The 135,054-nt window shown below is 42.5% G+C and overlaps 3 protein-coding genes and 1 pseudogene across 11 annotated transcripts in view; 2 read left to right on the top strand and 2 right to left on the bottom strand.

Moving 5' to 3' along the window:
- Positions 1–13,761: 13,761 nt before the first annotated feature.
- GTF2H5 (general transcription factor IIH subunit 5) lies at positions 13,762–26,674 on the bottom strand. The gene is made up of 3 exons (XM_059401350.1): positions 26,567–26,674; positions 25,749–25,821; positions 13,762–14,169 (listed from the first exon to the last, which is right to left on the bottom strand). The coding sequence occupies exons 2-3, from the start codon at positions 25,781–25,783 to the stop codon at positions 13,989–13,991; spliced, it is 216 nt and encodes a 71-aa protein (XP_059257333.1). The 5' UTR covers positions 25,784–25,821; positions 26,567–26,674; the 3' UTR covers positions 13,762–13,988.
- Positions 26,675–26,750: 76 nt separating this feature from the next.
- Positions 26,751–84,954, top strand: SERAC1 (serine active site containing 1). Of its 5 annotated transcripts, XM_059401347.1 has the most exons (19): positions 26,752–26,881; positions 33,132–33,259; positions 40,436–40,545; positions 41,350–41,441; positions 43,908–43,944; positions 46,901–47,037; positions 48,187–48,276; positions 49,586–49,717; positions 51,919–52,040; positions 53,082–53,210; positions 63,190–63,303; positions 65,965–66,127; positions 74,975–75,125; positions 76,740–76,881; positions 78,106–78,200; positions 79,435–79,532; positions 80,939–81,121; positions 82,186–82,329; positions 83,863–84,954. In XM_059401347.1, exons 4-19 carry the CDS (start codon positions 41,351–41,353, stop codon positions 83,997–83,999), a joined length of 1,965 nt encoding a protein of 654 aa, XP_059257330.1. In that variant the 5' UTR covers positions 26,752–26,881; positions 33,132–33,259; positions 40,436–40,545; position 41,350; the 3' UTR covers positions 84,000–84,954. The 5 variants fall into 5 exon arrangements, with proteins under 5 accessions (XP_059257332.1, XP_059257330.1, XP_059257329.1 ...); XM_059401349.1 differs by lacking the exon at positions 33,132–33,259 and having other exon boundaries at positions 26,751–26,881; positions 78,106–78,185; XM_059401346.1 differs by lacking the exon at positions 33,132–33,259 and having other exon boundaries at positions 40,439–40,545.
- Positions 84,955–91,743: 6,789 nt separating this feature from the next.
- On the top strand, positions 91,744–92,128 carry LOC132018734 (large ribosomal subunit protein eL36-like; annotated as a pseudogene).
- Positions 92,129–107,579: 15,451 nt separating this feature from the next.
- The window catches only part of SYNJ2 (synaptojanin 2), a 96,579-nt gene continuing 69,104 nt past the window's right edge, over positions 107,580–135,054 (bottom strand). For 3 of the 5 annotated variants that reach the window (XM_059401339.1, XM_059401343.1, XM_059401342.1), the window contains 16 exons: positions 135,017–135,054; positions 133,601–133,682; positions 132,704–132,844; positions 130,959–131,151; positions 128,639–128,797; positions 126,896–127,052; positions 125,787–125,904; positions 121,789–122,007; positions 121,595–121,673; positions 120,875–121,043; positions 120,261–120,434; positions 117,760–117,894; positions 115,871–115,983; positions 114,657–114,765; positions 112,669–112,820; positions 107,580–111,152 (listed from right to left, as the gene is read on the bottom strand). The exon at positions 135,017–135,054 is cut by the window's right edge and continues 154 nt beyond it. In XM_059401339.1, the coding sequence (XP_059257322.1) occupies positions 110,427–111,152; positions 112,669–112,820; positions 114,657–114,765; positions 115,871–115,983; positions 117,760–117,894; positions 120,261–120,434; positions 120,875–121,043; positions 121,595–121,673; positions 121,789–122,007; positions 125,787–125,904; positions 126,896–127,052; positions 128,639–128,797; positions 130,959–131,151; positions 132,704–132,844; positions 133,601–133,682; positions 135,017–135,054 (2,764 nt within the window). In that variant the 3' untranslated portion in view covers positions 107,580–110,426. Of the gene's footprint in view, positions 111,153–112,120; positions 112,272–112,668; positions 112,821–114,656; positions 114,766–115,870; positions 115,984–117,759; positions 117,895–120,260; positions 120,435–120,874; positions 121,044–121,594; positions 121,674–121,788; positions 122,008–125,786; positions 125,905–126,895; positions 127,053–128,638; positions 128,798–130,958; positions 131,152–132,703; positions 132,845–133,600; positions 133,683–135,016 lie in introns of all 5 variants that reach the window. The other 2 variants (XM_059401341.1, XM_059401340.1) reach the window with 2 other exon arrangements.

Below are 135,054 nucleotides of genomic sequence, written 5' to 3'. Positions count from 1 at the left end.
ACTTGATCTTTTACCACATTTATCACAGTATGTTTAAGTTCTGTACCTGCTAAGTCTAATAGTCTGGCATCTCTATGTCCATTTCTATTAATCATTTCTTTTTTTGACCATAAGTCACATTTTGCTTTTTTGCATTTTTTACTGTATGAATGACAGTATGAGCAAAAGAATAGTAGATATGGAAAAGTCATTTAATCTCAGAAAAGACCATGCTGCTTCTCCTGTCATGCCATTAATGAAGGAGGGGGAGACTGAAAATAATATATAGATAAGCTGGGTCTGGGCTTTGTGACAGCTTTAGATTTTCACCTATCCTAATGTATTGAGATTCAAATTCAGACTTTCCTTTTGATACGGGTTGGAATCTGAGCACCAGTGGGACTCTAGAGATCTCTTGATATTTTGCAACCCAATCACCAGCTCGGTGAACGATAGTTCTGTGTGATTTATGGTTAATTAATAGCCTGGCTGCCAGCTTTGGGGTGCTGCTACAAGGTTCTCTATTTTCTCCAGTCCTGTTCTGGTATGTCTGTGCTTGGGAGGTCTCTGTTCACCCTGCTGCCCTAGCCTCAATTTTCAGAAGGCTACTCTAGTGTGCTTGGTAAGGCCTGAAATCTACTAGAGGCATTGCTTCCTGCTCCCCTGCTCTGTCCCCAGCCTTTGGACAGGCACACCACTAGGTAAAGGCCCAGACAGCTCTAGTGGGATTTTTCTCAGGTCTCTGGCCCGTACTCCCCTTGTGCACATTGGCAAAAACCAGTGGAAGAGTTGCTAGGGGGTTGCAGACTGTCCACATGACTGGAGTTCAATCCATCATGCTGTCCCACATAAAGCCATTAAAATTTGTTGAAAGCTAGGCTCATTTTCCCATACTTCCATCTATGGCAGATTCCTCCTTGAGGAATCTTCTGTTTGGAAAGGTCTCATCACTTTCTGGAATTTAGTTCAGTCAGGTTTCTTTGTGGCCTCAGATTGCTGATGAGTTTATGAAACAAATGATTTGGTACTATACCTAGTTTATTTCTCATTATTAGGGCAAGAATGATGTTGTCTTGCAACTTTTACTAAATGGGACTAGAAGTTTACAATTATTATTATTTTTTAAAGATTTTATTTATTTATTTGATAGACAGAGATCACAAGTAGGCAGAGAGGCAGGTAGAGAGAAAGGAGGAAGCAGGCTCCTCGCTGAGCAGAGAGCCCAATGTGGAGCTTGATCCCAGGACCTGGGATCATGACCTGAGCTTAAGGCAGAGGCTTTAAACCAGTGATCCACCTAGGCACCCCATTTAAAAAAAAAAAAATTATTTATTTATTTGACAGACAGAGATCACAAGTAGGCAGAGAGACACTGGTTTCTAGAATGTGGTCCATCTTCCCCAAATGCATGGCCTGGGATGTTTTCCTGGGCCAGGGGATGTCCACAGAGCTGTAGAGCACACTGGAGAAGATTTGCAGGAAATACATTAAAGTGCTAGTTTTGGCTGGATTCAGGTGGTGAGGTTGTGGCAAATATTTTTTATTTTCATGTTATATGATATATTGTTATTTATTTATTTATTTATTTTTAAAGATTTTTATTTTTTCCCTATGACCCTGCCATTGCACTACTGGGTATTTACCCCAAAGATACAGATGTCGTGAAAAGAAGGGCCATCTGTACCCCAATGTTTATAGCAGCAATGGTCACGGTCGCCAAACTGTGGAAAGAACCAAGATGCCCTTCAATGGATGAATGGATAAGGAAGATGTGGTCCATATACTCTATGGAGTATGATGCCTCCATCAGAAAGGATGAATATCCAACTTTTGTAGCAACATGGACAGGACTGGAAGAGATGATGCTGAGTGAAATAAGTCAAGCAGAGAGAGTCAATTATCATATGGTTTCACTTATTTGTGGAGCTTAAAAAATAGCCTGGAGGACAAGGGGAGATGGAGAGGAGAAGGGAGTTGAGGGAAATTGGAAGGGGAGGTGAATCATGAGAGACTATGGACTCTGAAAAATAATCTGAGGGGTTTGAAGGGGCAGCGGGGGGTGGGAGGTTGGGGGAACCAGGTGGTGGGTATTATAGAGGGCACGGATTGCATGGAGCACTGGGTGTGGTGCAAAAACAATGAATACTGTTATGCTGACAAGAAATTAAAAAAAAAGAATTAAAAAATAGATTTTTATTCATTTATTTATTTGACAGAGAGATAGAGAGCACAAGTAAGCACAGCGGCAGGCAGAGGGAGAGAGAAGCAGACTCCCTGCTAAGCAGGGAGCCCGCATCAGGGGCTCAATCCCAGGACCCCGGAATCATGACCCAAGCCGAAGGCAGCTGCCCAACCAACTGAGCCACCCAGGCACCCCGATATATTATTTTTTAAAATAAATTTTTTAAAAAAGCTTTTATTTATCTGAGAGAGAGCAAGCGCGAGCAGAGGGAGTGGGAGTGGGACGGGCAGAGGGAGAGAGAAAGGGGCAAACAGATTCCCGGCTTAGCCTGGAGCCCAACCTGGGGCTCCATCCCAGAACCCTGAGGTCAGGACCTGAGCCAAGGTCAGATGCTCAACAGACTGAGCCACCTAGGCACCCCATGACATATTGCCTTTGAAAGTGGGAAATTAACGTCTAAAAATAAGAAGCAGACATCTAATGACTCTCGATGCAATAATGGCAAATTCTGTCATAGAATTTGTGTATGATTTGGCCAATGAAGCGGCTTACTTGTCAGCCATGGCTGGAGGGAACTTGAGTGAGCTGGTAGGCAAAGTCAGCCGCCTCGCTGTCCTGTCATATGTTGTCATTTCTCTTCTGCACTGAGGGTTTCCAGGTCCCTACTTAGAGTTGTGAAGACTCAGGGAAGAAAGGGTGCCCTTTCTCTTCATCCAAAGGCACTGACCGGTAGCAAAGCCAGGCACCGGCCACCTCTTGCCAACTCGCACAAAGCACCGGACAGGGCAGCTCTGTCCCTCCCATCTGTGAAGTGAGGCATCTCAGATTTCCATTTGTATTTCTTTTACTAACATAACTTTGGCTCTATTTCTTGTGATGTAATGAGCCTGGCTTTGTGCTGGTAAAAGTGTATTTGCTCCTCTGTGGACTGGGTGACATTATAAATCTTCCTCGCAAACACCACCCCCATATCGTGTGTCTTTAATCCCTACGTTTCTCCCCAGATTGGGAGGGTGGCAGGAGGTAGAGTTTCAGGTCACATGCATGAAAGGCCCAAGGTTGATCAACCGGCATAAGACGAGTGCTGGGAAGACCCTCGCTGACCCCCCGATCTGCTCTTCCTGTGGCTCCCCAAGTCAGTTTTCAAGTCCTCTCCCTGGACCCAGAGCGGATCCTTCCAGAGCAGGTTGGGGACTCGTCAGGGCATCCTAGAAGCTTAGCCGCTGCTGAAATTTGGCTTTCTGGGGAAGAAGAGGCCACTGATGTGGTTATTCTGAGGCTCCAGCCTCACAGGGAGAGAAGGAGCAGGGGGAGAGGGAGAGAGGGAATTCTGTTAATCAGCTTGAGCTTGTGTGGAGTCTGGAGGCTTTGGGAGTGCCCAGGGTTCTGATGGGTTTTGCTTGTCTGGCGTCTGTAAGAGGAAAAGACCAGGCACTTCCTTTCTCTGAGGTGTAACTATTTTAAAATGACCTCAACTGGCTCCTTGTGCATTTGGAATTTGGAAGCCCTATATGGTTCCAAATTTGGAATTTGGAACCGTATAGATACGGTTTTGCCACCTGGCCATATGTGGAGATATAGACATTAGAATGAATATTAACACACACACATTAATATTAATATTAAGATCTGACATTAGAATGAATATTAACACACACACACACACACACACACAGACCTTGAAGAGCTAATGTGTCAAATTGCTTTTTTTCTTCCCAAATATAAATGTCATGTGAGTAAAGAAGACGGTGGGTTAGAGTCACCAAACAGTATAAACTTCTATTTTTCTTATGAGCTTTGTTAAATACCTTATTGGCCCTCATCTGGGTTTTTAGAAAACAAAAATCAGGGCTGTGAGATGGAGCGCGCAGGGGACTCTGCTTGTCCCTCCTCCTCCTCCCACCAGCCCTCCCCCTGCGCTCGCTCTCAAATATAAAGTCCTTAAACAAGAACTTGAGGCTGTGCTATTTTCTCCAGAAATTTAGAAATTTATATATTTATTTACAGACAGAGACATCTTCAAACCTTAAGATTATGCTTCTCCCTTATGTACCTGCGATGATCAAGCAGGTCGTCTCTGGTTCTAGAATGAAGCTGAGCAAGAGGAGAACCGCTAACAACCACAACTGTATGCACGGACCACTGTCCCCTGGTGGCCAAACGTTAGGTCAGAGGGTTGCCCGCTCAGGATGGGATTAGAACAAAGCAGGGAATGTTCCCAAGAAACATCGCAGGGAGACTTGGCAATAAGATGGCCTTCATTTTATCTACAAAACCGGACTCGATGCCTCTGAAATTAGGGTATGTGCACTCCTGGGAAGCACACTGTAAGGTGTTAGAGAAGACACGGATGTCACAGGTGAACACAGCACCCCCACATCTGTCTCAGAACACCAATTTTTCTCAAGAGTTTTGAATGCTTGCACTTTTGTCTCAGGCACATACAAGTAAATCACTGAATTCTGCTCTCCATGTTGCTAAATGAGGAGTAAATCTGACTCAGTTAATATATCCTGAGCTGCTTTTTAAAAAAGACATTTATTTATTTGAGAGAAAGAGCAAGAGCAGGTGGAAGGGAAGTGGGAGAAAGAGGGTCCCCGCTGAGCAGAGAGCCCGATGCGGGGCTGGATCCCAGGACCCCGGGATCATGACCTGAGCCAAAGGCAGAAGCTTAACTGACTGAGCCATCCAGGAGCCCTTGTCCTGGGCTTGTTATGCAGTATCTGGCATTTAGCAGGTGTGCAATAAACATTTGTTGAATGAATGAAAAAAGCATGGGTATTAATTGGATTTTATTGTAGTCTAATGTTTCAACATAGAGAATTTGGTGAAGATATTGTACTTTGCAAAGCCCATGATTGTCAATTAGCTGGTTGTGGTGCACACCTCCTCTCTGGGCTGTCCATATCCATCCACGGGGTTATTTCTTATGAACCTGTACAATTCTGGCCACAGTTGGATGGGAGCAGTGAGTCCTTCCTAGGAAATTAGGCACTGGGAGCAAGGGAGCTTAGCATCGGTCTGGCAGGAATCTTGAATGGACAGATACGAACCTATCTGTGGGCCACCAGGGTTCCCTCTTGAATTTAAGCTTGAGAAGCAGAGAAAGTTAATCCTCACTGGAAGAAGGAAGGAATGCTTATAGAGGGGCCAGAAGATCTTTGGTTTTAGCTCATACATGAGGATCAGCTACATGCTATCCTTGTTTTGTTTTGTTTTGTTTTATATCAGACACACCTCATAGTAAATTCATTGTTCTTCTCCTCCTCCTTCTTCTTTTTGCTTAATCTAACTGAAATATATTTCAATTAATTAGAACTGAAGGAGGTAAGTTTATATGCTGGTGAGGAAACCTCCGAATTGTTCAGTGCTTGTCATAATATTACCTACATTTCCACATGAACCACGATTTAGAAAAGTTTAGGAATTTGCCCCAAGTCACCCACTATTATTTTTTTAAAAAAAGATTTTATTTATTTGAGAGAGACAGAGAGAGCACGAGACGGGGTAGGAGCAGACAGAGGGAATAGCAGACTCCGAGCTGAGCAGGGAGTCTGATGCGGGACTCCATCCCGGGACCCTGGATCGTGACCTGAAGGCAGTCGCTTAACCAACTGAGCCAACCAGGTCTCCCCCAAGTCACCAACTATTAAATGGCAAAACTGAGATTTAAATACAGAATTCTTGACCCGAATATCCATGCTGTTAACCATTCCCCTATACTTTATTATTTATTAGACAAATGTAGGCATATTACGCACTAGAAGAAAATATTCACATTTTAGAACTTTTAATGAAAATCTTCAAGGATAGATGAAAGCAGACAGAACAGCATGACGGCCCCAGTGACCTGTGACCCATTTTCGACATGCCGCCAATCCTGGTTCACTTAGCCCCATCCCCACCCCTACCATAGTTAATATCATACAATCTTACGTTAGTTATGGTCCATTTATCACAACGAAAAATCAACGTTGGTGACTTCCTAAACTGCACACTTTACACAGATTTTGTTTCCACCCCCAACACTCCTCTCCTATTCCAGATCCCATCTGCAATCTACTTCACATTGCAGAAGACGACTAAGCTTCCTAGTCATGACTTGTTTTTCATGATCTTGATGTGTTTGAGCCCCAGTCGGGTGTTGTGTAGAATTTCCTTCAGTCTGTCTGATGCTGTTCTCAAGGTTGAGACTGGGATCATGTTGTTTTTTGGAAGAAAACTATAGTGGTGAGATGCCCTTCTCATCACATCACTTTAGGGGTACATGCTCTCAACCTGACTTATGTCTGATGTTAATTCTGATTACTTGGCTAATGTATTTTCCATTAGTAATGTTACTTACTAAGCCTGTCCAAATCTATTCTTTGGAAACAAGTCACTAATAGAGCAGCCCACACTACTGGCAGGGGACTAAGCTCCACCTGGACTAGATGGAGTCTATAGAAATTATTGGGATTCTTCTGTAAGAAAGACATCAGGTAATTTTTAAAGTTAAGAATCATTGGTCTAAGCCAATTATGATTATTCCACGCATCTTCACCAGTGAGTGGTCTAGGGAAGGACATGTGGGGAGATTCTAGGAAAGATGTTTTTTTCTGATAAAAAGAAACAGTTATACCAGAAGGAAGTTCTTCCTTGTTTTGTCTGCAGGCAAGTGGAACCTTCCTTCTTTGGGCTCCTGCTGTGAACATGTAACCCTTGGAGCAGCAGCTACCATCTTGTGACCATGAGGCACTGAACCAGGAATGAAAAGCCAACATTATTAGGATAGCAGAGTAGAAGAGGGTTGAACTTACCATCTGGAACAATTAAACTTCTTTATTGCCCAAGTCACTCTTAGTTGGTGTTCTGGTACTTGAAGTCAGACACTTCTGATACACGGTGCCTTACCCATCTTTATTACAACTGTGTCTATCCTCCACATCTAGGACATGGTAGGCACTTATTTTTTGAATGAGTAAGTGAGGGACTGAATGAACTGCAAAAGCGATTATAATCAACACAGAGTATCAATGTAACTAATGCTAACATATTTAGCAGTTAAACTTTGTACTCCCATTTCTTCTCTCAAAGTTATATACATTCTTTTTTTTTTTTTTAAATATTTTATTTTTATTTATTTGACAGAGAGAGATCACAAGTAGGCAGAGAGGCAGGCAGAGAGAGGAAGGAAAGCAGGCTCCCTGCCGAGCAAAGAGCCCGATGCGGGGCTCGATCCCAGGACCCTGAGATCATGACCTGAGCTGAAGGCAGAGGCTTTAACCCACTGAGCCACTCAGGCGCCCCTCAAAGTTATATACATTCTGACATTGGCAGAGAAAAACCTGTTAGCATAACTACTTCACAGTGATGACATTTTTTGATGTTTGTCAAGTTCAAATTGAAGTTTAATACATGTATAATTATTAATTTTTGGGATAGATTAATCAAATCTACAGTGTCGTTGAGAAACAATGGAATACTTTTCATACAGCAATGAGAATGAGACAGTCTTACATGAGGCAGGAGCACAGAGGAATCTTACAAATATAATGCCGAGTGACAGATGCCAGCCACGGGAGGACATGCTGTGTGACCGCAATGATACAGAGTTAAAAAGGAGACAACTCTGCTATTCAAAGCAGGACAGCGTTTACCCTTGGGCAGGTTGTGACAGAAGGCGTTTGTGTGGAAGGGTTTCTGGGATGGTGGTTTAAGTTTCTTTTGCTTGACCTGGGTGCTGTTAGAGAGGCATGTTCAGTTTGTGAACATTCAGAGACCTGTACATTTCTGGTCTGCGCAGTTTTTGTTTGTGCTACACTTCAATTAAAAAGTTTGCCTGGAAAATTCAACCCTGAGCTGCTCTGCCTTCGGCTCAGGTCATGATCCTGGAGCCCCAGGATCGAGTCCCACATCGGGCTCCCTGCTCCACAGGGAGTCTGCTTCTCCCTCGTACTCTTCCCCCCTCTCATGCTCTTTCTCTTTCTCGAATAAATCAATCAAATCTTAAAAAATTAAAAAAAAATAAATTCAACCTGAAAACTTCTATCGCGTCTTACTGATCAACTGTGGCAGCTCCAGCTCCTAAGCTGTGTTTGTTCCGACGCCACATGTGGTTCGCTATCTGTGGCAAAACCTAGTGAAGAGGAAAACTAGCTTATCGCAGGAAGTCTCCAACTTATAACCGTGAACGGTCTTTGTAGAACAGCTCATTTACGATTCAGTTGTTACAAATGATATTTGCCCACTGGTTTAGTCCTAGAATAAAGGGTAGGGTAAAGGTCAACCTGTAAGAATAATAATGGAGATAATAATAAGAATAATAATGGAGCCAAAATACCATAAATTTTCCACTAAACACGAGGTGTGTTAATGACCCATGATGCATGCACAAGACTGAAAGAGCTTTCGAAAATAAATATAAAAAGATAAAAGCAGTTTTAAAATCTATCAGATTAGTAAAAGTGTTGGCAAGAATGTAGAGAAATAGAACTTTCACATATCACTGGTATAGTTTTAATTGATACAACTATTTTGGAGAATAATCTGGCAAGATTTCTTTTTTTTAATAACTTTATATTTTTTAAAATATTTTATTTATTTATTTGACAGAGAGAGAGAGGGAGAGATCACAAGTAGGCAGAGAGCCAGGTGGGCGGGTGGGAAGCGGGCTCCCTGCTGAGCAGAGAGCCCCATTGGGGGCTTGATCCCAGGACCCTGAGATCATGACTGAGCCGAAGGCAGAGGCTTAACCCACTGACCCACCCAGTCGCCCCTGGCAAGATTTCTTGAAGTTGAAAGCATGTCTAACCTTGACCTGGTAATTCCATTTCTGAGAAACAATGTAGAACACTTGCATAGGCCCAGGAAAAGATGCACATAGAAGTGTTCAATGTAGTAACATTTGGAGATCCCCTAACAGTTCAACAATAAAGAAGAGATGCGTAAATTGTATGTCTTCATATGACTGGACAGTAATAAGTTAGAATGAAGGAAGTGAAACCAAATGTTTAACAAAAGAGATCTCAAAACTAGTGTGAAAAGAATTACAGAATGATGGTTTACATGATTATACCTCTTATGTATCATTCATATTTAAAACACAAGAGTATGTATTTCTAATAGATACATAATAATACAGGTAGGGGTGCCTGGGTGGCTCAGTGGGTTAAGCCTCTGCTTTCGGCTCAGGTCATGATCCCAGAGACCTGGGATAGAGCCCCACATCGGGCTCTCTGCCCAGTGGGGAGCCTGCTTCCCTCCCTCTCTCTGCCTGCCTCTCTGCCTACTTGTGATCTCTGTCAAATACATAAAATAAAATCTTAAAAAAAAAAAAAATACGGTAAAAGCCATGGATGACGACCCATCAAGGTCACACTTATATTGGGAAAGTAAAAAAAGAAGATTGTGATTGAGGAAGAAAACAGACAGGACTTCAATCCTGTAATTGCTTTAGTTCTCTTAAATCAACAGAGTTAATACGAATGTTAACACTGAATGGTACAGATGTTATGTGATCCAATCTGTTTGTGTTGGTTTGGATGCCAGCAAGCCCCCACACGCCTGACTCCCAACAAAATGAGTGACCTGACCTGTACTGTCCCGCCTGCACAGACCCACCTACCTTTGTCCCACATTCTCCTTATATGAACCCAGAAGTATTGTCAGCACTTTAGAGACCCTCCTTGAAATGTTAGTCCGCTTTCTTCCCAGTGTTGGCCTCACTGAAATAAATTCCTTGCTTGTTTCACACTGTCTCTCTGCCTTCAGATTCTGTCAGCAGCCAGGAGGCGAATCTAGCTTGGGACCCCTGGGGCGGGGTGCTCTTTCTCCCTTGGGCCCTGGGGACAGTCTCGGAAAAATGAACTACTTGGGTATTTCCCAACAAGATTCAAGTTGCTGAAGAGCAGCTTCTAGGTCAGTGGAGGTAGTGGCCACCAGTATGCTAGGTACCCGACGCTCATTTTCTCAGAATCCCCCCTCCCCCATTGGCTCATTCTCCCTCCGCTGATTATGAAGAAATTTCTTAAACAAGTGTCCATGGACATGTGTGTGCCTGTGGGTATGTGCTGAAATCCGCCTCCACTGTGCTCTTCCAGATTCAAAGTAACTTTAGTTCAGAATCATGTGCTTGCCACGTTAACTTACAATCACTCAAACTGTTTTTGAGGACAGGTAATTCCTGTTTTCAGAGAGAAATTCAGTGACCTGCCCCAGATCTCGGAGCCAGCAAGCAGGGAGCAGACGTGCCCATGCAGGTTGCCTCTTAATCACCTTCTGATAGTGAGAATAAAGTATTTAAAACGCTTATTCAGGAACCTCACCAGCAGAACTTTCAGTGTCATCTTTGCTGCAAATGAGGTAGAGTTACACACACGTGAGAATGTTCAGAGTATATTTGTGAACTGCATAATTTCTTCACCTTTAAAATATATCCTCTTCCTATCTAGGAGAACCTTAAGAGAATGATCCCAACATTCTAGTTAAATCAAAAGGAATCACACCAGAGCTTTTATTTAGTTTCTTTGAGGTAAATGAGGTTTACTGAGCAACTACAAACTGGAGTAAGTACACACTATTTACCATCTTCTCAGAAAATAACACAGGTATGTCGAATCACCTGTTTCAGCTGATGTTAAGAGCAATACAATCAATAGTTTTGATTACCACCCATGGTGTCTATCAGCAATAAAGGGGAGTAGTCTTTGTTGCCCATTATTAGTAGCATTCCTACCGTTCACCAGAACTGATTCCCAATATACATTTTTACATTAACTGTGATGCATACTTAGGATGCCTGGAATTTTAAAGTAATCCCATGAAATTTCACAAGGAAATCAGGGTTCAAGGAATTAAGCATTTTTGACTTGATACATTATTTAAGGAGAAAAAAAAAAGCACTATCAAGAAGTTAGAAATTAGGGGCACCTGGGTGGCTTAGTGGGTTAAGCCTCTGCCTTCGGCTCACGTCATGATCTCAGGGTCCTAAGATCGAGCCCCGAATTGGGCTCTCTGCTCGGCAGGGAGCCTGTTCCACCCCACCCCCCCACGCCTGTTTCTCTGCCTACTTGTCAAATAAATAAATAAAAACTTAAAAAAAGAGAAAGAAGTTAGAAGTTAGTATAACTCTAAATATCACAATTTTAGCACACAGATATCTGTGACTGGTCACCTAACCTCTGTGAATTGAAGTGATTCTTTTTGCAGGTTAGACAATTTAGTCAATACTACCTTTTCATAATATTCAGGACTTCATCTTTTAAAAAGACAATAGTCAATTTCTCCATTACCAAGCAGCCTGTGTCTCTTGTTCTCAACATCTAAAATGCACCAAATCAATTAATGTTGGTCAGATTCCAAGAAAGGTCTGGGTAAAATGTCACTCAGTTATGTCCTATTCTCTCAAAGTTGAACAAGTCAACTAAACAGCTGATGGTGGGCTTCCTAGTGTCACAGTGTCCTGTCTTTCTTAATGCAGTGTCCGGAGATAAATATTTAACATTTGCTCCAATAGGATTCTTTAAAAAATGAGAGCTGGGGTGCCTGGCTGGCTAAGTTGGTTATATGTCTCTACCTTTGGCTCAGGTCATGATCCTGGGGTTCTGAGATCGAGTCCCGCATGCTCCATGCTCAACAGGCCAGTCTGCTTCTCCCTCTCCCTCTACCTCTCCCCGTGCTTCTGCTCCTCCTCCTTTCAAATAAATAAAATCAATCTTTGGAAAAAAAATTTAAAAATGAGAGCTGATGAAAGATTTTCCTTCACATAAGACTCTTTGCATTCACTGTTCAATATAGTTTTTTTCCATACCTTTTAAACTGGGATTCTAAGAAAATTTTTGTAAGGTTTCATGTTAATATAAAAGGTATTAGCTGACAAATATCTGAGTTTTATTTGAAATTGATTTAGATATGCCTGAAATACAAGATTCAGTACCATTTCAGTACAGCTGGAAATTTTAAAGAAATATATTTTCTACTCAACACATTTTAGTACCAATTGTACCAATAATGCCACAAAATTGTTTGCATTGTTATATGAGAATCAAACTTCTGTAGCTTGATTTATATTGATGGGAATCATGATAAATGGAGAACTGTATTACAAGCCCCCCGGAGGATGCCTTAAACCACAGGAAGTACTGAGCCCTGTGTAGACTAAGATGTATGTGCATCTTTATGACAAAGTTTAATTTATAAATGGCACACAGTAAGAGATGAAGAATAATTAATAATAAAATAGAATAACCTGTTATGAAGGTTATGTGCATATGGTCTAGCTATCTTACTGTGCTGTACTCACTGTCTTTCCTCTTGGGGCTCCTCATGTGAGATGACAAAACGCCCAAAGGATGAGAAGTGAGGTGAACATGTAGGCACCGTGGCAGCACTAGCTTACTACCCTCTGACAATAGTGCGAAGGACAATCATCTGCTTCTGGACCTTGGTTGCCAGTGGAAAGGGAAATCGTGGATAAGCAAGGACCTACTGTACCAAACGGTGGCAGTGTCCAGCTTGTGTGACTGAAAATGGTATACAGGTGCTTTGAATAAGCACACCACAGGAGGGAAGAAAACGGAGTTACAACATCACAAAAGTCCTCTTCTCTCTTGGAAAATTCTCATCAAATGAACCCATCCTGGTTAACACCTTCTTCAGGAAGGGCAGCAAAGCTCCTATCAGTGTTATTTCTGCCTCCAAACAATCATAAAACCATATGCAGTACATCTGAACCTCATCATCCCACTTCCCACAAGACTCACTTTGTTTCTATCTGCTCTTACTTGCCTTTCTTTAAAACTGTAGTTGATACACCATCTTCTGTTAGTTATAGGTGTATAACATAGTGAGTTGACATTATGTACATTATAAAATGCTCACCACGGTATGTCTAGTTAACTGTCATATATAACATTATTACGGTATGACTGACTACATGCCTTATGCTGTCCTCTTTCTACAGTCCTTATTTCTTTTTAAAAAGAGTTTAAATGGATTCTCATATGGAATAAGGCACAAATAAAGCAATTTTTTTTTTAAACAAAAGAACATTTTCCCTGATGGGAAAGGAAAATGTGACTGAAGAAGTTTAAACACAGAGAAGATAAAGCTTGTAATGCAACATTCCCCCTTCCCATTTGGTTATTTCTAATCTTCTACATGTGGGGTTTGAACTCATGACCCTGAGATCAACACCTGAGCTGAGATAAGAGTTGGACCCTTAACCAACTGAACCACTCAGGCGCCCCAAACTCTCTATACTTTAAAAAAACTGTATTTTTAGGGAAATGCAAACTGTAGCTTACGCCAATGTAACATAGTGCTCTTCCCCTTCTTCACCAGTACAGCTGGCCAGGATGCAGATACTAAATGCACAGACATAAATATTACCAAAGCCCTACCTTGGCATATTTATCTAGGTAATCAAGTTTCTAATTAGAATAGAACAAACCATACCCACACCACAAAATCCCACATTAACAGGAACAAGCAAAACCCCTAGGTTCAACTGGTAAGGCATATTCCATTATATTCTTACTGTAGTAAATTGGTATTAAAAGGGTAGGAAAACCACGTACATTTTAATGTAGGATAATAAAAGCCAAATTACAGACAACCAGTGAATTTTTCTTTCTTTCTTTTTTTTTTTTTTTTAAATTCTAGGGTACATGAAAAGGGGGGAAAAACAAACAAGAAAATCAGGGACTTTTTTCTGAACAAATGACATCACAGTTTTTCCCATGATATGCGCCCAAGCCAGGAAGTCTCATCTGTCCCACAGGACACTGAATGGTGACAGTCTCACATTTGTTACTTCTAATTCCTATGTGGTCAATATTGAGTATCTTCACTTCTGGGTAAGAGAAAAAGCATTTTGGTCCATTAATTCACCTACTCGCTCCTGGAGGACGTTAACCAACTCTGCGATAACAAAGACATGAGTGTCATCAATGTCTTGAATGATGAACTTCTTCCCTAAGGCATTTGATTCGTCCAAGTACAGCAGGAACTGCTTCATGGCAGGGTCACTGCAGAAAGAAACACATGATAACGACACACTGTGCTGTCAAATTACACCTGAGCAATTAGAATTGGGCATGCAGGATTTTTAGGGCAACTGTAAAAGTTCTAAATTGTTACTCAACTCCGTACTTCCTGTCTCAAGCATTAGACTTTTAGAGAAAGAGGCCAATGATGAGATTTTAAAAGATTAATTTGTCACTGACAAGTGAAAAAGTAATGTTCAGAGTTTTGCAGTTATTAGGGCCTAGAATCACAGCTCCCTTAACTGATACAAAAAATGAATTTCCTTACTTGCCTATGACCATTATATCTAAGAAGTCAACAGACTTTCACTATCTTGCCAGGGAATAATTAATTGACAAAACCAGTTAAACAGTCACTGTGATAAAGCAGGGTGATAGCAAAAGTCAATCTCAGCTTTATCACTTGTGACCTTAACATGTACTTAAACTCTAACGCCACAAAATAAGCCTACATAACAGACTGTTAGAGAAATTAAAGGAAAATAATGCCAGGGATAGTGTTTGGCTTGCAGCAGGTTCTCAAGTTCTTTTTCTTCATTAAAATTCTGAACTTTTTAAGTTTAAACTATCACTCAGAATCTTTAAAGGAAATTCTACCAAAATCTTCTTGAGAATACTGAGCTCAAAGAAGAGACATAATTTAATTATATTTATTTGTGATTTTTAGTTTGGAATGAGTAGAGAAAGTCCCATGGAAAAGAGGGATACAATTTCTAGGATTTACATGGGGTGTCTGGGTGAGTCAGTTGGTTAAGTGTCCAACACTTGATTTCAGCTCAGTTCATTAGCTCAGGGTCCTGGGATCAAGTCCCTTGTTGGGCTCTGTGCTCAGTGGGGAGTCTGCTTTCGGATCTCTCTCTCTCTCTGCCCCTCCCCTCACTCTCCCCTGCCTCTGTCTCAAATAAATAAATCTAAAAAGAAAAGAAAAGAAAACCCTATTTCTAGAATGTACCCAAACATATCTCTGTCAAAAAAAACCCGAATCACAACAAAGACAGTCTCTAGACCCAATATAATGTACAACGATGTAGTTAGCAACAGATGAAAACAAAAATGTCAAGTTGCATATAGTTTTTTTAAATCTTAGAGAACATGTAACTTTACAAAATCTTATTGTTTCTTAAGGAATGACATCAGTTACAAAGATGACAATTCAAAAGAGGTCATTGTAATTTCCTGAAAACATTAAAAACAAGTTTAACGTCTTTTAAGTACAAATTAGGCATAAGTGAAGCTAACAAAGGTAAAGGATTTCAAGCACTACATGAGTATGGTTTATGGTATATTAACTGTTAATAAAATCAAATCTTCCTGAAAAGATGATTTTTTAAATTATTTTCAGTAACTTAACCATTACAGTGATTTTATTAACTGACTACACCATAAAATGATGTGAATAAATAAGTCTGCACACATCAGAATTGACACAATTTTATTCTTTTTATTTTTTTTTTTTTTTTAAGATTTTATTTGTTTATTTGACAGACAGATCACAAGTAGACAGAGAGGCAGGCAGAGAGAGAGAGAGAGGGAAGCAGGCTCCCTGCCATGCAGAAAGCCCGATGTGGGACCCGACCCCAGGACCCTGAGATCATGACCTGAGTTGAAGGCAGCAGCTTAACCCACTGAGCCACCCAGGCACCCAGAATTGACACAATTTTAAATTTAGTTTCTAGTATGCCTGTCATAGATAGGTTCAGAACACCTAGGTTATGCTTGTCCACTTAGGTTTGGCAAAATCCAGTCATATTTTATTGTTGCAGAATTAGAATGACCACTCTAATGTGCAGAATTGATTGGTTCAGAAGTAAACTTGCTCCTTTAAGCTTTATTCGTGTATTCAATAAATATTTACTGAGCACCTGGATGTGCTAGGCAATATCCTGGTCCTGGGTATTCGGCAGTAAACAATACAATTCGCAATCCTCCCTGCTACGGAGCTTACATTTTACCGGGAGGACTATGATAAACACACACGCGTGCGTGCGAGCAGCAGGGAAGTCGGGCGAGAAATGGCAGTGATGAAAGTGAAAGGGTCCTGTAAGTTTAAACGGAGGAGGCAGGGAAGGCCTTTCCAAGCAGCGCTATCTGAACAAACAGGAGGAGGGAGGAAGCAAGGTGTGTGGTGGTGACTCAGGCGAGAACATCCTAGGCAGAGTGAACAATAAGGCTGTGGAGGCTGGAGAGGGGTGACCAAAGGGGACAGAAGTGGGAGGTGAGGCCAGAAAGTTAGCTGTAGCCGGGCCAGATCCCAAAGGGCCTTGGAGGTGATTTTATCAAGTGTGGCTTTTACTGAGTGACATGATTTAACTTACAGACTGACTTCAATTTTAGACGTAAGGATCATGCTGCCTGCGGGGATAAGAAAAGCCTGGAGGGTAGCGGAGGCAAGGGCGGAAACAGGGAGACTGATTAGAAAGTGACTGTAGTGGGGCGCCTGGGGGGCTCAGTGGGTTAAACCTCTGCCTTCGGCTCAGGTCGCGATCTCAGGGTCCTGGGACTGAGCCCCACATCGGGCTTCCTGCTCAGTGGGGAGCCTGCTTCCCCGCCCCTCTTCTCTGCCTGCCTCTCTGCCTGCTTGTGATCTCTGTCTTCAAATAAATAAATTAACCTTAAAAAAAAGAAAGAAAGAAAGAAAGAAAGAAAGTGCTTGTAGTGACCCAGGCAAGAGATGACCATGGTTTGGACCTACGTGGTAAAAGTGAGATGATGAGTAAGTACTTGGATTCTAGACATATGTTGAATGTAAAGGCAACATAATATGCTGAGACTAGACCCCAGCTTTGAAGGAGAGGAATTAGGAGACTCCCAACATTTTTGGTCAGAGCAAATGAAAAAGTGGAGTTGCCTTTTACGGAGACGAGGAGGAAGTAGGAGGAACAGGTTTGCTGGGAAGATCTGGGTTTTAGGCATGTTACATGCGAGATGCCTCCTGGCACCCAAGAGAAGAAACCGAGTAGGAAGGTGGATATACAATTCTGGATTTCGGCAGCCAAGTCCAGACTGAAGAGAAAAAGTCAGTCATCAAGCTCTGACGAGGGAGTGAACATAGCTACAGAGAAAAGACCAGGGACCAAGCCCCAGACTCCCTGATATAAAAGGTTAGGAAGAAATGGACAATCAGCAAAGTAGACTATAAAGCAGTGAGACTGAGTTAGGAAGGAAACCCTGAGTCCTGGAAGATAAGTGAACAAAGGACCTTCCGGAAGAGGAAGTGGTCCACTGGGTCAGGGGCTGGGAACAGGCACAGTAAGGTAAGGACTGAGACCTAAGTGCCAGGGGGACTCACATTCGCGCTTTGAATCAGCATGTTGGTGTTTTCAAAATTTTTGCCATTTGCATACTATCTTTGCTCATTTAGCACCCCTTGTAACACCTGAGTTATACATTACTTACTATTTTTCTTTAAATTGCCTTTAAATCAACTTTTAAACTTGACCTCGCCTGGCATGAATCACCAGTCATCCCAATGCGTTTTCATCCTCAAATAAATCAAACTGGTCATATAAAAACAATTTGTGTCCTCCCCCTTTCTCCCCCTTTTTAAGATTTTATTTATTTATTTGACAGAGAGATCACAAGTAGGCAGAGAGGCAGGCGGGGGGGTGGGGTGGTGAAGCAGGCTCCCCGCTGAGCAGAGAGCCCGATGTGGGGCTCGATCCCAGGACCCTGAGATCATGACCTGAGCTGAAGGCAGAGGCTTCACCCACTGAGCCACCCAAGCGCCCCTCTCCTCCTCCCTTCTGTGTTCTACTGCGAACCATCTTGAACCCCAGCGCCATTCCCCATACCTGGGGAAACCTGCTCACTGACAAAGGAGATACTGAGAAAGTGACTGGCTGGTGAGACACTGAAGTAGCTTCTTCCCTTCTTCATACCCTCAGTTCAACTTTTTTTTGTTGTTGTTGTTGTTGTTTATTTGACAGACAGAGATCACAAGTAGACAGAGAGGCAGGCAGAGAGAGAGAGAGAGAGAGGGAAGCAGGCTCCCCGCTGAGCAGAGAGCCCGATGCGGGACTCGATCCCAGGACTCTGGGATCATGACCTGAGCCGAAGGCAGCGGCTTAACCCACTGAGCCACCCAGGCGCCCTCAGTTCAACTTTTTGAAAGGAAACAGCAATTTGTGACTGAATTCTCAAGCATGTACCTGAAATATAATTTATAATGATTCAAAATGACAAAATTTAAGGGACTTTTATCATGAAACATTGAGGGAACTGGAGTATCTTGCCTGAATACAGGGCTATTTACTCTACTTCTTCATGAAGAGGCCACGGGAGAACCTGCTGGTAAGAAAGAAAAACAAAACCAAGTGCTCACAGACATACTTGGTTGAAGTCCTGGGTTCAGGGTTAGTGAGCAAGGGAAAAATGTCTTGGTTCTGGAGATGTGAAAGTAGGAATCAATCGACTCCTTCCTACATAACCTGAATAAAACTGCTATAATACAGGATTTGAAAAAGTATTACACCACAATGGCTCTACTAGGATGATGTAGTTTGCTGTCAAACAGATCACAGACTTCACCGGTCACCTGCACAAAATTGTCAGGATGGTCCGTCCCGTCAGAATGATGATCTCAGCTCAATCAACAGTAAACTATCCTTCCTGAAAACAATTAGCTAACAAGAATAGCTACTTAAAAATCTTAAAAGTATTTCTCCAAATTCTGTATGCCCTGAGAAAAGAATGTTTTAGAAAATTGTTATCAAACAATGAAATAAAATGGCTTTGTTTGCTTAAGTTTATTTCCTTCTTATGAGCATTTTCCAAAGTGTTTCTGGAATAAGCCTATTGTCCAGCTTGAGATATAGGTACCTTTACTAGGACCCAACATACTGTAGATGGCTCACAGGGGACATTGAGCTAACCAAAGTAATAGTCTCAAGTTCCCAATATGACATACACTAGGTTTACTGTCAGAAAGATAGGACACTAAAGACAGCACTGGACTCAGCCTAACTCCAAGCCCCAGCTCAGTCAACCAATATGCATGATATATAAAAATCACTAAACCTCTCCATGTCTTAGCGTCCTAGACAGTAAGATGGAGACAGTGCCACTTATACTGGAGGGTTGCTGGATTGGAGAATACATCTAAAAACACTTTGCTCATAGCAGATACTCAAATGAAGAGCAATTAAAATGCCTAGAGTTTTGGGGTGTGTGGGAGGATATAGGCAGAAAGGTTCAAATTACCTACTTCTATCCTTATTAAAGGATTTGCTGTTACAAAAAAATTTTTTTTACTAGTCTGTGTGTATGATATTCTAAGAAAATGCATGCACACTTTTTTTTTTTTTTTTGAAAATTTGCACAATAAAGGGGGCGCCTGGGTGGCTTAGTTAGTTAAGTGTCTGCCTTATTATGATCCCAGGCTCTTGGGATCAAGCCCTTAGTCAGGCTCCTTGCTCAGCGGGGAGCCTGCTTTTCCCTCTCCCTGCCGCTCCCCCTGCTTATGCTGTCAAATAACGAAATAGAAAATCTCAAAAAATAAAAGTAAGAACTTAACACAATATTATGCTTAAGTTTTGTGTTAGACAGTCTATGTCAGGCTTACTAGCTTGGGCTCTGAAGCAGAACACTGTGGTTTACAATCCCATCTTAGCAGCTGTATAAGCCTGAGCAATTAATTTCTCTGTGCCTCAATTTCTGCATCTGTAAAATGGGATACAAATACCTATATCTGGGCACCCAGGAGGCTCAGTCAGTTTGCTGAAAGTCTGCCTTTGGCTCAGGTCATGGTCTCTGGGTCTCAGATCAAGCCCAGTATCTGGTGCCCTGCTCAGCAGGGAGTCTGCTTCTCCCTCTGCCCACCCCTCCATCCATGTGCTTGCTTGCATGTGTGCTGTCTCTCAAATGAATAAAATCTTAAAAAAAAAAAAAAAATCTGCATCTCATAGGATTGTTGTGAGAACTAAATGAGTATTACCAAGGACTTAGGACAGTATCTGGTAAACACTCAGGGTCATCATCTTTATTTATCATTGTATTACACCATGTCATTATCCCTTATCCCTTAAAATGTTTTCAAATACTTTAATACCTACATTACTTAATTACAAAAAGTCACAATTCTTTTTTTTTTTTTTTTTTAAGATTTTATTTATTTGTCAGTGAGAGAGAGTGAGCACAGGCAGACAGAATGACAGGCAGAGGCAGAAGGAGAAGCAGGCTCCCTGCTGAGCAAGGAGCCTGATGTGGGACTCGATCCCAGGACGCTGGGATCATGACCTGAGCTGAAGGCAGCCGCCCAACCAACTGAGCCACCCAGGCGTCCCTACAGTTCTTAATTTAATAACTCAACATTTCAACACTTCCATTCAACACCTGGTGCTTGTCACTCCAAGTGGCACTCCCTACACCCCGTCATGTTTGATCTCTAGCATCAAGAGTCTATGTCTCGATTTGGCTCACACTTCCCCTTTGTTTTGTTTCTTATATTCCACATGAGTGAAATCACATGGTTTTTGTCTTTCTCCGACCAACCTATTTTGCTTAGCATTATATCCTCAACTTTATTAGCACACTCAATTACGTATATATTGTTAAAGATTTATTTGAGAAAGAGAGCATCATGTATACCAGTGCACTCAGAGACTCTCAAGCAGACTCCCAAATAAGCCGGGAACCCTGATGGAGCAGGGCTCGATCTCTCAACCCTGAAATCACAACCTGAGCTGAAACTAAGAGTCAGACCGGTAACCGACTGAGCCACCCCTCAATCTCCTACATTTTTTCCTGCAGTTCTGATCACTTCCTTAGGGTCACCTCTTTAGGATAAACTTCTAGAAATGGAATTATTGTGTTAAATCATATAAAAGCTCAAAATAACCTATTACAAATTGCTTTCTAGATCAGCCGTTTAAGACTACACCTCTGGGGCGCCTGGGTGGCTCAGCGGGTTAAGCCTCTGGCTGGATTGTGATCTCAGGGTCCTGGGATGGAGCCCCAAGTTGGGCTCCCTGCTCAGTGGGGAGCCTGTTTCCCATGTCTCTGCCTACCTGTGATCTATCAAATAAATAAAATCAATCTTAAAAAAAAAAAAAAAAAAAAAGACTGCACCTCCATCATCCATACTGGTAGCTTGGGCAGAGCCTGCTTTTTAAAAACTAAGACTGGAAGACAATAGTCACTTCATTTAAGAGCTATTTTGATGTAACTTGCCAAAAAGGGGGTCTGGCATACAAACCTTTTTGGTACTGAAACGTGAATCCAAGCTATCAGAACCTGTTCTTATCTCCACTATTATCATTGTGGTAACAGAGTTCTAATGGAACATTAGTAACCCGAATTTACGCTGAGATTACATTCCTTGACTTAATTCTGTTGACAAAATTCATTCAATACACAAAATATTTACTAAATACCTGCTCTTCATACTAGACACTGTTCTGGGTGGCCAGGGAACTTCCGTGGGTACAGCCCTTCTAAGCAGCAGAGGCTCACAAGAGAGAGGTAAACGACGTGAAAGAGCAGAACAAAATGGTAGATGCTTTTGCCTTATTCTTATTTGCTTCTCATACACAATACAGGATTACAAGCCAAAGCTATCAGGGTAAGACTGGACTAATAATATTTTTCTCCAAATCCTTTGCTCTCATGTTGTAAACCGGCTGGAATTTGCACCTCTGCAACAAATCCTCCCTGCTGGAGCACTTGCCACACCACGAGGGTAACTGTCACCCAGGAGGTCTGTCCAGCACCTGCAATCAGACAGACGCTGTCCGGCACCCGCTGCCGCGACACTGCCGTGCTCGGCTAGATTTGGGAAAATGCTTGGTGCGAGGCTGGCAGCTGACATCGTGGATCCCAACAAAGAGGAAGGTTTCACCAATCTCATTTTGATATAAAAACTCCAATTTATAAACAAAAGAGTTTCAATTTAGCCTTAGATTTGGGTTTTCGATAAGCCTTGTGAGGAAAGCGTCTTCTTGGAACCCAGCACCTTGACTTTTCCAGCTCACTGACAGTTAGGTCTTAATGGCCGCTATCATAATCTGATTTATCTGCTTCATTACTAGAGACTTCAAATCTGTTAAAAGGAACTGATATGGAATTTAAATATGGCAATAAGTTAAGCCATCCTAAGACAGGTGTCAAAGTCAGACTCCCTTCCTGAAGGAGGCCACACACGCCTGAAAAGAATCTTGCTGGCCGCTGGAACAGAATATGTGAACAGTACTATCTGTGCCGTGACAGATGACCTTGTACGGTGATGCGGCTAGAATCTGGAAGGAAAATAAGTGGAATGATAGAATAGTTTTAGGAGACTCGAGTAGTTTGCCTACGAACTTCAGACCTATCAAATTCTGTACTCCAGGGGCACCTGGGTGGCTCAGTGGGTTAAGCCGCTGCCTTCGGCTCAGGTCATGATCTCGGGGTCCTGGGATTGAGCCCCACGTTGGGCTCTCTGCTCGGCAGGGAGCCTGCTTCCTCCTCTCTCTCTGCCTGCCTCTATGCCTACTTGTGATCTCTCTCTGTCAAATAAATAAAATCTTAAAAAAAAAAAAAATTCTGTACTCCAGTACACCTAGAGGCTCCATATAATCTATGGGGATTATGAGGTAATAAACATAATGATACTATGTTATTAAGCATCTTCTCCGGGCTCCTGGGTGGCTCAGGGGGTTAAAAGTCTTCTCTTTGGCATCAAATACAGACATGAGGGGAACTGAAGGACTCTTCCAGTTACCATCCCAACATGTGCATCTGATTGTGGAGTACCCACCAGCCCTGACCATGCACTTTATGGATCTGTCATTTCTCAGGCCTGAAGTCTTTTTGGAAGATTTAACCTTTGGGAAGACAGTTACCTTTTCAAAAAATTGTGCAGGCTACACTTCAGAATTCACCTTGAAGGAAAAAATTAAAGTTCTGCCAAGGGCACTGACTATCTGCAAAATAAAATTTTAGTGACCCTGGTGCAAAACAGTTCTCCATAGGAAAACCTGTGCTCAACCTTAAGCCAAGTAAGTGCTTCCCAAACTTTTAATGCTTCTTAACAAGTTCTTTCGCATATACAATTTTGATTTAGGAGATTTAGGGTGAGGTCTCAGATTTTGCATTTCTAACAAGTTTCAGATGATGCTGTTGCGGCTAGCCTGGGGTTACACAGAACAGCAAAGTGACAGAGGGCCATTAGAGCCCAGGCAGAATTCAGAGGTTTGATTACATGACAGCAAACCAGGCAGACAGCTCAGCCCATCAGGAAAGAAAACTTAACACCTCAGCTCCTCTTACAAATCTGTACTCTGTCCTCAGGGCTACCCTGAAGGCCTACCACTGCGATTTTAATGAGTCTCCTAGAGTTCTGCTCTTTAAAATGCAGTCCAGTCATCGTAATTTTTCAAATTAAAATACAGATTTAACACAATCCCTATCATTATTCCCAAAAGTATTATTTTCGAAACGGACTAAATTATTCTAAGTTTACTCTTGAAGAGGCAATAATGACAAAAGAATGGATGTGGGCCAGGACTAAGGAGAGCAGCAAGGAGAATGAAACAATGTGATAAAAAAGAGATACCTATGATTAGAGAAAAGAATAAATGCAGTGAAATAATTGTTCAGCTAAAAAAAAAAAAGCGTGAATTCAGATCTTTACCTAATATGGCTGTCCTCCTAACAGAGTCTAGATAAATAAAACTTAACACATCAACAAAAACTAAAATACAAAAATCTTACAAGAGAGAAGATTTATTAAATCCAGAGGTGAAGCTCAAACTGTGATATGACAAAGTTTTAAGAAAAAGAAAATATGAAAATTAGCGTAAAAGTCTTTTCTAAAAGAAAATAGCACATTGTTTTTAGATCTTATGGGATCTAGAGCCCTTCCCCTTGCCTTCCCAAGTGAACACTTCTCTAAGTACTTTTTTTTTTTTTTTTAAGATTTTATTCATTCATTTGAGAGAGACAGCACAAGCAGGGGAGAGGTGCAGAGGGAGGGGGAGAAGCAGACTCCCCGCTGAGCAGGGAGCCCAATGTCGGGGTCTATACAAGGACCCTGAGATCATGACCTGAGCCAAAGGCAGCAGCTTAACCAACTGATCCACCCAGGCACCCCCTAAGCAGTTTATTCTTATCAACACGTGTTCTAGTCTCTCACATTAAAACCAAACCAGAGTCCCTTACCATATCCTTCTTCAGCCATCTACCCGCTTCTCCATTCCTTTGCTCATTACTACAACAAAACTTCTCCAAAGAGACTTCTCACTTTTCCACTTCCTCACCTTCCTTTCCCTTCCCAAAGTGCTCCAATCTGACATCTATCTCACCTCTCCATGAAAACTCTCATTAAGGGGAGGGGCGCCTGGGTGGCTCAGTGGGTTAAGCCTCTCCGTCTTCGGCTCAGGTCATGATCTCAGGGTCCTGGGATCGAGCCCTGCATCAGGCTTTCTGCTCAGCAGGGAGCCTGCTCTCTCTCTCTCTCTCTGCCTTCTTGTGATCTCTGTCAAATAGATAAATAAATCTTAAAAACATAAAAAGAAGAAGAAGAAAAAAGAAAGAAATAGCTGACTTCCAGTGTGTCATCTTAGTCCATCTCTCATCACCAGGGACTCACTTTTATAAAAGATTCCCTCTTAGCTTCCCTCCTACATCACTGGTTCTTTCCTTCTTATCTTTGTTGTGTCTATCCAAACACTAAATCTGCACGACTCAGTGCTGAGCACTTGAAATGTGGCCAGCCTGTGAGATGGGCTATGAAAGTAAACTCCACACTAGATTTTGAAGCCGTGGTATGGGGAAAGACAGCAAAATTTTGAAATCTTAGTATGAATTCTGAAGATTTAGAACATGTGGAAATATTCTGGACACAAGAGTAAATAAGACATATTGATTTCACCTGCTTCAATTTACTCTTAATGTGGCTAATAAAAAAGTTAAGACTACACATAAATATAATGTGATTCACATTTTATTTCTATAAGACAACGCTGTTATACAAGCCAGAAGTATCCTATGGTTTGGGTTTGCTCCTTCCCCAGCCCTGCTATCACGAACAAGTGAAGACTGAGCAAGAACTGGTCCAGTAGTTCAGGTTTTTCCGACTGCGTGGTAACAAAGTCCAATGTAGCTTGCTTTGAGAAATTCAATGCTGCCCATTAAGGTTTCTAGCTTCTCCTAGGAAATGTGCGCCTGGTTTAAGAAATCTTCAACTGGCTCTTGATTTTCTTACTCTTTTCAGGACTATAGCTTGTGATGGTGAAGACATAGGCAGACCTTAAAATTCTAGTCAATCTCCCTAATGGTTGGAGGACAATAACGAGCTCTGTTCCTCTAAAGAGCATTGACCTAAAAAATACACTGCCCTTGACCAAAACGGGTTGGAAATATGTCAACTACATCAACTGGACTAAGACACTGAAATCTGGCACCAGAAGAAAAGCTGCAACGAAATATGTCCCACTTGTTATGTAAGAAAAATGAAGTTGAGAATGCTGAAAGACTTGATTCATTTAGATCTTAAAACAAAACGAAAACATGGGTTTTAGAGGAGGTACAGTACATCAAGATTCAATATGGAGATTTAAATTTCATTAAGTATCAAAAGTACTAACCATTCTATTAGCACTCCTTTCAAGACGTTGACCATCTTTTCCCAGGCAGAAGGTGCAGATGACCTTTAAAATGCTAATAAGAAAGGTAAGGTGACAATAAATTTTTAAAAATCAACTTCAATATACTTCAGATATTTGCCTCTTGAAATGAGACAAAATATTAAATGTCACGTTAAATATTTAAGTATGAAAAACAGAGGGCTAACATTAAGAAAACAAAGACATTCTGATTTCTAAAATTTAAAATGAGTCTATTGGACTATTAATGCAGATATCTTACTTGCAAATGCTACACAAGGCAGTCCTAATGAAAGCAAGCAACCGAACTCTATGCCCGCGTACCCAATTCAACTTTAGAACATGAGTCACAAGATTTCTTTTCCCGCCCCTTATAACGATAAAAGATAATATTCTGGGAGGCAGAAATCACAGAATGGGAGCTGTGAAAGGGATGGTGAGGTCGACCCTCTCATTAGGGCGAAGAAACTGAGCTATAGCTCCGGGGGTGGGGGGTGGAGAGAGCGGAGCGGTCTCCCTATAACCACACTAGCTCAGGTTCCCCAATGATCTGCCCAAGCAGGAACATATCCCACGCAGCGGACGCCAGCCTAACGCTTAAACTCGTGCACCTGGGCGCGAGCCATTACCTCCCGTAACAAAATCCGCGGTTCATTACAGCGGGAGAGCCTCCAAGCCTCTTCAGGATGGGCCCCGAGAGGTGCGGGACACCGCCCCGTACCCCGCACCTGGAGGACAGGCTTTTAGGTCTTTTCTTCCCCCTCCCCTCTTTCCTCGGGAGCCCTCGGTTTGCCACGCACCTCACTTTCCCCTCTCGCTGGGCGAGCCGACACCAAGACCCTCCAACCGCAGAACCAGCAGCGCTTCGGCCCTCGCCAAGGGTGGCTGCGCCGGCTACGTCATCGGTCAGCGACGCTCTTGTGGGTGGGGCGCGCCGACGGGAGGCGGAGCGCGAACTGGGCCGAGGGGCGGGGCGGGGAGCGACGGGGGCGGTGTCACGTGCCGCCGGGAGCCGGCTGGAGGGCTCAGGCTGGGAACCGCGGAGGAAGGTGGGCTCCCTGCCGCCTGGGTGGGCGGCGATCGGCCGAGAGCTGGCCGAGTCCGCGTGCCGGCAGGTAGGAAGGGGAGCCCGGGCGCGTGGGGGCGGGCGAGGGCGTCGGCGAAGCCGGCGCGGCGGGGAGTGGGAGGACGGCGCGGGGGCACGGCCCCTGACACACCGGCTGACCCGCCGACCCGTCGCGGGGAGGGAGGGCCTCCCCCGAGCCGCTCCCGCCCGACTCTTCTTTCCCGGCCGCTGCCCAGCACTTGTTCCTCCCTGAGGCCCTCAAAGCAGCTGCCGGTACCATCAGCCTCCACTGGGTTGTCACGGAACGATGAGGAGGAGTAAGAAAGTGTCTCATTCAAATCGGAGCCTGCCAGCTCAGCTTCTACCTGGGACCCGAGAAGGTGGATAGATCGAATGCGGTTAGGTTTTTAAGCCCCGAACGGTCACTGTAAGACCCCAGAGGGCTCCAGAATTAATCCTTTCCCCAAATTTGGATGTGTAGTCTCATAGAGCTCTCTAATTCTTTTTACCGGTGGAGGTATGAGGCTCTTGCTTAGCGTCCTTAGGTTAAATTGTATTTCCCAGTTAAGCTAATGGGTTTATGTGATTAATAAACCCAGCTCTTATATCCATTTCCCTCTAATCAGCCCTCACATTTTTTCCTCCTTTTGGTTTCCGTATTGCTGGTTCTGCGATCGCCCTAGGTATGATTCTTACAAAGTGTCTTTTGATCATTAAAATATTTTTATGATTTTTTTTAATTTTTAAAATTCTTTATTCAAGTATAATTGACATGGAAGGTAATATTAATTTCAGGTGTGCAATATAAGGTGTGCATTACTCAGTGCTCATCACTGTACGTGTACTCTAATCCCCTTCACGTATTTCCCGCATCTGCCCATTCACTTTCTCCCTGACAACCACCAGTTCTCTATATTTAAGAGTCTGCTTTTCTTTGTTTTTTCCTTTGTTTCTTAAATTCCACATATGAGTGAAATCTTACCATATTTGTCTTTGATTTATTTCACTTGCCATTATAATTTCTAGATCCATCCATGTTGTTGCAAATGGCAAGATTCCATTCTTTTTTTTTTAATTTTTAAAAAGATTTTTATTTATTTATATTTATTTATTTGACAGAGATCACAAGTAGGCGGGGGTGGGGGGGGAGCAGGCTCCCTGCTGAGCAGAGAGCGGGATGGGGGCTGGATCCCAGGACCCTGAGATCATGACCTGAGCCAAAGGCAGAGGCTTAACCCACTGAGCCACCCAGGCACCCCTTGAGGAACTAATGTACTGTTTTCCACAGTGGCTGCACCAGCTTGCATTCCCACCAACAGGGCACAAGGGTTTTTTTTTTCCCCACATCTTCCTCAGCACTTGTTATTTCCAAGTATCTTTTCTTTCCTTTTTTTACCCCCTTGCAAGCATGCTCCTCCTGAACATTTCATTGACCCTCCACTCTTGCTCCCCAGGTGCTGGTGTCAGGCCTACACATGAATCAACTGTGATTAATCTAAGCCCCTCCTCTTAAACTGAGCGAGTTCTTATCTTTCACCATTACTTCAAAACCTGCTTTTCTAACTTACTGTGTTTCTCTGAATCAGGATTTAAAATCTCCATCCATTTATTCAAACATTTTTGTGCACCTGGTATGTGTCAAGACACTGTTGTAGACACTGGGAATACAGTGATTAACAAGCAACCAATTTCATTGGGGGTGGGGAGGAGAAAGATAGCAAAATCAGTTAAGGAGAAGGTAGATGGTGATGTAATAAAGAGTGACTGGAAAGGCTGCTTTGTTTAGAGAGTGTCAGAATGGCCTTCAGAGCCCCCAAATGATATAACTTAGGTAGGCTCTGGGGAGGAAGCTGCAAAATAATTGCAATATTTATCTAGAAAAGTAAACTAACATAAACAGCTAAGAAGAGCTTGAGACAGAAGAGTAATGCTATCAAAATACAAAAGTACAACACAAGACAGTGTGATAGTAGTACAAGACAGAACAATGGAACAGAATAAACATTCCAGAAACAAAACAACAGAGAAATGTGTGTGCCTATGTGTAGGCTTACATGTACATGCATTTATAAGGTAAGGGAAGGGAAGGGAAGAGATCACAAATTCGAGGGAAAGGGAAGTATTAGTAAATGGTGAAAAATGGCATTCAGAAGGATTTCTGAATTTAAAAAAACACTTCTATGTATCAGCAATAACTAACTGGGAATTTTAAATTTAAAAAACAGGTACTGTTTGTGCCAGTGTTCAAAACTAAAGGTATCTAGAAACAGATCACACTGAAGCTGTATAGTCCCCTAGGGAGGAAGTTGTAATGTTCTATTGAAACACAACAGAAGACCCAAGTAAATGAAGAGATACATCGTATGCATGGATGGGAATACTCAATATCATAAAGGTGTCAGTTTTCCCCAATTCTGCAAATTCAGTACAATTCCAGTTAAAATTTTTTTCATGGAACTTGACTAAGGACTAAGAACAGCCAAGTCAATTTTGAAAGAAAATCAAATGAAGTCCCTTATCAAAACTTAACTTGAAGAAGGTGAGGGAAACCAAGGATTCAGGCAACACTTAGGTGTTTTCCTTGAGCTACAAGATAGATCAGTTCTCATTTATAATCCAAAACCATTTGCCATTTGGTCGCAGTGGGGAGGATGAGTAGAGCAAGATTTTAGGGAGAAAAAAATTAAAGAACAGTGTTTTTGACAGTTAAATTTGAAAGATCTGTTGGATATCCAAGTGGAAATGTTCCAGTAGCTGCTGGACAGATGAGTCTGAAAAGAATCTGGCTGAAGGTACAACTCTGGGATCACTGGCATATAGATAGTTAAAACTGTGATGGGTTAGAGTTAGGTTTGGGTACATTACAAAGAAAACAGATGATGATAATGCCTTAACTCTTCATAAGATTCCATAGCTAGGCAGGCCATAGCTGGTGTGGCAACAGCTCCATGATCATCAGGGCCTTGGGCTCCTCTTCCTTGCTGTTCTGCCTTCTTTGGCATGCTACCTCGTGGCTGAGATGGCTGCTTTAAGGCCAGCTGTCACCTGCTCATAGCAAGACGGAAAAGGGAAAGGTGAAGAAAGGCACATACTCCTTTTTTTTTTTTTTAATTAATATATACTGTATTATTTGTTTCAGGGGTACAGGTCTGTGATTCATCAGTCTTACACAATTCACAGCACTCACCGTAGCACATACCCTCCCCAGTGTCCATCACCCTCCCACCCCATCTCTCCCCTCCCTCTCTACTCCATCAACCTGCAGTTTGTTTCCTGAGACCAAGAGTCTCTTAAGGTTTGTCCCCCTCTCTGGTTTTGTCTTGTTTCATTTTCCCCCTCCCTTTCCTTATGATCCTCTGTCTTGTTTTTCAAATTCCTCAAATCAGAGATCATATGATAATTGTCCCTCTCTGATTTATTTTGCTTAGCATCATACCCTCTAGTTTCATCCACGTTGTTACAAATGGCAAGATTTTGTGGTCTTTTTGATGGCTGCATAATATTCCATTGTATATGTATACCACATCTTTATCCATTCATCTGTTGTTGGATATCTAGGCTCTTTCCATAGTTTAGCTATTGTGGACATTGCTGCTATAAACATTTAGGTGCACGTGCCCCTTTGGATCACTACATTTGTATGTTTAGGGTAAATACCCAGTAGTCCAATTGCTCGGTCTTAGGGTAGCTCTATTTTCTACTTTTTGAGTAACCTCCTTACTGTTTTCCAGAGAGGCTGCACCAGCTTGCATTCCCACCAACAGTGTAGGAGGGTTCCCCTTTCTCCGCATCCTCGCCAGCACCTGTTGTTTCCTGACTTGTTAATTTTAGCCATTCTGACTGGTGTGAGGTGGCATCTCACTGTGGTTTTGATTTGTATTTCCCTGATGCTGAGCACTTTTTCAGGTGTCTGTTGGAAAGGAACATGGTCTTAAGGACACTTCTAAGAAGTTGCGTGTGACACATCCACTGAGAGCCCATTAGCTGGTTTCTAATCAGTGGTCACAAGTAGAGGAAAAGATAGATAATGTAGTCTTTATCCAGTTATCTGTGTGCCCAGCTACGATTCAGGGTTGTTGTTTTTTAAAATTTTTTTGAAATAAACATATAATATATTTTTATCCCCAGGGGTAAAGGTCTGTGAATCGCCAGGTTTACACACTTCACAGCACTCACCAAAGCACATACCCTCCCCAATGTGCATAACCCCACCCCCCTTCTCTCAACCCCCCTCCCCCCAGCAACCCTCAGTTTGTTTTGTGGGATTAAGAGTCACTTATGGTTTGTCTCCCTCCCAATCCCATCTTGTTTCATTGATTCTTCTCCTACCCCCTTAAGCCCCGATGTTGCATCTCCACTTCCTCATATCAGGGAGATCATATGATAGTTGTCTTTCTCTGATTGACTTATTTCGCTAAGCATGATACGCTCTAGTTCCACCCACATCGTCGCAAATGGCAAGAATTCAGGGGTTTTTTGTTGTTGTTTGGTTGGTTGGTTGGTTTTAGTAAGAATAAAGAGGGAATGGGATATTTAGTTTCAGTTTGGTTTCTTCTCCAACCAGGGCAATGAAGCTACTGTTGTAAAAGCTCTGGTGACTTCCTTGTTGTTAAATTTAATGGAATTTTTGAGCATTTGTTTCACTTGCTTTTAAACTCTCCATTTTTACTTTCTGTGTCCTCAGAATTTCTCCTCTGTTCTCTACTTAAAACTAGTGTTGCATATTTAATGCAGTCACAATAATAATCCCAAAGGTTTTTTTAAAAAATAGAAATTGACAAGCTGACTTTAAAATTATATGAATGTGCCAAAGATCTAGAATAGTCGATCTTGAAAAGGAAGAACAAAACCAGAGAACTTGTACTACCGAGCTTAAAGATTTATTATAGAACTCTAGTGATCAAGACGGTATGGTATTTATATAAGGATAAACAAATGGATCAATGAAATGGAATAGAGTTCAGAGATATGCCCATGCTTATATAGCCAACTGATTTTCAAACAAAGCACCAATCAGTTTAGTGAGGAAAGTAAAATGTTGTTTTGTTTTTTTTTTAAAGATTTTATTTATAAACAGACAGAGATCACAAGTAGGCAGAGAGGCAGGCAGGGGGGTGGGGAGCAGGCTCCCCACCAAGCAGAGAGCCTGATATGGGACTCGATCCCAGGACCCTGAGATCATGGCCTGAGCCGAAGGCAGAGGCTTTAACCCACTGAGCCACCCAGGTGCCCCAAAAGTAAAGTTTACGACAAATAATGCTGAATTATTGGATATCCATACGGGGGAAAAATGAACCCATTTCACCCAATATACAAAAATTAATTTGAGATGGATCAAAGACCTAAAAGTAAAAGATAAAACAAACTTATAGGAGAATTTCTGTGACTTTGAAGTAGGCAGCAATATCTGCGACGGGACACAGAATGCAATAACAGTGAAAGGAAAAATCTGATAAAAGAGACGTTATGAAAATAAAACTTGTGTTCGTCAACAGGTGCCTTTAAGAAAGTGAATGGACAAGTCACAGAAGAGGAGATGATATTTGCAGTATATATTGTACATATATCTGATAAAGAATTTGTTTCCAGAATGAATAAAGAGCCAGTAACTCATTCGAAGCACCAATAATCCAAGTTAAAAATCAGTAAAAGAACAGACACTTCACACACCAATAAATGTAAATGGCCAACACGAATCTGAAAAAGTGCTCAGCATCATTAGTTTTCAGGGACTCGCAAATTAAAAACACAAGGGGATACCCCACTAATATGGCTAAAACCAGAAAGGCTAATAGCTCCAATATCAGTGAGGATATGGAACAGCTGGAACTCTCCTACTCCTTCATTATTGGTTGCAGTGTGAAATGTACAATCATGTTGGAAAAATATCTGGCAGCATCTTATAAAGTTAAACATATACCTGCCTTATGACCCGGCAATTCCGCTCCTAGGTACTTACCCAAGATCAGTGAAAAATGAAAACATAGGTCTACAAGAAGTGTTATATCAGAATGCTTATAGTAGCTTATGGTAGGCAGAATACTGGCCCTTCATAGATATCCATGCCCAAATCCCTGGAACCTGTGAATATGTTACGTTGTATGGCAAGAAAAAAAAAAAAGACTTTGCAGATGGAAAGTTCTAGAACTTAAGCTAGGAAGATTATTTTAGGTTTTTTGACAGGGCCTAATACCACATGAGTTCTTAAAAGTGGAATAGGAGAGCAGAAATGTCAGAGATAAGGCAATGTGAAAAGGATACAGTATTGCCAGTTCTGAACTGTAGAATGCTACCTACAGAGATCCCAGGGTGGCACACGGACAACCCCTACCAAGGAAACAAGGACTTCAGTCTGACAGCTGCATGGAACTGAATCCTGCCAACAGCCTGAGTGAGTGTGCAAGTGCATTCTCCCCCAGAGCTTTCAGTAAGTAATACAGCACTGGAACACCTTGGTTTCAGCCTCCTGAGGGTGAAAACTGAAGTCCAATCTAAAGTAGTTCCTGAGAATCTGCATTTTAATAATCTGATAATCCTAAAATGACATTTGGATAAGCTCTTTTTAATATATTTACCATTCTTCAATAAATTAACCCCAACAAATTGTTTCAATTAATAGTATGTGCTAATGACTCATAAGTCTATCTAGCTTAGACCTGTCTACTGAACTGAGATAATTTAATGGACATCTTTACATGAATATTTTATAGGAACCTTAATCTCACCATGTTGAAATTGGGAATTCATCCTTCTTCTCAAATCAATTTCCATTCCTGTATTCCCTATTTTGGTAAATATTAACCTGTACATACCCCTGCATACCCCAGTATTCCAAATCAGAAACTGGGAACCATAACCATCTCCTCCCTGGTATTCATTATTCTCCACCTTTTTCAAGTGGTTATTAGATTCTGTTCTCTTAATCGTTCCTTAATCTGTTTTTTCATCATTCTCAGAGCCACTGCTTTAAGTCAAGTACATGTTTCTTTTTGATGATCATTAAATGCCTTCCCAGTAGTTTTCCCCACTGCTGCTTTGACTTTCCTCCAGCCTATTTTCAATCTTGTCAAGTTTGAAAAAAATTTTTTTTGAAAAATTTTTTTTTACCATGTTACTCCATTTCTTAAGGTGAATCTCCCAACAGCTTCCCGTAACTCAAGGTAAACTTCAGACAACTTAACTTAGCTGAAAGGACTTTGGTGATCTGATTAGCCCCTGCCTTCACTATTCCTGTTTTAGTAATCAACAAAATGAGCTGACATCAAATCAGTAAGGAGAAGATCTGAAAAACACTACCAACCAATTTGACCTAATAGACTTTTGTAGAGCCCTCTGCCCCCAAACAAACCAGGATATACATTCTTTTCAAGTGCATGTGGAACATTCACCAAGACAGACCATATTCTGTGCCATAAAGCAAATCAAGTTTTTCAAGAATTGAAAATATACAAAGCCTGTTCTCCAACCACAATGGAATTAAGCTAAAAATCAACAGACATATTTGGAAATTACCAAATTGGAAATTAACACACTTCTAAATATTCCATGGGTTGAAAAGGAAGTCACAATATAATTAGAAGATATATTTTTTGAATATTTTATTTATTTGATAGAGCATGAGTGGTGTGAGGGGCAGAGGAGGGGGGATAGGAAAAGGCAGACTCTTCTCTGAGCAGGTATTCCCAGCGTGGGGCTTGATTCCAGGACCCTGAGATTGTGACCTGAGCCACCCAGGCATCCCAGAAGATATTTTTAATTGAATGAAAGGAAAATAATAGTATATCCAAACTTGAGGGATTCAGCCAAGCAGCACTTGAGAAGTTTTTAGTGTTAAATAGTGACAGAAAAGAAAGAAACTTAAATCAGTGATTTAAGCTTCAGTTTTAAGATGCTTGGGGGGCGAGCCTGGGTGGCTCAGTCGTTAAGCGTCTGCCTTTGGCTCAGGTCATGATCCGAGAGGCCTGGGCTCCCTGCTCAGTGGACGCCTGCTTCTCCCTCTCTTACTCCCCCTGCTTGTGTTCCATCTCTCCATGTCAAATAAATAAATAAAATCTTAAAAAAAACAAAAGGTGCTTGAGAGGGAAGAGGTATTTGAAATCAAAACAAGCAGAGAACAGAGACTAATAAAAGGAAATAAAACAAATAAAGGTAAATAAAGCACAGAGCAATGAGATTGATAATAGAAAAACAACGTAATTCAATGAAACTAAAAGCTGCTTCCTTGAAAATATTGATAAAATTCATAAACCTCTAGCCATACAGGATAAGAAAAAAAGAGAAGACACAAATTGCCAAAATCAGGAATAAAAGAGAAGGCCTCATTTTAGATTCTAAGCCCTTAAAAAGATAATACAGGAATATTTATTAAAACCTTTTAGGGAACAAAGAATACCAGTTCTACATAAAATTTTCCAGAATATAGAAGAAGATGGACTACTTACTAGCTTATTTTATAAGATGAACATTATCTTCATGAGAAAATGAAAGATCTCACCAAAAAACAAAACAAAACAAGAGATTAATATCTGTTATAAACATAGACACAAAAATCCCTAACAAAATACTAGCAAATAAAACATATCTAATATATCATTATTTCAATTTATTCTTAAAATATTAGTCAGTGTAACATATTAACAGACTACAGAAAATCACATGTTCATCTTAATAGATGCACAAAATGCTTTTGTCAAAATTCAGCAATTTAGGAATAGAAGAGAATGTCCTCAAACAGGTAAAGGACATCTACAAAAAAGTCTACAGCTAACATCATCCTTAATGATGAAAGACTGGGAGATTTCCTCCCAAGATCAGGAACGATATAAGGATATCTGCTTTCACTACTCCTGTTTGGTATTGTACTGGAGGTCCTACCCCATCAAATAAAGCAAGATTAAAAATAGAAGGCATAAAGATTGAAGGCATAAAGAGGAAGAAATTGAACTGTTTCTATTCACAGGAAATATAATTGGGTATGTAGAAATCCTAAATAGTCACCTCCCTAAAAAATATAAAAGTCCCAGAATTAATGAGTTGGGTTACAAGGTCACAGGGTATAAGGAAATACACGGAATCAATCATTACACAGAATCAATAATTTTCATATATTAACAAAGAACAATTGGAAATTGAAATTAAAAAAGAAAAAATCCTGAAAGTATTATTTATAGTTGTACCAAAACCTGGGAAATACTTTGATATAAAAATTTTAAAATACCTGGCAGTGTTTGTATGTTGGAAGTGATCAAACAGGTGAAAAAAAAAATGACAGAACAAATGGAAAGGTAATCCATGTTCATGGATTGGAAGACTCAGTATTAATCACAAACTCAGGAGAATTATTTTTGTAGAAATAAGATGATTCTAAAATTTATATGGAGGGCGCCTGGGTGGCTCAGTGGTTAAGCCGTTGCCTTCGGCTCAGGTCATGATCTCAGGGTCCTGGGATCGAGGCCCGCATCGGGCTCTCTGCTCGGCAGGGAGCCTGCTTCTCTCTCTCTCTCTCTCTCTCTCTGCCTGCCTCTCCATCTACTTGTGATTTCTCTCTGTCAAATAAATAAATAAAATCTTAAAAAAAAAATTTATATGGAAAGACAAACTAGGATAGCAAAAACAATTTTCTAAAAGAACAACCAAGTTCAAGAAACATTATTTAATTTTAAGATTACTATAAATCTATAATAATCAGGAAAGTGTGGCATTGGAAAAGATTGGGTCAACATATAAATTAATGAAATAGTATGTAATGGTAGACACATATACACATGGTCAGTTTTTTGGGCAAAGATGCAAAGGGAATTTAATGAGGAAATGGTCATCTTTTCAACAAATAATTCTGAAACAATTGCATATTTGTGTGCAAAAAGAGAAAAAAAAAACCCAACCCCGATCAATACTCTTCACCCTATACAAAAATTCACTTAGAATAGATAATAAATCGAAATGTAAAAACCTAAAACTATTAATCTTATAGAGAAAGGTATAGGAAAATATCTTGGTGATCTTGCTATTTTTTTGCAATAGCAAAATCATGATCCATAAAGTAAAAATTAATTAATTTGACTTTATCCAAATTGTGAACTTTTGCTTTCTCTTTTTAATTTTTAATTTTTAAAGATTTTATTTATCCATTTGAAAGAGACAGAATACAAGCAGGGGGAGAGGTAGATGAAGAGAGAGAAGCAGACTCCCTGCGGATTTGGGAGCCCAGTTTGGGGCTCGATCCCAGGACCTGGAAATCATGACTAGAGCCAAAGACAGATGCTTAACCATCTGAGCCACTCAGGCACCCCAGAGAACTTTTGCTTTCTAAAAACACAGTTAAGACAATGAAAAGGCAAGCCATAGATTGGAAGAAAATATTTGTAAATTATAAATCTAACAAAGATTTTTTACCCAGACTATATAAAGTATTTCTAAAACTCAATAAGAAAACAAACAGCCTTATTAATAATGGACAAAAGATTTCAACAGACTCTTCACCAAAGAATAGAGATGGCAGATACAAAATATGGAAAGAGCCCAGATGTCCATTGACAAATGAACGGATAAAAAAGATGTGGTACATATATACAATGGAATATTACTCAACCATCAAAAAGAATGAAATCTTGCAATTTGCACTGTGGTGGATGGAGCTAGAGAGTATTATGCTAAGCGAAATAAGTCAGAGAAAGACAAATACTATCTGATTTCACTAATATGTAGAATTTAAGAAACAAAACAGATGGACATAGGGGAAGGGAAGGAAAAATAAAATGAGTTAAAAATGGAAAGGGAGTCAAACCATAAGAGTGCTCACTCTAGAAGCTGTCAAGATTTATTTTAAAGATACAGGAACTAAGAAAGATGTTACCTCTTTGATGTAACTTTAGACGAACAGATCAGTTGTGCAAAAATTGTCCAGAAATGAACCCTAGGTAGGTTCGACCTCGGTGTATGGAGGACTCTTCTAATCACTGAGGAAACTATGGTTTGGAAATAAATGGTCTTGGGATGTTTGATTTTACGAATTTGATTATTTGATTTTAGACATTCTGGGTTTTAGGTGTTTGTGGTCCTTCAAAGTGAAAGTGTTCATTAGGCGGTCAAATGTGTATGTACCTGCAGCTTAGCAGACAGACCTGGGTTAGTTATAGAAATCTGGGAATCACAAGCTTATGGTAGAGCTTTGTGAGGAAAACTTGAAATTACTCAGCCAGAGAGTATAGCCTGAGAGAAAAAGAGGAGAGTAGGTGGAAGCCTCTGGAACACTAATATTTAAGGACCCGGTGGAGACAGCAGAGCCACCTGCCAACCCAGTGAGGGCAGGGGCTCTGCGGTCTTATTCACATCTCAGGTTTACAACCCCGACAGATGATAGGTGCTCAGCAAGTGTTTGTTGAATGAGTATTAGCAGCCAGACCTGTGAGAGTAAAACTAGAAGACAAGGAGTCATAGTAGCGAGAGGAGGAGAGAGAAATGAAATGCTTCAGAAGAAGCAAAAGGATGACTGAAAAGTGGATTTCGGAACAAAGATGTCCCTGACTGGTGACCTTAAGGGGAGCTGTCAGTGCTAGAGGACACTGGAGAAAGCGTCTTAGGAAGGAAGGCGAGACAAGAGGCACTTGGCTCGAGGGAGGGTTTTCCCCCCAGTCATTTGTTTTTTGTTTTGTTTTTGTGTTTTGATGGGAGAGCATGGAAATCCAGTATTTAGGGAGGAGGAATAGAGCTGAAAGAAAGGGAGGGAGGATTAAGAAGAGAAAAGCAGCTCATTAATGAATTAGGGTCCCTGTGGAAGTGAGAGATGAGACCTAGAATACGGTTTCCCCTTGGAAAGGGAGTAAGATCTTTTCCTCAGAAACTGGGAGGAACAATGGAGGAGAAGAAAGATCATTTGTCATCTGGAAAAGGCAGTGTAGACGAATATAGATGAATACACATTTGCAGGCCAGGATGGATTTACCGAGGAGTTATGAACCTTATGCTCTGGGTGATGACTTACTTGCGTGGGCCCCTCTGAGTGCTGTGAGTTACTAGGAGTTTTAATGCCCTGGGGGAGAGGGAATGCCACATTGTAATCCAGAAACATTTCTATACAAGGATTTCTGACACATTGTCTAATGGAATCTCAGAAGAAAGGGATCAAAATTCCTAAGACTCCAGTCACTTATTATATCTTTTCTCATTCTAGATAGCTTTCATTTTAGCACCTAATTTGGTATTTGTGTGTGTGTGTGTGTGTGTGTGTGTGTTTTAAAGAGCCCCCTCACCCACCTTGAATAAATGTTAAGCCCCTTGATATCTGGATAGGTCTTTGCTTGTAGGTAAGGGGATAGAGGTTGAGGGGTTTCCTAGTTTTAACTTTCTCAGTCAAATAAAAGACAAGATCATTTGAGAGGATGGACTTAGGGAGAAGGCTTAGAAGGGTTTGTGGGTCATTTAGAGCAGTCTTTGTGGGGGTGGGGAGAGAGCTGATTGAGAACAGCAGAAATGAGTCTGAGAGCCCACTGCCAATTTGTCTTTTATTCTCCCTGAACCACTCCCTAACCCCTCTCCCCGCCTCCTCCACCCCTTCCCTGCACCCCATTTTGGCTGTCAGTGTAGGAACAAAGAAAGCACATATTTCAGGTTAGGGTTGCAGGCTACTAGAAAGAGGAAGGGTCTAGGGGTGCCTGGGTGATGTAGTCAGTTGAAGCATCCGACTCTTGGTTTCTGCTCAGGTCTGATCTCAGGGTCATGGCATCAGGCTCCGTGCTCAATGTGGAGTCTGCTTAAGTTTCTCTCTCTAAAATAAATAAATCTTAAAAAGGAAAAAAAAGGGGGGGGTGTGGTACTGTTGAGGAAGGATGCAGAGAGTGATGTGTAGGGAGGGAAGAACAGCCTTCCCTCCCTGGGATACTGGCTGCGCACTCCCAGACAAGTGAGGGAGGGAAGGTTTGTTGGAGCTGGAGAGCAGAGAAACCATCAACACTCTGAGGGGATGGAGGGAGAATCAGCGATGCAGCAGTTTATTCTGGAGAGAGTAGCAAGGGGCAGTGATGTCGTCTGAGGAAACCAAGAAGGAAATAGGATGAGGACATATTGCCAGTAGACCTAGCTTTATTCCGAGGATTTAGTAGGAAGGAAGCCTGCTGGGGTGGTGGTGGTGGTAGGGTAGTATGTAAGTTAACACTGAAGTTTTTTAGGCCAGAGAAGTAATAGCAAAGAGTATCTGTATAATGTTTTGTAGTTGATTGCTTTTGTAGTGTCAGGATTAAAAGAAGCAAAAGGTAGTTTTGCTTGGCATTTTTGTTTTCCTTAAATTGTCATGTAGTAATGAAATTGCAAATCTGTATACAAACTCAAAGTAGTTTATGTTGCATTCTTCCCTGGTTTCATGAGCATCTACTTCATTGCAGTCTTTACAACATTTTTACAATATCCTTATGTCTCATGGAGAAGTAGTAGCAACCCATTAAACAAGTGATAAAATAAGAAACAATGACCTTTAAAATAGTGACCTTTAAAGTTTACCCCTGCCAAAACGAGTTTGCTTAGTCATTAATTGATGTGCTGTAATTACAAGAAAAAATGTAAAAGCTTTTTATTTTGTGTTCTCTCTTTCTCTCTCTGTTTTTTTTAGTAGGCACCACGCCTAATGTGGAGCCTAACTCAGGGCTTGAACTCCCGACCCTGAGATCAAGACCTGAGCTGAGATCAAGAGCCGGATGCTTAACTGACTGAGCCACCCAGGTGCCCCTATTTTGTGCTGTCTCTAACAGATATTTCTTACATGTATATATGTATATATATATATATATATATTTCCCCCTTATCCGTATAAAGCTAGAACTTTTGTTGAACCAAAAGACCTTTTCTCACATGAATCCCTCAATGCGCTTTTCTTCTTTACCTTTATAGCAAAAACAAAAGAAAGAAGTCTTTTCCAAAGACAGTCTGATACAATTCTAGAATACTGAGTTGTTCTAGAAACCGTTGCATCATATTTCAATCATCATTACTCAGTCGATGAAGTTAGTTGAGTCACAGTTCTCCTCCTCTGATAGGATGCCAACAGTGAATAAAGATTTTAAACCGTGCTGGGTACCATCCTGAGGGAGCTGGAGGAGGGCTAAATACTTTCATGGGTTCTAAGTATGTCTTCCATTTTGAGCGCCTTTCATTTCAGTAGGGCCTTCAGTCATCCACGGTAAATATAAATATCTATTTTTGTATGCATATATATATTTTAAAAGATACTGAAAAAATTTAAAATTCTTTATTGACATTCTGATTAATAATTGGTGTTTTTCTGCTTCGTAACAATCATTGTTCACAGTTGGACTCAGTTTGAAGAATAATCAAAGTACTAACAAAACACTATTCTAGCATGTCTTTTTTAAGGATGGAATTTCTTTTTTAATGGAAAAGTTTTTTTCCTGGTCTTGAAAAATCTAACTCTGTGGGCAATCCACTGTGATTGTGACATGTTCTTATAGTTAAATGTTTTTAATTCACTCTCAAGTTAAATTTGTTTTAATTGTTCTAAATACACAGAATGTCCCTGGCTGCTTATTGTATCATCTGTTGCAGAAGAATAGGAACCTTAACTCCTCCGCCCAAAAGTACCACATACCGGAGAGATATCAGTGAGTACAGCTGAAACAGTATTTCTTAAAGAAACTTTGCTAGAATGGTGGCTGAGTTTTCCACGTGGCCCCCTCATAAATTTACTTAATCCATGATAAATCTCATATTTGTTTCGGTCTTTTCTATACCATCGGTGCACCCCAAATTTGTAGGACCAGCGCCACGAATACTCCTTTTTCTGGGGAATCTTTTTCCTCCCCTGTTTTTTGTCCAATTCAGGCTCATCCTTTCAAACTCAAGTATCACTACACTCTCATTATTAAGTTTCTGCAAAACAAGGAGGCAGGCACAGGTATTAGGTTCTGGGATTTCAGCAGTGAGCAGAAATGTTGTGCTTGTCCAGTGGGAGGTTGGGATCTAGAGCTGGTCTGCTATCTTTATTTGTAAATCTTCATTTACCTTATTTATTATTGATCTTTATTTATAAAAGAGAAGATAGGCCTAGATCACCTTTCATTCATTTGGCAAGTTAATTATTTACTATCTGCTGTGTGCCAGGTACCATTCTAGGCCCTGAGGATACAATATGGATTAAGACAAAGTCCCTGTTTTCATGGAGTTTCTGTTGTTCAAGATAAATCTTTTTTTTTTAGGATAGATCCTTTTCATGTAGAAAATTCTATGATTTTGTATTTTAAATATAAAAAGGGGTTGGGACATAGAAGGGAGCTTTTCTTCTCTCATCATTCTTAAAGAATGAAGAGCAGTGAACTTAGGATGAGAGAGTAGTGAATTTAGTTAGGAGAAAGGCTATGAGACTGTATTCTGTTCCCAGCACCCAGTGAAAAAGAAACATAGCAAGCAGTAGAGAGGGAAACAAGCTACTCCTGGGGCCCCACAGCGTTGGTGGGGTTTGGGGGTGGGAAGGACACCATCTTAGAATGAAAAATAAGCTAGAGAGTCCCACAGTCAGTAAGCTCTGGCACAACTTCTGATCTCATCCCTTCACACCTCCTCGAACTGTACCCTTCCCAATTCTGGAACCACTACTAAGGTCTCAGAGTTTGGGAGGAATGTCCATCTCCCTTGCCTGATGTCTAGAGAAGTTGATTGAGTTGAGTTTCTTATCCCTCTGTAGGGAGGATAAATGTGTTCTCAGTAGCCGTAAGTTGAAACTCTGATGATGGGCTACCTCTACACATCCAGTAAGTTAAAAGTCAAGTAGGTTTTGCAGGCAGGTAGCAGGACCTGATGCTTACGGGTAATGTATCTGTAAAGGTTGTGTTCAGGTCATGTAATAGAAACTTGCCTGCAGTGGCTTAAATTAGTAAAGTTCTCATTTTTTTTATTTAACAGGGAGTTAAGATAGAGACAATTTAGAGCAGGAACCACAGTTTAGCAATCCTCCTGTCTTCCTGCTCCATGATGTTTATTGTCCTCATGGTCCCAAGATGGTTGCTGAATCTCTAGACATCAAGAAGGCAGAAAGGCCAAAAGTCATCTTATGAAGCTTTGTCTTTTTATTTGGGGAGGGATCTCTACTTACAGACCTCTGTCTATATCTGATGGGCTACACCTGTGTTGCATGGCCCGCCATAGCTGCATAGTTGGGGATTCGAATATTTTTAGATAGTAATTAAGTTGTGTTAGTAAGGATTAAGGGGCTTATGTGTATTGAAAAAGCAGCTAGCTGTGTCTTCCACTAGGATGTATATATATTTTTAAAGATTTTACTTATTTAACAGAGACACAGTGAGAAGGGGAACACAAGCAGGGGGAGTGGGAGAGGAGAAGTAGGCTTCCCACTGAGCAGGGAGCCCAGTGTGGGGCTCAATCCCAGGACCCTGGGATTGTGACCTGAGTTGAAGACAGGTGCTTAATGACTGAGCCACCCGGGCGCCCCAGAATATATTTTTTTATATTAAAACTAAAGTTTTCCAAGTTCCAAACAAAAAGTTATTTTAAGTAAACTTATAGAATGTAACCATACATAAGGGGCTGTATACATAAGGCACTGAAACACCAACTGCAAAGTAGTTACTTTGGGAAAAGTCATTTTGTGTCCCTGCTTCGCAAACATGATCCCCCAGTATGATCCCAGTGGCGATAGAATTGTCCCCATTCCCTTATTTAATTGGTTGTGACATAGGAGCCAGAAGGCATATTAGCTTCATGGCAGTCACATTCAGTGGAAGCGCTGTAGGCCTGGTAACAGCCCGGGTGCGGTAGCACTGGAGTCTCCACTGGTTTGCTGGGGATGACAGAGTGAGACACTCAAGAGAAGGAGAACAGTAGGAAGTGAGAATGAGTATTAAATACAGAGTATATTTTTGTACCCAGTGCTTGTTGGTTCCTTTGTCTATCTGGGGACAGGAAGCCTTGTGTTGATAGTAATCATATTCCGGGAAAAATATCAGTAACTTCTTACCCAATTATATAATACAGGTGGAGGCACTGTTGCCTATTTCCTGTCACATTTTAAAAATGAAATCCATCACATTGACTTTTTTTCTTTCTTTTTGAAGGAAATGTAATAAAGTTTACTGGATCACTTATTTTAGGGTAAGTGTCAACTATGAAATGCTCATTGGCTTCTTTATGCTATTTGAAATACCAGTGGAAGTGATTTACAGTAGCATGGGGTGGCAAATAGGTATAGATTTTGGAATTAGGCGGATTAATCACTGGTTCTACCACTTCAGTGTCATCTCGATCCAGTTACTGAACTGGCTGAGAGGTGTCCTATCTTTGGTGCAAGGGTACAGTGAGGATTCGGCCCACCAGGCACTGTTGCTCTGAGAAGAGCACCGGACTCCATACGGGGCAGGGGCTCACTAATTCGCTTTCCCATATCTAAAATCACATCTTGTGGGACGCCTGGGTGGCTCAGTTGGTTAAGCAGCTGCCTTCAGCTCAGGTCATCATCCCAGCGTCATGGGATCAAGTCCCACATCGGGCTCCTTGCTCCGCAGGGAGCCTGCTTCTCCCTCTGACTCTGCCTGCCACTCTGTCTGCCTGTGCTCGCTCTCACTTGCTCTCTCTCTAACAAATAAATAAATAAAATCTTTAAAAAAAAAATAAATAAAATAAAATAAAATAAAATCACATCTTGTGTTAGGTTCTAATGTGGGTCAGAGAGGTGAAAATTGACTGTAGCAAAAATTATTTTGGAAAACCCCTTAAATCACCATAGAGCTCTCATGAAAGAAGATTGAGGCTGGCCGAGAAAACCAGCAGTTTGATACCTTTCATCTGATGCTCTTCAGAGGCGCACGCCTAATGAATGGAGTGACCTTCTTTCCCTTTTTTGGAAGGGGGTGTACATGTTAATGTATGTCTAATACGAGTCCACTGTATTTGTTAATACTCTTTTTCACTATTATACATATAACATCATATGTATATATACACATACATATACAACTTTGAGATGCTCAAATGTTATAGGAGATGCACTTTGCATTTTATTCAAATATATACATTTCTCCATGATACTAATACAAGACAAAACACAGTTAGATGACTTTTCCCCTTAAATCATTCTAGGCAAAAGATATAGTCATGTACTTTGTCTGTTTCACAATTATATTCAGGAATCTAATGAAAATTAATCACATAATTTCCAGTAAAGAATTTTGTCTTTCATGGAAAGCACAATAAAAATATTGAATGCATTTGCTCTTTTTAGGTGCTCTGATCTCTCAGAGATTTTTTTTTTTAAATTTATTTATTTTAGAGAGAGACAGAGACAGAGCACAAGCAGGGGGAGAGGCAGAGGGAGAGGGAAAAGCAGACTCCCCACTGATCTGGGAACCTGACATGGGACTCGATCCCAGGACCTGGAGAGTATGACCCATGCAAAGGCAGATGCTTAGCCGTCTGAGCCACGCCGGCAGCCTAAGGAGAGGATTCTTTAGAGCTTTCTGTTTTTGTGGTTCTGGCCAGTGTCTGTCCCTTCGGTCTCACCTGCTTTAACTTTGGGGTGTAAATCCAAGGTCAGGAGAATATATGGTATATTCTTAGTGTAACTGATGTTACACTAAGACACTGAATCCAGACAGTGCAGCCTTTGTGGATTTAGGGAGTGTGTATGTCAGTCTGATCAAGAAAAAAAAAAAAAACACCTTCATTTTGGGTACATAACAAAGAACATTGTATTTCACAACTAAAAATTGACTTTAGGCATAGCTCTTAGGAGAAATATGTTGGTGATGGGAGTACAGATTGGCTTTGAACTTTTTAGAGAAGGAGTTTGGCAGTACCTAATCAAGTTGAAGAGTATGTATACTGTCAGAAGGTCTGTGACTCTCCTTCTTAGATGAGTATCCCAGAGCAACATATACACATGTGTACAGTGTAGATGCGTAAGGTGTGTAACGGGATTATTTGTAACAGACTCAAACCAGAAAGTCCCCGAATGCCCTTCTGTGGTAGCATGGGTAAGCTGTGGTATAGCCATCCCATCACCGAGTCACATACCATATGAAAATATAAATGTATGAACTCCTGACACAGCAGCCCCATGAACGAATGTCACAGAGCAGAAGAATATGTAGTGTCCCTCCATCCCGATGAAGCCCACAGACAGACCAAATAAGCTCTGTTGTTTAAGGATGCATGTATAGATGGCAAAGTATAAAGTGAAACAAGGACATTATTGTAATAAAAGTCGAAGTAGTAACTAGCTATAGAGATGAGCAAGTGGGTCAGAATGAGGGACGGGCACACTGTGGGCTTCTGGGGTACTGTTTATACCTTTTGCCTGGATATTGTAATTATTATTATTTTTTATTTTAAAAGATTTTATCTGTCTATTTGATAGAGATCACAAGTAGGCAGAGAGGCAGGCAGAGAGAGAGGGGGAAGCAGGCTCCCCGCTGAGCAGAGAGCCTGATGCGGGGCTCGATCCCAGGACCCTGGGATCATGACCTGAGCCGAAGGCAGAGGCTTTAACCCACTGAGCCACCCAGACGCCCCTGTCATTATTATTATTAAGTGGACACATTTGTGCTTGCATTTATATGAATGTATATAGAATCTGTTATATGCATACATACTCTTATATTATGTATGTGTATATATTGTTTCCCAACAAAGAGAATGAAAAATTCCACAACAGAAAGCTTATTAAAAAAGACTGGCTCAATCAATAGGGTATATGTTGAGGAAATTTCTCTTCGTCATGGGATGCAAATCGCTAGTGTATATAAAACTTCTCGTTCCGAAAGCATGATTTCACTCAGTGTTTACTAAGCACTTATTTTTCCCATCCTTTTTTTGGGAAATTCTGCCCTTCAGCCTTTTTTCACCACTCGCAGGAAATACTATTCTCAACCCATAGGTTCAAGAGCTCGGCTGTTGTACAGGTCGAGCCATTCAGTTTCTGTGGTGCTCAGTAATCTGAGGAGCTCTGTAACCAATATCATGCTGTTACTCTGTCATGTAAAGAAAAAAAAAAGTGGCTCTTGTGTTACCTTTAGATCACATATTTATGATGAATTTTTTGTTCCTTTTATAGCGGTTCTTTATTTCTTACCTATGAAGTTTGGGCCCTGAAGAAATCTTTGACGTTAGATACTCAAGTAGTAGAAAGAGAAAAAATGAAGTCCTATATATATGTGGACTCCGTTTCTTTAGATGACAGAGAAAATTATGGTAAGTTTATGGTAAAGTAATCCCATTTCTGTGAAAAGCGGGAGCTACTTATTAACTTTTAAAATGACTATTAAAAACACAATATTAGCAAGGTAGGTTTAGCTCATTCTAGCAGTCAACAAATCTTATGAGAACCAAATTCCTAAAGAAGTAGTTGAAGACCAAATTTTGGACTTCCATATTTAACGCAGGTTTGCAACTCTCCCTCGCCGACTGTTTTGATCTAAACTTGGAATTCCATTCCTAGTGGAGGTCAGGTCAGAGGCTGGCCTTCAGTTCGCCAAGTAGAGAAACATGATTTTGTCACTTAGCTCTGTTATATTCTTGGCCTCAAGGGATTTATTCATGCCTACTAAAATCATGACATGGATTCATAAATCTGAATGTCATCTTATTAAAGAGAGAAAAAAGAGTTTGTCACGGAGGCTGGAAAACTTGTCTTTACTAGTCCGAACGTTCCTCTTCTCTGTATTTAGGTCACAGGGAAACCTAATTAGTAACCATACGGTTGCCTCTTGAACATGAACTTTTAGAGCAGAGGCCTATCTTTTCATCAAAGTATGTGTAGCTTGGTGAGTCACTACCCTTGACGTACAGCTGCCTGTTCCTATAGAGTTGACCAGATTAACCTTGCCTGTTACATTATATTCTCTGAGTGCGGCAGATTTCACTCTTTCCTTCCTACAGCTGTATAAATCACCATCTGTCCTATTAGTATTTATTGTCTCATCTAGTGTGTTACAATTTCAATTACACAGATAATTTTTACAGTTTACATTTTATTCATATAGCAAAGCTTCATCTCCATAGTAGGACATCTCCATAGTTAGGCATTTCCAAATTTCAGTTTGGGAAGGGCTGTTGTTCCTGAATATAGCTGATCTTATGTCGCATCTGAGAATTTGTTAGCTTTAGTTCGTGTTTTTGTTTTTGTTTAGTTTTTAACCTTTTTCCAGACTTGGAGAGCAGTCTTCTTTTGGGATCTAGAGCTCTGTGTTCACATAATGGTTTTTGTTGTTTTGATAGTGACCCTAAAAAAAATTTTATATTTTTTAAAAAAATTTAGAGCTTATACATTTTTCTTTAAAGTAGGGAAGTGTAGCATTAAGAGTATATACTTGGTTTTATCTTAATTTGTAATCGTCTTAGGAATCACCTACCAGGCAAGAAAAGAGCTTCACAAAGCAGTAAGAAAAGTATTGGCAACATCAGCCAAGATACTGCGCGGCCCATTTGCTGGTAAGTATCAAATATTTAACTTGCAGTGTTTATCAGTGATCTGAAAGTCATCTAATGATCAACTTGAGGTCTTTTTTTCTTATCCCGTTTCTTATACTGACATTTTTTATAGCTATGGAAAATTGAGTGACATTATTTTCTTGGGCTATATTTAATTTTAAGGGTGATTTTAATTTTGTTGCCTTGGACAGTCTTCTTCTTTCCACTTTGTGGATGTATTATTGTTAGATAATTGTAAATAAATATTGACACTAAATACAACTTTTTCTCTTAAGTGCTTTAAAATTTTAAATTTGTTAGAAAATCACTCCATACTTTCTCATAATGAGAATATTGCATCAATAATATAGATTTTACAAAAAATCTACAATTGGAGCTAGATATGGAAGAGCTTACTTGATCTCTTTAAAAAGTTGCCATCATGAAAAAGAAAGGTGAGAAATTTTTCAAGAATTAAAAGATACTAAAGAGACTTAATCAAATCCTGGTTTTAAAGAACAGCACTGAGGTATATTTTGAACACTTGGAGGAATTTGAATACGGAGTTAGACTGGATTTTAGATGGTTTTGGAAGGTTTTCATTAATGTATGTGGGTGTTGTCATGGCATCGTGAGTATATTGGAGAAGGCAGGCTTATTCTTAGGAGTGGCGGGTTGACTAAGAAAGGATCAAATGTTCCATCTGCAACTTCCTTTCACATGTTTTAGAGAAAAAATACACATCCATATAGATTAAGCAAATATGGAAACATGAAATTTATTAAATATTGTTGTAAACATATGGATGTTAATGTATTATTCTTTTAATTCTTCCATATGTTCAATATTTTTCACAGTGAAAAGTTTTTTTTTTTTTAAGATTATTTATTTATTTATTTGTCAGAGAGAGAGAGAGAGAGAGAGTACAGGCAGGCAGAGAGGCAGGCAGAGGCAGGGGGAGCCTGATGTGGAACTCGATCCCAGGACACTGGGATCATGACCTGGGCCGAAGGCAGCCACTTAACCAACTGAGCCACGCAGGCGTCCCACAGTGAAAAGTTTTTTAAGGAAAAAGAGCAGCAACAAAAAAGAGATGAGGTTGTGAAGGCAACGTAGTATATAAAACTAAAGCACATGATAATCTACAAAATAAATATTAACAAAATAATACGACAGAACTAGAACAAACCTATCACTATTAGTGCCTGGAAATGGAATTCAGTCTTATTGTAGATGTCAAGTGCTTACAGCTTATCATCCCAAGTAAGTGGGAGGACATGTTTTAACTGTTCACACTGTTTATGTTGTCTTCTTTTTTCTTTTCGCAAAGACCCCTTTAGTACAGTTGATGTCGAGGATCACGAGTGTGCAGTGTGGCTGCTCCTGAGGAAGAGCCAGTCGGGGGACAGAGCCGCGCGGCTGCAGGCCGTGCAGGAAATGTCGGAGACCCATCACTGGCACGGTAACACGGCCCTCCGAGCCCCTGCCGCGCCGCCTGCTTGCTTCTCTACGCTGATACCGGGGGATGGAAAGGAGATATCAGGGAAGGAAAATGATTCAGGAAATCTGAATATGAAAATTCTAAAGAAGAAACTCCATGGATAGAGAAAGTAGAAAACTGCTGGCCTGGTAGCCAGATGTGTTTGATAGGAACAGGCTCAAAATTGAGGAAGATGTATTTGTGTAACTTTCTACCAGAACGAAGTTTTATCTGATTAGAGAAACTCTTGGTGCTGATAGTGATAGCCTTATTCTATATTTGCATTTTCTTTTGGTTCAGGTTTAACAAAATCTATTTTAATTGCTTGCCACACCATAGAGTTATACTTGTTTTCACTTCAGCAAGTTACTTTGCTTTAAGACTGAGTCAAATGTACCTGATTCGTGTGTGTGTATTATTTTTAAAGGAAGATTTAAAATATTTAATTATATTTAAAAATTGCGAGTAAAAGTACATGAGCAAGAGTTCAGATCTGCTCTGATTATAGTACAGGGACTAAAGTATACTCTATCAATAGAGTCATCTTATAAAATGGGTCATATTTTATAAGAGTCATCTTATAAAATATTTTCAGAGTAAAGTATCAGCACAAGATCTTTGCCTCCATACAAGTTGAATTGATTGGTGGCTATAATTACAGTAACTTATATTTTTTAAATTTTTATTTTTTAAAGACATATTGTTTAAAAGTTTATTTTTTTGACACAGAGAGAGAGGACACAAGCAGTGGGATCAGCAGAGGGAGAGGGAGAAGCAGGCTCACCTTGAGCAGGGAAACCGATATGAGACTCTATCCCAGGACCCTGGGATCATAACCTGAGCCGAAGGCAGATGTCCAACCAACTGAGCCACCCAGGTGCCTCTAATTACAATAACTTATAATATATTATATATTTATATATATATATAATATTAAATAACTTATAAGCTTCTTCACTGTGAGTGAAGACTTAGAATAAAAATCTTTTTAAAAATGTAGGGGTGCTTGCGTGGCTCAGTCAGTTAAGCATCTGCCTTTAACTCAAGTCATGTTCTCAGGGTCCTAGAATCGAGCCCTGCATAGGGTTCCCTGCTCAGCGGGGAGTCTGCTTCTTTCTCTCCCTTTCCCCCTCTTCCCCCAGCCCCTGCTTGTGCACACACTGTCTCTCAAAATAAATAAATAAAATCTTTTAAAAAGTCTACCTTCCAGGACTCCATTTCAGACTTACTATATCAGAAGAATCAGAGTTGGAGCCCAGGCACATAGATTTTGGGGAAGTTCCCCACTTGATCTTAAAGAACTTACCCAGGTTATGAACTGGGTTCGTATTAAAATAATGTCTGCTTCAGTGGTTGTAATTTTGTTTTCAATCATAGCTTAGTCCATTTGGGCTGCTGTAACAATACTGTCGACTGGGTGGCTTATAAACAATAGAAATTTATTTATTACAGTTCTGTAGGCTGGTAAGTCCCAAGGTCATTGTGCCAGCAGACTTGAAATCTGGTGAAGACCTGCTTCCTCATTCACAGATGACCAGCTTTTCACTGTGTGTCCTCATGTGGCAGAGGGGACAAGGGATCTCTCTGGGTTTCTTTTATAAGGACAGTAATCCCAGTCATGGGGGCTTCCAAGGGTTCCCACCTCCAAATACCATGACATCGGGAAATTTCAACTTATGAATGGGGGTGGGGACACATTCAGAGCAATACATAAAGGCTGGACTGGTTAAATCATGAAGGTTCAAATGAAGCACGACCATCTAGAACCTCAGATTACTCATGGACATGATGGGATGCAAAGCACCACACCGTACCAGTGACCTAGATCTCAGTGCAACCTCAGGTTTCTTAAGTAGTGATCAAAACAGTTAAAACACTAGAATTACTACAAAGAAAAGGAGAAGCAGTTCAGCCGGTTCTGACCTATCAGTTTTCGCATTTGAAGTTCAGTTCTTCGAAAAGATTAGACCGCAATATCCCTATATATGTGTTGAGGAGAATTGTGACATCAGGCGTGGAAATGTTGGCTATCTGGGTTACCGGTGGGTGAATGCAGTTGTAATTATGGAAAGAGACTTGGGAAATTTTGAATCGCAAACTTGTAGTCTAAAAATTAAATGTGCATTTAATTCTTAAAACAATTATAAGCTAATTTGGGTGCTAACAACATACTTTTACAATAGATTACCAGTACAGGATAATTGCTCAAGCCTGTGATCTGAGAACTCTCATTGGTTTGGCCCGAAGCAAAGAGAGTGATCCTCGCTTTTTTCTCCCACCACCTCCCTTGCCATCTTTAAAAGAAGTAAGTAAATAAAATAGTCCAGTGAGTGAAAAATAGATTAATATGTCATCTTCACTTTGGGTGCAAAGTAACCAATCAAAAAGTAGTCTGTCGGCTACTTTTCACAAGCAGGTAAACTAGATGTTAACCGGAAATTGTAGTTCCTATACAAAGATTTCTTGATTTACCAGGAGATGTTGTTTCTCTTGTGTTATTTTCCCCATTTGGGCGTTGTGAGTCTCTGTACACCAGTGGGGAACTTCATAGCCAATCAGCATCAGTGAATTAGTTCTAATATTGAACTAAACAATGGACTAGTTCTAATATTGCTCTAGATCAGTTTTTCTCAACAGTACTGACATTTTGGGCCTAATAATTCTTTGTTGTGGAAGGTTGTTCTGTACATTGTAGGATGTCTAGCAGCATCCCTGGTCTACTCACTGGATGCCAGTAGCAATCCCCTCAGTTGTAACAACCTAAACTATCTCCAGACACTGCTGACTGTTTCCTGGGGGTGCAGAAAGCCTCCAGAGAACCACCACCTGTAGGTATTAATATATCACTCTGCATAGGTTTTTAACTAACCACCACATATAGATGTTAATGCGTTAGCCCACATACATACTAATTATTAACCGCTAATAGGTATTAGAGCATGCTTCTTCAGCACCTTTCTAAGGCTTTCCTAGAAAAGGAAATCTGAAAACTTGCAATCAGTTGTTGAAAAATAGAAAAATGGATATGCTAGATGTAAGTTATTAGAGAAAATCAGATAGTAATGAGTTCTGGATTTAAAGAAGCAAGATTTAGGTAGAAAGAGTGTAATAATCCATTTTGAGCCAAGAGCTAAACTTTGCCTTAGGGCTCTCAGACTGAGGCAGCAGACAGAAGTACAGAACTCAGAATTAAGAGATTCACTATGTGCTTAGGTGGGCCACAGTTTTCAAGACTAAAAGCTTTCCTTTATCCCTGCTCTTTTGTTTTGGCATTGATTCTTCGGTACTTTTGTTGTGACCAGTTGTGGAGCTTAATTATGAAGACTTTCTTTTCCTTTTATGACAGGATTCTTCCATTGAAGAAGAGCTCAGACAGTTGCTGGCTTCTCTACCTCAAACGGAGCTAGATGAGTGTATCCAGTATTTTACATCTTTGGCTCTGAGTGAAAGCAGTCAAAGTCTGGCAGCTCAGAAGGTTAGCTCATTTCTTCATTCAGTAAATATTTTGGTGTGCCTACTCACCCTTTCTAGGATACTGTGCCAGGGGCTAGCACGTAGAACGTTAAAATAGTCACCAACCAGGAACAGATTAAACGTGTTGGCTCCTGGTTGTGTGCCAGGCCCTGTCAGCGATGGTGGGGAGACAAGTAAATAAACAAAATCCCAGAAGGTGTGAGAGAGATTATAGGTCACTCTGAGAGCCCTTCACTCTGCTTAGGAAGTCAAGTCTGAAGTCACATCTGGAAGAATGAATAGATACTAATTTACAAGATTTTAATTATCATCTACATGCTACTCATGGGTATCTCTGATCCTACACTCTAACCCAAGCACTAGATTTGAATCTTCAACTTCCTGCTGGTTGTCTCTGCGCGGATGTCTAATCGATGTCCCAAACTCAACTTGTAGAGCCCACCCTTTTTCTGCTCAGCTTTCCTTCCTTTCACCTTTCCATCTGGGTAAATGGCATGGCATCCAGCAGTCCCCCAGTTGCTCGAGCTAACGGCTGGGAGCTCCTGTTCTTCCTTCCTTCCACATTCAGCCCGTTTGCAGTTCCTGTGAGCTGTCGCTTCAAGTACAGCCCAAGTCCGTCTGCCTCCTGGTCTGTGCTGTAACCACTCCCCCGGCTGCCATCACACCTTTCTCATGCTGTCCTGTTCATTCATCCCGGCTCTGTTCTTGCTGTCGCTTTTAAGATAATTTCAAAGTCTCTTTCAGAGTCTTTTATTTTAGTTTACTGAGGTGTTAATTACCATTTGGGGCAGCATTGGCCCTCTTGTATTAGATCGCGGGTTGACATGGGTTATGTATTTTTACTGTGAATTTGTCTTTCGCCGAACAGATTACTTTCTGTGGGAGTCCCGAGCATCCTGGATTGTAAATCTGCCCTCCCAGAGCAGCCGTTGTGTTTACTTCCATCGGATAGTAAACACTGAACTAGTTTGATATTCATTCCCTGGTTTGGGATTCCTGTGGCACATGGGGAGTGTAAATTCAGACACACCTGTGGATGGTATAGTCTTCAGGTTGATTTCTCATCCAGAGCCCCAAGCCGAAACAGACTCTTCTCACTGCTTTCATGAGCTGGTGGGCAGAGTTTTCTAGACTCTCTTAGAGAGAGGGCAAGCTTTCCAGGACTTTGCCTTTCTATAGGTATCTCAGGTTTAATTCCCATTGAATGTGAGACCCAAAATCACATCTCTTGCTCTGAACAACTGGTAAAGTCCCGTCCAAGGAGCCTGCCGGCATTTTACAGTAGCCGCCCTGTGCTCACCGCTTCTGTTGAAGATCCTGCTTTTAGTCTGTCCCCTGAGGACTTGCCTTTATTTCTTCTCTTGGCTGTGCCTTAAAATAGCTTGTATTATATTTCATTAGATATTTCTAGATGTTTGTAGTGGGAGGGATTCATTAGAAGCCACATTCAGCATCGTGCTGGATCCAGAAAGCTTTCTTATCACATCTCCATCACCTCAGACACCATAGCAAGCTCCTAACATGTCTCTCCAGTTGTACAACTTCCCAGCAGCCAGAGTGATTTAAAAAAAAAAAAAAAAAGGACATGAATTCAATCCACTCATGCTCCTGCATTAAGCCTTTCAAATGGCTTCCCATTACATGCTACATCTGAGTCCTTTACTTTTTGTGATCAAGGCATGGACTGGCCACTCTTTATCAGACTGGCTTCCCTTGGAATGGCGATGAAATTGATAGGCGCCAGTTACAGGATGGAGTTTGCATAGTGGCAGATGATGTGCGAACAAGGACACAGACACAGTCAGCAGGGCACAGGCCAGCATGCCCAGCTGTACGTGCCGTCTTGTCAGCGCTCTCCCAGTGCTCCAGAGGGTCCTTCACACCTTTGGAGGAAGACCGCCTTCGCTCGTGAAAGCCATTCTGATTGAGGGTTCACGTTCTTTCATGTCTTTCACCTCTTTGGTTAGGTTTATTTGGCAAGGAAGAAGGAAAACTTTCATTATTTGCAGATGACGTGATATTTTGTATAGATAACCCAAAAGACTCCACTAAAAAATTGCCAGAACTGATACACGAATTCAGTAAAGTTGCAGGATACAAGATCAACTTACAGAAATCTGTTACATTTTTATGTAACCAGTAATGAAGCAGCAGAAAGAGAAATCAGTCAGTCTCGTTTATAATTACACCAAAACAATAAGATACGTGGGAATAAACCTAAACAAAGAGGTGAACGCCTTTAAAAAAAGACAAAAGTAGCACATCTTTTTTTTTTTTTTTTAAGATTTTACTTATTTATTTGACAGACAGAGATTACAAGTAGGCAGAGAGGCAGGCAGAGAGAGAGAGATAGGGACGAAGCAGGCTTCTCGCCGAGCAGAGAGCCGGATGTGGGGCTCGATCCCAGGACCCTGGGATCATGACCTGAGCGGAAGGCAGAGGCTTTAACCCACTGAGCCACCCAGGCGTCCCAAGTAGCGCGTCTTTAATTAAACATTAAAAACACATTTAGCTTAGTTTCAGTTCTGAGGCCCCATCTCATGAGACCAATAAATAACTCTATTTTAGTTCTCATCTCCCCCCTCCCCGCCCCTGCCGATTTAGTCAGGCTTCTCAGATTTTTTTTACTTACCATGAAGTTGTGAGTGAAGAGAGAGATAGGAGGGTTGTCCATCTGGTTTTTAGAGATATGCCAAAGCTGCCTTGTAGTCTCCAGGCACCTTTCAAGGGGCGGGCGGTACGCTGCTTCTGTACAGAGCTACCTCCTCGGAAGGCTACTCGGCCTGGGCAGATAACCGACAGCTGTCTGGTTTTAGAGCCGGGCTTCCTCACCTTTGTATACCATGGACCCCCCTTCTGGTGATTTAGAGAAGTCATTTCTAGATGCGTAAAATGCAGTATGTAGGGTTACAAAGGAAACCGATAATATTAAAATACTCTTACCAAAAATAATACATGTAGTTCTTTTTGATGCATTAAATAACATTACATTTAAAACAAAGTTGAAGTTTACTTTTAAAATATTTTAACTTTTAATTTTGAAGTAATTTCAAACTTTAAGAATTGTAGCAATAATACATTTCACTAAGATATACCAATTGTTACTATTTTGCCCCATTTGTTTTCTGACCCCCCATTTACTCCCCATCTCTCTGTGGGTATATTTTATTTGTCTGTTCACACACATTTACTGTCTTCCTCCCTGAACCATTTGAGAGTTAGACATAGCAGTGATGTCCTTTTGCCTCTAAAGACTTAAGTATGTATTTCCTGACAACATGGACATTCTGAGATATGAGCACAGTACAGATATCAAACTCAGAAAATTAACATGGAGGGCGCCTGGGTGGCTCAGTGGGTTAAGCCCCTGCCTTCGGCTCTTGTCATAGCTTCAGGGTCTTGGGGTCAAGCCCACAGGGAGCCTGCTTCCCCCTCTCTCTCTGCCTGCCTCTCTGCCTACTTGTGATCTCTCTCTCTGTCAAATAAATAAAATCTTTGTAAAAAATCAACACTGAGAATACTGTGCTCTACTACAGACTCCATGGTTGAATTTTGCCGAGTATCCCAGTAATTCTTTCACAGCAGCTTGTTGTTTTTGTTTTCAGTCTGATCTGTGTCTAAGGATGAAACATCACACCTGATGGTCATGTCTCCTTTTATCTGGAAAAATGCTTCAGCCTTTCTTAGTCTTCATGTCATTGACATTTCTGAAGACTACAGAGTAGCAGTTTGCGGAGTGTCCTCAGTTCAATGTGTCGCACGTGTCCTCAGGATTAGAGTCCGCTTCTGCATTTATTGTGGGAACAGGGCAGAGGTGACCTGTGTCCTTCCCACTCTGCTGCCACATCCAGAAACACAGGAGACCAGCTGGTCCCCTTGTTGCTGATGTTAACTTGCCAGGTTTCTCTGCTTTGATGCTAATACATGTTTTGTTTATGATTATAGGATCTGAGGGGAGAGGGGACATTTGAGGCTATTAGTCTATCCCGTGCCTCTTCAGACTTTCAGACGATGGTTTCAGTATCCTTTGAATAAATTGTGCCTGATAATGGTTATTCTTGGATGGTTGCAAAATGGTGATCTCCCCCTGCCCAACTCAGACAATCCGCCTTTACTTCTGTCTACTGTAAGGAGAAGCTTTCCTTCCTCCATCCTTCCTGACACATGGATCCTGGGGCTCCCGGATTAGTATTTATTCACTAGATTATAACCCAGAACTACTTTGCATATTGATGCTCAGTGTCACAGGTTTGGTATGGGAACTCCTTCAGGTTGCCTCCCATGTGTTTTGAAATTGTCTCCATTATATTTTGAGTATCTCCTTATTGTCTGGCATTAGAAAACAGTCTAGGCTCCATCTTAAACTTTCTGTGCTCCAGCTCTGGAGTCAGCCGAATCTTCAGGAAGCCCTGGTTCCTTCCAGGCCAGTGGTTGTTGGAAACCAACTTTTGGGTGTAAGCTCGCTTGTTGCTGCAAGTGTTGCTTTTAGACTCTTTCAGGGACATTGGGAAAAATTGCGATTTCTCGTGGTTCAATTCAATATGTAAATTTTGATTTTTAAAGCCATCAGTGTATATGCTGTTGTTGTTTGGTTGAATAATAATGTTAAACTGAGGACTAGTCTGTCCATGTATGGGTCTCAGATAACTGCTGGTGGGTGGACACTATATGGCAGTGTCCTGTCTGGGCCACCAGTATGAGCGTGGGCAGTTGGCATCAAAGGAATGAAGATCGTGACGTTACTCTCGGAAAGCTACAGCCGATGAGATGGGACAGGAAAACGTCTGTGCTCTCGGTTGCTGGCAGAGCCACACAGATTGCTATTGTTGATATGGTTTACTGTCTGTGTTTTTAATTGAATGCCATGCAAAATTTCCGTGAGATGTCAGGAATAAAGACATAACATTTTCCCCTCCAAGCATATGCCCTCCCTACCTTGAATTCTGTCTACCCGAGGCTTAAGGAGGACCCTGGGTCAACAATTGCTGTTTTAGAATGATCACCATTTCTAAGCACAGTGGGTTTGCACACACTGCAGAGTTCTGAGGTTGTGAATTTTTATGCAGAAACACCAGAGATTAGCTTTTACACACATCAAAACAAAGGGACCCACAATTAGAAGCTGTATCAAGACTGTCTCTGCCCCCCCGCGCCCCACCCCTGGAAGTGATCTGCCATCCCCCCTTTTGTTCCTTCTGCTCATTAGGAGAGCTGGGTCACAGAGAGCAAAAGCACTTCCCAGCTTTGCTGTCCCCTCCTTATGGCTACACCCTTGGCAGCCTTCCGCTGTCCACCCAGGGAATTTGCTGACTACAGTTCTGCTGGGCATTTGGGGGACAGGGAGGGGCGGTCCTTGGCCTTCCACCACCCCAGATGTTGCCATCAAGAGCATTCCTTCTTTGGTGTCAGGATCCAGCTCTCAGTCTCGTTTTGTTTTTGTTACTGTCTAGATACTTCCAATCAGTCAGCTTGTCTGAAATTTCAACCTTTCTTAGAGGACCTCAGGTGTCTGTGGCTCAGAGCCTAAGGAAGCAACCAGAGATGCAGAAGTTTGAACATTTTATTCATTTTTTAAAAAGATTCTATTTATTTATTAGAGAGAGACCTCGAGCAGGGATGAGGAGGGAGGCTGAGGGAGAGGCTGACTCCCCACTGAGCAGGAAGCCCAGTGTGGGACTCGATCCACACTCCAGGATCATGACCTGAGCCAAAGGCAGACTCTTACCCGACTGAACACCCCCCCCAGGCACCCCAGTTTGAACATTTTAGATTGTGCTTGCTTTTTCATCTACTGTGACAAGCTGCCTAGAGTCAGGAGAACAGTGGATATGGTACCTTGAAATGATTTCCCATCACAAAGCTTTTGTGGTCTTGGCTTAAGGACAGCCCAGCTAAAATCCTGCAGTTTTAGTATTATCATTCGCCCCTGTAATTTCCTAGTCTGTCTGAAATCAGCTTAGGTATTAGGGTCTGAAGTCCTTGCATCAAGGCACTTCTGACATCTATCTGCATAACATAGCAACGTGTTAGGATTGAGAGAAAGACACCGACAGATTGGTTTAAGGATGGGAGATTGCTTTAACGACCGAGGATTTAGAAACCTACAGATGCTTACGCAAAAAAGGAAACTGTGAAGCTCGCTTTCCCAGAGCTGGACAGGCTTTGCCAGTCCTGCAGTTCCCCATGACGTACAGCTGTGCACGCTGAGGATTCTTTGTTGGAACGAACCCATCATTGTCATCGCAAACTCCCCCTCTCTCCTTCTCCCAGCTTTGGTTGTGAGTAAATCTCATCAGTTGTAAGTAACAGAGAAAGCAAACACAGCTTATTTCTAAGTGTTTCAAGAAAATGGGTAATCATTCTCAGATGTCACATCTCCTAGCAGCCCTCGGTGTCGGCTTACCTGAATCTGTTTCTTCACCGCCTTTCTAACCGTCCCCTCCCGCAGGCTCACTCTCCCTCATGCTCACGCCTGTGTTCCAGCCACACTGAACTTGAAGTTCCAGTCCTTGAACTTGCGAAATGTTTATCCGCTCGTGCTCCCTCTGCCTGGGATTCTCTGCCACCTGGCTTGTCACACGGCTGCCTCTTTGTCCTCCAGCTCTCAGCTTGTCAGCTCCACAGAGAGACCTTCCTCTTTATCTCAAATGTTTATTGCATTTATTGTCCTTCCTAGCGTTCATCCCATTGTGTAATTATACTCTGTATTTCTTTGCTTACGTCATCCTCTTGCTCCCTTCCAGTAGGCTTTAATAATCTCCCCGGTACCAGATACAGCCTCCCACCCAATGTCTTCTCGATAAATCTTTATGGAATAATGAATGAATCACGAGAGCCAGCTGTGCACAGACGTATACATACTTAAGTAACAACTGGCATATTTCTGTTATGAATCAAAGTATTTTTGTATGGCAGACAAAAGTGGAGATACTGTTTAATCGGAGTTGTAGGTTATGTGGTAAGAAAATTTCTATTGTGCATTAAGTCATTTGGCTGTTATAAACTCATTGAGATGCATTTGAAATATACTGTGTTATTCCACAGTTAGGTTGTGTCTCCCATTGAATATCATAATAAACAATTATACATAAAATGCTTTGTTACACATAATTAATATATGATATGGATATAAATTCTTTAGCAACTTGTTTTATTAGTTGACATTTCCTCTTACGCTTTATTGTTATGATTGCCTTCTAATTTTTATACCTTACCCTTGTTACTGTTTTTTTTTTTTTTAAAGATTTTATTTATTTATTTGACAGAGAGAGATCACAAGTAGATGGAGAGGCAGGCAGAGAGAGAGAGAGAGAGAGGGAAGCAGGCTCCCCGCTGAGCAGAAAGCCCGATGCGGGACTCCATCCCAGGACTCTGAGATCATGACCTGAGCCGAAGGCAGCAGCTTAACCCACTGAGCCACCCAGTCGCCCCCCCTTGTTACTGTTTTTAACAGTGTCACTCTTTCTTTCCTTTCCTCTTCATTTCTTTGATCCTTAAGAGATCATTTTTTAGTTTGCATTACGGAATTTGATGTATGGCATTTCTTAAATTTTTACAAATTTATGTAATCTTGCTCTATCTTAATCCAATGATAAAGCAGTAGTAACCTATATGTTTTATTTTTGTGTTAAGAATGAGAATATAGGGGGGCGCCTGGGTGGCTCAGTGGGTTAAGCCTCTGCCTTCGGCTCAGGTTATGATCTCAGGGTCCTGGGATCAAGCCCTACATCGGGCTCTCTGCTCAGCAGGGAGCCTGCTTCTCCCCCCCCCCCCCCCGCCTGCTGCTCTGCCTCTCTGTCAAATAAATAAAATTAAAAAAAAAAAAAGAAGAAGAATGAGAATATAGGAGGGTGCTTGGTTGGCTCTGTTGGTTAAGTGTCTCCCTTTGGCTCAGGTCGTGACCCCTGAGCCGTGGGATTCAGCCCCACATTGGGCTCCGTGCTCATCAGGGAGCCTGCTTCTCTCTCTCACTCTGCCTCTGCTCCCCCTGCTTGTGCTCACTCACTCTCTCTCTGAAATAAATAAAAGAAATCTTTAAAAAAAAAAAAAGAATTAGAATATAATCCATATGACCACACCACGAGTTTGCGCCTTTTATCCGTTCCTTTTGCTTGTGCTTCTTTTCTACCACACAATCTGCTGGTTCACAAATAACCAAAGCTTTGCCGATGAGGTCGGAATTGGAACCGTATTCTTATATCCCACTTAGAAAATGATCAAGAGAACGCAGAGTCCTAGGTAATTTTTTTTCCTTCTTCTCTTTCTTTCCTTGGAGCATTTGGCTTCGAGGTCAGGTGATTTGAGGGTGTGAGGTAGGGAGAGGGATTTGGGGGAGGCAGGTTTTGGTGGTGGATGTTTAAGAGAAGTCCCCCATTCCCCGGAGCCCATCACTTCACTATTTGCCCATATGTCTGCTGGAGGAGAGAGTGACTCTTCATCAGTTAGTCCGTTCCCAGCCCTCTGTTGAGAGATCCTGAATATTTGAGATTAAAGCATGTTTAAACTTGGAAAAGCAGAATGTTATATCAGAGAGGATGGCAGGAGTAAGAATTATAGAATGGTCAAACATTTTGTTTACTAGGTTTACCAAACCATGGGCCCTATACATTAGCTCAAAATGCAGAAATTTATGGTTTATATTTCCTGTAGGATAGGCTGGGCTTTCTGTACACATTTTTGAAAAACATTACCTTGTAGTTGCGCTCTTGTACCAGCAGGTGGCCTCTCTGCACAGTCAGGGCCCCTCGGTCAACTACGAAGCGCTTCAAAGGAGGTACAGTAATTAGTCTTCCTTCGCCCCCACACCGCCCCTCACACTCTCACATGGTTACACTTACTCTCTCACAGATTGTAGCATATGATACACTCTTCTGCCCCTTTTTCTCACTTGAGGGTTTATGTTGGAGATTGGTACATATCAATGTCTGAGGAGCCTCAGATTTTCACGTTCACCTCGCATTCCGTCGTGCGGGAGCCCCATCACGATTTACCCAGCCTCCTGTTGAGGCAGTTCGTCCCTTCAGGCTTTCATGCTTACAGACGTTGCTGCAGCGAACAAACCTGTACTTGCATCACTTTGCCTTTGTGTGTCTCGGGAGGGTGAACTGTTGAAGGGCCTGCAGTGTAGACAGCTGCCCTGAGTTGCCCTCCACGGAGGAAGCACGGTGGTAGGAGCGCGGCTTCCCCACGCCTCTGATAGACGGGGACCGTTTCTCTCCTAGAGGCACCTGCATGCCTCTCACCAGAGCGATGTTGGGCCTCGTGTCCTAGGTTTCCTTGCCTAGGAACTTTTGTTTCTGACCGTTGCTCATTTTTCTGTAGCATCACTGGTATTTTTGCCACTGATTTGTGGGAGATTATTGTGTACTAGTGACATTAGCATTCGATCTATAGTAAGAGTTGAAATTTCCTTTTCGCGCTTCATTCTTATATTATTATTATTATTATTATTATTATTATTATTATTATTATTATATTATTAGCTATTTTATAGGGCTAGTACACACCCCTGTTCTGTCTCATGGTTTTCCTAGCTCTTCTGTTTATTCTCCCATATGAACTTGAATTTCAGTTTAGGAAGAATTAAAAGCTCTCTGATCATTGTCATCAGTTATCTTCATTTTAAACTTTCCCAGTACTGCCTTTTCTCTTTATTATTATTTTGAGTAATAGATTTCAGGTAGACTCTGCCAGTGTCGTCTTACAGTAGAACATATGTTCAATCCTGGGCTTTTCTTACTTGATAAAGGATTGTGTGTTAGTGTTCTTACATTCAGAGAAGAGGACACAGAGGAAAGAAGAAAAACATGCAGATTGCCTCTTCTAGAAATGATTCCTTATGTTTTCTGTTCTAGGAAGCAGCAATTTGCATAACTAGTTCCCTTTCAGCTTCCAAAATATGTCGTGTATAGCTCAGGGATTTTTTTGTCGAACAAAAAATATGAGTCACTCTCTTCAGTAAACATTTAATTATCTTTCAGGGTGGCTTATGGTGTTTTGGAGGAAATGGACTTCCTTATGCTGAAAGTTTTGGAGAAGTTCCTTCAGCTACAGTGGAAATGTTCTGTTTAGAAGCTTTGGTAAAACATTCTGAGGTAACTTACATTTTCAAAATGTGATTTAGTTGTTATGATCACAATGGAAAAATTGTACATGTTGGCTCATTCAAGGGAAGTAATCCTCATTTTTTGTAGAAGAAAAAAAAAGCTTTTTACTTGTTTTAAAATTTCTGCTTCCCCCATTTAGTTATTAGAATTGATAATCATAATTTAGCACCAATACACATATTTCATTTTTGCCAAGCATTTCTAAAAATGTATTTAATCTTAATTGCGCATAAGAAAGCAATCCATTGTCTAAAACATAGCATTGACCTTTGAATTATGCTATCTTCTACTGCCTTTCTCAGATCATTTTTCCAAATAATATTAGTAGGTAGTTAATTTCCAGTAAAACATCTGCTAGAGATGTAGCATATGGAAAAAAGGTAAATATTTGGATGACCATACTCCATATATTAATGGTTTTTAAATTTTTTGGCATTTATGACAGCTTTTCTGTCATGATCACATTTTAATTTTATTTGTTTACTTTTATTTATTTTAAAGGTTTTGTTTATTTTTAGAGAGAGCGAGGGAAGGGAGAGGGGCAGACAGAGACGGGAGAGAGAATCTCAAGCAAGACTGCTTGGTGAGAGCAGAGCCCTACATGTGGTTTGATCTCAGGACCCTGAGATCATGACCTGAGCTGAAATCAAGAGTTGGATGCCCAACTGACTGAGCCAGGCGCCCCCTGGTGCCTTCTTGATTTTATTTTATTTTATTTTTTAAAGATTTTATTTATTTATTTGACAGACAGAGATCACAAGTAGGCAGAGAGGTAGGCAGAGAGAGAGGGGGAGGCAGGCTCCCTGCTGATCAGAGAGCCTGATTCAGGGCTCGATCCCAGGACCCTGAGATCATGACCTGGGCCGAAGGCAGAGGCTTTAACCCACTGAGCCACCCAGGTGCCCTGCCTTCTTGATTTAAAAAAAAAAAAAAGCAACAAATTTTGTGGTGCTCAAACATGAATGTCTAAAAATCACTTTTAAGCATGCTTAAAAGTTTCGTGGTCACCTTTAGATATGGGGTTGTGTCCAGAAATTTGCATTTTTAACAGGCATCCCTGGTTGAGGCTTCTGGAAGTGGTCCTTCTCACGTCATGAGAAACCCCGTTCTAGAGCTCTTATATTCTCCAGTTTAATTTTGGGAACCATTAGACATGGCTCAGAAGCATCTGGTCATCTCTAGATTCCATCAGTGGGGTTGGGAATTAAGTACAAAGTAGAGGTATTAGCATTGTAGTTCAAAAGGGCATGTAGGAAAATGAGCTGGAGTTTTTGCGGCTTAAGACTAGTTTCTAAGGCAATAGATGCATCTTCAGGAAAGTACAGTGCGTGGAATAGCTTTCCAGAAACCTCTCAAGTCATTACATAGCTCACTGATGTGTGTCTAAAAGACATACTCTTAAATGCACTTAAAATGTCATAAAATTCAATAAAAATTTGGAGAGTGGAAATTGTTAACATACATGTGACATATCAGTGAGTCCCAACCAGTGATGGGAGGAGGCCAAGGTCGTGCCAGTGACCTTGGCACATTGTGAGGACTTACAATAGTATTACATAGTTCCTTGGGCTTTTCTCTTGTTTCTCTATTAAAAATTCACATCCCTTTTTCTTTTCTTTTTTTCCCCCTTTTTCTTTTTTATATTTACCACTTGATCGTTCTCTTTAAAAAATGTGTTCTGGGGCGCCTGGGTGGCTCAGTGGGTTAAAGCCTCTGCCTTCGGCTCAGGTCATGATCCCAGGGTCCTGGGATCGAGCCCCGCATCAGGCTCTCTGCTCGGCAGGGAGCCTGCTTCCTCCTTCTCTCTCTCTGCCTGCCTCTCAGCCTACTTGTAATCTCTGCCTGTCAATTAAATAAATAAAATCTTTAAAAAAAAAATTAAAAAATAAAAAAATAAAAAATGTGTTCTGACTCCTGAGTTTTAAGAGAACCCCCACACTGTGGGCTTGTGTGGGGTGGGGTGCGAGGCCGCGGATGGAGCTTATCTCTGCGAGTTCTCGATGTAGAAGCAAACTTGGCAACTTTAAGTGTTTCTACTTGTTATCAGGTGGCAGCTTTCTCGAGCATAGAAAACCTTTTTAAGGTCAAGCCAGCCAGAGTATCACTGTTCATCAAAACAATTCTATAATAATGACATTGTCAGGTTACACATCCCATGAAGAGCTAAACAGTAAGAGAATTTTATCACTGAACCACCCATGTCTACACAATAAGAAGAAAAATTTCAGGGCGCCTGGGTGGCTCAGTCAGTTAAGCATCTGCCTTTGGCTCAGGTCATGATCCCGGGGTCCTGGGATCGAGCCCCACATTGGGCTCCGTGCTCGATGGGAAGCCTGCTTCTCCCTCCCCCTGCTTGTCGTTCCTCTCTCACTGTGTCTCTCTCTGTGGAATGAAGAAATAAAATCTTTAAAAAAAAAAGAATAAAAATTTCAGAAGTCCTGGTGAGATATGCCTTAATTTTTTCAGTGATTCTGAAGCCCCTCTCGCATAGATAAGGGTTTGCTTCTTTATTTCAGCCAGCCGAGATGAGAGTTTCAGGTAGGTCTCTGTCCTTGACCAGGACCTCCCTGGCTGTGCCTTCAGCATGCTGGGTCACCGGGTTAGTGACTGTGCAACATTAAGTGAGCTTTCATTAATTTATCCTGCTAGATATCTACACACTGTGATCAAATTGAAGCAAATGGAGGCTTGCAACTACTTCAGAGACTGTACCAACTTCACAAGGATTGTCCTAAAATACAGAGAAATATAATGCGTATCATCGGAAATATGGCTTTGAACGAACGTCTTCATTCTACTATAGTTCGCTCAGGTAATACGTCTCTCTTGGATTTGGTCCTTTGGTCTTCTCCCGCCTCTACCCCTCCTGATACATTAATTTTTTTTAATAGACTTAAGACTTTGCTTAGGTTTGCTTATGGGTCCTTAGAGCATGTCATTTTCGTAGGGGCACGGAATTGCTTGCGACATGTGGATGGCCCATATCTAAGATACTCGGTCCCCGCACCGTCACGGGGGAGCGGTTTTTGCCATCATGACCATCATGATGATGTTTACATCATCTTTGATATGATTTGGTTTGCTAAGAGATGTACTCGGGGTATAAATAGTGATGTCCCCGCCTTGCAACTAATAAACTGACGGTGGGGAGATACTTAAGACCATGCGGAAATTCCTGTTCCTCGTCTATGGAACATTCTCGCCTCCTCTTGCCTTTAGCGTGATGGTTGCAGAATGGTGGTTTCCTAACTGCAGCACGCCTTCCCCGTGTGCTTTTCAGCATTTGGCAACTTCTTACAACTTCTCTCCTTCCATCTGTCCCCTCCTTTCTTCCTTCTTGCCGCCCTCCCCCATCAGTAGGGCACACAGATTCCTATTTTTTAATGGTTTATATCTTATTACTGTACTTAACATTTGATGCCAGATTGTCTCAGTTTTGTTTAGTGGGAGCCCCACAAACTGGTTCCCTGTGTCCTTGCAATATGCCTACCTCATTTGGGGAGGCATTCGTTACTGTCTGGAATAACAACATGTTCTCTGGGGAGAAATGCAGATAGATTTTAGTGCAGATTCATTGGTACAGACCAGGATCTGGGTGCTTGGTGTGCTTGTTGGTCCTGGAGTGTCTTTGCTTCTTGGCTCTTTCAGTGCAAAAAGCAAAGTGATCTGTGCAAATACACACACACACACACACACACACAAATATGCATAGGTATGTGCTCATCAGATACATCCATATGTTCATATTTATTAGAAACTATGAATTTACATTTTTTCTTGTGTCTCTGCTTTGTTTTTTGGTTTACATTTAAGAGAGTTTTGATCACTAGAAGTTTTTAATTTAATGAAGTCTCATTCAGGGATCAGCCAACTTTTTCTATAAAGGACTACTTACTATGGGGGCGCCTGGGTGGCTCAGTGGGTTAAGGCCTCTGCCTTCGGCTCAGGTCACGATCCCAGGGTCCTGGGATCGAGCCCTGCATCGGGCTCTCTGCTCCTTGGGGAGCCTGCTTCCTCCTCTCTCTGCCTGCCTCTCTGCCTACTTGTGATCTTTGTCTATCAAATAAATAAATAAAATCTTTAAAAAAAAAATAAAAGGACTACTTACTATGGGTTTTATTTGTCCTGACTTTTTAGATTCTTAAAGTAGAAACTTAGATCATTGATTTTAACCTCTTTTCTTGTTTCAGTTACCTGTTGCTATGTATCAGACACAAAATTCATTGGTTAAAATAGTGATCCTCTGTTTTCCTCATGAATCTGAAACTTGGGCAAGATTTGGTAGTGAAGGCTTACATCACTCTAAGCACCGTCAGCTGGGCAGCTCAGCTGTGGGACGGAGGGTTCACTTACACGATTGCTCACTTACACGATTGCTCGCTTACCTGGCTTGCAAACTGGTGCTGGCTCTCAGCTGGGCCTGGGGACATTGGCTCCTTTTTCCCGGCGCCTCTGCACTCAGCTTGAGCTTCCTTTAAGCATGATGGCCAGGTGTAAAGGGCAAACGTCCCCAGAGAGGGCCAGGTATAAACTCTTTCCTTTTGTAATCAAGCATTAGGAACTCATTTCTGCCACGGCCTACTGATTAGGAGCTAGTCATTGAGGCTGGCTCACATTCAAGGGGAGGAGATTTGGAAGGGGTTTTGACTCATCACCTCTTCTTTTTTTTTTTTTTTTTAACATTTTCTTTATTTATTTGACAGATCACAAGTAGGCAGGGAGGTAGGCAGAAAGGGGGAACCAGGCTCCCTGCTGAGCAGAGACACCCACCCACCCACCCCCAACATGGGGCTGGATCCCAGGACTCTGAGATCATGACCTGAGCCGAAGGCAGAGGCTTAACCCACTGAGCACCTGGGCGCCCCAGACTCATCACCTCTTAATGGACAGTAGTGTCAAAGAATTTGAAGACATGTCTTCAGATCACTGCAATTTAGTACTTAAAGCAGTAAATTTTCTCTAGCCTGCTTTAGATGTGGCCCTCACATTTTGGGTATATTGTATTTTTGTCATTATTCAGTTTGACATATTTTCTAATTTTCTCATGAATTTTTTGTCTCACGGGTTACCTAAAAGTATGCTGTGTAGTTTATAAATGCTGTTTTCTAGATGCCCCATGTCTCATTTCTAATTTAATATTGCATGTGTTCAGAGAACATATCCTATAAGATTTTAGTCTTTGGAAATTTATTGAGACATAGTTCATGGCCCATTGTATGGTCTGTTGTGGTGAGTGTTCTGTGGGTGTTAGGTGAGGTGTTCAACATATAACAATTAAACCGCATTGGCTGACAGTGTTGCTCAGATCTTCTCTAGGTTTTCATTGTGTTCTGTCTAGTTCTGTGAATTACTGAGAGATGTGTGAAATCTTCAACTATGTGAATTTGTCTGTTTTTCTTTTTAGTTCTGCCAGGTTTTTCTTCCTGGTAAATTCTTCATTTTTTATTAATAAATGATGTCTCTCCCACTGGGGACACTCCTTTAAGTCTACTTGCTCTGCTATTAAAATAGCCACACTAGCTTTTTCTTTTTCTTTTTAAAACATTTTTATTATTGAAGTATAATTGACATTCAGTGTTATGTTAATTTCAGAAGTACAGCATAGTGATTTGACATTTCTATACATTATATAATGCTCACCATAAGGGTAGTTCTCATCTGTCACCACCACATATTATTGTAATATTATTGACTATATTTCCATTGCTGTACTTTTCACCCCTGCAACTTATTTATTTTGTACCTAGAAGTTCGTACCTCTTAATCCCCTTCACCTGTTTCACTTACCAACCCCATCCCCCTCCCATCGGCAACCACTAGTTTGTTCTCTGTATGACTCTGTTTCTATGGGAGTTTAAGATTTGTTTTTTAAATTCCATGTATAAGTGAAACATAGGTATTTGTGTTTTTCTTTCTGACTTAATTCACTTAACATAATACCCTCTAGGTCTGTCTATGTTATCGTAAATGGAAAGATCTCATTCCTTTTATGGCTGCATGATAGTCTGTCACACACACACACACGCACACACATCTTATTATCCATTTACCCACTGATGTACCCAGGTTGTTTCCATATCTTGGCTCTTACAGATAATGCTGCAATAAGCATGGGGTGCTTATTATCTTTTTGAAATAATTTTTTCATTTTCTTTGGATAAATACCTAGTAGTGGAAGTCCAGGATTGTATGGTATTTCTATTTTTAACTTTCTGAGGAACCTCCATACTGTTTTCAACAGTGGCTGTGCCAGTTTGCATTCCCGCCAGCAGTGTAAGAGGCTCCCTTTCGTCCACATCCTCACCAACACTTGTTGTTTCTGATCTTTTTGCTTCTAGCCATTCTGACTCGTGTAGGTGACAGCTCATGGTGGTTTTGATTTTCGTTTCCCTGGATGATCACACTGGCTTTTTCTTATGCTTGCTGTTTGCATTACCAATCTTTTATCTTTCCCCTTCTTTTGCTTTCATTTTTCTGTGACTTATTAAAAATTAGTACATCTTTTATGGACAGCATATCCATGCATCTTTTTTTAGTATCCGGTTTGACCCTTTTGATTGGAGTGTTTTGTCTCCTTACCACAGATGTGATATGAACATTGTTTTCTGTTTTCCTCCTTTACTGACTTTTTTGGGTTATTCTGTTCTTTCTCCTCTTTTGGCTTTTTGCATAGTATTATTTGTGTATTTTTTTTGTTGGTGGTATCCTTAACTTACCACAGTCTGTCTGGAGTTATTATTCCCTCACTGTATACATAGTGTGAGATTCTCCGAACAGTCTCCTTCACTTTCCGCCCCTCGCCATCCTTTGTGGTATTGGCATAATGTATTTGATTCCTGCACGTTACAGACTTTGTGATACACTGTTGTTTCACAGACTTTGTGATGCACTGTTGTTACTCGGTCACGTGCTATTGGAAGACTGCAAGAAGAAAAGCAAAGTCGTCTTATGTGCACACTGCTGATGTGCAGCGCTCTGCCCTCCGTTCTGCTTATCTACATTGACATCCCATGTCGTTTCCCCTCGGGCTAAAGACCTGGGTTTGCTGGACAAATTCTCTCACTTTTCATCTTCTGAAAGTGTTTACTTTGCCTTTGATTATCCCAGGAAAGAGATTTTCCATGGACAAAGGATTCTGTGATGACAGTGTGTTCTTTTTAATGTCAGCACTTTTTAATACTGCTGTTCCATTGTCTCGCCGCCACCGCCGCCTGATGGCAAGTGTCCAGTTCCTGCTTTCGTTCTCCGTATGTACCTTGTCATTGCCTTTCTGGCTTCTTTTAAGGTTTTTGTGTTTGGTTTTTAGCAGTTTGGCTATGAAGTGCTTGGTTCCTTTTTTATATTTATGCTGCTCAGGGTCTGCTGAGCTGACTAAATCAGTGGGCTGATGTTTTTTTTTTTTATCAGATTTGGAGAATTTCTGGCAAGTATATCTTTAAGACTTTTTCTTGTCTCCACTTGCTCTTTTCTCCCATTGGGACCTCAGTCATTGATATTAGATCTCTTGATTTTGTTCCACAAGTCATTGAGACTCTTTATTTCTCTTCAGATATTTTTCTCTCCCTCTGTGTTTTACTTTGGATAATTTTGGTTGACTTATCTTCAGTTTCTTTAATGGGATAGAGCCTTGATCAAATGAGTGTTTTATTTGAAAAACCCACAAAACACTCTTCCCCGAATCGAACCCTGGCTCTTACCCCAAGTCTTTCATCCTCTCGGTGATTTCACTGTCCACGGGACGGCCCACTGGACACCTTGGTCTCTCCGGCTCCTCGACCTTCTCGTCTCCATTGACTTCCTTCTGTGCCCCTGATTGTCTCGGGCGCCCGTCCCGTGCCACACCTGCATTTGGTCACAAAACCACCTCACCCACAGAATCGGTAATTCACCCCTCAGAGCACATCCTCCTCTCATTCAAGTTTGTCTTCGCATCTGCTCCCACGGTGACCAGTTTTATTCTCGCCAGGAGTTTGTCTGCGGACCCAGTTGTTTGCTCCCGTGCATTCGCCCTCTTCCGCACTCCCCTCCTGACGCAGTGTCTGTATATTCCATGGTTCCTCATTTCACTGATGTTCTCTTCAGTGTCCTGGGGCTCCCTTTCTCTTCCATTCTCTGAGCACACCCTTGGTCAAGACGCCTACGCTAGAGAAAACCTACTCTCTCTTGCTTCTGTGGCTGAGCGTAGAATCCTTGCAGGTTGGTCCTCGGCTTCATATCGCTCGGCAGTCCTGTTTCTCCGGTTGGCGCACCTTACTGTTCCTACAGTGACGATCGAACCTCCTCCATGTTCTTCAAACCTTCCCCAGACTCCGTGCCTCTCAGCAGATGGCCTCGCCCATGGCAGTGAGACAGCCGAGACCCTAAAAGGGATTTCCCTCGTTTCCCACCACCAAAACCAAACCGGTCTTCTCCTTTTCTGCTCTTGGTGATAGGAAAAGGGACATCTCTCATGAGACCTCCGGCTACACCTGGCCCCTGGCTCCTTGCACGGTCTCGGGAATTGCCAGTCTTTTCTAATCTGTGTAGTCAGGGGCTCCTCCTCAGCAGGCTCCTTTGATCGACACAGATTAGGGGACAGTGTGAAAAACCACCTAAATTTATGACATCACAGCCCCCTGGTTTTTCACTTTCTCTTCTGCTTTTCCATTTTATGTCTAAACTTCTTTAAGTTATCTATGCTTCTTTTTGCTCATCTCCCATTATTTCTGAGCATTTCAGTTTGAATTCTGCTGTCTACCTTGTATTTTTTCTTTAGGTATCCTTTGTCTTTAGTATATATCTGTACACACATGTACACGTGCACACACACACACATATATATGTATGTATGTATGTATATATGTGTCTTAATAGTTTCAGATCTAACTTTTTGCCATTCAGATTTACAAAAGTTAAAAAGATAGTAATATCCACTGCTGGTGATGGTGCATGGAAACTGCTCCTTTCATACATTGTTGGTGAGGATGTAAATTGATTCAGTGTGTTGTTGTTGTTTTTTTTTATAGGCACTTAGTAGTATCTATTAAAAGAATGTATACACCAATTGACGTAGTAAGAATACTACTGGGACTCTCTCCTACCTAAATACTCATGTGTGTTCTTAAAGATTTATGTACAAAAATGTTTATTGGACTGGTGTTTGCAGTATGGAAAAAATAGAAACAGCCTAAATGTTGCCAGTAGGAATAATGGTAAATAAACAATGGTATACTCAAACTATGTCACATGCTGTAGTTAAAAAGAAAAGATCATTTATACAGAGAGCATCCCAAGGCACCAAACAGAAACCAGATCTGGTCACAGAACAGGAGGAATAGTATGATTCCATCTAGGCAGGAAAAAAAAAAAAGAAGCATATAGCACTTTAGTGTATAGTGTATATATAGAAGTTACAGGTATAGGACTGAATTTCTGAGGTTTGGAAGGGTCACCACCTAACTTTGAACTCTAGTTACTTCTGAGGCTATAGACGGAGCTGGGAAATGATGGGAGTGCTGAAGCTGAAGTGGGACTTTGATTATAAAAAGCTATTTTTTAAAATTTGTTTTTATAATTATCATGTATTCAGATGTTACGTAATTTAAAAACACTGAATCTGAAAGACACGTTTCCAAGGGGCATTTGGTGTTTTGTAAAAGGCATTGTGAGAATACTTTGTCAACTAAAAAAAGCCATAAAAGTGGCTTGTGCCATGATTACTCTTGTGTTTCCTTTCTTGGGACTCCATTAAAAATAAGGCCATGTTTTTGTATGTATACTAGTAATATACCCGTTTATCTCCATAGGTAGAATTTTAAAACATTATTATATTATTATCATAAAGCTTTCTTTACACATTTGAAAGGGATATTTTTTGATGTAACAAATTTGAATATATTTTTTAAAGATTTTATTTATTTATTTGACATACAGAGAAAGATCACAAGTAGGCAGAGAGGCAGGCAGAGAGAGAAGAAGAAGCAGGCTCCCCGCCAAGCAGAGAGCCCAACGTGGGACTTAATCCCATGAACCTGGGATCAGGACCCGAGCTGAAGGCAGAGGCTTTAACCCACTGAGCCAGCCAGGTGCCCCCGAATTTGAATATTGTTAAAGAAGTATTGGGCCTGAGACTTCTTTTGGATTATCATCACACTGATGTTCAACACTTTGGCCACAGAGCAAGGGAGGAAGACATGGGACTAGCTGCTTTGTCCTGAGTGCCTACTGGGCTTCATAAGGGCAGTTTTTACATGGATTAATTTATTAGAACCTTCTTCCAGCCCAGGAAGCCAACTAACTTGGCCAAGGTTGCACAGTAATTAAGTAGGGGACAGACATTTTGAACCCAAGTCTCTGCCCTCAAGGCCTCTGTTGTATTATTTTAAGTTATATAAATAACATGGGAATAGATTCTCATGGTAAATACTTCAGAGAACATAGATACAGCAAAAAAGACCCATCTTTTTCTTAAAAAAAAGATTTTATTTATTTATTTGACACAGAGAGAGAGCACAAGCAGGGAGAGTGGCAGATCTGGGGAGAAGTAGGCTCCCCGCTGAGCATGGAGCCAACGGCAAGGCTCGATATCAGGACCCCGGGATTTTGACCTGAGCTAGAGGCAGACATTTAACCAACTGAGCCACCCAGGCACTCTCTCTCTCTCTCTCTTTTTTTTTTTTAGTCTTTAATATTTTCTAGATCCATCCGTGTTGTTACAAATGGCAAGATACCATTATTTTTTAAGGCCGGGCCGTATTCTGCTGCACATATATATCACATCCTTATCCATTTATCTGTGGTTGGGCGCGGAGGTTGTTTCCGTATCTTGCTTTTCCGTGTTGTAAATAATGCCGCAGTGAATAGAGGGGTGCATATATCTTTTTGAATTAGTGTCTTCTTCTCTTTCTTTCATTTTCTCCCAGTAGAGGAATTACTACAGAATACGGTACTAATATTTTCAATATTTTGAGGAACCTCCATATTGTTTTCCACAGTGACTACGCATTCCCACCAGCAGTTCCTGTTTTCCTGCACCCTTGCCGTTACTTGTTATTTCTAAACAAGCTCATTATTAAGAAGTCATTTCTTATGTGCATTAAAAGCTGCCAATATGTCTGACAATCAGGATGAAATAACTAATACTAAAATTTAATGTGTTTAGGGGTGCCTGGATGGCTCAGTGGGTTGGGCCTCTGCCTTCAGCTCAGGTCATGATCTCAGGGTCCTTGGATCGAGCCCTGCATCGGGCTCTCGGCTCAGCAGGGAGCCTGCTCCCCCCACCCCTCTGCCTGCCTCTCTGCCTACTTGTGGTCTCTCTCTCTGTCAAATATATAAAAATCTTAAAAAAAAAAAATGAGTTTAGTAATTCTCGCTAAAAGCAGAATATCGTATTATCATTGACGACCTCTCTAGTAATGGCCACTTCTGTTAGATTTTCTAAATAAAGGAAAAAGCTCTTAAGTCCCTGCTGCCTTCTTTGAACCGCCCATGCAGGGGCCTGGCTTGGGACATCCTGCACCGTGGGATGTGGAGGACCTCGGGGCAAAACGGAGTTGGAGTATTCTTCCTTTTCTGTGAGACAGACCCTGGAGTCTGCCTTTCCCCCGCCGTGTTCAGTCGGAGACCGCTCACAGTCTCCCATGAAGTGGTGTGGGACCGAGGGGTTTGTTCTCTTCCCCAGGGTGGGTTTCCATACTGGCAGAGGCAATGAAGTCCCGGCGCATCATGGAGGCCTCACATGCCGCCAGGACCCTGGCTAATCTAGACCGAGAGACAATGCGAGAAAAATACCACGACGGCGTGTATGTGCTGCACCCCCAGTACCGCACGAGGTGAGAAAGCGGACCGTCACCATGTCTCCCAAGGGGATGGAAAGTCTGGAGAGCTTCTTATTTTACTTTATTTCTCCATCATTAAATACCTTACAAATAATCCCGGGAACCTTATCTCCTGACACAGTTTGTCCGTAATCACCTGAGAAGAATTGTGGGCTGTCACGGGAGTGTGGAACTAGTTAAATTAATCAGCGTAATTTTACACCAAGGGCTGACCTTGAGTAAGATCATGTTCACCTCTTGTAATGTGTCCCCGCTTACACTTTGTAACGCGTAGTTCTTTGTTTCATGACTGTTTCCTGTAGATCTGAGTTAATAGCCAATTCAGACTGTAGAGGTTGTTCTGGATGGGAGGAGATAGGACATCCTATGCAGGAGACCATGTTATGTTAGCCTGGTTCTAGAACTCATAAGGACTGGACAGAGTTTATGCCATATATAAAATCATGCACTGGAAGGAGTAAGTTATAATAAACATGCTCCTTCTTAAGATTATTTCTGGTCACCATTTCCAGTTGTATCATTGCTGAGATAACAAATATAGGAAGGACCACAATGAAAAAATTACGTATTTCTTGGATTTTTCTCAGGTACTTTTAATACCTCAGAGAATAGCAAAATCATTTAGTTGAAAAATGGATTACATGGTTAATTCCAATTTATAAACAAGATAATATGGAAATGTATTATGTATGCGTTGCATAAATTGTGTGTGTCCTGTAAATAGCTTACAAGTCATATGCTATCTACAGTTTTTAAAAATGTCATATCTAGGAACATCTGGGTGGCTCAGTTGGTTAAGCATCCAACTCTTGATTTCGGCTCAGGTCATGATCTCAGGGTCATCAGATCGAGCCCAATGTCAGCTTCTGTGTTGGGCATGGAGCCCGCTTAAGATTCTCTCTCCTGCTGCCCCTGCCCTCATATTTAAAAAAAAAAAAAGTCATATCTAAAGACTATGGATTACTTTAAAATCTAATTTTTTTTTTTTTAAAGATTTATGTGTTTGAGAGAGCGAGTGAGTGAGCTGGGGGGAGAAGGGGGGGGAGAGAGAATCTCAGGCAGAATTTTCGCTGCACTTGGAGCCCAATGTGGGGCTCGATCCCTCCACCTTGAGGTCATGACCAGAGCTGAAATCAAGAGTTGGATACAGCCAACTGAAGCACCCAGGTGCCCTTAAAATCTCATTTCTGATAAACATTTATTTCCTTGATAAGTTCTTAAAAATCTCTCATGCACACTCAATTGAAAGCCACACTAGCATTTTCTGAGTTAATATCTTAAACATTTGTATTGATTTGTGGAATATTCTCATGAAATTCTTCAGAGGGCATTCTATGACCTGTGTCACCTCATTGGTTATTAAACTCCTTACGGTTGAGTTTGGCTGGTCTAGTTGGCTCGGGCTAGATCTGTCTCTGTTTTTATGGAGAGAGCAGTGAGCACATTCCTTGTACGCCTCTGCTAGACCCATGCCGGGACAGCTGGCCTTCACGGTTTTGTTCCCTGCATGCAACCTTACTAAGCATCATCCACAGAATACTAGCTAGACTCTTACCAAAGCAGTAATGCATTTATTCTGCTTCTTTTTAAAACTCTCTCCCCCGTCAGTCAGCCCATTAAAGCAGATGTCCTTTTTATTCATGGCCTTATGGGAGCAGCGTTCAAAACGTGGCGTCAGCAGGACAGCGAGCAGGTTTTAACTGAAAAGATTTTAGAGGACGAAGCCAGGTATACCACGTGTTGGCCCAAGGTAAGGAAGCACTGCCTCCGGCGGGGTGGGGGGGTGCGCCCCTTCCTGGAGGAGCCTCACAGCATCGTTGGCTGCTGAAGGCCATGTTCTGATTTGCTTATTTTCCTCTTTTTCCTTCTTTTTCATGGTCTTCTACCATGCAGTTTTTCTGTCCCTTAGGGACACTCATAGGACATTCCTGAGCAGCTGGGCTTGTCACCCTGCCTTCTGTTGTGTCATTTCTGGTTAGGGTGTGGGCTAGAACTCTCAAAGAATAGTTCATTGAGTAAAAAATGGGCAAGGACCAGTATTTGTTCCCTCCTCTTAGGAATACAATGGACAAGGGGCGCCTGGGTGGCTCAGTGGGTTAAAGCCTCTGCCTTCGGCTCAGGTCATGATCCCAGGGTCCTGGGATCGAGCCCCGCATCGGGCTCTCTGCTTGGCAGGGAGCCTGCTTCCTCCCCTCCTCTCTCTCTGCCTGCCTCTCTGCCTACATGTGATCTCTGTCTGTCAAATAAATAAATCTTTAAAAGAAAAGAAATACAACGAATAATACGTTCATAATAGTTGGCTAGTTCTGTGACTTTAAAAATTATAAAAATAGAAATAATTGGAAGAAATAATTCTACTTTGGATTTCCTTGGTGATATTTCTTCTAAGGGCTGAACACAGTACCTTCAATGTGCCCGAAGCTCTGCGAAGGCGGACACGCGTGTAGTTGGGCTTTGTCCCACCAGAGCTTCTTCACCCTCCTGGAGGCTAAGCCTGCAAAAGTAATGGTTTGCACTTGGTCTCTGGCAACACTGATGTAGGAGGGAACCAGTGGCCCCAGGGCCACAGTGGAACCGGGACTGTAATCAGAATCTGTGTTCTCAGCTCGAACCTCCAAACATCAGACTGTACTGTCTGTCCTGAGATCTCCATTTTCTATAAAATGCTTTCTAAAAGTCCATTTGATTTGAACTCTAAAAACCTTCCCCCTTTTGGCTGTAGTACACTAAAACTGAGAACATTCTCTTGAAACTAGCAGCAGCTTTATGCTATAAATCTTGATGCCTCCTTGTGACCAGGGACATAAAAAGATAAAATGCTAGAACTGGTTTCCTAGTCACCTTTTAACTTTATTCTAATGTGATGTTTTACAGTCGTATCGCAGTGGCCTTTAGTTACAGGTGGCAATCACCAGCAGACCGTGGGAGCGGTGGAAATTCATGTGTGTTCTTTTGTACCTTCTGTTTTGCATAGACATGGTTGGCAAGAGACTGTCCTGCTCTCCGAATTATATCTGTGGAGTATGACACCAGCCTTAGCGACTGGAGAACAAGGTGTCCTGTGGAGAGGTGACAGAGGGACACCGTGGACAGGGAGGAAGGGCTGGGGCCCAGCACCCTCAGGGACTGAAGGGAGCTTTATCTTTTAATGCTACAGACAGAATTTTTTGAATGAAAAACCTAACCTCTTTTCTCTTCCTTCTAGAAGGAGTTAGTAATATATAAATAATGAACTGGGGGAAGGCTTAGATAGAGTGTCAGTCTTGGGTTCCTAAAGTGGTTCATTCATAACTGTTCTGGTACTAAGGACCGTGCGTTCTATAGCAAAATCTCCTTTACTCCCAGAAGCAAACGTGAGGCTTTTTGCTTTTGTGTCCACAAGTGTATTGGCTGCAGGAAGCAAAGGAGAAGATGCTGAGCAAGGTAGTCCACCTCTGTCACTTGGACGTCATACGTGCTGATTGTATATACAGGAAGAGGAGCCCTGGACCGCTAGGCTCTGGGACCTGGATGGTAGCTGACTCTCCCTTTGACCCACTGTGTGGTCTTCGGTCTCTAACTTGCTGGCAAGCTTGGTCTGCAGACTGAGTGTGTTGGTCTGAGTCAGCGTTAATAAGCTGAGCGCCGTCTCTGAGCGGCCCCCCTGTAGGTGCCGAGGCAGTGTTCTCAGGGCCAGTGGGCAAAAGCCCCGGGGTCTTTCCCCATTGCACCAAGAGGAGCTCTGACAAACCTTTATTGCAAGGAAAGGATTTTATAGATAAACAGTTCAAAACTTACCAACTCTGGTAGTTTCAAAGTTCCCTTAGCCTGAAAATTACTTTGAATTTTCTGACTCAAAGATTCATAGCTTTCTGGTATTTCTAAATAAACCAAAATGATGAAAACTTAATGTCTGCAGCATAATACAAGTAGAACTAAGTAGGTGAGCTCACAGCAGACAACACGGCATTATTTTCAGGCCACATCATAATAAGGACACACTTCCTAGGCAGTTGGTGTGAGATCCAACTTGTAAAAATTGCCAGATGCGTAATAGGGGCTCTCACCCTGCTTGTTTAGGGAGTGAGTGGCTTGTTCTGGGCCTGTATATTCCCAGTCATACCACTGTGACTTTGTTAGAAGTGGAGAATGAGCAGTTGTAGAAATCAAACAGAGTAGGGGACTCCTGACCCTAAAATGTGGTATGTAGTATTGGCCCAATAAAAGTTCTTGCCTTAAAAACTTGGATAGTAAAATTTGGCGGTGGCGGTGGGGTACAGAATTAATAGCTTCATAAAGTGCCTTCTGTTTTCATTTTGTTCAGAAAGTCCATTGCATTCAGGAGCAACGAACTTCTAAGGAAGCTCAGAGCTGCTGGCGTTGGGGACAGGCCAGTCATTTGGGTATCACACAGCATGGGAGGTGAGTATGTTGCATTTTTGTGAAGCCGGCACTGGGAGGTTATCGTCTGCTAGTGGGGCGCACCTCTTACCAGAGCTGCCTGGTTCACTTAATACTGGCCCCCTCTCCCTCTAAATTAATGTTTTTGGCTATAGCCAAGAGTTTTTAAAACACTACTTTCCTTCCACCCTAATTGTTTTCCCACAAGGGGACCTCTAGTAACAAACCATATCAAAGGAACATGTGGTTGGCAACGTCATGCTTTCACGTAGCGATAATCAGTAAACATCAGGAGCCGTCTGTGGCTTGTATCAGCCTGACTTGTGCCTGTCCCTCAGCATTCCTGGCTGGTCCCTGCGCTCCCCTTTCCTCCCTGCATCCCCAAGCATCGCAGGCCCACAGCCCCGAGCTTGCTGAGGAGGCGGTGCAATGGCAGATGTCTGCTCTTTGGGTCCTGGTGTGCGCTTGCTAACTGTCGTCTGTTCTCCCCGGCCCACTCCCCAGCCCAGTGCTCATGGGAGTTGTCACCATCTGCCTCGGTACAGCCCCAGGCCTCGTTCATCTGATGAAACGCTCAGGACTGCAGACTGCAGAGTTAAGGCTTTTAGCTGCCAGAGGGAGGTAGATAGATGTAGCCCTTTGTGCCCACAGAGATCCCCCGTTACCATCGAAGTGACCTCTGTGTTATATTATCAGCTTCAGGCCCAAGAGATGGGGCCTTCCTAGGTGCATTTGCCTACAGAAACTTTGTTTTCCCTGGTGGATAAGCTTCATGGGACTGTCTTTTTTGAATCTTAGTACTGTCTCTTGGTGTGGTCATTCGTGGGCCACTGGGGGCAGGCTGGGGAGACATGGTGCTGCATATTTACTTAATTGATGGACATGCAACATAGCAATGCTGCGTGCTCCTTCTGTGGGATTGTGTATTCTGTAATATAAGATCTGCCTTTCTAGAATCTTACCCGTTTGTAGGCTTGTATTATATACAGTTGACCCTGAGACAGCATGGTGATTAGGGGTACTGACTACCCTTTGCAGTCAGAAATCTGCATATAACTTTTGACTCGCCCCAAATTTAGCTACTAATAGCCTACTGTTGATCAGAAGCTTTAGTGATCTCAATTAACATGTTTTGTGTATGTATCCTTACAATAAAGAAAATCGTCAGATAATTAATAGTACTATACGAAATCCATGTGTGTAAGTGCATCTGTACCATTCAAACCATGCTGTTCAAGGCTCAGCTGGATTCTAGATCAGCAGTATTACCAAGTGCTAGTATTTTAAGGCCTGTCTGTTGGACTCTAGAGAATTATTTAAACTTTAAAGAAAACATCTTTTTCATTATTTGCTCCCTACCCACTCTTGTTTTAGAATAATGGTGGGACGATAAACACCTTACGCGTTGTTTTTCTTTGTACGGCTAGGTCTTCTTGTCAAAAAGATGCTGTTGGAAGCCTCCAAGAAGCCAGAAATGAGTACTGTTATAAACAATACCAGAGGAATAATTTTTTATAGCGTCCCTCATCATGGATCCCATCTGGCTGAATACTCTGTTAATATTCGCTATCTTCTCTTTCCCTCTTTGGAAGTCAAAGAGCTCAGCAAGGGTAATATTTATATTCTGTCGTGAGGGGATTGGGATTGTATGAATATCAGTTATACAGAGAAGGAGAAAAAGAAGACAGTTTCTAACTTGGCTATATTATCCCATTTTATTATTTGTGTATAAATTGTGTTTAGATTATCATGGGAAATTTTTAGTTTGGGCTTGATTTTTCTTTTATATCTTTCCTTAAGCCATTATTTGCTCATATATAACAATTTTAATACTATCTTAAATATTTAAACTTTTAAGTTATATAATGTTTTAAGGATTATTCCAAATGACCAATGAACTGCTTTTTTCCCATGAGTTTGGAAAATCAACTGGTAAAATATAAACAAACTTAATATCCTAAAAACCTTAATTATTACTTATTTTGATTAATAAACATTTTCTCTGTTTCTGGAACGCCTGTTAATCAATTTGGAGGCCATGGCTGAGCCTTTAATATGCTAGTTGCCTTTTTAATCATATTTTCTCTTTCTTCTGCTTTATGGAGAGTTACTTTATCTTCTAAATCTTCTACTGAACTTTATATTTTCACAACCAAGTTTTATTTCCCAGAATCTCTGTCTTCTCTGATTCTTGTGAAATCATCCTAACGATACTAATTGGAGTTTATTTTCTTAAAGTTCCTTTCTTTTTCTTCACTGGATTCTGTGCCTTCTATGTGCAGGTGTTTTGTTTACCCACTGGGTCTGTCTCTCTTGGGTTATAAGCTATCCTCTAAGGTCTGGTATGCCTTTTTCTAGTTGAGGATGGGGGACCAGGCCCTCTGACTATAGACAGGTCTTGTTGATGGGAGGCTGTGCTTTAGGATGAAGGTGCCGGCCAGCACCCTGAGGGACCCTGGTCCCACATAGCCAGTAACATGTGGGGCCTCTCCCTTGGCCTGCTGGCCTCTGTCATTTCTGGTGTGACTTTAACTCACCTTAATGACTTCTTAGGAAGGAGAGAAAATAAACAAGTTACTATCTTGAAATAGAACCCTAATTTTCTCTTTAGTACATTTTATTATGAATTGGCTAAATAGAATTTGTCACAGTCTTGTTTCCTGTAATTCTACAGATTCTCCTGCACTTAAAACACTACAAGATGACTTTCTGGAATTTGCTAAAGACAAGAATTTCCAGGTGCTGAATTTTGTTGAAACACTGCCAACTTACATCGGTAGCATGATTAAACTGCACGTGGTACCCGTGGAATCAGCAGGTATTCCTTCGTTTGACATTTGTTTGCTATTAGATGCCTGGTTGGTGGTACCTATAGTTAATCATAAACAACCCATTTGTATATTCAGGTTCTCAGTTATGTGAAGATCTAGAGTCTGTCCCTTTCAGCTAGAGATAACAATTTCTCCGCCGACATACAGCCGTGGCATTACTCCTCCCTCCCTTCCTTTAGCTGGCGGAGGTTAATTGGCTGCCCCAGTGAGCTCTGTTGTAGTAAGAATTCAAAGTCCTTCTATCGGCTACAGCAAAAGGGGCATTTAATAGGCTGATCTTTGATTTGTTAAAGCTGCATATAGTGCAGCTAAAGGTGTGGAAGCTTTAATAAATGAAAGATTTTTTTTAACATCACTTTTTTCCAGTGGAATCTTAGATGGGGAATATTCAAGCAACAATTTCTTTTATAACTCTGGGGTTGGAGGAACTGGCCAATACCTATTACTGTGGTGTATTATAATACATTACAGGCTTTTTGAGGTAGGGCCCGAATCTTAATTCTCTTTACTGACTCCTTTATTACTTGGTTTATAGTAGATAACCCACGCATTTCCCTCCTTGAAATGCTTTTCTCTCAGTTGGCCAACCTGGTTACTTCTGAGGCAGGGTTCGGTGCTTAGTGGCACTTGGCCCTCCTGAGACCTCTCAGGGATAAGAAGCTGGAGAGCCTGCCAGATGTTCTTCATCCTGTAGGACAAGTTTTGGCCCAACTCCATTATGTTTTATCGGAATAAAATGAAAGACGTAATACTCCATAGTAGAACCTAAAGAGGCTTTACCACAAAGTAATGTGCCGTACGGTGAGGAGTTACTATGTAGTAGTTGAAGAACTTAAAGGACTTTGGAAGCTTGAAGCAAAAAAAGTAATACAGTGGACCAGCTGTTTGTAGAATTTGTCAAAATTCTGTCTACCCTTTCTTTGGGATCACAAGGAGGTTTGTCTTCCTTCATAACCACCGCCTGCATTCCTTACCCTGAAGTCCTCACCAGGACTTCTTGTCACTTGCATCTAGGTGCACTTTGTTAGGCTGAAACATCAGAAACTCAGCTACAGCTCTCAAGCACTAGATCACCTTCCGCCTGGCCAGGTGAAGAATGGATCCTGTTTGAGATATTCCCATTCCTGTCATCAGGACACGGGAGCTCAATAACATAAACTCTAGAAAAAGAGGTGGTTAAAAGAAGTATGGAATAATTCAGTAGTACCATGCATTGGAATAAAGGTTTTGATGCTGCTGCTGCTCAAGTTCTGTTCACTAATCAATCAGGAAGTAGGCCAGAACACATACAAAGAGTTTATGAAAGCTTAAAATTATACCTACTGAGAACCCATTCTCATGTGATTAGTCACATGTAGCTTTGCTATGGTCAAACCTCCAGTTGCTGTATCTTTTTAAAATCCCTTAGTACAACCAAATCAGCATTTAGAACTACCAATTCATCTTTCAGTATTGATGGGGGGGGGGGGAGGGGGTCTAGATTTTTAGTTAGATTTTGTTGACATTTTTGTTTTCTTCAGATTTAGGCATTGGAGATCTCATTCCTGTGGACGTTGACCATTTGAACATCTGTAAGCCAAAGAAAAAGGATGCTTTTTTATACCAGCGTACCTTACAATTCATCTGTGAAACTTTAGCCAAAGACCTTGAAAACTGAGTTATCTTTCTTCCATTTTGCAAGAACCTTGGTGTTCTGTTTCTCTTTTTAAGCTCTGTGCAATCATGTGAACATAGTCTCTGTGGCATCGACCTGGTCTGCAGCATGTTGCAGGCAATGGAATATGGTTCTCAGTTCCTGCACTGTAAAGCACAAACAGAGTGGCAATCAAAGATTGAAAGGCTAGACTGGATTCTTTTGATTTAAAAGAAATTCCATGTGTGCCAGCTTATGTTGTGCAGTGTTGTCCCTGGTATAGGGAACAAGCTGCTAGGGATAGAAAATGCCTTTTGTCATCTGCGACAGTCTCCAGCTCACACGAGGAGGAACACTGATGGTTTCTAAAGGGAGAACAATCATCACCTTCCATAAAAATACCACTCAGAAAGTACCTAGACTAGAGAGGAGACTGAACTAGAATCTAAAGACTTTTTGTTCTGGGTTTCCATGTGCTCTAAATTTTAAAAAATATATATCCGTGTAAACCTTGTCTCACATGTTAACTTTGTCAGACCCATTGTCATCCATGGGTCAGTTCCTTGTAAGTTTTTATTTTCATATTGCTGAGAACAAATACTTCTCTTTTTAAAAGAATTATAGCTTATAGTAATTCTTTCCACACTGTAGCTACCTATACTTGTAATTTTTCCTGGATAAGGATGTAGCTAATCCATTATTGATCAGAGTATGAAATAAAACTATCCTAGACTATTATATATACTAACAGTACTTAGTATCAAGATTCTCTTTAGCTAAACAATGTATACCTTTCTTTTATGCTCATTTGAAAGTTGCATCAGTTGACCTTGAGCATGTGAGAAATAGGAAATCATGTATCTGGCTCAGTTGGTAGAGCATGTGACTCTTGATCTTGGGGTCGTGAGTTCTAGCCCCACATTGGGTGTAGAAATTGCTTAAAAATAAAATCTTAAAAAAAAAAAGAAATAGGAATTCATGTTGACTTTTTATTTTTAAATAACAGCATCATTAAGAAAGAAATCACATATCAGGGTCCCATCAAAAAAGAGAATTACAGACCAATATCCTTGATGAACACAGATGTGAAAATTCTCACCAAAATACTAGCCAATAGGATCCAACAGTACATTAAAAGGATTATTCACCACGACCAAGTGGGATTTATTCCAGGGCTGCAAGGTTGGTTCAACAACCACAAATCAATCAATGTGATACACTTACATTAATGAAAGAACAAGAACCATATCATACTCTTAATAGATGCTGAAAAAGCATTTGACAAAGTACAGCATCCCTTCCTGATCAAAACTCTTCAAAATGTAGGGATAGAGGGCACATACCTCAATATTATCAAAGCCATCTATGAAAAACCCACCGCAAATATTCTCAATGGAGGAAAACTGAAAGCTTTTCCACTAAGGTCAGAACATGGTAGGGATGTCCATTATCACCACTGCTATTCAACATAGTACTAGAAGTCCTAGCCTCAGCAATCAGACAACAAAAAGAAATTAAAGGTATCCAAATTGGCAAAGAAGAAGTCAAACTATCACTCTTTGCAGATGATATGATACTATATGTGGAAAACCCAAAAGACTCCACTCCCAAAATGTTAGAACTTGTACAGGAATTCAGTAAAGTGTCAGGATATAAAATCAATGCACAGAAATCAGTTGCATTTCTTTACACCAACAACAAGACAGAAGAAAGAGAAGGAGTCAATCCCATTTACAATTGCACCCCAAACCATAAGATACCTAGGAATAAACCTAACCAAAGAGGCAAAGAATCTATACTCGGAAAACTATAAAGTACTCAAGAAAGAAATTGAGGAAGACACAAAGAAATGGAAAAATGTTCCATGCTCCTGGATTGGAAGAAAAAATATTGTGAAAAATGTCTATGCTACCTAAAGCAGTCTACACATTTAATGCAATTCCTATCAAAATCCCATCCATTTTTTTTTCAAAGAAATGGAATAAATAATCCTAAAATTAATATGGAACCAAAAAAGACCTCAAATAGCGAAAGGAATATTGAAAAAGAAAGCCAAAGTTGGTGGCATCACACTTTTGGACTTCAAGCTCTATTACAAAGCTGTCATCATCAAGTCAGTAGGTACTGGTACAAAAACAGATACACAGATCAATGGAACAGAATAGAGAGCCCAGAAACAGACCCTCAACTCTGTGGTCAACTAATCTTTGACAAAGCAGGAAACAATGTCCAATGGAAAAAAGACAGCCTTTTCAACAAATGGTGTTGGGAAAATTGGACAGCCACGTGCAGAAAAATGAAATTGGGCCATTTCCTTACACCACACACAAAAATAGACTCAATGGATGAAGGACCTCAATGTGAGAAAGGAATCCATCAAAATTCTTGGGGAGAACACAGGCAGCAACCTCTTCAACCTTAGCCACAACAACTTCTTCCTAGAAACATTGCCAAAGGCAAGAGAAGCAAGGGCAAAAATGAACTATTGGGATTTCATCAAGATCAAAAGCTTTTGCACAGGGGCATCTGGGTGGCTCAGTGGGTTAAAGCCCTTGCCTTCAGCTCAGGTCATGATCCCAGGGTCCTGGGATCGAGCCCCACGTCGGGCTCTCTGTTCTGTGGAGAGCCTGCTTCCTCCTCTCTCTCTGCCTGCCTCTCTGCCTACTTGTGATTTCTCTCTGTGTGTCAAATAAATAAAATCTTTAAAGAAAAAAGAAAAAGCTTTTGCACAGCAAAGGAAACAGTTAACAAAACCAAAAGACAACTGACAGAATGGGAGAAGATATTTGCAAACAACATATCAGATAAAGATATCCAAAATCTATAAAGAGCTTAGCAAACTCAACACCCAAAGAACAAATAATCCAATCAAGAAATGGGCAGAAGACATGAACAGACATTTCTGCAAAGACATCCAGATGGCCAAACAGACATATTAAAAAATGCTCCACATCACTTGGCAACAGGAAAATACAAATCAAAACCACAGTGAGATACCACCTTACAGCAGTCAGAATGGCTAAAATTAACAAGTCAGGAAATGACAGACAGTGGCGAGGATGCAGAGAAAGGGGAGCCCTCCTACACTGTTGGTGGGAATGCAAGCTGGTGCAACCACTCTGGAAAACAGCATGGAGATTCCTCAAAAAGTTGAAAATAGAGTTACCCTATGACCCAGCAATTGCACTACTGGTTATTTACCCTAAGGATACAAACATAGTGATCTGAAGGGGCATGTGCACCCGAATGTTTATAGCAGCAATGTCCACAATAGCCAAACTATGGCTATCGACAGATGAATGGATAAAGAAGATGTGGTATATATGTATATGATGGAATACTATGCAACCATCAAAAGAAATGAAATCTTGCCATTTGCGGTGACATGGATGGAACTAGAGGGCATTATGCTTAGCAAACTAAGTCAGTCAGAGAAAGACAACTATCATATGATCTCCCTGATATGAAGAAGTGGAGAAGCAACTTGGGAGGTAGGAAAAGAATAAATGAAATAAGATAGGTTCGGGAGGGAGATAAACCATAAGAGACTCTTAATCTCACAAAACAAACTGAGGGTTGCTGGGGGGAGGGGGGTCGGGAGAGGGTGGTGGGGTTATGGACATTGGGGAGGGTTTGTGCTATGGTGAGTGCTGTGAAATGTGTAAACCTGGCGATTCACAGACCTATACCCCCGGGACTAAAAATACATTATGTGCTTATTAAAAAATTAAAAAATCACATACCATAAAATTCATCCTTTTAAATATACAGTGTTGTACAACCCTCCCCACTATCTAATTTCAGAACATTTCATCATCCCTAAAATTAACTCTATACTTATTAGCAATCACTCCTCACTTTTCCCCTAGCTCCTGGCAGACACTAATCTACTTCCTCTCTATATAGATCTGGCCTGTTATGGACATTTCATATAAATGAAATCATACAATGTGTGGTCTTTTAGTGTCTGGCTTCTTTTTCTTAGCCTGTTTCCAGGGTTCTTTGATGATGTAGCAGGTATCAGTACTTCATTCCTTTTTATGGTCAGTCAGTCAGTTGTGTGGAGATACACCACATTTGTTGATACATTCATTAGCTGATGGGTATTTAGGTTCTTTTCAGTTTTTTGGCTATTATGAATAATGGAGCTGTAAACATTTATGTACAAGTTTTTTTAAGTGGACATGTTTTCCATTCTCTTGGATATAGACTAAGAGTGGAATTGCTGGGTCGTGTCTTTAGCTTTTGAAGATGGTAGACATTTGTAGAATGGGATTGTCAAAGCTGAAACTGGAGTAGAGTCTGAAGGTAAACTGAGATGGCCCCTAAACCCTATCAGCCCCACTTAATTATGCACCGACCTAACAAGTGACTTAGCCATAATAGCCAAATAAAATAGCCATTTTATTATGTAGATACAGTGAACATAACCATTAGCTAACCGCATTAAGTTAACAGTAAGTACTAGTTAATGGATGCCTATTTGCATATCTTAAAAGCAGCAGCTTGAGGTTTAGGCTTCTAATTTAACACACATCTAGAGACTGATTCTCCATGGAGACTGGGAAGGCAGAAGGGAGCCATAAGTGCATTCTCCTTCTAGTACATTCCAGGTCACTGCGTGTCTTGTGCCCTGGCTTTTGTGGCTGCTATGCAGGGAATGCACCCCTCCATTGCCTGGCTCTGGTGGTCAGCAGAGCTTGTGTTTGCAGGTCTCTCAGGACTGTAGAAAACAAACCATTCAGGGCTCAGCACAGAGATAGCAGGCAGAAACACCCATCTTCCAGTCTTTACCTGAAGTCTGTTTACATACTTTAAAAGTCCAGCTTCCAATCAGCCTGCTTCTGGGTACTGACAAATCTGCCTCCACTTTGGAACACTGACAGGTTTTGGCAGACCCTCAACTGGTGGCAGACACTAAGAACAAAGAAGGGGGCTTGGATAGTCACAAAGGTTTGAGAGAGAACCAAGAGCTCAGCAGACTGAATGACAAGATTCATCTCCTAAATAAGATCACCCTGTCAAGATTGGGAAAGGTGGCTGTTTTACATAATGCACAGAAATCAACAGAGTGTTGAGAAAAATGAGTAAACAGAGGACTATAGAAGATAAAACTTGAGAAATAAACATTAAATATGGAGATAAGTGACCTGATAAAGAGTTCAAAATAGAGATTGTCACCAAAGTCAGAAGAATAATGCATGAGCAAAGTGAGAATTTCAACACAGACCTAGAAAATATAAGCAAATACCAAACAAATCATAAAGCTGGAAAATAAACTGAAAAACTCAATAGAGTGTTTCAGTGACAGACTGGATTGTGTGAAGGCATCAGCAGATTCAAAGATGGCAGTGGAATTCATCCGGTCAGAGAACCAAAAAGACAAAAGAGTGAAGATAGAGTGAAGATAGCTTAAGGCACTTGGGGGATATCATTGCATTATAGGTCTCCTTGAAGGAAAAGAGAAAAGGGCAGAAAGCTTATTCAAAGAAATAATGGCTGAATTCTCCCCCAACCAGGAAGCCCAGAGAATACCAAATAAGATGAATCCAAATATATCCACACCAAGAAACATTATAATTAAATTTCCAAAAGTTAAACGTCAGAGAGTCTTAAGACTAGCAAGAGAAAAACAAATGGTTATGTACAAGAGAAATCCATAATACTATTGGCAGATTTTTCAGCAGAAACTTTGTAGGCCAGAAAAATGGGGTAATAGAGTCAAAGTGCTGAAAGAAAAAAATTGGCAATCAAGAATACCTGGCAAAGTTCTTCAGGATTGAAGAAGCAATAGAGTTTTCTGGACAAGCAAAAACTGAAGGAGTTCATCACTACTAGACCAGTCCCAATGAAATGTTCAGGGGAATCCTTCAAGCTGAAATAAAAGGATGCTAATTAGTAACAGGAAAACATACGAAAGTATAAATCTCACTGGTAAATGTAAATATATAAATTCAGAACATGCTAATGTAATGGTGGGTGAACACTTACAAATCTAGTATGAAGGTTAAAAGACAAAAAGTACTAAAAATAACTATAATTTGTTACTGGATATACAAGGTAAAAATATGTAATTTGTGACATTGAGAACAAAATGGGAAGAGTAAAAACAGCTTAGGTAGACATGTGGAAAGTTGTTAGTTTAAAATGACATAAATATGTTTTATGTAAGCTTCACGATGACCTCAATGCAAAAACTTAGAGTAAATACACAAAAGAGAAAGAGAAAAGAAAACAATTAGACATGGACTTAGTATTGCTATTTCATTAATCGTTACTTTGAATGGACTGAATTCTCTAATCCAAAGAAAAGAGTCACTGAGTGGATTTAAAAAAAAAAAAAACTATATGCTAGCTATAAGACACTCGCTTCAGTTTAAGGACACACACAGACTGCAAGTGAAAAGATGGGAAGAGATAGTCCATGCAAATGGAAACCAGAAAGCAGGGGTAGCCGTATTTAAGTCTACTTAGAAGTCTACTTAATATACTACTACAAAGTAGACTTAATGCCAGAGACTAGTAAGGGACAGAGAAGGTTATTATATAATGATAAAAAGGTTAATTCATCAAGAGAAAATAACATAAATATTTACACACCCAACATAGCACCTAAATATATAAAACATATTATCACACCTGAAGAGTAAAATATACAGCAATGTAATAATAGCAAGGACTTCAGTACCCTCCTTTTCAACAATGTATACATCATTCAGACAGAACTCAATAAACATTGGACTTAATGACATGTTAGACCAGATGGACTTAATAGATTACTACAGAACCCTCCATCCAATAGTAGCAGAATACACATTGTTCTCAAGTGCACACAGAACATTCTCCAGGATAAGTCATATATTGGGCCACAAACCAAGTCAATAAAATTAAAAAGACAAATCTATCAAGCGTCTTTACTGACCTCAATTGTATGAAACTAGAAATCAGTGAAAAGAAGAAAACTGGAAAGTTCACAAATATGTGGAGATTAAACATGCAACTGAATGAGCAATGGGTGAAAGAAGAAATCAAAATAAAAAATACCTTGAGACAAATCAAAATGGAAATACAACATACCAAAACTTAAGGGATGTACCAAAAGCAGTTCTAAGAGGGAAGTTTATAGCAACAAATGCCTACATTAAGAAAAAAAGATTTCAAACAACCTGACTTTATATCTTAAGTAGCTAGAAAAAACAAACTGTGCCCCAAGTTAGCAGAAAGAAAGAAATGAAGATCAGAGTGGAAATGAAGGAAATAGATTTTTTTAAAAAGATTTTTAATTTATTTTTTGACAGATGGAGATCACAAGTAGGCAGAGAGGCAGGCAGAGAGAGAGGAGGAAGGAGGCTCCCCGCTGAGCAGAGAGCAGATGCAGGGCTCAATTCCAGGACCCTGGGATCATGACCTGAGCCAAAGGCAGAGGCTTTAACCCACTGAGCCACCAGGGGCCCCAAGGAAATAGATTCTTAAAAGATAATAAAGGGGCACCTGAGTAGCTCAGTTGTTTAAGTGTCTGACTCTTGATATCAGCGTGGGTCTTGATATCAGAGTTCAAGCCCCACACTGGGATCCACACTAGCCATGGAGCCTACTTTAAAAAATAAAAGATAATAGAAAAGACCAAGGAAACTAAGAGTTGTTTTTTGAAAAGATAAACAAAATAGACAAAACTTTAGCTACTCATACCAAGATAAAAGGGAGAGGACAGATTTATAAATGAAAGAAGAGGCCCTTCCTCCAAGGGAACTACTGAAGAGCAGTAGCCATGGCTCTGTGCTACCTTATGGCCATGGGCCTCAACAAGGTCCACAAAGTGAATGTGAGCAAGCAGAGGCACAGCTCCTGCTGCCGGTGGCTCACCAAGCACATCAGATTCATGTGGACCAAGATCCAAGAAGTGTGTGGCATCACCACATATGAGTGGCATCCTGTGGAGCTGCACAAGGTCTCTGAGGACAAGCACACCCTCTAGTTTCATCAAGAAAAGGGTGGGAACACAGATCCGTGCCAAAGGGAAGAGAAAGGAACTGAATAACATCCTGGCAGCTTATGATAAAAGTGGTAGCCGAGAAAGACTGAACCCCTTCCCTCTGAGTAACAAAGCCTTTTTGGAACTTAAAAGAAGGGAGGAGGAGGAGGAAGAGACTTAGAACTAACAACACACAAATACTGAGAATCGTAAGACACAGAATAGGAACAATTATTTGCCAATGAAGTGTACAATCCAGAAGAAATGGATAAAATCCTACACATACAATCTACCAAAACTGAATTGTGAAGAAGTAGAAAGTCTGCACAGTCCAATTATTAGTAAGGAGATTGAATCAGTAGTCAAAAAATCCAACAAAGAAAAGTCCCAGACCAGATCATTTCACTGGTGAATTCTACCAAATATTTAAAGAAGAATTAATACTAATCCTTCTCAATCTTCCAAAAAGCAGAAGAGGAGGGAATACTTTGAAACTCATTTTATGAGGCCAGGATTACCCTGAAATAAAACCTGACAAGGACTCACCATCTCTGATGAAATAGATGTAAAAATGCTCAGCAAAATTAATAGCCAACTGAATTCAGCAGTACATTAGAAAGATAATACACCATGATCAAGTGGGATTCTTTCTAGGGATTCAAGATGGTCCAAAATCTGCAAATCAATCACTGTGATACACATTAACAAAATGAAGGAAGAAAAAACATTTGACAAAATTCAACATTAATTCATGATAAAAACTCTCAGCGAAGTGGGTATAGAAGGAAAGTACCTCAACTTAATATGACAAGCCCACAGCTGACATCATGAAAAGGTGAAGAACTAAAAGCATTTCCTCTACGATCAGGAACAAGAGTGCCCATAATCTCATGACTTTTTTTTTGGGGGGGGGGCACTTTTTATTCAGCATAGTATTGGATGGCTTAACCAGAACAATTAGGCAAGAAAAGAACAGTTATTCAAAGTGTAAAGGAAGAAGTAAAACTGTTTCTACTGGCAGACTACATTGTATTTAGAGAGCTCAAAGGACTCCACCAAAAAACTTAGAATAAATGAATTCAGTAAAGTTGCAGGATACAAAATCAACATACAAAATTAGGTTTCTATACTTTCTAAGTTAAGAAAGAAATTAAGAAAACAATCTCATTTACAACTGCATCAAAAAATACCTAGGACTAAATTTTTAAAAAGGAGGTGAATGACCTGTACACCAAAAACCAAGACTTTGATAAAAGAAATAGAAATAAGTGGAAAGGTATTCCCCGTTTATGGGCTGGAACATCTAATATTGTTAAAATGTCCATACTATCCTAAGCAATCTACAGATTTAGTGTATCAAAATTCAAATGGCATTTATTCTCAGAAATAGAAGAAACAATCCTAAAATTTTTGCGGAACCAGAAAAGACCCCAAAGAGCCAAAGCAATTTTCAGAAAGAAAATGCAAGTCAGCAAATTTCCCAATTTCAAACTATATTACAAAGATTCAGTAACCAAAACAGTATGATATTGGCATAAAAGGACGATAAATCAGTAGAACAGTATAGAGAGTCCAGAAATAAACTGGTACATATTTGGTCAAATTATGGAAAAGGAGCCAAGAATGTATTGTTGGGGAAAGATGGTTTCTTCAGTGAACAGTGTTGGGAAAACCAGACAGCCAAATGCAAAAGAATGGAACTGAACTACTATGTATACCATACATAAAAACCAACTCAAAATAGATTAAAGACTTGAACATTAAGACCTTAAACCATAAAAATCCTAGAAGGAAACACAGCTGATAAGCACCTTAACATTAGTCTTGGCAATGATTTTTTGGATGTGACACCAAAAACAAAGGCAACAGAAGCAATAACATAAAAATTGGAATATTATTAAACTAAAAAGCTGCACAGCAAAGGAAACATCAACTAAAAAGGTAGGCTACTGGATAGGAGGAAATACTTGCAAATCATATATTTGATGTGGGATTCATATCTAAAACATAAAAGAATACATATGACTTAATAGTAAGTATCAAAACAATTTGATTTTAGAATGAGAATTTTTCCAAGGAAGACATACAAATGGCTAACAGGTACATGAAAACATACTCAATGTCTCTAATCATCAGTTCAAATCGAATTCAAAACCACAATGAGATATCTTTTCACATCTATTAGAATGGTTATCATCACTGATCAGATGAGAGATAAGAGGGGTTGGCAAGTGTGTGGAGGAAAGGGAACAGTTGTGCACTGCTGGTGGGAATGTAAATTGGTGTGGCCACTATATAAGACAGTATGGAGGTTCCTAAAAAACACTAAAAACTACTATATGATTCAGCAATCTCCTTTCTTTGTAAATATCCAAAGCAAATGAAAACAGGATATCAAAGAGATATCTGCATTCCCATGTTCATAACAGGATTACTCTCAATAACCAAGATAAGGAGAAAACCAAGTGTCTATTAACAGATAAATGGATAAAGAAAATTTGGTATATACCTACAATGGAATATTATTCAGCCATGAGTAAAATCTCCATCCTGCCATTTGTGATAACATTGACGGAACTTGAGGGCATTATGCTAAGTGAAGTAAGCCAGATAGAGAAAGACATTTATGGTATCACTTATATGTGGAATCCTTAAAAACAAAAACAAAAAAACCTTAAACTACTAGAAACAGTAGAAAAGTTGTTTGCCAGGGACTAACAGTAGGAAGAAATAGGGAGAGGTTGGTAAAACTTTTAGCTATAGTATAAATTAAGTTCTGATCATCTACTATAAAACATAGTGACTATAATTGACAACAATATGATGTATAATTCAAATTTCCTAAGAGGTTAAAACTCCAGAGTTCTCACATACACACACATACAAGTAATATGTGGGGAGATGAATGTGTTTAATTAGATGGGGGGAACACTTTCACATTTTATATCAAATCGCCACAAGTATAAGTGGTGATGCAACATGGAGGCTTAAGTGGGTAGAAGAAGAATAAATGAAACAAGATGGGATTGGGAGGGAGACAAACCATAAGTGACTCTTAATCTCACAAAACAAACTGAGGGTTGCTGGGGGGAGGGGGTTTGGGAGAAGGGGGTGGGATTATGGACATTGGGGAGGGTATGTGATTGGTGAGGTGCTGTGAAGTGTGTAAACCTGGTGATTCACAGACCTGTACCCCTGGGGATAAAAATATATGTTTATAAAAAATAAAAAATTTAAAATAAAAAAAAAACAAGTATACTTTAAATATCTTAGTTTTATACATCAATTATACCCCAATAAAGCTGAAATTCAATTTTTTTCATTAAAAGAATTTTAAATTCATTGAAAGCTTTAAGAACTTCATAGTCTGTTTATGCTCAGGTCCATTTCTTCTGTTTCTATTTTAGATAATCTATTATGTTCCTTCAATCGACTCCTTTCAATTGTTTTGACTTCTTTTTCCCAAATATGGTTAAGTACCAAATGCTATCTGGTCTACTTAAAAGGACCAGAATCCCTTTCCATTTCTACTGCTACAGTCTCCAGATCAGATTTTCACATTTGGCCTGGAATATAACCTCCTAGTTGGCTTCTCATTTTAATAATAAAATAGAACTGTAATGCAGTAAAGAATGAGTTCCTGTGTACCAAGTGTTGCTTTACATAAGACTATGATGTAGATTTAATCCAATCCATATCAAATTCCAATGGCATATTTCCCAGAACTAGAAAAAAAATGATAAAATTTGTAGGAACTACAAAAGATCCTGGACCAGCCAAAGCAATCTTGAGAAAGAACTAAGCTGGAGGTATTACACTCCCTATTTTCAAACTATATTACAAAGCTATGGTATTCAAAACAGTACAGTGTGGGCACAAAAGCAAACATCAATAGAACAGAATTGAGAGCCAAGAAATAGACCCATGCATATATGGACAGTTAATTTACAACAAAGGAGCCAAAAGTATACAGTGCAGAAAGGACAGTCTCTTCAATAAAGTTTTGGAAAACTTGTCAGCCGCATACAAAATAAATAAATAAATAAATAAATAAATAAATAAATAAATAAAAATGAAACTTGACTACTATTTTAGACCATCCACAAAAATTAACTAAAATTCATCAATTACATGAATAGAAGACCTGAAGACGCAGACATCCTAGAAGAAACCATAGGTGGTAACCTCCTTGATGCTGGTCTTAGTGTTTTTTGGGGTCCGATTCCAAAATCAAAGGAAACAGAAGCAAAAACAAACGGGATCACATCAATCTAAAAACCTTCTGTGCAGTGAAGGAAATCATCATAAAAATGAACAGACAACCTACTGAGTGGGAGATGGTAATTGCAGTCATAAATCTGATAGGGGCTAATATCCAAAACAAATAAAGAACTGCTACAATTCAACAACAAAACAAACTAAAAAATGGGCAGAGGATCTGAATAGACACTTTTCCAAAGAAGACATACAGATGGACAATAGGCATATGAAAAAATGTTCGACATAACTATTAGGGGAACGCAAGCCAAAATCACTATAAGATTTTCACCTCATCCCACAGGAATGGCTCTTATCAAAAAGATGGGATATCTGACTGGCTCATTCAGAAGAGTATGGATCTCTCAACCTTGGGTTTGTGAGTTCAAGACCCATGTCGGGTGTAGAGATTACTTAAATAAATAAACTTTTTTTTAAAAAATATGAGATATAACAGGTGTTGGAGAGGATGTAGCAGAAAAAGAACACTTGTACACTGTTGGTAGGGTTATAAACTGGTGCAACCACTATGGAAAATAGTATGAAGACTCTTCAAAAAATTAAGAATTGAATTAACATAGAATCCAGCTCATCCACTACTGGGTATTTATCTGAAGAATAAGGCAACACTAAAGAAATATGTATCTTTCTGTTCCTTGCAGCATTATTTACAATAGCCAACATATGGAAGCAACCAGTGTCCACTGACAGAAGAATGTGCATATACACACATATACATACACTCAAATACCACTCAGCCATAAAAAAGAATGAAACCTTGCCATTTGCAACAACATGGATGGACCTAGTGGGTATTACACTAAGTGAAATAAGTCAGAAGAAAAAAGACAAATACCTTATGAGTTCACTCATATGTGAAGTCTGAAAAAGCAAAAATTGAAAACAAACTCAGATACAGAGAACAGTTGGTAGTTTCCGGGGTGGGGAGAGTGTGCTGAGGGATAGATATGTGGATGAAAGGAGGTAAGTTGTAGGGTGATGGATAGTAACTAGACTTTCAGGTGTATTTTATATATATAAATATAAAATACCTTTATTAGCCATATTTTAGAGAGAGAAAAACTGAGCATTAAAAAAAAATCATAAAACTGGTACAAAGTCTCAAAACTATTGAGAGCAAAGGTTAAACCCAGTTTTGATTTTAAAATCTATGCATGTTTGTTGCAATATCTTCATAAAACATTTCACACATCATTAACTTTAAAAACTGACAAAGTCAGTTTTTCAGAATTTCTCTCCCCCAATACCTAACTAAAGGGAGAAAAATTAGGGGGGAAAAAGAGGAAAAGTAGGAAAAAATAATTCAACAGAAAAAAAAAAAGACGAAGAAGAAAGGATTGACTAAAAGCTCATGCTATTAACTTTGAAAACCAGTGGTTAGGAAAAGTAAGTGATATTAGGGAAGGAGGTTAATCAATATAATCTTGAGAATTTTGATGATAGATCTGTATTTTGTGGAAAAAGAGGAGGAACAAGGTGCTGAGCAAAGTTAAAGAAAAAGCCTTGAGGTTGGAAACCTCATCTATCACTGAAAATATTAAAACACTCAAAAACCAAAACAGTAAGGCTTTGTTGTCTAAAGCCCTCATGGAAATAAGATGCAATCACTCTAAGTGAGGTGGACTCTAGTAACAAACCCTCAAAAGAGGGACCAGATGCCAGATCTCCTAACAAAGATATTATAGGACTAACCCCAACAGTGCTGTTGGGACAACTCATGCCCCCTCCCACCTCCAGATAAAGGAAGAGAGAACAAGTGGTTATGTCAAACAGAGATGGCCAAAAGCAGTCTCGGATAAGGAGCGAGAGTTGTTTGGAACAACTCTTATTTATTTGGCCGAATGGGTCTAGATGAAGTTTATTATGCACAAAGAAGATGAAAATACATGACACTTAAGCAACATAATGTAGCAAAACAAGTATATAAAGACAGAAGGTTCAGTTCTTTTTTTTTTTTTAAAGATTTTATTTATTTATTTGACAGAGAGAGAGAGAGAGATCACAAGTAGGCAGAGAGGCAGGCAGAGAGAGAGGGGGAAGCAGGCTCCCTGCAGAGCAGAGAGCCTGATGTGGGTCTCAATCTCAGGACCCTGAGATCATGACCCGAGCTGAAGGCAGAGGCTTTAACCCACTGAGCCACCCAGGCGCCCCTGAAAGTTCACTTCTAAATGGAAAGAAAATCCCTGAAGAACAACACAAAAATTAATATACAGAGAAAAAGGTGGCGATATGGAAACAAAATGAAAACCACATTAGTACAATTACAGAATAAAGTTGAGACCATGTTAAAGAATGAAAGACATAGATGAAAATCCTCTCAACAGAGTGGTGGCTTAATGGATGCAGAACCACAATAGAAATAGAAGGAAAATAATTGGAATAGATAAAAAGTCATCATTCAACTATAAATATAGGTAAAAGACTTACATTGCCAGTATAAACTCAGGCAATAGGGACCCATGTGCCCCTTCTGAAAAATTTGCTTATTGGTTAAATCCAGGCTTGCAAAGGCGGGGGAGGGAAGGATGAAAATACTGCACTTTAAAATGCAAACAAATAGCCTAAAAACAAAACCTCCCTGTGTTAGAAAATACTAAGTTTGGAAAGAAAGAATTATGTACTCAGCTAAATTGTGCCAGGTAATGAAAAAACATGCTCAAGGGTAAGGAGCCCAGGAAATATTGTTAATCGGTTCTCATAGTTTGATCCTCTTAGGTTAACTTCAAATAAATTAATTTTATTACTATTATACAATGACATATAGTGTGATGTTAAAATATTAATAATCTGATGTTACTGTACATTACACAGAGAAAATTTCCAGAATGATAATGTTAAAGATAATTATTTCTAGGTAGATTTTTGGTGAACTTTTAGCTCTTAATACTTTTCTATAATGCTGAATTTTTATGAGTATGTTTTGATACACTATTCTAAAAAGGTAGCTCGACAGAAGTCAGAATTCAAATCATAGCCTCTATTAGTCAAGTTATTGTAACATAAATAAGCTAGAGTATATTTTAGAAGAAAAAAGGTAAGTTAAAATATCAGTGAAAAGGGAATCTTAAGTATTGGGACTTCATCAAGATAAAAAGCTTTTGGACAGAAAAGGAAACAATCAACAAATCAAAAGACAACAATGGCAGAAGATATTTGCTATTATCCAAAATTTATAAGGAACTTATCAAACTCAACACCCCCAAAACAAAAAATCCAGTCAAGAAATGGGCAGAAGACATGAACAGATATTTCTCCAAAGAAAACATACAAACAGCCAACAGACACATGAAAAGATGCTCAACATCACTTGGCATCAGAGAAGTACAAATCAAAATCACAATGAGATACCACATCACACTGGTCAGAATGGCTGAAATTAACAACTCAGGAAACAAGAGATGTTGGCGAGAATGTGGAGAAAGGGGAATCTTCTTGCACTGTTGGTGCAATGCAACAGAATGCAAACTGGTACAGCCACTCCGAAAAACAGTATGGAGGTTCCTCAAAAAGTTGAAATAAATCTACCCTATGACCCAGCAATTGCACTACTGGGTATTATCCAAATGATACAAACATAGTGATTGGAAGGAGAACATGTACCCGAATGTTTATAGCAGCAATGTCCAAATAGTTAAAGTATGGAAAGGACCCAGAAGTCTATTGACAGATGAATGGAAAAAGAAGATGTGGTATGCATGCATGTATGTATGTATATATATATATGTGTGTGTATAAAGAAATATATAATATATAATATATTCTATTATATTAATTATCAAAATATATTAATATATAATTACATAAGAATATAATTATAATATTAATATCATATTAGTAATATAATATTATATATTAATAAAATATATTATTAAAAAGAATGAAATCTTGCTATTTACAATGATGTGGATGCAACTACAGGGTATTATGCTAAGCAAATAAGTCAGAGAAAGACAAATATTATATGATTTCATTTACATGTGGAACTAAGAAACAAAACAGATGAACACTGGGGAAGGGAAGGCAAAATAAAATAAGATAAAAATTGAGAGGGAGGTCAACCATAAGAGACACTGAACTCTAGGAAGCAAACTGAGGGGTGCTGGAGAGGCGCTGGCAGGGGGAAGGGATAACTGGGTGGCGGGCATTAAGGAGGGCACTCGATGAGATGAGCACTGGGTTTATCTGCAACTGATGAATGGCTAAATACTACCTCTGAAACGAATAAAAAAATGACTCTTGAATAGTAATTCTGTTCTTATAGATTTTTCTCTGTAAATGAGATTACCCCAAATAGAACCATTTACAAAGTTAAACTCTAAACTTCTGCTTCAGTAATAGCAGGCTAGAGAATTTAGAACCACCTCCCATTGAGGACAACCAACAAATCTAGATGAAATGTTTTTAACCGATCAAAGTGCTAGCAAAAAAATTATTGACAAAAATGTAGGAAAAGGCAAGAAACCAGAGAGGAAACCAGCAGTTGAAACTACTTTTGCGGGACGCCTGGGTGGCTCAGTGGGTTAAGGCCTCTGCCTTCGGCCCAGGTCATGATCCCAGGGTCCTGGGATCGAGCCCCGCATCGGGCTCTCTGCTCAGCGGGGAGCCTGCTTCCTCCTCTCTCTGACTTCCTCTCTGCCTACTTGTAATCTCTGTCTGTCAAATAAATAAATTAAAAAAAAAAAAAAAAAAAAAAAGAAACTACTTTTGCTTGAGGAAAGGATGGCACCGGCATATCTGGCAGCCCCTCTGCCTAGGTATTTACAAAAAAAAATGTTCCCCGTGGCCAGATAATTTTTAAAAGGCCCTTCATCCTCCAGCACATGGCTTGTGACATAGGGCAGGGTTTTATTTCTGATCCCACTTAACGTTCTTAGCTGGGCATTTTTGTGCAAGGCCTCACTCTGTGGTCATTTCTAAAGCCAAAACAGACAACTGAGAGACTGAGTTGTGGTTTTGCAAGGTAAAGGGGACAGAAGTCAAAGACTAGGACTGGCCAAGGCAGTCTGATAATCAAACACATTCATTAAGTTGGGACTGCCAAGGGCTATATATATGAAATAAGGGTGACCTGGAAGTAAACATCCCATGTTCATGACTCTTGAGTGATCCAGGGAATCACAAGCTGACAGTTTAAATCAGAGATCCCATAGTGGTGGTGTCCCCAGACATCTGAGAAAGGAGGAAGACACATTCATACCAGCACTTCCAAATGGCATAATCACTAAACAAAGATAACTGGCATACAAGGAAATAAGATGCCACAAATGGGAACAAATAGAAAAATCCCCTCCTCCAAAAATTTTAGAGATATTGGAAATATCAGATATAGATGATAAAATAACTATGGTTATGTAAATTTTAAGAATAAAAGGTTGAAAGTTTTCTAGTAACAAGGAACTATATAATGACTTAGATTTAAAAAAAAATTTTTTTAAAGATTTTATTTGACAGTGAGAGAGGGAACACAAGCAGGGGGAGTGGGAGAGGCAGAGGGAGAAGCAGACTCCCTACTGAGCAGGGAGCCCAATTTGGGGCTCAATCCCAGGACCCTGGCATCATGACCTGAGCTGAAGGCAGATGCTGAACCGACTGAGCCATCCAGGCACCCGTGACTTAGATTTTTAAAAAATACCAAAAGTAGCTTCTAAAAAAGAAAGCTGAAATTACATTAGATATAACCAAAGAAAATTAGTGAACTGGAAGAGAGGTCAGAAAAATTATTCAGAATTCAACAGACACCAGAAGATGGAAAATATAGAAGAGAGGATAAATGTATAGGCAAATAAAAAGATAACAAATTCTATCCAATGTTTCATGAGAGTTCCAGAAAGGAAGGAGAAAAAATGATTGAAAGGTTCCCAGAACTAATGAAAGACACCAACCTACCCACAGATTCTAGAAGTTCAACAGTTCCAGAGTAAGCAAATAAAAATGAATCCACATCTATACACAGCACAGTGAAACTGCAGAAGAGCCAAGACAAGAGGCAAAAACTTTAAAGGAACAACACTTAAGATTGTTACTAAGTCATCAGTCAATGGAAGCTTGAAGACATTGCAATGGTATTGTCCGTGTGCTGAAAGAAAACCATCCCATCCTAGAATTATACATTCAGAAAAAATGATGACATTTAAAGATTTATTTTATTAATTTATGTATTTATTTGACAGAGAGAGAGATCACAAGTAGGCAGAGAGGCAGAGAGAGAGGTGGAAGCAGGCTCCCTGCTGAGCAGAGAGCCTGATGTGGGACTCGATCCCAGGACCCTGAGATCATGACCTGAGCCGAAGGCAGAGGCTTAACCCACTGAGCCACACAGGCGTTCCAAATGATGACATTTAAAATATTAAGATGAAATGGGCATTTTATATAAATTAACAGTTTACCACAAAATGACTTTCAATAATTAAAATATTAAAGGATGTACTTCAGATAGAAGATAAATAAGTGATTTTCCAGAGGTGCTGGGATTCTAGAAGAAATGCAGAGCAAGAAAAGAGGCAACTATTTGGATAAATTAAATGAAAATTGATTGTGCAAAACAATAATGACTTGAGTGGTTGTTAAAATATATAAAATTAAAATACATAGCAACAATATTTAGGATGGTACATACAGAGTTAAAGTGTTCCAAGGTCACTGCCCTATTCAAGAGGAAGGTAAAGTAATGGTTAACATTAGACTTGGTGAATTTAATAGCCCATGTTGTAATTTCTAAGATAACCAATAAAAATATAGTCAACAGGGGCACCTGGGTGGCTCAGCAGTAGTAACCTATGTGTTTTATTTTTGTGTTAAGAATGAGAATATAGGGGGGGGTGCCTGGGTGGCTCAGTGGGTTGGGCGTCTGCCTTCGGCTCAGGTCATGATCTCAGGGTCTTGGGATCGAGTCCCTCATCGGGCTCTCTGCTCGGCAAGGAGCCTGCTTCCTCCTCTCTCTCTGCCTGCCTCTCTGCCTACTTGTGATCTCTGTCTGTCAGATAAATAAATTAAAAAAAATCTTTAAAAATAAAAAAATAAAAAATATAATCAGCAAAAATAGGATACAAGGACATATAAATTAGAAGAAAAAGAAGCATGATAAAAATCCAAAAGCAGGCACGGAAGGAAGGGAAAAGAAACAAAGAACAGATAATACAAAGAGAAAATATAGACAGCATGGAAAAATTTAAACCCAAATATAGCAATTATTACATTAAATGTAAATGGACTAAATATCCCAGTTAAAAGATAAATATGTCAGGCTAGGTAAGAAAACAACACTCAATTATATGTCATTTATAATAGAACCATCTGAATCATGACAGCACAGAGAGGTTCAAAATTTAAAAGACAGAAAAAGACATGTATTGCAAATACCAAAAGAAAGATGATTAGTGATATCAGATAAAACATACTTTAAGACAAGAATTATTTGAGAAAAAGAGGGTCATTTCATAAATTTTATAAAAGATTAAATTCACCTGGAAAATAGTAAATTTTAATTGCATATAATATATGACCTAAAATTATATAATTCAAATACAGAGAAAACTACAAGAATAGACACTATTGGAGATTTAAACCTATGGCTTGTAAAACAAACAGACCAGAAAATTATGGGGCGAATACAAGATTTGAATTACATGCTTTCCAGACTTGAGCCACTGAAATAATATTTACAGCACTGTACTGAAGGGATGGAGAATATGCATTCTTTTCAAATTTGACCAAATAGTTGAATGAGGTAAGCACTGATCTCAAGAAATTAGAAAAATGAACAAAATACAAAAATAGAAGGAATCTTAAGAGAACACAAATTAGTTAAACAGAAAACAAACACAAAATAGAATCTCAAAAAAACTTGATTCTTTGAAAAGGCTAATAAAATCAATAAACCTCTAGTGGACCAGTTAAGAAAAAAGGCACAATTTACCAATATTAAAATGAAAAGGAGTTATTGCTATAATGTAAACATCAAAAGAGGATATTATGAATGCTTTTAGGTCAATATTATTAAATTTTAGAATAAAAAATTCCAAGAAAAATAAACTTACCCAACTTGTCCATGATGTAGAGAACTTGTCTGTGAAGTAGAAACCATTCCTATGACTATCACAGAAACAGAATCAGTGATTTTAAAAAATCTTCTCACAAAGCAGCTATAGACCCAGTTGACTTTACTGGTGTATTCTACCAAAAATTTAAGGATAAAGTAATTTCAATATTGAATTCTTCCAGTTAAAAGAGCATACTCCCCAACTTAGGAGGTTAGTGTAACTTTGATACCAAGAACAGTACAAAAAAGACAATCTCAATTATGAATATAGTTGCAAAAGCCCTAAGCAAAAATATTGACAACCTAACTCCAGTAACAGTTTAAACAAAGAACAGGGTGCCTGGGTGGCTCAGTCAGTTAAGCATCTGCCTTTGGCTCAGGTCATGATGCCAGGGTCCTGGGATGGAGCCCTCCACTGGGCTCCCTACTCAGCGGGGAGCTTGCTTTTCTCCCATTCCTCCCCACCTCTGCTCTCTGTTGCTATCTGCCTCTCTCTCTAAAATAAAATCTTTTTAAAAAAGACAATATGATCTGTTTAAGTTGGATTTATATCAAGAATGCAAGGTTGTTCAGCATTGGAAAACTGATAAACATAATTTACCCTATCAATGAACAAAAGGGGAAAAATCATAACCATTTCAATTCATGTAAAAATGTCTGATAAAACTCAAACTATTCATGAAGAAGGTGAATTTAGCAATCCACGAAAAGAATTTCCTTGGCCTAATTAAGAGGATGTCTAGAGAAGAAAAAACAATAAACATCATACTTAGTGGCAAAAATATTAATACTTTCCATTTGAGGAGAATGTCTGTTACCAACACTTTTATTTAACCTTGTACTAATTGTCCTATCTACTTCTAGAAGGAAAAAAAAAAAGGTATACAAAGGTACAGGGATGGGAAAGCAAGAAATAAAACTTGTTTGCAGAGGATATGCTTATCTACATAGAAAATCCAAAAGAATCTACAGAGACCATATTTTATCAATTTTAAGACACATTAAAAATTATTTTAACAGCTTTGCAATTGGGCTGCATTTCACAATAGATAGTCATAATTAAGTTAGAAGCCTCTCTTAGTTTCTTCAGGCGGCTGTATCAAAAATACCACAGACTGGGTGGCTTATAAACACAAACATCTAATAATCACAATTCTGGATGCTGGATGTCCATGGTCATGGCACTAACACGGGCATGTTTCCCTAGCTCATAAACTGGCACCTTTTTGCTGTGTCCTCACATGTGGAGAGCGCAAGAGGTCTCTGTGAAGTCTCCTTTACAAAAACTCTAATCACATTTGTGAAGGCTCCTCCCTCATGACCTAAGCACCTCCCAAAGTCCTCACCTCCTAACACCAGTCATCTCTGGGGGTTAAGATTTCAACATATGAATTTGGGGGGCACACAAACTTTCAGGCTAGAGCACCTTCTCAAGAATAATAGAATATATATGACATATCTTCTAATGGTATGGTATAATGTGGTATATGCATGGCGGTGTAGGCATACTGAAAGAGTAAATTGTTAGAATTTTATGAGTTTAACGAGATTGATACAGTCCATACACAACAAACTCATATTTAAGTACACCAGCAAAAAATAGCAAATGAATTTTAAAGTAAGAATTGGTAGATATACTTATGGTATTAAGATTATAAATATGTTATTTAGAGGTACATAATAGAAGTGCTTAGTATAGAATTCAAATGTCATGATAGCAGAATTCCTTCATTTAAAATATTTTAAAGGAAAAATATAAAGCAAATATAGCAAAATGTTAATTACTGTTAAATTTTGGTGAGGGACATATGAGGGTTCAAACTATTCCCTCTGATTTCATATGTATTTAGAAATTATGCTTAAAACTTGGAGAAATGATGACATCCTTAAAGGAAGAAATATATTACGGTCATAGATTGAAGAGTCGATCTTATAAAGATGTCTATTCTATTCCATGCATTCCCAGTAAACAATTCCCAAAAGGTTTTATTTTTTTAATGGAATTGATGAATTGCTTCTGAAATTTATATGCAATTTCGAAGAGTCAAGAGTAGCCAAGTTCCTCTTAAGGACAAGAATGAGGTAGGAGGGCTTGTTTTACCAGATACCAAAGTTAAAGAAAATTCAAACTTATTAAAAATTAGCATAAAAAAGACAATGTAGGATTGGCACAGGTATTGACAAGAAATCCAGTGGCACAGAACAGACTGCTCAGGGGACAAAGTCTAGAATGGCAGGTGAGGAATGCAGGGTATCTCTCCCTCAGAGAGGCGTCTATTAAATAGGTCAAAATTAGCAAAGGTTAGATTGACCAAAGGCTTAAACAAACTGATTAGTGTTAATTCAACAAAACCCAAGGAATCTTGGTAAGAATAATGGGAGGAGGTAGGAGGCTGTTACATTGGAGAACTGTGTACCCCCCCCCCCCGCCCCCGCTTGAGGTCTGCCTTATAGAAAGACCCTTCCATTTGGGGTAGAGAGGAACTGAAACATCAAATATGTCTCTTGTGCTCTCTCTCTCTCTCTCTCATACACACACACACACACAATTTTGTATCCTTCAGTAAAAAAAAAAAAAAAAAAATTATTCTACATTGATGAACACACTTCAAAAATCAATCCTGCCTTTGGCCACAGAGCAAACTTTAACACATTTTAAAAAGTAGGTTTATCTAGGCCATATTCTCAGGTCAAAATCCAAAATATGAGGAGTAAACAATTTTTAAATGTCAAACCCTGAACTGTTGGAAAATTAGTCTCCCTTGGATGAGAGAGAAAATAAAAGCAAATTAATCTAGAACGTAATGAAAAGGAGCATATTTCATACCAAAATGCATGGGGTGGAATTAAAGCTATAATCTGGGGAAAATATAGAACTTTAAATATTTTTACTGTTAAGTGAGAAAGTCTAAAGATAATGGAATCTTGTGCTACTTTTAATTAAGGAATTAAGAAGAAATTTAGAAAATTAAAAAGAAAAAAAGATGCGAATTAAAGTTGAAGTTAATGAAAATGTTTTAAAAATCAACAGAAAAAAAAATAGGCTATATAAATCCCAGTGTTATTTGAAAGTGCCAATGAAATTGAAAAACCCTTTGAGAAACCTAATTAAAAGGAAGGAAGAGCAACGGTTTATTGTTTAATGAATGGTATAGTGTAACTATCCTTCGGCAAGGTGATGCTGGCTCCACTTCACACCATTGAAAAAAAAGAGGAACTCAGAGGAATAACTAGTAATCACATTTCATTCGGAATAGAAGGCAAGATAAAGAAGATATACCAACATTCTTTCATATCCAAAAAGAAACAAACCATATTTTAAAAAAGAGAAAAAATATTTAATAAGCATTTTTTACAACTGCAGTACAAATTATCACTTCAAATAAACATGACAGGGCTTTAATTACTAGTCACCCAATAAATAATTTTTGCAGCTTTCTGATAAAATTATTTCATTACAAAGCGAACGTTTTAATGCATTACTTTCCTTGTACTTCTATGTGTCTGGAAAATTCTATTATATCTTGAAATTCAACAACTGTCAACTTTTACAGGAACTGCTTGAGCAGATGTCCTAATTTCAGTCATTTACTGGAACGTATTTTAAAAATAGGCAAGAAGTCGGAGAAGATTAGGTTGGAAAAGGGAATATAATTGGGGTCACGGAGACAATGCTGAATTGTAAAGTTCTGTGCCTCAAATTCTCCATGGTGAAGTACACTGTCTTACAGAGCGGTAATGAAAGACACTGCAAGGTCTGTGTGGGGGCACAGAAAAACCAAAAATAAAAAACCCACACAGAGAAATCCCCAGGGTGGCAGCTGCTGGTTGTTCAGGATATTTAACCAACTCTGCTAACCTAGGAAACTACTGCCTCTTAAAATACTGATCTAAAAACGAAGTAAGGCAATTCCAATTGTCTTTTTTAAGAGAACATTGGTGCGTGAACCTTACATATGATCACTTCAAAATCCAGTTTGTTGTTCACAAAATTTGAACAGCCCTGATCAAATACTTGTTTGATTCTTTACGCTAAATGACTTAGACTTTTTCTTGCGACCTGCCTCCTGAGGTCACCACAATTCTGTGTTAATACTGAATGTCAGATCCTTAAGAGCCTCCTGTGTGATGAGCACTTTTCTTCATTAAAATTCTGTTCTCTGTCCCATTTATTGGCTACTTGCATCTAAAACAAAGAAAAAACCTGAAAATTAGTCCTATTTCCAGCTTTGCAAGCAACCGCTGTGTTGCATCTATCTTCTTTCAAAGTTCACCTCCTTCTGGTGGGAAAAAGAGGTGACAGAAGGAAGGAACATCTGAATGAGCAAATCTTCAAAGTACTTTTAGTAGCACTGTGAATCCTGGCAAATTATTTAACTTCTCCAAGCCATTTACCCATCTTGTGTTCTTTCTCCCCCTAGCTGTTCAAGAATTACGTTGTTTACTCGTGTTCGTTAGAGGTAAACAGGATATAAATTACTTACACACTCCAGAAAGAATGCTAATCAGCTAAGGCCAGAAACACCCTCTTTTTAAGACTGGTCAACTGCATATATTATCTGTTTATCTCTGTGGGTTACCAATATATATTTTTTAAAATCAGTTTTCAAATGAAATGCGATGCATGTTATAGTTCTTTGTGTGTTGCGTGCCAGATTTAAATAATCTGCAGCGTACCTTGAGAGTGGCAATGAGAGATCATCCGGAAATCCCAGAGGAGGAAAGAGAGTGGTAACCTCCCCCACCCCAGGCAGGACGATTACTGCCATCCCAACCATCAGCAGTTAGTGCCATCCTAACCACTTGTCCGGTCACATGAGGGATAAGACAAGAGTCCCTGCTGTATGATTCTAGGATATTAAATCCCTTAAATGCGGCATGTGGCACCCTCAGATTTCACCTATGAACTTGTGAGCAAAAACATGGTATCTGCTCCAAACGGATTCTAGGCCTTACAACATTATTCTTAAAATGTAAAATCATCTGGTGATGTCTTTCTAAAAGACTGACTAGGCAAGAAGTGGTGTCGTAAATGTACAGACAAAAAAACCCAAGAAACAAAAAACACAAAACCTAGTGAACATATGGATAAACAAACCCCAAAATGCTGCTCTGGGATCTCTTACCTACAGGTGGAACTTTCCCTCCTGAAGCCACAGCCAGGCAGCCCAGACTAAATGAAATAGTCTTCTGACCCTAACGATGAGGACCAGTATTACAGGCCAGCTGGAGTCTGCAGGTTGGTGCTTTTTCGGTTTGGAATGCAAGGGGAGAAAGAAGCCGAGAGGCATTCTTTAAGAGGGAAGAGCCAGTGTATAAAAACGGGTTTAACTCGCACACCTGGGCTCAAGACTGCGGCACGCTGCGGGGCACAAAGCCGCTGACACGCGTGGGGAGGGGTCTTCAGCCAGCGGCCGCCCGGCTAGTTAACACTAGAGGCTTCCAGCCCCAAACAGGGCATGACGTCATCGCCCACGCAATCAAGCTTCCTGCACCTGTACATACAGACCAGGGCTCACGGGAATGTGTCATCTGGTCATTTGGTTGATCTGCGGCTGCTTTCATCTCTGATTTTTTTTTTTTTTCTTTTTAAATCCCAGGGTCAGCAGGCCACGTACAGCGAGGTGCTACCACGTCTGCAGGTGGCCCGCCAAAAAGTCATCCCCAATCTGCGAAGTACAAACAACATTTTAAAAACACCACAAACGCGCATAAACCCCAAAAGCACGGACAGAACTTGTCGGCCATTATCAGCTGGATTCCCCGTCCTCAGAGCCACACGGGCGAACCTGACCGGAGGTTTCTCAGACCCCGGAGAGGAAACTAAGATGCACGAGTCTGGACTAAAACCCGTCTTGGGGGCTGGAAAACCCCCATCGGATTGAAAATGGGACACAAGTTCTGTAAACGACACCAGAGTGACAGAAGTACAAGTGTTTTCTCAGTGCGCCTTTAAACAGAGGTCTCTTGCGGGGGTGGGGGGGTGTCGGTGGGGGTGGGGGTGTCGGTGGGGGTGGGGTCAGGTGGGGCTGGGGGTGTGGGGGGGTGTCGGATGGGGGTGGAGGTAGGGGTGGGGGTGGGGGCCGAGGCCGGGCTTCCCTGCGGAGGGCCGCCCCGGGAAGAGGGCACACTTCGCACGGCCGCCGCTGTCCCGGCTCCCTCCTCATGTGTTCGCGAGCGGGTCAAACACCTGCAGTACCGTCCTCTGGTCCTTGTCGCCGCCGGTCCCGGTCCCGCAGGCGCCGACGTCCCCCCGCCCGCGCCCCGATGGCAGCTCTTGGGCCGCGGGGGCGGTGGGTGTTCCTGGTGGGCCCCGGGTCCCCGAGTCCGGCGGGTTGTTGCTCTGGGAAAGCCAGGCGTTCTTCGGCAGGCTCGGGTGGTGGAGAAGGCTCCAGAAGGGATCCCGACAGTCCCCAAGAAGGGAGGCCGTCTCGGCCCGGGGCTCCGTGGCGCCGTGGGTGTCGGGGCTCGCCGCGGGGGAAGGGCCGAGGCCAGCGGCTGGAGGGGACAGGGGACTGTCGTCGTCGGGTGGGCGAGCGGGGGTCCGGTGGCCGTCGGGGCTGCCGAGGACGAGCGCCTGGAGGCCGTCGCTGCTCTGCAGCACCTGCAGGTGGAAGGCGGCGGGGGCGGACTTCTTCCTCCTCGGGGGCGCCCGGGGCGCGGGGGGCGGCTCCTCCCGCGGGGGCGGCGGGGCGGCCGCGGCGGGGGCATCGTCCGGGGCCAGCGGCCCCCCGCTCGGCTTCCTCTCGGCGCCCTTCCCGGGCTGCAGCGATCTCGGTTTGGGCACGGGAGGGGCGGCTGCTAGAGGAGAGGTTTCGGGGCTCGTCTCTGGGGGCCCGATGGTAAAATGGACCGTCTGCGGCCCACACTGGTCTTCCGGTGACTCGGGCTGAGGAAAGGCAGGACAGAGAGGGTCAGTCAGTCGGGCAGCAGCCAGCACTGGGGGCGCGGAGGCAGCACCCGGACGAGGTCTGCAGGGTTTCAGAGACGGGGCTCAGCGAACATTCTAGCAAATTCGAGATTTGAGAATGTCTGGGATTCAGAAGTGTGAGCAGATACGAGAGAACACAGGAGGGACACACTTCTGTCAAGTGCAGCAGATCCAACGACAGAGGAGAGCAAACCTGAACCCCAGGGCCGCGCGGTCAATATTCTCAAACTAGTTTACCCTCTGTTACCGAGGAAATGGGGTTATGCTCTTCCTTTATGAAAACCAAACCTGCAAAAACTATCTTCTCTGGGGCGCCAGCTTTGACAACTCAACGTGTGCCATGTGAGGCTGGAGGAACTTACTTGAGGGCCATAAGTTCCTCCAGCCTCCACATTAATGCCCTAATGTGAGGGCGTTAGGCTCATTGAAAGGCTAACAGAGCCGCTGGCTCCTTAAATCTTTGATATTTCACTACAGTAAAGGGCAAATTTCACCCAGGAACGTCACTTCCTCGGTTCTGACTCAAAAGGATCTTTAAAAAATGGCACGGGGCAAAAGGGAGCTTTTGCACCAAAGGAGCTGTTCTATCCTAAAGCGGCAGCATCTCCACATTCCCTCCGATCCTTGAACAAACGAACCGCAGACACAATCCTTCCCCACCAGCCTCTGACTGTGAACTCCTGCTCCACCGCCTGGGAAAAGGAACCATTTCTGTCCCGGCTTTTAAAAGACAAGACAGAGCGGGCCCAGGGAAGAGGAGGAGGAAGGAGGTCTGCTCTGGAAGGAGGCAGGGCAGACGGACAGACACGAGGTGCAAACGCGGGGCAGACCAGTGCGAGAACACGGAGCAAGCCCAGAGCCTCATCACACACGCGGTACAGGTGGAAAAGCGGCAGCCGCTGGGGCAGGGCCAGCCGGCGGATTACCGAGGGTCCCGTTACTAGAACACCGAGATCAAACGGAAGATCCAGATGTCTCTAGAGGTGCCAGTCTTTGGGCTGCCACTGTCCTGACAAACTCATGTCTCTGAAGCAGCAAGCAAGGCTGAGAAGCTTGAGAGCGAGAGCAAAACACAATCTGCAAGAAAAGTGGCAAGAGAAATGTCCAGGCCCCAGTACCAGAGGCCACGCAGAGTGCGTCCACCCTGCGAATCCACCGAGTGGGGAACAAAATCTGTACCCGTGCAACCACATGCACACGGCACAGACACACGCCATCCCACAGGGGCTCCGTTTGGAGGCTCCAATAGAACATTCGGGAGGCCTGATACCTCCAGCTGGGAGAGACTCCTGGTTTTTCTGCACAGGGAGAGACTCCTGGTTTTTTTTGCTCAGCGAGAGCCAAGGACATGGCAGGGATGCGAAAGAGGAAGCGATGGCCACGCAGTGTCCCCACGGACGGGGCCGTGTCTGGGCCTCCTCTCTCCAGATACGGGAGCACCTCGGCAGCAAGAGGCTTTGCCACAGCTTCTTACCTTCCCTGTCCTCCTCAAGGTTGGCTTCTTGATGGCAGGGACTCTGGGCGCAGGCCGCCGGGGCAGGAGCGGGGCCACCCCTGCTGAGGGCTCGGGTTTGGAAGGGCCTGGGTCCCTCAGGGCTGTGGCATTTAGGGCGTCTTCTGGGGCGCCTGAAACACACAGGTGTACGGACAGCTGAAGTGGGCAGGACAGGGAAATTCGCGGTCTGATTTAATCTTCAGGCAGTCCACATCCTATGAGTAATTTGCTAAATCAACATAGTTCCTTTTTTTCTAAAAACCAAAAAATCTGAGTGCTGTCAGGTCCAGTCAGCTGGGTTCAGGCCCCGCCTTTCACATTCCCCTTCTCAACGAGGATGGTCTTCATAGGGGATCAGTGAGGCCCAGACATCATGTGCAACGTTTTATGGCCATGTGCATTTCTCAGGGGAGATAATCCGAAATGTCTCAAAATCTCAGCAGGGCTTCTGACCAAGCAAATGCTAGGCTGGGATCCTGGGTAGATCTCAGATCTCAAACCTCTCCTAACCTCTACATTCGCAGAACACTTTTAACAAGTAGCTTTACTGAGATATAATTCACATGCCACGAAAGTCACTCTTTTTAAGGTTATGATTCAGTGTTTTTTTAGTATATTCCTAGAGTTTTACCAACCATCACCACTATCTGATTCTAGAACATCCTCATCACCACAAAAAGGAACCCTGTTCCTATTAGCAGTCACCCCTCCATTCCCTCCTCCCCCAAGTCCTGGAAACTACTAGTAATTTTCTCTCTGTATAGATTTGCCTATTCTGGACACTTCCTATAAATGGAATCAGACAGGGGTGCCTAAGTGGCTCCGTTGTTTAAGCATCCGACTCTTGATCTATGCTCAGGTCATAATTTCAGGGTTGTCAGACTGAGCCCCGCAGTGGGCTCTTCAGGCATGGAGCCTGCTTACGATTCTCTCTCTCCGCTCCCCACCCTGCTGATGTGCTCAAATAAATAAATAAATAAATAAACAAATGAAATCATATAATAAATAACCTTTGGTGTTTACCTTCTTTTACTCCGCATAGTATGGTCAAGATTCACCCATGGTAAAACATATATATGAATACATTCCTTTTCATGGCTGAATAATATTCCATTCTATGGTTATACAACCTTTTATTCATTAATCAGTTGGTGGTCACATGGCTGGTTACATCCATACCATTGTATTATTATTTTTTTTAATAAAAAAGAAACCATTCATGATACTGTTATCCTACCATGGTGTTTCTGGAACTCTTAATTCATGTCCTCCTTCAATGTTACTTGGGATTCCAAATAAGCTACATGTCCTGTCTAAAAGCAAGTAGACTGCTGTGAAGGGCTCTTCAGAGCGCATGATCTCTCCTCTCCAAAAAAGATACTTGTACAAAATCGAAACAAAACAAAACAAAACAAAAAAACCTCCACAAAATCTCAAAAATATTCATACCAGCAATTTTGAATTTGATTATGAGTAATATTAACATGGGTTGAGAAGTAACAGCACCAAAAATTTAACAGGTGGCATAGTGGGGAAGAGGTCCCTGCCTGACAGTAAAGAATCTGTACTTGCTGGTGATTTCAAAAGGTTTTGTGCCTGAAATAGGGATGGGTCCCAAATTGTCTCTTTTTTTGGAGCTGGCAGAATGAGTTCATGCCTGGAGCATTATCCTTTTCTAAACTTCATTTTCATTTATTTCAATCTCTACCTTAACGTGCTTCTTAATAATCCAGGGTTTATTTCCATATTCTTGCTGAATTTTAAATGGACAATAACATTTGTAGTGGAATTTTATAAAATGTTGCTAAAAGGTGCTTCTAATTTAATACTGCCTCTGGTGGGCGGGGGGGGGGGGGGGGGGGGGGGGGGGGTGTCTGGAGGGGAGGGGAGTTACTTTCTCTTCTAAGCCCCTTTGAGTAGGAAGATGCATAGAAAAGACCAGAAGGAGAAGCCAGCAGAACACTCACCGCCCCTGGCTTCCAGGAGACATCGGATGGCTGCTTCTGCCTCCTGAGCATTGGTAGTTTTGATCTGCTTCACGTTGTAGGGTTTACTTATCCCCATCCTGGCTTTGGGCTTCAGGACAGAATCAAGAAGAAAAGCATATGAACAGAAGCAGGAAAACAGGCTCGCCTGGTGCGCTCACTGCCTACTGATCAGCTTGCAGGGGTGGGGGGCACGGGGCTCCATCAGGCCCGAGTTAAACACAAACTCCAATCGAGACCACATCCCTCCAGGCTCTTCCTCCAGGAAGTACTCTCATACCAAGAAGCGGAATGCAGTAATTCCTAGCTGACAAGCCTCCTCTCCCAAACCGGGTGGTTACAGGTCTTTGCAATGTGGATAAACCACTATCTATTTCCAGGTCATACCGAGAAAGCATCATCAGAAGCCACTTTTCCACAGCTCAACATAGTTATTAAAACCCTTTCCACTCTCTTCTTGAAAGTGCTTTTTCTACCTCTGCACCTTTCTCCCTCTTAACCTAAACCTCCAGGTTGCCACTGATGACCTGCCTTCACTACCATCAACCAACCATTCCTGAGTCATTCCCTCCTCCTGCTGTCACACGTGGCATCCGGTACAGCCTCCCGGGACAGTTCACCCCCACCCAGCACCCTGGCTTCACCTCCCTCACCTCCATTCCACTGACTGCCACCTCCTGTCCTCCTGAGCTGCTCACAGCCGTCCTCTGGAAATTTCCATCTCTAAAATCCCCCCTCACTCATTACTAGTCATTACTAGGGCTCCCCTACTGTGCCATACATCCCTCCTCTTCTTAGCTTCTTCCCTCAAAACAACTGATCTGAATTTGTCCTATTTTGCCCTCTGCCGAGCCCTGCTCCATACACCAAGGTCAAAGGCAAGCCTTGGAAAGGAGAGAAGGGTCTGGAAACTAACAGTTCCACCACACAGGGACACGTGGGATTTTTCATCAAATAAGATTTTCTCTCTAACACCCTGTACAACCACGTAGAAACCCAATAACACATCTGCTCCTGAGTTCTGGGTCTGGGAATGAGCTGGTGGTCAGGCAGAGGGTAAAGAGGTGTAGGTCTCTGTGTTCACTGAGAAGAGGCATCCCACAAGGTCTCAGGGGCTGAAGATGAACCATGGGGCAGGTCCCTCGGGTCTGAAATGCTGGTCTGTTTCACTTTGAGCCGAACACAGGGAAACTCACTGCCTGCTGGGGCGCTCCCGGCAGGAGTCTGGCCGTCTGCAAGATCGAGTACTGCCCATGGGTGCCCGACGAGATGGACACGTCCGACGCCGACTTTTTCACCATTAAACCAGCTGTGAAAACCAAGGAGGGCAGAGTCTCAATCTCAGTGAGTCACGGCTGCTTTGAGGCCCATTCCCAGCCAGCCGAGAGCCAGGCCAACTGCGGACACGCTTAGGGTCTGAGCCCGTGCGGGCAGGTGGGCACCAACAGGGTCGATGTTTTCGCTTTTGATTCTCAGTTTGTGCCTATTCTCTCAAGAAGTATTATTTGAGTGCAAGTTTTAATCTAACATCCTGGAGGGGTAGGAATTAAAAAATCTGACACAAAAGTCAATTTCAAAATATACTCCTATTATTCGGACCCCATTTTAAAAATGGTTCGTGGGCAAAATCTAAAAAATCCCAAAGCAGGAGAATAAATGATATGAAATGACACTTGCAGTCATTGAGAAATCATTTTATGATTTCTAGCATTCAGGGGCATGTTGGTTTTGGCTCAGATTGTGAGACTCTACACTCAGCGCAAAGTCTGCCTGGGGCTGACCAGTACTGAATGCTCTCTCTCTAAAACTAAATAAAGGAATCTTGGGCGCCTGGGTGGCTCAGTGGGTTAAGCCTCTGCTTTCGGCTCAGGTCACAATCTCAGGGTCCTGGGATCGAGCCCCACATCGGGCTCTGTGCTCAGCAGGGAGCCTGCTTCCCCCTCTCTCTCTGCCTACCTCTCTGCATACTTGCCATCTCTCTCTGTCAAACAAATGAATAAAATCTTTAATAAATAAATAAATAAATAAATAAATAAATAAAGGAATCTTAAAAAAAAAAAGAACATGTGAAGACACAGACATTAGATGAAAGACAAAGGACCAAACAATGGATACCAGTTTTGTAAAAAAAATAAATAACTACGTGCAGATACAGATGTATTTAATTAGAAAAAGGCTAGAAGTCTTGTGGTTAACAATTGCTATTTGTAGACAATCAAGTGAATTTAAAAATTTTATTTTTTGTATTTACCTACTTTTATAAATTTCCACAATATAATATAAATTTTTTCTTTTTATTTATTGTTCTATTGTCTGAGTGTTAACTCAGAAAAGGAAAGAATATGCTTAAGAAGTCACATGCTTCCAGCTTGCCATCGAGGGCTATTGTGACATAAACCAAGATGAACCCAATGAGAAGGTAAAGCCTGAGGGAAAATCCATGTGTCTGACTGCCATGCTTTTGGGGTGCGGGGCGGGGAGGGAAGTAAACAATAGAGGTAAAACAGAAAGTGCTCCAAAGCACGTCACCAGTGTCTTTTCAGGTCATTAAGGGAAGCTTGAGGGGCCAAGGACAGCTGTGGAGGAGACAGGAAGAGGAGTGCTGTCCTCGGAGCTGGGCTGAGAAGGGCCCATCTTCAGGCCACCAAATGTCAGGGACAGCAAGCGTGGGCCCACAGAAGCCAGGATGCCTGGGGTGTCGGATATAAGGGTTCACTGGAGCCCTGGGAAATGGGGAGGGACAGCAGGTGCAGACAGAAGGTTACTTCTGTGGGGCTGCCGAGGAAGGTGCTAGAAGGTCTTTGCTTGCTGCCCCTGCCCCTCAATTTTCCATTCTCTACCATCTCCAACAGAAAGCCCAGAGCAAACCACAGCTACGGGAAGGCCAACAGCTGGGTAAAAAGAGCCACATAGTTCGCCGTGAGAAACACAACTATTTCTGGAATCGACCCAGAAAGGAGCCTGAGGAGAAGATGCTGGGGACCCGGGTGAGGCAGCAGCGACTCAGAGGCAGGTGCTGAGTAGCGGGAAAGGGGTGGTTATTCCCAGCAGGCACGGCGGCAAGCCGAAAGCAACAGAGTCTTACTTGGAGGGGGGGGTCTCTGCGGTGGGTGAGGCGGCCGAGGCCGAGTGGGCACCGACAGAGACCTGCTTGGAGAACGGTGCCGGAAATCTCCACCTGCTTCCAGCTCCTGCTTTACTGCCACCAGCTCAGCGCCATCTGGAGGACACGGCGGAACGCGAGTGAGGCGTGAGGCAGGGCTCAGATTTTTGTCTGCGCGGAACCGGAACCGACTGTGCAGGGGGGTCCCCCTCCCTCCCGCAGAGCAGGGGTCCCCCCTCTCTGCCTCTGCTGACATGGGAGGGCGGGGCGGTGCCCAGTGCCTGCTTGGAACAGGAGATGAACTGTAGACAAGGCTTTCTGTCCAGGCATGAGACACACGGAGATGTGTCCAAGCGTAGGGTTAGGGTTATTTCCTTCTGAAATAACGAAGGAGACTCACACGGAGAAGAGGAGACAGTTGGAAGACCAGAGCCCCTCGGTTTGAATTCCTCACTCTAACACAGGACAGCTGCTTTGGAGGCTGAGAACGGTCACCGCCTCTGCCCCTGCCATCCCGGGGCAAGCTCCTGGAATGGGGGGGGTCCCTGCTCACGCATCAAGCCCCAAGTACTGTCACCCACTGCCAGCTCCTGCACAGGTGATCGACCTCCTGCCTTGTCCTGCAAATACCATCTAAGGCTAGGAGGCACGTGAGGAGGTGACCACTCTGATTTTTTTTATACATTTATGACATGTAAGTTCAGGAACACAGCAGGTCCCTCTCCCACACTAAGACGTAGCCTGATGCATTTTATTTTCACTCAGACACTCCACCCCTCACATTTCCACCAGCTCAAACCCATGTAATTCTGAGGTTGGAGCTGGGAAGAGGCAGGGCTTCTCCTTCTAATAGGAAGCATCGAGAACATGCCTTCACACCCGCCAGGTGGCAAGGTCACCCACATAGCCCCGTGCTCTCCTAATTTTTCATTCCAAGAGGCTTTGGTGCCCATATGTGCCCTCCCCTCAAGGGGCTTCCTGAATGACGGCCACTCCCACAGAAAAGGACCTCCGGCTGTCTGAAGGGCATTCCCTTCGGCCCCTTCTATCCGGGCAGGAGCCCTCTGGATGTGCAGGGCACAGAACCACCTCGGTTGGGCGGCTGTCCCCAAACCCAGCCCTGCGTCTCAGTCACCTGGGGAGCTTCATGAGATACCAGATTTCCAGCATCCCAGCCCCACCCCCAGCCAAACCCACATCTCCATGACCGAGCTCTGCAAGTGTACCTTTAAGAGGTCCCGATGGCTCAGTGCAGCCAGGCTCCTAACCACCCTTGGGACCATGGCACAAAGGGACTTGGGGTGTCTGCACCTCCCCCAGCAAATTACCTTCCCTGGGAAACCTCTCAATTCACTTTCAGCCTATTCTGTATTCTCAGCTGCAGCTCATGGCAACTTTCCGAACCTACTAGACAAAGCTTTCCTCCAACGGGGGAGGCACCATGAGCAGCAGCGGGAAGGCTCTTGTAGCCGTGGCAGAGTCTGGGGCTGGAGCACAGACAGCCCCCCTTTCCAGCCCGGGAAAGGCCAGCAGGCTTTACAACTTATTCCAAAGGGCCGTTACACTATGTAACCTAGGGCTTTGCAGTTTTTAATCTGCGGGACTTTCTGACCCTCTTTGCTTAAGTCTCAAATGATAGAATGATGCTAATGTATCATATTACTGTGTAATAACATGTTACAGGAATGTAACAAGACCCCAGCACTCAGGACATAGATGCTGGACCCCAGGGGGTGTGCTAGAGTGAAATACATCAGATGTAGAAAGACAAGCATGATTTCACTTACATGTGGAATCTAAAAAAATAAAACAAACAACAGCCAAGAACAAAAACAAAAACAAAATCCAAACCCAGAAAGAGACTCATACCTACAGAGGACTGGTGGTGCACTAGGGGGTGAGATGTGGGTAGGTGAAGGGGATTAAGAGACACAAACTTCCAATTTAAAATAAGTCAGTTACAGGGGTGAAAAGTATAGCATAACAGTCAGTAACACTGTTTCAATATTATATGGGGACAGATGGTAACCCCACACAGTGTAATGTACAGAATTCACTAAGTTGTACACCTGAAACCAATATAACATGGCATGTCAATTATATTTCAATTAAAAAATAATTATGTCTCTTATGGGAAACAAACATCGTGAGGAGGAAAAACAGAATTACAAATGTGAAGCCAGTTCAGGGCTGTGGCCATTTAAACATCCGGAGGAAATAGGAATTACCATGGATCTGGTGTGCTATAGCAGTACCAGCGGTTTAAAAAAAAAAAAAGTAAATAAAAAGCACTGGAGAAAGTCAATGTGGTGTAGCTGGACATGGGCCCAGAGCCCGTTTTCCACCCACTTGCTAGGTCTTGTGGTTTCAGCACTGGCGTGGGCCGTGAACACATAATTGTGGCCTCGTGCAAAGCCCTGGCACTGAGAGAGAGAGCGGATTCGATGCCCGAGGCTCTTTAGGAAAGGGAAGGGCCAAGCTACCTTTGTAGGTCGGGTGCTGCTTCTTCTTGTTGAGCGCAGGTGACTTGCTGGCAGGCACCGCGGCTGTGGGGCTGGGGGCTTCAGAGAGGCTGTCCCCGCCCATCTCCCCGCCGGAGACCAGAGGCTGACTTAGCTCATCCACCAAATAGTCTTCGTCATCTTCCAGGATATCCCCTTGGGGAGGAAATGTCACAGTGCACAATGAGGGTAAATAGCACGTCTGTCACCGTCTGGGCTTGCTGCTCGGCGTCAGGAGGCCTGTGGCCCAGCTTCAATGGGTACGCATCAACTGGTACAGAATTGTCCGCATCAACTGGTACAGAACCCCAGTTCCATTCAGGCCTGAGACACGGAGTGAGCCCAGCCCAGAGAGCCTCAAAGCCACTGTCCTCACTGTCATTTCAGACGGCTCCAGGGCTTACTGACCGCTACAGGCATCTCCCTCAGATGTGCACAGTGCCCAGCTTAGCTTGGGAATACAGTGCGTGTGCCCCAAGGACCCTCTGTCACCTTTAGGTGTGAGAAGGGGTCTTGAAAATCTCATGCTGGTTGTGGGAACTTCTTGCCTGCTGGCCTTGCCACAATGACCAAGAGGTCCTTGCAGAGGTACTCACCCTCTGACTCGTAGTCCAGAGTTGTGAAGTCGAAGTTTTCCTCCAGCAAACAGGAATTGGCAGTGGGAGACATGGAGGCCATGCTATCCCGTTTTCGGATGATCTCCTCTTGCAAACCTTTCAGCCAGTCCTTGGTCTTTGGTCTGATCTTCACGGCTCTGCCTTTCACCTGCGAGGACAGAGTGGCCATCTGAGAAGGGAGTACAGACCTTAGAACCACCTCCTTTGCTCTCAAAGGGCATCCTGCTCAAACTCATGCATAAGGAGTAGGCCAATCTTCCTGTTTTGCAAGAAAAGTTGAGGGCCTAGACCTCAGGCAAGATCAGCAGAGCTCACATTTGGTCTAACTAAAAGTTGAATCATCATCTCCAGCTTTTCATCCCATGTGAACGTAAAGCCAGGATATTATCAAAATGGAAACTACCTGTACCCTGTAGATTCCAAAATACACCGTCTAATGAGAAGAATAGCAAATGCCCTCCCACGTGCAAGTATGAGCCGCGACAGATCCAGTGATTCAGGGGGATCTACCCTCTAACATTTGCTCTTCCTTCCAGATTCTGCAAATGGCTAGGGTTGGACATTAGAGACCTCAACGAGGAGACCAGGAACAGACACCAGAAGGAAGGGTGCTAGTTAGCTCCTGCCCTCATGTGGTGCCCCAGAAAACTCTGGGGAGTTAAGCAGCCGCTGTGCCATGGGGGACCGAGCATGACTCACCTTCATACCATCCACATCCAGGACGCTGAGAGCTGAGTGACTGTCTGCAAAAGTCACCAGCATCTGCCCCTGGTTGATCCTGGAATAAATGAGATGTACCAAGTCAATGGCAAGAACGATCGGCAGCTCTCGTGGTTCTGGCTGGTGATATATCTAAGAGGCACACGGGACCCATCCCAGCCAGGCGCTAGTACCTGACGAGAACGATGGTCCCATAATTGCCCAGGGTCTGCATGAGCTCTGCGCGCACGTCTTCAGGAAACTCGTTTTTCTCCTCTAAGGTCGGTGACTGAAGGTTGACTACGACGGTGGCATCCAGGGGGCCCTGGAAAGAGGACACTTCCCGGAACACTGTCTCCCGAGCACCCACATCAACTTCTTGAACTTCCACTTCCACGACTGCCAGCACAGGTCTGTGTTAGATAGGGAGGGAAGACAGGTGATGGGTGACGGGGCCGAGGAGGGCCCAGTCCCCAGAGATCCACTGTCGAGAGTGAACATCCATGGCCCGTGGGTGTGGCCCCAGCCCGGCACGGAGCCTGGCTGTCCTGTCCTAGGCTTTCTGACTCTATCTTTGGCCAACCTTAGCATTGCCTTGACATTCTTGCTTAAGGATGATTTGGAGAAAACAGCACTGGCTCTTAGCTGAGATTTTTCTACGTGGTATTACTCAGCACTGCCGAGGATGGAGAGAAGTGGGAATTCCCTCTTGGCTAGGGGTTCAAGTTTTTGGAGGGCTATTTGGCAATTGCTGTTAAGAATCTCAATAATGTTCATCTCTTTCAACCTACTAATTTTAATTCTAGGCCTTTTTTCTAAGAAAGTGATCAGAGAGGCATACAAAGATTTGTACACAAGGATAATTGTTACAGCACTGTTGATGGAAGTGGAAAGGTGAAACACTAACTGTGCCATAATAGGGAAACGGTGATGGTGCGGCCATCTGATAATATTTTATACAATTAATAAGAATAATATCAGAGAAGCCAAGTTGACATACCCAGGAAAATAGATCAGCAAGAAATAATGCAGTCATTGTTTATTGCCATTGTGATACAGGGGTGGATTTACTCCCTTTGCAAAAATTTAGGAAATCCTCTATTATGAAGATTACATAATTTTTTTTTAAAGATTTTTATTTGTCAGATTGAGAGAGAGAGTGCACAAGCAGAGTGAGAAGCAGTCAGAGGGAGAAACAGGATCCTCACTGAGCAAGGAGCCCGACCCGGGACTTGATCCCAGAGCCCCTGGGATCATGACCACAGACAAAGGCAAACACCCAACCATCTGAGCCACCCGGGTGCCCCGATTATGTAATCTTCTTGAAGACATTTACAATACAGTGTTAAGAGGAAACAAAACATAAGAGACAATAGTAGATCATATGATGGTAACCCTGAAAACCAGGGACATGGCAAAAATGAGGAGATGTGAATGATAATCAGTGTGTTTCTCACACATTTATGTTGCAATTGTTAGATTTTTGGTTTTGGGGTTTTTTGGGGGGGCATCTAGAAGAAAAAAGATGGGGAAAATCTGATGCCGGGATAGGCACTAAGTGAGAGGCAGAAAACCTCTTCCCACGAGCCGCGCGTGCAGATGGGAAGCGCGGTGACTGAGGAAGCAGGTGCAGGTGCCCGCGGGCCACGCCCCCAGCAGGAATGCAAATGGGCTACGGAGAAGTGGGCCGACTGGGCGAATCTGCAGAAGATGAGGCTGGCCCCGGGAAAAGCCAGTCCCCCTCATTTTGATCCCATTGATGCTTAGAATGATGAAATTAGGGAAAGAGAGGAAAAGAGCAGTGGCGGACAGGGGTTAGGGAGCAGACGGCTGTGGAAAGGCGCCAGGAGGCACCCTGTGGTGAAGGAGATGTTCCGTATCTTGACAGTGACTTTGTTGCTACAGAGTGACAGGACCTCCTCACCGTGGGGCCTGGGGGAAGCGCATGCACGCTCCCCATATTATTCCTTACAACCGCACGCCAGTCTAGAATTATCTCAACATAAAACGTTTAACTTAAAAATATACATGCAGGGGCACCCCGGTGGCTCAGTGGGTTAAGCCTCTGCCTTCAGCTTAGGTCATGATTCCAGGGTCCTGGGATCGAGTCCTGCATCAGGGAGCCTGCTTCCCTTCCTCCTCTCTCTCTGCCTGCCTCTCTGCCTACTTGTGATCTCTGTCAAATAAATTAAAAAAAAATCTTAAAAAAAATAAAATAAATGCAGTAAGGCAACATGGTAAGTCTGCAAGATATAATCCTAATGTTCTCTATGCATGTGTGTGTGTGTCTGTAAAAAGGTGTCGGCACTGGGCACACATCACACACAGGCTAACATTTTGGTGTAAAAGCTTCTAACATGCGTGGAAAATGCAGAAGACACCTAACAGACCATTATAGACATTGTCTCAGAGGAACTACGGAGGGTTTGTTTGCGCCCGTATTTCTCCCTTAACGGCCAGTAACTGAGGGCTCTGCTTTTGTCATCAGAAAGATCTGCAAATGTTGAAGACGCTCTTCAAACCAGCTCCTGGCATCCCAGCTGAGCGAAGGCAGCTCCGTCCTTCTGGCTGCTCAGACCCAGCTCTGGGAGCCTCCTCAAGTCCCCCCGCCCCCACAAACACACACACACACACACACACACACACACACACGCATGCGACACACTATCCAACCCTTACGCAATTCTGTGGGCTCCACTTTCAAAGTCTATCCAGAACTCATCCACATCTCGCCATGGCGACCCGTGACCACCTGGTCCAAGGCTGTCACTGTTTCTTCCCTTGCCTACTGCGCCAGCTTCTTCCTTGGACCCACTGCACTCTCTTTGGCTGACTCTGTCAACACCTCGTCAGATGAGGCCACTTCTCAGTCCGAGGAAAACCCGAACCCCACGTTTTTGGGCCCATAGGCTTCCACACGGCCTGCGCTGCTCCCCAGCTTCTAGGACTTCCTCTACTCTTTCCATTCCCCCTCGATTCTCTGGATCCCTGAAGGTTCACAGCCTCGCTCCTCACCCTGGAATGCTCTCTCCCTGACACCGCTATGGCTCACACTCTCTCTTCTTTCAGGTCTGGCCTCCATGGTCATCCTATCTGAAAGGCCTTCCTTGAACACCAACCCTTTTTCTGAGTCTCATCATTACCATTTTTCCTTTCACGTTTGTTTACTGTCTGTCTGATCTCACTAGACAACTTCCCGGGAATGTGGTCTTGTCTGTTTTGTTCTCTGTCAATCCTCAGTGCCAGCAATAGGGCCCAGTATTCAAGGTCTTTCAGGGAATAGTGGTTAAAGGCGTTGCTTCTAAAGACACTCACTGAACTAGCAAACCTATAGTTCTCTGTAGAAAGTCCCATAACCGGAGATTCCCCAAGGTTTGTTTCTAGGTATGTATTTGCAACAACAGGTTTCTTAAGAATTTAGAGTATCTAAAGATTTGCACCTCCTGGCTGACCAGCTCTTCACTACCAAATCTCTCCTAATTTCTTTCCTTGTAGAAGGTGAAAACGACAGGCTAGTTTTGGTAGCAGCCATGGGAAGAGCAAATCCTTCCTATTTCCACCCCGCAGCCATCCTCGGTCTCTTTCAAGATACTCCACGAGACTAATCGCCCTCCGTGGCTGGTCCCAGCACACACCGACAGCTCAGAGCATCAAAGAACTCAGATCCAACACTTAAAAACCCTTTGGCATTTGCAATAATAAGATATTAGAGAAAAAAAATTTAAAAAAAATTTTAAAAATTAGAAAAAAAATCAGAAAAAAAAATTACCAGCAGGTGAATGAGTACATTCCATGGACATATTCAGTAGAATACTGGACAGCAATTACGAGGGAATGAGCCAGGTCTGTAATATCAACGTGACTGTGTCTCAAAGCCATTAAGTGACAAAAAAAAAAAAAAGCAAGGTGTGCAGTGACATCATTTATGGGAATTTCAATGACAAAATAGGCTGCACCTTTGCAATTTTTACCCCTGAGGTCATTTATGATGTGAGCAATTGCCATGCTAACACGGATTAAATCTTGGTGGAGGGGACACAGCTAGTGGTCACCCTCTTCTTCGTTCTTTGATATCTTTCACACGCGTGCACACACGCATTCCGCAGGGGACAGCATGTCCGTCACTGCAGGGAGCAGCAGACGCCGCTTTCCACAGCCCAGGACAACGTGCCGGCGGCAGCGAGGACTGTACCTGTGATCAGATGCTTGGAGCTCGGCTCGGCCGTAATACTTGAGGGCACCAGGAGACCAGGAATGTCTGACGGTGCTGTCAGCCTCTACGTCGTTGTCTAGAAGGTTGAGTTCTCCAGCTGCTCGCAGAGGTTCCAATCAAGAGACCCACACACAACACAAAACGGTATCAACATACGAGAATGCCGACAGGAAGCTCGCGCCAGGGGTCTACCGCACGGACATGCCTGTCTCAGACCCGTTTGCTCTAACCTGAGCTGGCTTGGGCGGGGGTGGGGAGGGAAGGAGGTCAGGGTCGGGGAGAGGGGGTCTGGGGGAGAGAATGTCTGTAGATGATCCAGCGCTGCTACGCCCTTCCCAGGGGACAACCCGAGCGGGTGTGCAGACGTAGCTGTGGGGTTCCCTCCCAGGGGCTACAGGAGCACAGGAAGTCTGCAGCCCTGTGTGTAGGCAAAGCCAAGGCCAAGGACATCACAGTATGCCTGCTTTTTGATGCCTGGACGATGTCCACAGACGTCCAGAGACTGATCTGAATGACGGGATTCCCTGGCTTTGAAATCCCTGCACCCATCTTGCCAGAAAAGCAGAGCTGTTTCACCTCCCGGTGCCCTAATCCACCACCCTTCCTGGTGTGGCGTCGCTAGCAATTCAAGACGTCCTCGACAATGGACTGAGAGAAAACGCTCCTTTCCTGCGTCCGGCTCACGTTCAACGCAGAGCTGGGGCCTGAAGCAGGTCAGCGTTTGGTTGAATTAAATGTGAGGGATGACGTGCACGTGTGTAAGAGGGACAGTCGCTGGAGGGGAAGAGCCGAGGCCTCTCTCCTTGCTGTCCGCCCAGAACAGAAGGCAGACGGCGCGGGGTGTGTGTGTCAGGCAGGGGGAAGGGGACAGCCATGGTGCAGGACGGGGAAAGCCAGGGGGTTCCCCAAAACACAACTCCCAAAGCTTAGGGGCTCCCATCTGGAATGAGTTTCCTATAGTTCTGGCTCCAGACAGTTGTCATTTATACAGCACAGCGCGCCGCGCTGAATGAATGGGACCGACTTCCCCTCTGCACTATCGAGCGCGCAGCCTCAACCACCTCCGAACGCTCGCACATCTCACGCACCTGTCCTGTCAAAAGAGTGCCTCTTCCTCCACCACAGGACCCTGTCTGTCCAGGCAGGGGTGCGGCACTTGTCACTCGTGTCGTAGGCGGCCGAGCCAACATCATACTTGTAGGTGGGTCCAAAATTAATGGTGCCTTCATGAAAGTCTTTAAAAATCTATCGGGTGAAAAGACCAAGACCACCTTAGCTCTTCTAGATTCTGTACGTCACACGCAAAAACCCAAAATAATAAAGCACGTTCCGGAGTGCTCTAGTCCTAAAAAAGACAGAATCTGCCTTGTAGTTGTAAGTATGTTTACAACTGAACACGGGCGTGCTATTTCATTAGCAGGAGAGGGGTGGCTGCTCATTCCGCTGACTTACACACCACCCCGGGATCTCCCACCCAGCTCGGGTACCCGAGGTACCACCGTCCACGTCAGTGCCTGGGAGACAGGGGAAGGCGCGAGGCGAGGATCCCAGCTGTCCATCTGCTCAGCGTCAGCGCAATGCCCGGCCCGACCCGACCCGACAAGGCCTTTGTTGACATTCGCTAACTCAGTGAGTTGCGTCAACGGAAGCCCAGACCTGAAACTGAATTCTGTTTCTGTTTGGCTCTAGATCTAGCCCCAGCACTGTGAGACGACCCTGGAAAGACCTCACTACTTCTCTCCGGGCACCTGCGGGACGGTGTGGACAGCACCAGTAGAGGGGAGAAAGAAAAAAAACCTGCTCTAGACAGGGAAGGTGTGGTTCCTTTTCCGTCGGGCCACCCCTCAGCAATCCACGTCCGTGGCAGGCTGAGCCGGGAGTGAACAGGAAACCGCAAAGAATGTCTGACTCTTGCTGTAGGGGAGACCTCAACGCCTCCGGACACGGGACCAGCCGCTTGATTTTCAAAAGGTAAACGGAGCGCAGCTGTGCTCCCGTCAACTCCCCCGCCGGCTACAAAGCTAACAGGCAACGAAACGAGCAACAGTATTAGCTGGAGAAGATGTTCTGGATCACCTGGAGGTTGGCCAGGGTGACCTGGAGGAACTAAGAGCAGATCCATACTTGAATCTTTCCTATCACGTCACTAAAAAAAAAGCACATGGTGGGGGGTGGGGGCACCTGGTGGCTCACTCGATTGAGCATCTGACTCTTGATTTCTGCTCAGGTCATAATCTCAGGGTCATGAGATCAATCCCTCTCGGGCTCCATGCTCGGTGGGAAGTCTGCTTGAGATTCTTTCCCTCTGCCCCTCCCCCCACTCATGTTCCATCTCTCTACAAGAAATCAATAAATCTTTAAAAAAGAAACCACACATGGATCATATAGGGGATAAACGTGAGCTCTGTAGCTTGACAGCTGTGGGCGGCATTGTGACTCTGTGTACTGTGTGACCTTGGGCTCATGGGACCTGGGCCTCAGTCTTCTTGTCTATAAAATGGGTACAATACTGAATTTATAGGATGGCTCTGAGGATTATCCGCCCAAATTGGTGTATAAAGTATATCAAGTATTGTTCTAACATGTTAGTGTGCTTGCCAATGAGAAACAGAGATCTCATGAAAACAGAGTACTGGAATGTCACTTGATGGCCAAGTATATGTAAGGACAGCCAGCCCTGTGAGGCTGGCCTGGACATGGGGTGGGGTGGGCTTGCCCGCACCGGTGTTCAGCAGCCTCACCACACTGTGGTCATTGCAGACATGTACCCCTCACCCCCAGGAGCTCTGACTCCAATGGAGCACAGCTATAGGCTCAAGAGTCCAACTTACTTTCCCACTTGATTTCTGTAGCTGCAGCTGATCAAATTCCAGAAGTTTCTTCCAGTCTTGGCGTTTGACAAAATAGAAGACTTCCTCATAAGTGAGGTCGATGCGGTAGTTGAAATCGCCGCACCAAAACACATAATCGTGAGAAAAAATGTTTCTTCCCTGTTTCAAGAAAATCACAGTCACTCCGGCCCACCTTGCAAAGGAGTGGGAGAGGGGGAGGAAAGCTCACCAGGCAGATGACAAAGATGTCTTTTTCCCTAAAAAGCTACTTAACGAAAGACTTCACAGAGAGTACCTCATCTTTCCTTAATCCTGTACACCTGCTGGGGAGCTTTTCTAGCTATCTTCATTTTAAATGACGGTGTTTCTGAGTGGTTTAGGGAAAGTTCCTATCTAATGGGGAACCACGACTGCCCGTCTTCACTGCGCCGGTCCCAGCTCTGAGACCAGGCTGTGTTCCTGCTTTCCTTACATCTACATCCAAAGACGAGTTGTCCAAACATTCAGTGCTATGAGGCTTACAAACATCAAAAGGTCCAGAATGTGCAACTTTGTAAAATGTCACGGATTTTATCCATTTTCCTCCTGTGACACTCTATCCCTTTCTTCCCTCCCCCTGCCCTGTCTGGCTCACCCTGAGCCTGTGGTCCCCAGCACAACCCTGGAGAGCGTGGGACCCTCGCCCTTCCCTCCCTGCCATGAATCACAGCACCAACAACAGCAGCCACAACACACCACCCCTTTCGCCCATGCACCTGTGCTGGGCTCTGTTCTGGGGGCACACTGCCCTCACAGCAACCCTGTGAGGCACGCACTGTTGGTTCTCCTTTAGATAAAAATAAAAAGTTCAAAAGAACCTGCTGCAGTTACACCAATGTATAATAAAGGCAACTTTGGACTCAGATCTGCCTAACTCCAAAATCTGTTTCTACTATCCTCATGTGGCATCTCCAGTCTAATCGGGACAGAAGATTAACATGACCACAACCAAATCAATAAGTGCGTAGAGCACTGCTTGCCCGACAGAACATTCCACAGTGATGGAAATGTTCTCCGTCCACGCTGTCCAAAACAGGAGCCACCAGCCTCAAGCGGCCACCAGCAGCCACTGAGTGGCCATCAGGAAACATGGCCCATGTAACCAAAGAACTTTTCATTTTATTTAAATCCCTGCTTGAGGCTAGTCTGCTGGGCAGCTCAGGTGTAAAGTATTAACTTATACAGGTATCCTCAATATTTCTACTGAGAAAAAAAAAAAAAGCTCTATTTTAAGCCCTTTGAATATTTTGCATGTGTCCAAAGTTTCCTATTTCAAATAGCACTTTAAGTGAGAAAGACTGGACTTTTTTTTTTTTTTTTTTTAACTAAAGGAACACACAAAGAAAACATGCATCATGTCCTCTGTGGTCTGGAAGACTTCATGTCGTAAATTTCCCAACTCTACGTGTTTCTTCTTTAATCCAAGAAATAAAAACCACGGCAGAGATTACAGCACTTATTAGTGAAAATGAAGGCGTTCTACCTCGAGTACTCGTGTAGCCCAGTACACAGGATGTCAGGTTTACGGGTCTATCTGGCCTCACAGGGAGGAGCTCCACCACCCAGCCAGCGGAGTCACAGACACTGGCAGAACACGTGATGGAAAGAGCTGGCCTCCGCTCACTGCAGGGAGACTGGGGACTGCACCAGGCTGAAGGTGTGCAGGCAAGCGTCGCAGGCAGGGGAACAATCGGAGTCTGGAGAGATGCTCTGGCTCTGGGATAGAAACACCTGCCACCGCTAGAGGGCAGCGTGGCGCAGGCTGTCTGCAACCCGGCGCCCAGGAGGGAGGATGCAGACCCCTTGGTCATGAACACACAGATTTCAAAAAAATGGGCATTCTTATCTGAGCTGCAAGAGTAGGTAGGTCTGAAGACCATGCCTCTTAAGAAAGACAAGTCTCCTACTGTTTGGATTCAGATGTTCTTCACTAACTTGGACAAAGCAGGGACAGTGAACAAGAAAACCAGAAAACGCACAAAAATGCCAAGAGAAATGTGGGGTGCATAAGGACATTCGGGAAACATATAATAGAGACAGGGCACAGAATACTCCAGGGACATCCCCGGGGCTTCGCTCTACTGCCCCATCCTAGGTCACGTCCCCTCCCCGGGAGCTGAGCCCCCTGGCGGGGGTAGCAGGGACCCTCCTAGAGTGGCTTCCTGTCCCCCACCCCATGCCGGCCTCTATCAGCAGCTCCGGAAACCACGTGTGTGGCGGCCGCAAGCAGGCAGCTAGCACGCGTGCCCGGGGCACATCCCAGGCCACCGTGTGCTCTCACCATTGGGAAACTCAGCTTCTGGGTGATCTCCCTGTAGTCTTCGTTCCTCTCCTTCACCTGGGACTGCCCGGCCGTCAGGTGGCTGCACACGAAGCAGAAGCTGGTGCTGTGGAACTGGAAGCGGATGCCCACGGCCCCTTTGTTCCCGGCCTTTCCCCCCATGCCCGTCTTCACCGTGTCGATGGCCACGTCCCTGCAACACACAAGGTGCACACGCAGCGGCTCCTTAGCGGCTAAAAAGGAAGAGTGTGAACCAGCTTGTGGCCGCGGGGGGCTGCGCTGTTGGGACGCCTTCTGGGCAGCCAGGCCACCCAGTGACTCCGGACCTCTCTCCTCTCCCTGTGGCAGCCCAGCGGACCCTCTCCACTACCCCAGCTCTCAAGGGCCCCGCGCTCACAAAGGCACCTGGGAAGCTTCCCACCCTAGCCCTGCTTTGCGCTCCCAAGTTCTCCCCAAGTCCCCGTCCCCCGGAGGCCGTGTGGACAGCCCTGTCACCTGCCCACCCATCACGGCTGCATTAAGAAACAGGAAACATCTAGTGACTGGTGCTGGGCTACCTGGTGCCTAGGCAGCCTCCTCGCAGACACCTGCTCACACATGATGCCAGGTGACAACGCACATGTGTGAGTGCACGGGTCTACAGGACGGAGCCTGAGGCACTCGGAGGCTGACACCTGCTCCCTGGAACTATCAGTGGGCAGATGAGGCGGGGGGGTAACCGGCCCAGAAGCCTACGAGCTAAGCCAGCTAAGACTGGAGGAGAGGCTGGGGTCCCAGGGCGGCTGCAGGGAAATCTGGAGCTCCTGAGTATAGCTTCCTCACTCACGGTTCAACTCTAACCTTTACCCTGACCCTGACCTTTGCCGACTTCCACTCATGCACTCTGGACACCACCCAACTGCCAGAACAAACAGTCGGGGAGACACGGACTTAAGGAATTTCCCAAAGTAATAGGTGAGGACTGTGAACAGGGAGCATAGTCCCGCTCTCCCAGCACGGGCCCTGGCATGCCTCTGGTCCTCTAAATGTTCAGAGGTGTTTAACCAGGAGGGGGCAAGGTCTAGCCTGGCATAGGCAGTGAGTTTAGCTGGGCATGGGCGGAGATTCTAGGGACATGAGTGAGAAGGTAGCAGTGGGAGGTCATGAGTCATTGAGGGAAAAGGTGAATTCTTCCCAAACCTTAAAACACGCAATGCACACAGACACATGTACACACACACGCACACACACGCATACACACGCGCACACTCTTTCCTAAGAGGGCACCCATGTGCTGAGGGCTCCCTTTCGGACACACACACAGCAGCCACTAGGGCGGCGCTACGGTGGGGTGACAGCGGTAGAGGCGTTCTGCGCACACGTCTTATTCAGAACGCTTTTAAAAAGAGACAAAAGCATTGGCATTTCCCACCGGGTTACTCAGCTCTTGGTCACAGGTTTCCTGCCTAAAACTTCAACAAGGAATCCCTTTCCTTGCACAAGACTGAGCCTGGGAGGAGAACAATCACTCCTTCTGAAGGAGTTCAGCTTCCTGGCCTGCAAGGTTCCTTCCCGCTGTGGCATTTTAATCTCCAGACAATATTCTATTCAGCCTGCTTTTTCCTCGGGGGGCTGCTACATTTATCTAGAATAATGGCGAGTCCTGATTCCTGTTGCAGGAGGGGAGGAGGGAGAGGAAGTCTGAACAAAACACCGAGACGAACAACCCCGCGTCCCCCAGATGTTCGTTAACCGAATGTTCTTACCTGATGAATGGGACATGGTATGGACGTACAAAGATATACAGACAGACGCCCACCAGCTGTGCCGAAGTCAAGAGAATGTACCTATGAGAGCGTGAGATGGCTTTCTGGAGCTGCTCACCCCACATCTTCCTGTTGGTGGTACTGGAGACGAGAAAGAAATGACGCTTCACGTTCTGCTGGAGATGGGCTCTCCCACTGACACACTCCTTCAACTCCTATTCTTCTCATAGGACAGTGCTGTCACACTGTCCCCTCTCCCGTGTGAGTGCCATGCTTTCATCTCCGCAGCGGGCTGTCCGTGTATTTCTGGCTGTGTCGTACACATCATCGCTCATACCGCACCCCACCCCTGCCACTAAAACCCATCACAGCACCTCGCTCCTAAGAGCTGCTGAGATCAGGTGTTATTGGTTCAGAAAGTTCCTTGAGATTAAACAAGAAAGAAAAAGTCCAGCTGACCCTATACAAAATGTCAATGCAGCGGTTTCCTTTCCTTTGTATCTGGTGTTGAGAAGAGATGCATCTTCTCCCCACACTTCTGCTTCTCACCTTCCCCGGGAAAGGTGAGTCAACACCTGCCCCCCAGCCCGGCAGTCAGCCACGCCCTCCAGGTGTGCGCACACCAGCTCACAGCGTGACTCAGCCTCCGCACGCAGCCGAGCCCGCCTTTCCTTCGATTTCCTTAATTTGTGAAGAAAGAGGAACGGGAGCTGCACATCTGCCAGTGTATGGGCGGGGCAGGAGTGCCATCAGGAGAATCCACACACCGAGGGCCACAGGGCAGGAGAGGCAGAAGCAGGACAGATCCAGTGTCCCACTCCCGGCCTGGCACCTGGCTTGGGGAACCTCGGGTGAGTTTGCGGGTACGACCCTGCACCCCCGTGCCCGGACACTCACCTGGCATTGACGATATTCCCCGCGCTCAGTTCCACCATCTCTTCAAACCCCACGGCAAATATGTCAGCCGGGCTGTCCTCATCTGGGGGAAAGGCAGGAGTTGAGGGAAATCAGCACAAGACCTGCGTTTGTGGACTCGTGGGGTGCCCCGTGTGACCCATTTGAGCCCGGGTGTGCCGCTGCGTGGGTGCACTTGTCCAGGTGGCTCCAAGAGGCTCCGTGCTGATCCTCACCTTCCCGGCGCCCACAGCCTTTCCCGGTGTCCATCCTGGGGCATCAGTGACCTCTCTAAACCTGTTCCTTTGTCTTCAGAAGGGACAGGAGCTGCCATCTCCCAAGGACGTCATGAAGCATCCATCAGAGGACATGTGTGAAGTCCCCACCCCACCCTGCGGGTAGTAAGGGCACTGCCCTGTGGGTCCTTCTTCCTTCCTGGCCACCAACACGGGCATCAAACCCAAAGGCATGTTCCACGCTTGCCCGTGTCCCTCTATACTCTGCACAGTGCGGGGCTGGGCCTTGCCTGGTTCATGACGGACTGATGGGGTCCTGGCCCCGGGGGACTGCCATTCCTGGTGGCTGGAGGAGGGGAAACCCTGTCCAACTGGGGACCGTGGAGGTCTGCTGTGGACATGTGTTTTATGGGGAGCACAGCAAGCTGAGGCATTGCGCACCCCTCCTCTCCATGTCCCCTTTAACAGGGAAGCGGAGGAATTAATAGGACCCCTCCCCCCAGCCACTGGCCACATCTCCCAGTGCCTCCCCACCCTCTGCTACTCGGCCCCTGAGCCCTCAAGCCAGGCCGTGGCTCCCAGCACTGCAGAAAGGGAGACCCGAGAGAGGGGAGGGAAGCTCCTTCAACGGGGGGCTGCTCTCACGTTCTCTGCACATGTAGGGCTTGCCCCGGGGACACCATGAATAGTCGCTGCCACCACAGGAACCCCAGGAACCCTGGGCCATGGACTTGAGCCACCATGTGCCACAAGGCAGCAGAGGTGGGGGTACAGACTGCCCGGGACAGTGAGGGATGGGCTCTGGGCAAGGCTCGGGGCCGCTGCTGAGAATGGATACGGCCGAGAGGCGGATCAGGGCTCTCTTGCAGGATCTAAGGGAGCTGGAAACAGCGGCCCCACAGCCATGCTGCCTGCAGAAGAGCATTCCTGCTTCAAACCCTTGTTCTGAAGCCATTCCGTGTTACCTTCCAGGAGACTCCCCACCCCGACCACCCTGCCACATATTCGGAAGAGACAAGGTGTCCCACGATTTTCCAGATGTGTTCTGGAAGCCCCGGGACCTTCCTGAACGCTCTGGATGAGAACACCCACTACCAAATCGCGGGAGTCATGGGCTGCGGGGAAAGGTCAAGCTGAGGGCCCCCCGGACGCTGCATGGGCCGGTCAAGGCCGCTGTGCTCACCCTGGGAGCCCGTGAGGCCGGCGAGCCTGGGGGAGTCG

This window comes from Mustela nigripes, chromosome 5, assembly GCF_022355385.1.
Source record: "Mustela nigripes isolate SB6536 chromosome 5, MUSNIG.SB6536, whole genome shotgun sequence".
In the NCBI taxonomy this organism is placed as follows: domain Eukaryota; kingdom Metazoa; phylum Chordata; class Mammalia; order Carnivora; family Mustelidae; genus Mustela; species Mustela nigripes.
The sequence above is the reverse complement of the archived record's forward strand: the minus strand, read 5'-3'. Positions and strand labels throughout refer to the sequence as shown.

Coding starts and splice junctions, on each gene's coding strand:
- GTF2H5 (XM_059401350.1), bottom strand. CDS start 25,783: ATGGTCAACGTCTTGAAAGGAGTGCTAATAGAATG. Junction 14,170..25,748: donor AAAGGAGTGCTAATAGAATG/GTTAGTACTTTT, acceptor TTCTTTCTGCAG/TGACCCTGCCATGAAGCAGT.
- SERAC1 (XM_059401348.1), top strand. CDS start 41,351: ATGTCCCTGGCTGCTTATTGTATCATCTGTTGCAGAAGAATAGGAACC. Junction 41,442..43,907: donor CACATACCGGAGAGATATCA/GTGAGTACAGCT, acceptor TTCTTTTTGAAG/GAAATGTAATAAAGTTTACT. Junction 78,201..79,434: donor ACAAGGTGTCCTGTGGAGAG/GTGACAGAGGGA, acceptor CATTTTGTTCAG/AAAGTCCATTGCATTCAGGA.